The sequence below is a fragment of the Phragmites australis genome, chromosome 10, assembly GCF_958298935.1.
Source record: "Phragmites australis chromosome 10, lpPhrAust1.1, whole genome shotgun sequence".
Classification (NCBI taxonomy): domain Eukaryota; kingdom Viridiplantae; phylum Streptophyta; class Magnoliopsida; order Poales; family Poaceae; genus Phragmites; species Phragmites australis.
The window spans coordinates 7,888,810-8,032,988 of record NC_084930.1 but is presented as its reverse complement, the minus strand read 5'-3'; the positions used below and the strand labels follow the sequence as shown (position 1 = coordinate 8,032,988).

The window sequence follows — 144,179 nt, the reverse complement described above, 5'->3', positions numbered from 1 at the left end:
TAGCTAGGTCGGCAATGGCGCACGACGGCGAACTTCCTCGGTCGATGTCGTAGGTGGTGCTCCGGCGATGAACGACGATTGGAATTGCCTCGGGAAGTTTTCTTGCGCTCTTACGGTGCTAGAGAACTCTTCGGCGGAGGCGATCAAGCTTCGACGCGCGAGATCGACGCGATGACTCTCCTCACTGACAACGGCGAACAAACTTCTCTCGGCGACTCTCGGCTCTAAACCGATGACTTGCTCTAGTATGCTCTAGGGAGGGTCTAGGGTGCTATTTATACCCAGAGGAGATTGAGTTTGCGGGTGACCCAGCTTCGATTTGAACGGCGGTGGCACCAACTCATACTCCAATTTGAACTCCAATCCGTGTAGAGATAAGGCGTACTCAGCCTGAATTCTTGCTTATCTGCAGCTTGGCGAGCTTCTAGAAGTCCTTCTCCATCTTTTGCGCGTAAGATTGTCTCCTTTTCTTGTGGTCGGCTCGGTCTTCCGCGTTGGCACAGCACGACAGCGCGTGAGAGAACGAGGGAGAGAGCAGGGGCTAGAGGTAGGGGACGAGCGACAACCGGGCTGGCGAGGTGGGCTACGGCCCAGAGAAAGAGAGGGGAGGGAAAAGGTGGCGGGCTGGGCTGGATCAGGCCGGAACAGAGAGAGGAGAGGAGAAGAGAATTGGGCTTCGGTCCATTAACCCAAAAAGGCTTTTCCTTATCCTTTTCTATTTTCTCTCATTTTTATATATACATGTATATTTATATATATATACCACACATATATATTATACTAGATCACAAAATCAAGCAATCCATCAAGCAATCAAATATATACACATATATACACCTAGGATTATTTGTCCTTACAAATTCTTTTATTTCCTTTGGAAATTTTTTTAACTTTCTTGGTTTTAAGAATTTGAGCTGTTACATTACTGTTGTTTTCAGAATTGGGCATGGAGAGGTTTATCGATGAGATGGCGGCGTGTGTGTGATACCTATGCTGAAGAACTAGGTGCTGCTATGCCCAATGAAGTATACGGATAACTGCAACCGTTGTGTTGTCCGTTTTGGAGGAGTGGGTGTCAAGACCAGATAGACTAAAGCTGTAGAAGAAGTGGACAAGCCGATCAGCCTGATGCTGAAACCGTGCTATTATGGAGCTTTCTTTTTTTTTTTTTCCGATTACAAACGGCACACACGCACATATATCACTATGTGTATACTATATTTATATGCACGTAAGTTCATTTTTATCATAAGCATACAAATAATAACACTAAAACTACCTACGCATGCATAAATCCCAAGTGTACTTAGATTTAAATCTTAATATATAAAATCGTAACCTTCCACCTTTAACATCGTACCATAAAGTAGTTCCCATAAATTTATTTTTATCATAAGCCTACAAATAATAACACTGAAACTACCCGCACATACATAAATACTAAGTGTACTCGAATTTAAATCTTAATAAATAAAATCGTAACCTTCCACCTTTAACATCGTATCAAGATGTGGTTCCCCTCGTACGGAGCTTTCGATGACGCACTTTTTCGGCTGCGCTCTTATTTTTCTTTGGTTTTGTTAGGTTTAAACGTCAGGATGCTTAAACTGGCGCGCAAACGCTTTTGTCCTGTTTGCAATGCCCGATTTGACCGGTGCTCTGTTCCTAAGATATTTTTTATAAAAAAATCGATCGATCGGGCCCGTACGTACGTACGTACCATGTGCTGTATTTTTCAATTCTGGCTATGTGGAGCCCTCGTTCCCTGCCATGAATCGTAAAGAAACAAAACAGTTGGGTAGCACACACATTTGCAGCACTCTATTTTATGGCGGGAACGTAGAGATGTTTTTTTTTTCTTCCAGAGAGCGGTCCTGATTAAGCGATTGTATGACGATGCGAGCATACTGTATCTTTATCTCACTTCTACTAGGTGCATTGGTTTCCATGCTACCCGTAATGTCTTTAGGGTTATGTTTGGTTCCTCATATTTGAGTTTTTTTAGCCTCATCATATAGTCTGGTTGAGTGGAAACAGTCTGAGTGTAGTTATATTTGTTGAAAAGCAAAGTGTTTGAATGATTGTATCTATAAGGATATGTTGAGTTCGGTTTCTGTTTAGTTGACCGAATCTGAGACTGTATGAGTGACAGTAAGAGTTAAGATTGTGATTGGTTGCTCGTAAAAAAATGATTTTGTGATTGATAGTGGGTCCACTTACGTAAGTGAATGCAGAAACATGTATCCATCGAAACAAGCTAGAATAATAAATACGGATAACCAAATATATTTCTCCTTAATATTATACACATTCATCAGATGACTGGTACAAATTAGGACAACCAAACACACACTAAATGTATTACAATGTAGATGTATAAGTACTCATGTATATATGTGTAACTTTTCGCGTACCATAACTTATCGCCTAGTCATGAGAGGGTGGTTCCCATGCTGTATATTGGTACTATATTTTAGGTTAGAGCTCCTTGCATATCCTTTCTTTAATTCGTGTTAATATTGGACACGCTTTAAAGATGTCTTTGGTTTATAGGTTCCCGTGTCTGTGATTGTGCCCTGCCACATAGAACATCCTTTTATTTTAATATAGTATGCTGACTACTAAGAGATGCAGATTCATAGTTCCAAGCCTCCAATTTGCCGGATGAATCTAGAGCAATACTACACTAGCTAGTGCTAGCTGCTGTCACTGTCAGCCTAAGTGTGTTGTCCTTCTCTGACTACTAGCAGCTTGTTGCATATGTGGCTTCAACCTCATCATCCGGCACAAGTAGATTAGTTCTGGGACCTAACAAAATGCACATTGCTTCACTGATTTTTGTACTCCAACAAGGACTTATATATGGAGGTATTTAAAAAATTCGTTAGACAAGCGCGTACGTGGAAATATCATGCATCTTGCTGTATACTTATTTAAAAAAAGAGAGGTGGACATACCCCCCTTAATACAATACTTCTGTTCTGAGATGGATGTCGCTTTAAATTAAAGTAAATTCGTGCAATTGGACTTTTATGAATTCGACGTGAACATAGATATAGGCAAAGGCTTTTGGATTTGTTAAGTGAAATTGATCTTTTAATTCTATCAAAACTAGCAAAGTGGCCCAGCGTGGCTAGCTTGCAATATTTTTTCACCATAATGTATATATTGATTAAAAATTAGTCTATTTTTATTAATAAGTTTATTTTATTTAGATTCTTTATTTAGATATTTTGCTACCTAAAGCGTATGGAAATCGAACTGCAAATTTTTCATAATTTTTAATTCTGAATTTAACTAGTTATTAATTGTATTTGATATGAACTATTTGATTAAATCTAGACCGTTAGATGTTCATAACAATGAGCGATAAAGATTCTTTTTTTTTAGATTAACATGCTAATTTCTTAGCATTGAGAGTGAACACGGTGGCTCCTTTTCCCTCTGAAATAATAATATAATAGATAGATAATTGCACATCTTTACATGTTTTGTAATTCTTAATGCCAAATAATTAGCAGAAGTCGACGTCTCAACCGATAAATAAACTAAAAACATGGTGATATTAGTGGGCTTGTGAAAGAGACGATGTAGCTTTGGGACCGATTGTGCACACAATTCATATTTAATCAAACCACATATTTCAACCACCAAATACTAGTGTACATTATACAAAAAAACTATTTAAATCTGGAGCAACAGGTTTCGCAAGGTGGTCCTAAGATCCACACCATCGAAGAGCCAAACGCATGTGTTGCCTTCATCTTCACGCATGGATCGATCGATTAGTTGGCCTGCCACCTCGGCCTGCAGCTATAGTTGCTGCCCGTCCAGTGATCGAATTGATTCGGTCCCAACAAAGACGACCAAGAAATTTATGGGCACTAGACCCACAGAAGCATCACTTGCCATACATGGCAGCTGGCCATGCATGCTGGCTAACCAAAGGGGCCATGTAAACTTTTGTTTGTTCCAAGCGAAGCCAAAGGGAGAGTCAAGAATTTGGAGGGAAACGTACTTGATTTGAAACGCACGAGAGCTCCTACATGCATTGAATTTATTGTAGAATTCCTCAGTTCCTCTCGTCTCTCGCTGTCTTTCCTGCTTTTTTTTTTCCTGTCCTGGTTTATCATCGTACGTGTTCTTGGCTAGAGGCGGCGTGCGAGTTGTTATTAAAGCATTAAAGGTCTAGCTAGCCTCGATCTTTTTGTTTATGTTAGCATCAAACCTGGTAGCAAAGTTTGTTTAGGCCATCTGCAGCACATACTTTAAAAATTTATCTCTAAAATACTATTACAACATCCCTTAACACTATTATAATACTCTTTATTTTTATTTCCAGCAGCTACCATATTTTCTATCTTACATTATTTTATTCCTTCTTTTGAACCCACATTCATTCTCTATAAACAGTGTTGCAACTCCCTCCCGCCGTCCGCAAATTTGCAGCTCACTCCTGCTGGCCGCATGACTGTCACTGCACTGTAGCACAAGATAGCGACTCCGCTGTAGTGCTTTGCGGCGGCGAACACTGTATCAACTCCTGTAATGCTTGGATAGAGACTCAGCTTTAGCTACCACACTCTAGTCCGCAGTAAAGAGCAATGGCCATGCATGCATGTGAGTTTCAGGGTTCACAAATTCACAAAATTCGAGTTAAAATTTGTGAAATTTGATCGATTCGAGCAGTATCGCATTCAGAAACCAATCGGTTTTTGAAATTTAAATTCAAAAATTCAAAAAGAATCACAAAATTTTCTAAAAATACCAGAGATAATTCTAAGACCTTCTGTGAAAAAAGTTTCAAAAATAATGTCGTTTGCATCATATTTTATATGAATGAAGGTTGAAAAAAATGTCATATGAATAGGATGACTTAGCCCATCACGTTAAGGAAAAATTTAACATGTAAATACATATTTTTCTTATGTAGGGCGTATCTTAGGAGGATCTTTAAAATTTGGTTCACTTTATTTAGAGTTTTATTAATTTCTCCATGATTTTTACAACATTCACAAGCATAAAGTGAACATGTTAAGAAACATCACTGTAATTAACTATTACATGTCTACCATTATTTTTCATACATAAATCATAGTATAAGTAAACTAATAAAAGTGGTTTCACTAATTTTGGAGGTGTGAATCGGTTAGTTATGAATTAATCTAGTTGTAACACATTTACACAATCATGTATGTTACAATAACTATTTCATGAGTTCATGTATTTTTAAAATGCATAGTATGATGTAAGAAGACTAAAAAAATTGGTTTCATGATCTTTGGACTAGCAAATAATTAACTATGCATTTAACTAGGTTTATAAAGTACATTTTCTCACAGAAAATATTCAACTTTTTCATGAGTATAAATACTTTTATCACGTATATCATGTTACAAGGAAACCAATAAAAATTTTTCACTTGATTTAAAGCACATATTAATTAGTTATTAATTTTACAAGGTTGAGCTATTTTTTGGTTTTTTTAAGTTCACTGAAATTTGAGAAATGCGTTCGGTTTTCGAAGAAATTCAAGCTATTTTTAAAGAATTCGATCGGTTTTTGACATGGTTCGAAATGCGAAGAATGTGATCGAATATCAGTGAAATTCGATCGAATATCGACGAAATCGGTCGAATATCGAGACCCCGATTCGAGTGGATTTTACCTCTATCAACAGGGTTTTTGAAATTTTCGTTTTTTTTATATTGGCGAATATCAGTAACACGAGGGGGTCGTATTTCGACCCCATAGCATTTGTGAACCCTGGTGAGTTTGTGACCCAAACAGGTAGGTCTGATCGATCTCTGATCCAGTCATCCAGACTTCCAGAGAGGTGGCAGCTTAGCTTTGCCTGGTAAATTCTGGCAACAGACTAACAGTGTTGCCAAGAACTTGCAACGGGGGCAGATGGAAGAATCATGGCAGGTAATGTATATGGCACTGAAACCTAGAAAGGTTTCTGCACAGTGATTCTTCTGGCCGGCCTCGTTCTCTCATGCATGCCTGTACGTCTGGCGAAAATGATTCACATATTAAAAAGGCTGCAGCTCGTCGAGAAATACTAGCACTCTGCCATGAGAGCTAGTACTAGCGTACGTAGAGAGCCAGTAGTCTCCTGTCTGCATGATGATCGATCGGCGTGCAGATTCCTGTGCCAGCATCCATTTCGCCGTCACTTCTCATGTCTCACCAAACATGTCAGCATGGCGTCCATAGACGCCATTGAATTTTGTTGGTAAGCTTGAATGGATAATTAGAGGACAAGCTACGTGCCTGCATGCATGCAGGAATGGTAAAAAAACATTCGAGCGAGTTCTAAGTTACCATGAAGAATCTCTGCAAGTTTTGCGCTATATTCGTTTCGTTTAAATGGAAATGTTTAATTCCAGGTCTCAAAAAAAAATGTTTGGTTCCGTTGACTCATATGAGTAGACACGAGAATTGAAACTATGGTCAGGAATATAAAAAATTACCAAGGACTCCTGAAAATTATAACAAATAGAATGACAGCTCTTTAATCCATACCATCGGATGCCATTGGACGGCCAGGATGGACCCATAACTGGCACAGGCCGGAAATTATCAGGCCACTACCTCCACAGTACCGATGTGCAGCCCACTACGGCCACACGCGTGGGACCCACCTGGCAGTGGTCCCCGGATGAAAGGCCTAAAGGGGGAGAGATTAAGCACCGCCTGTTACGAGCCATGACACGGCCACATGAGCCATCTAAGGAGCCAGTTAAAGCTACCTTGAACTCCTATTTTCCTCAACCTTTTAACTTCTTGCAACATCTCACCAGGGATTTCAATTTCATTTTACAACTTTAATACTCTGCTTTGTGGATCCTACATGTCACGGAAAGAAAATCCTGGAATTAGACATTTCGTTCCACTATAAAATTTTGGCAAAATTTTAATCCCTACTTCTCACAGTCCCATAATTTCCTCGTCTTCTTTCACTTCTGTGTCACCGTTTCCAGTTTTCTTGCAATGCATGATGAACAATGAATTAGTAAAGCAGTCAATAAGTTGCTAGAAGCTGTGGATAGAAATGAAGGAGATTTACCAGTGAATAGTAGTGCCAAAAGGGGAGTAGTTAGATGGATGCACATAATGCATATCCAGCCAGGCGAAATTGATGAGATCCATCTAACCTCCTGGAAGGTAGTACTAATCACCAGTCCGAGTTGAATACCACTGTACAGTGGACTATGGATTAGCATTGGCTACGTCCGGGTGAGCATGCATTGAAAACTTCACTGTGCCGTAGTAGCATGGCAGCATGCATAGTTAGGAACATTCTTGTGGCTGTTGGTAAGTCCACTGTTTAGTTACTGAAGTGACCTTAAACAGTAAAGTTACTCCATGGTTTAACAACTGACCAGCACTCCAGCAGCGCACAGGCGGTGGTGCAGCTTCCACCTGTTGCTGCCTGCTCGATCTGCGCTGATCCATGGCATCTGATGAGTCTGTATTAAACCATTTTTCTGGTGCAGAGAGAGAAAGAGAGAGAGAGATCTACTCGTCTCGATCCAAAAGTTTCACCGCTCTCTCATCCCCCAATCATTTGTGCCACCTCTCTCTCTCTCTCTCTCTCTCAAATGACTATTTAGCATGCAGCCTTCTGTTTCGCAGCGACCTGCCTGCATATAATTCTGTTGCTCTTTCTCACTTCCCTTTAGTTTGGCTCCCCTCTGCCATCATCATCACCTCCATCTTCTCACCGTCACGCCTGCCTCCTCTTCCTCCTCCCTCCTTTATACCATTACAAAAGAGCACAAGCTCACTGCTTGCTTGCTAGCTAGCTTCTGTTCGTCGCAATTCACACAACCCTGATCTTGATCTAGTTAGCTAGTTCGTTCTTGGCGAGCTAGCTCCGGGGTGTCTGGATCTTAGTGCTAGATTCCATGGGCCTCGAGCTCGAGCTCTCTGAATTGGCCGTGCTCGGGCCGATCCGAACCGCAGTGAGCAGCGCGAGCGACGAGGCGACGCGGCCGGGTAACGACGGCCAAGACGCTGCCGACGCAGGCTGCGTCACGCCGACAGCAATGAGCCCCATGCCGTGGCGAGGTGGCGTCGTCGACGGCGTCGACACCGGCTGCGTCACGCCGACGTCGGCCGCGAGCGTCCTGCGGCCGGCCACGGTGTGCCCTCCGGCGCCGCGGAAGCCGGCGAGGGCGTCCGCCAAGAGGAAGGGCTGCTGCGGCCGCACGCCGCAGAGGCGGTGCTTCTTCCCCGTGCCGCACGACCTCGCCACGGTGTTCGTGCCGCGCGGCGCCGCGGCTAGCTCGCCGTCCCGGCCGGCCGCCAAGAAGATCCGCGTGCACGTCGTGGGGTGATCCGTCGTCGTTGCTCGTCGGACAGAACAGCATACCCTGCTTTCTTCATCCATATTCCCGCCCCACGGTTCGCCTCACCTCACCGGCGGCGCGCGCGCCATTGGCCATCGCTGCAAATGGGAGGACAAATTCTTGGCTTCTTGAAAGGACGGGAACCACGGAGGCCAGTATGTCACGCCGTCGCCATGCGCCCATGTTTCATCAGAGCTTACCGCGTGGGCAGCGCGTTTTTCTCAGATCGACCAAGTTTGAATAATCGAATTGTTCATACTACATTGTTGGCTGCGCAAATTTGTCTTCGCGCAAAGCGGGTGCGCTGTGGAGTTACATAAATATCATAATATCTGGGAATTTGCTGCAAATTCGTTGTTTGCAAATGGATGTGAATTCCCCCGTACGTCTTTTTGCAAATAAATGTTCTGCGCCAAGTGGTGTAAAGTTTCTGATGCATGATCGTAATTGTTGTGGTGTCCTCTGCATACATTTCCTGTGTTTTCCCTTGCAGACGCGAAATTTTGAAAATGGATTTAACCAATCTTGGATCTAGCCTTAAGTGTGTTTAATTTCTCTGTTTTCTCCTTTTTTGTGTAAGGGAGAACCGAAGAGGAAATGGCCCTGACATGAGCTTCCAGAGCGCGTCCTCTTGCTGTAGTCCTGTTGGTACCTAACCAAACATGCATGCATGCATGAGCTGAGCAAATTCAGAAGGCACGACAGATCTGGAGCAAAGGCAGTTAAGGGCACTCAGATCTGAGTAGTTTTGCAGGGCCAGGCCAGGCCTCTCGAGAGTTTAATGATTTGCCCATTTATCAAACTGTTCATCTGTAATTTTCTCCATATTTTGTTTCTCTGGACAAGCTATTAGGCAGCACAATCAATCAAGCAACTGTACAAGTGTATAGTATAGCCTGAAAAAGCCTGACCCTAGATCGCATGGCTTTATAGCCCAGCTCAACCTGAATACTGAAAAAGTAAAATTATAATTTTATTTGAATTGAAAATATTACTGATTTACTCATATTTCTGACAAAAATGTTAAATTTTATTTTTAATACAATATACACATATAATAAAACAATGTTTATAACCCTTCGTCAAGCCGGGGCTTAGGTCGGAAACACAAGCCCGAAGAAAATCAGGCCGGCCCGGGCTGCGTACTCATGAGTAGTCGTATAGCATCTTGTCCATTCTAACTCCTAATAAGTTTAACATAGTTTTTAGATTATTTTTCCATTTGAGTGGCATTTCAATTAAAGGATATGGAAACAAAGTACTTGATTCCGCACAAAAAAGAACTGGTTTTTTAAAAAAAACTATAAATAAGGAAATCTTTTATTTTTTTTCTTAAAAAACATTCATCAGTAAATGCACATTAGATATGTGGGATGCATTGAGTATTTTCTCCTGGACCATAGGATTTATATCCATGATGTTCTAGTAGAATTTGAGGAACAAGTACTAGTGTAGTACCCAACTTTTGCATGCGGGGGAAGAAGACGAACATGCAAGACATGCATAGTTGCACTAGATTCCAATGTTCGTACATGACAAAAGATGTTTCTTCTTGTTCTTTTCCTCCGCATCAACATTCTGAGGTAAAGTCGAAATTTCTTGACATATATAAGAATGATATGTTAATTTGACGCTTAGCAATACATAGTGGCCTAGTGGGTGTTCAGCTACATGTACGTGCACGCATGCATGTTCCCCACTACGTTCTAAAAGCACACCTATTTGTGCCTTGGATAATAAGCAAAGGTATTCCCCTTTTTACACCCCAAGCCCTTTATATATTTTTTTTACCTCTTTATGCCTCCTTTTACTTGGCCATTCAGAGTTCAAGCTCATTCAGTCTTGTTTGAGAGAAATATTTGCAACAACCGGAGATACTCCCTCAAAAATATAACTTTAACCGATTTTCTGTTAAAATACTTTTTGTAAAATGCACTAAACTTATGATATTACGGGAGCACTTTTTAATATAAATATGTGAGTTTTAAGTTCGTAATCAAAATATTTCAAACGGTATTGATAGTTAAAGTTTAAAATTTTTGACAGGGTCTTATCCAAAATGTTAAGTATATATGACCGGAGGGGTACTGTTTTTGTCCGTAAATTTTGCTAGCTTCTCTCAGCTGATGCAAAATCCTTTAATTTAGTACTAGAATGCAAAAAATTCAATGGCATGGGGTGGTTGCTGAATTGGGAATGTTGATCCGAGGGTGCATGGAGAAGCATCAATGATGGCATGTCGAGTTTGTTGCTGGTGTGTACGGCTGGTGATGAAGCGCTCATGCACCGGCTGGCCGCATGCAGAAGCACACGGAATCACTTCGGCCGGCACATGGTGTGTGCGTCGATCTGACCATGCGCTGTTGTACCCCTTGTACTTTGGTCTTGCGTGCATATGGAATTCAATGTGCATGTACGGTCTCATTTTTTCGAAGCTGAACTACCAGAGGGCGGCCTGTTATATTAATAAAAAGAGTAATTTTTTTTTATAAAATTACAGATATTTTGATAAATTATTGTAAAACTATAAATTTAAGTAATAGTTTCACAAAACTCCAGACTTAGCACCAATTTTATCGCAAAATTAAATATTTAAGAAACAATTTCATAAAACTACAAATTTAACGTCGATTTTATCGTAAAATTACATATTTTGGAGGGGTACGGGCATGAGTAGACAACTATTTAGATGTCGCGCTTTTGGGGTGAATCATAAGGGCATATGACTTCAAACATCTTTTATTGTCTTTAGCTTTTGTTTTCACTGCATAGTTTCTTTTATCGGCTAGGAGTTGAGTCAGTTTTTATCTACTCCTACCTCTCTTTTGCTATAAAATATAATAACTTGATAAATACTTAAGAACTTGTAATTTAATGTTAATTACTCGCTCTTTATTAAACTGTGTTATGATGTTAAATGTTAGAAATGCATGTGTTCCAATCTTGAGAAAAAACACGTGCCGAGACTACCGAAATAGTATTCTGGTTAATGTTTAAAGTCGTGATTAAGTAAATGATAGACTTAATGATTAATTAGAATACTGTTTGGACGGTTCCTTACATTTTCTTTTATCGTGTAGGTTGCTCTTTATTTTTGTTTATGAAACTGGAGGGGATAAGTCCCCAACTTATTAATATATATTAATAAGAAACCACGAGTTCAAAAAAAAAGAGAAAGAGAAACTAAATTACAAGCCCTGGAAAGAGAAAACCGTTCAACTATGAGACTCTAGCCATTCTGAGATTTGTAGAGAGTAGCTTGGCTTTGCCCCATAGATAACCATGGCAAATTCATGTAAGAGCTTTGACTTTACAAGCTTGGGTCGATGGCTCTGCATGTTTGAATATCCATTCATTTTGTACCCACCAAATGCTACATCTCATCAGCACAATGATCTCCATGAAGAAAGGCACTCCCCATGAAGTTTTAAGTACTGTAGGGTGCTGAACAGGTATAATCTGGAACAGTTTAACCAATGTGGCTCCAGCATCTCTTTGGAAAACCACACTGCAAAAGTAAGTGCTAAAGAGATTCTTCAAATGCAGAGATCACAAGTGTACGATTCCAAGAACATTGTCTTTCTGCGAAGCATCTCCCTAGTGTTGAGTCTGTTCTTGAAGAGTAGCCAGGAGGAGACCTTGTGTCGCAATTGGCATGATGATTTCCAAAGCCATCGATACTAGTTACTTGGCTGCTCTTCGTTACTTTGGCGTGTTTGTTCTTGCTCAGTTGTTCCCTTTTGATCATTTGAAGGGAGAAAAAGGTTAAAGCGAAGGGATGAAAGGGTTCAACTTTTTTCCTAGCTGAAAATTAGTCACTGGCAGCAAGCATCTTGTGAGGGTCAGTGGGCATGCATGATGAGGCTAGGTGTGCCATAGGCCGGTTTTAGGCCCGAAAAGCTCTAGCTGGACAGTCCTTTCGGCTTTTGTCACAATCAAATATGTGGGCCGGATGTAAGCTCAATATGTTCGGGACCCATGGGGGGTAAGATTTTTTATATATTTCGAAAATAAAAAATTATTAAAACAAGGGGCCGTTTGAAAAAATTACAGAACTAGTCTACTATTCCTCGCTAGTAGGTTAATATGCATATGTCGCCCTTCCAACAAGTGATAAATTTTAAAAAATAAATATGTCATCCTTTCAACGGGTGAATTATAAAAAAAATAAAAATACAATATTCCAATGCTCTCAAAATTCAAAATGTTATCAAAATTGTTATGAAAAATTATGAAAAAATGATGTAAATGATGCTATAATCTAGCTCTCTAATATTTTACTCAAACAATTACTTGTACAATGAGAAACAAAAAAAAGACAATTCTATGATGTGTGATGTAGAGGATGATATAATGAAATTTGTCTTTTCGTTTCTTATTGTAAATATCATATTTTTGTTTGAAATTTGTTAAGAGAGCTAGATTATAGTATCCTCTATACTATAAAAAATTTAAAAAAATCATAACTATTTCGATAATATTTTGAATTTTTACAGCAATAGAATGAAGTTTTTTATTTTTAAATCTATCGCTGGTTGGAAGGTGACAATCTTTTATTTTCAAACGGACACCTATTTTTATAATTTCTTAATTTTGAAATATAAAAACAAAAAACCTTGGGGAGGTAAAATGTGACGACGGGAGTAATTTGGGCCCATCAAATATGTCTGAACTACAGCTCTTCAGGAGCAACGTGGTCGGATCGAATCGCTTTCATGTTTCAACCACTATCATGACTACAGCTCTGGTTTTATATCTCCAACCTTGACCCAGACGCCTCTCCATTAGTTTATAGGGGTCTCTAGCCCCACCCAAATCCGTCCTGGTAGAAGAAGCACTGCGAGCTAGACCATACTGCCCACTACGTCAAGAAGATTAGTGAGCTTAGACAGAGTGGCTTAACCGGGTGGCATGTGGCCAGAAACATCATTAGTCGAATGTCAAGCCCCTTGAAAGCACGGGATCACTTCACTTGGGCTTATGCTGGAGATAATAATAGCTCCTTAGACTGGATGTAAGATTTGGCTAGCATTTTACTGCTTCTATAGCTGCAGTCGAACTCTTTCAAGTGACTCCCTTTTCCTTCAGTCTTGTCCCTACAGGACACCAATGCTCCGTTCATCCTTACCCCCTCAAGAATCCTTGACTACTATTGAGAATTTGCTCGGATTGAGGAAACAATACTGATGATTATTTATTCGACCTGATTTGTCTTTTTTGTCTCAGATTATAGCCCTCCATCAAGAGGATACTCCCTCCTCTGGGGTCAGCAACAAGGGGAAAATGCTGACTAGTTAAGATGTCAAAGGGTCTCTTCAATCCAAGAGATCATCATTGCCATCTGACCCACAGCCCCTCAAACGCACTTAGGGAAAGAATCAACTAGTTTTAAAATCAAGTCCTTCAATGATCACTTGTTCATCTAAAACTCTGAATATCGATCATATACCAACTGATTCATGGTCTGTATGGGTGGCCTTTTTCCAGGGAACAACTGGTGCACCCCTTCAATCACCACCTCGAGAGACCACCACGCCTGATGACTTGGCAAAAGAGGTAACTCTTATAAAGTTATCGCCCTTTTGTTGGTGTTTCTTCTTAAGGACTCACTCAATAATTTCATAATGATGATGTTTTATTGTTGGTTGGTTTATTACAGACAATCTCTTCTTTAGCTTCGTTGGACTCCCTTGTTATCCTTTCGACCCAACTAGTCCCAGCTGCTAGTGTGATGAGGAAGAAAGTCATCATCAAGAGGCAGAAGTCAAACATTATTTTGTGCATACCAATCGCTAAAAGGTTTTGCTTGAACAATTATCTTGTCTTGCAACCTTCTTTTTCCTTCCTTTTGCTGCTAACTGTAGACCTTCCTCCCCAGAGAAGACAGACGACAAGCTGTTCAGCTAGTCAGCTAGTTCCAACCTCTCCAATCTCATCACCCTCGCTTCCTCGAGTAGAAAAAACTTCCATGGATGTGCCTGAACCAAGCCTGCATCCCGACAAAGCTAAGACCTTTGCATCGACCCCAACTGATGATCTTTGCGTGGAGGTAGAGGATCTCGTCAAGGGTGCAGGTGTCAAGATTGCCACTGTCAAGGCTCGATACTCGGAGATCGACCATAGCAATTGCCAGAAGGAACTGATTGCTAGCCAAGAAAGAATTGATCATAAGTCTAAACCTAGATCACTAGCATGTGATTCGATTACCAGACAACTAATAATTATTTATTGTTGTTTGCTTTTTCAGTTCTCGGGTCTATTATTAGGAATAAAGAAACTACTATTAATGAGGCAGTGAAGACTATCGATAATAATTCCAAATATGACAAAAAGCTCAGAGGCTACTTAAAGATAGCAAAAGCCAACTGAAAGACCATGGCTGCCAAACTAGACACCATGGTTGCCGAGCAGGACGCTACTGCTGCCGAACGAGATGATGCTGCTCCCGGACAAGACACTATTGTTTTGAAATGAGAAGATGTGATTTTAGAGTTTTCGAAGCTGAAGGAACAGATCCTCGATCACATGAACCAGTCAGCCTCCGTAAGCGTCGAGATAATGCTTGGTCTTCTCAAAAGCTACTACCCCAACCTCGACACATCAATAGTGACGGAGGGGTTCGAGTGTTCAATAGAGGAGGCAGTAGACATCATTCTCAGCATCAAACCTCCGAATCCTGCCTTTGTCAAGTCCCTGGGGCTCAGCCTGCCTGATGATGAAAGTGTGGGAAGTCTTTCTGGCTAATTGTCCCCGGGGCTTGACTCGTAACACTTGAAACTTGCTCCGTGGGTTGGGGATATCTATGAACATTACTATAATTTGCTTGTCTAATATGCTCTTACCACTATTCCCTTGTTGATAAAATAGAGTTGGAATAAGTAGATGCAAAAACCGAATATTACATGCTAAAACCATCCTCAAAACCTACTTATGAAATATCCGTTGATACCTAAAAGTTCAATTGAACATTTTATTAAATGCATCGGACCTCGAGTGATCACTCAAAGTATCCTCAATAACAAGAAAAAGACTAATAAAAAACTAGAAAAAGAAGAAATAACACGATGATTTTTGCAAACTTTTAGATGACTCGCATATTTGACTAGCGGGAAAACATGAACCCGATGGAGAAGACACATGATATCGACTAGAACTTCATAACCTTGTTGGTCGTTAAGCATGAGATGTCTGGCAATCTCTTGTGCTGCTATGCCTTATGAGTTACAGTTGTTCATCATTGACCCAACACATGCCTCTATCAGTTCTATCCAATGCAGTCGACGCAAAGCCAGATATTTTCTTTGCAAAAAATGTGTATTTATAGAACATGATATTATTATGTAGCCCCCGACTCTTTGATCAAGAAGAAGATTTTTCAATCAGAGAATAAGAAAGAACATACATGTACCATCAAAAGTATGTGATGTAGCTCCTGACTATCTGCTTAATGACTAAGTTGAGTGGAGAGTAAAGCCGAAACATTGAAAGTATACGATGTAGCCCTCGACTCTCTGTCTGATGTGATAATCAAGATAGAGAGTAGAGTTGTAGCATTGAAAGATACCTAATGTGGCTCCTAACTCTTCACTCAATAATTGAGTTTGAGTAGAAAGTAGAGCATTAGCACTGACATTAAACAATGTAGCTCATGGCTCTCTTGTTACCGTGATAACTAAACAGAGAGGGAAGCATAAGCATCAAAATTATCCGATGTAGCCCCAGACTCTCTGCTCGATAACTGGATCTAGTGGAGAGTAGAGCATAAGCATCGAATCATTATACTCGAAGGTGTAAACCTATGAGGGTATGGCTGTGGTTATTGAGTAAATTCAAACAGTCGGGTAGGTGAGAATTAAAAACCCAATCCTGTTCGTGCTCATTTTCACCCTGTGCAGAATGACACGAGATCCCTCTGCACAAAGATTGGACGTGCCATAATGCCTTGGCGACATCTCGCTTGCATCCAACGCGTCAGCCTTGAATTACCGAATACCCGAGGCGGCCTCAGAAATTCATCCGTCGTTATGGGATCTTGATTGCTCCAAACCTTTCCGTTTGGCCCATTTCATCTACTATAAATAGGGGGAACCCGAAGCCGTTTGTTTCCTAATCTACTTTCGCCCTTTCCTGCACATTGCTCAGTATCATTCATAGAACTTGAAACCATGGCCTCCACTCCACTGTCGTCTCCTGAGCAATACCTAGAAATCAAAGAAGTGGGATATCTCACTCTAAAGCCTCTCGCCATTGCTCCACAAGAAGTCATCATCATTTCATCCGATGAGGAGGAATCGAGTGAGAGGCATGAGAGGAGAGGGAACACAATATTCGTCGGAGGTCATCGACCCTTCACCCGGCACCTCCGGTGCTTCCTTGACGCCGACACCGACGCCGGCGCTGCGGAGCGAACAGCGTAGGAGTCAGCGATGCGGGCTGCACAAGGAGGAGATGAGGATGGTGGTGATCTTGATGAGATCATCGATTGGGTCGCCAATGAGGTCTTCGATGATGGAGCCCCCGATCCTCTAGTGGTCAAGAAAGCGCAATCGTCTTCCCCACTGACAACCGCCAGATCACCTCCACGTCCTGCGGAGGGTCACTCAGCAACGTCGGCACCGGTCAGCAGCTCTAGCAGGGACTTCGCCTCAACCTCTCTCCATAGCCTTTATGTTGGTCGCTGGTCAGTTCCCAGGGTAATCAGCTGCCGCCCCAAGGAGGAGTAAAAGAGATTCCTTGACTTGTTCGAGGGCAAATAGGGATCCACATACTTCATTCCTTGACTTGTTCGAGGGCAAATAGGGATCCACATACTTCTGAACTCTCAGAGGTGATGGATCTTTACTATTTGCAAGAGCTAGTCGAATCCTTTCTATCAACTTTGTGCTAGCCATGCAATGTCCCAATACCTCCTCCACCACTCCCCATAAATTTCATCCATGCTCTTTTGCTTGTGTGTTCATCGGCTATCCCTATTCCCATAAAGGATATGGCTGCCTTGATCTCACAACTCATCTGGTTATTATCTCTTGACACGTCATCTTCGATGAAACGATTTTTCCTTTTTGTTTCAGGAAATCTGGCGATACGTCCCTAGACTTTCTACTATCCCTGACGGCTCCCTCTTCTCCAATATTGGGCTCCTGCACTAGCTCTGCCTGCATGTCCCATGTTCGTGCGCTCAGAGCACCTGGTGCACCCCCATCTACATTAGACTCCACCACCAACTCCACATGTGTGTCCTACGCGCGTCCGCTCGGAGCACCTGGAGCGTACGAAGCTATGCCTCCAACTTGGCTACCCATGGCAACTGTACCACATGTCGCCTCACCCGTGTCCTCAGGTGGAGGCCATGACTCGCCATCCACTCCAGCATGCCCTCGTCACTCACGTAGTCTTCACCATCGTGCACGAGTGTCCTAGCTTCTCCAACGCTATCGAGTGCCTCACACTCCCCGATGCAGGCAGCTCCCTCCATGATGGCTCCCATTGTTCCCACACCACCTCCAACAGTAGCCAGTCCATTGGCATCACCTCCTCGACATCGCATGGTCACCCGTGGCTCCACCAACATCTTCAAACCAGTGGACCTGCTCAACCTATCCGTTGCACACAAGTCCATTTCACAGATCCCTGCCAACTATCGCAGCGACATCACTGATTCCAATTGGTGCATTGCGATGACTGTTGAGTTTCATGCTCTGATGGACAATCACACTTGGACTCTCGTTCCCTGACCTCATGGTGCTAATGTCATCATTGGCAAGTGGATCTTCAAGCACAAGTTCCACTCTGACGGCTCGCTCCCTCGACACAAAGTGCGGTGGGTTGTACGTGGATATTCTCGGTGACCTGGCGTGGACTATGATGATACCTTCAGTCCGGTGGTCAAGCCTGCTATGATCCGAGTTGTCCTGAGCATTGCGGCAACTCGTTCATGGCTGATTCATCAACTTGATGTCACTAACGCCTTCCTCCATGGCACACTTGATGAAACAATGTACTGTCAGCAACCGCCCGGCTTCGTCGACCCATCAGCACATGATCATGTATGTCTGTTGCAGAAGTCTTTGTATGGCCTCAAATAAGCCCTTGTGTCTGGTACCAACTGTCGGAGGGTGAACTCCTCAAGCAGGGATCCGGAGGGACCCCCTTTGAGATTCGGCCGGGGGATGATTCTGAATCCGTTTTGCGGGTGAAATAAATGGGGATAAATGCGATGCAGGTGGAGTGGAATGATCGAATGCGGGAAGTAGTAAATGCTCAGGGGATTTTTAGATAGGTTTGGGCCGTACTGAGCGTAACACTCTACTCCTGTGTGTATACTATAAATGCTCTGAGAATTGTCTCTCTGAGTGTTTGCTGGGTTACAAGAATATTTGTCTGGTCTAGAGCTTCATGCTGTTTATTCTTTGGCGCTCGATCTCAGCTCATACTAAACTTGACTCCGTCTTTCCCGTTCTTCTCCAGGGAGCCCGCCCCACCTTTATACTCGCTGGGACGGTAGCGTGCCCAGAAAGGGATGGCACGAGTTCAAGGGCGCCATAAATGGAAAGCAACCATCATAGGCTGCCGCGCGAGGTGACGGGGAGGGTTGAAGACGCGCCCCGTCCGGTCTTGTAAGTCATCATGCCGTTTTTCAACAGGCGCCGCGGGGAGGGCCCACCGGGCAGCCACCGAGCAGCCTGACGTGCCCGCTCGGTCAGAGCAAGTCTAACACAGCAGGGCGGCAGGCGGGGCACCTTGGGCCTCGCGACGCTATCCCGAGGCGCACCGGATGACGCGGGATGGGACCCGTGCATTAAATGTCCTCACGCCTCCCTGCCAGGTCGTGGCAGGGACAGTCAGCAAGCGTGGGGGGGAGCAGTTGGAAGTGACAGGCCACGCGCCCTCTTAAATGCAGCATCGGGCCTCTCACCAGCCGACACCTCACCGCTGGGCCTCTGTGGGGGCCACTGGCGAAGGACTTTTTAGGCCCTCGGGGAATCGAGTGCTCGGAGACCACTGTTCACAGCCCCGAGCACTCTCTCCCGGATATGCCCTTTCTTGGTCCTCGGGGAACCGAGTGCTCGGGGGCCACTGTTCACAGCCCCGAGCACTCTCTCCCGGAACTAGCTGTTTGGGTCCTCGAGGAACCGAGTGCTCGGGGGCCACTGTTCACGGCCCCGAGCACTCTCTCCTGGAACTGACTTCCCCTAGGGTCCTCGGGGGACTCGGGTGCTCAGGGGCCACTGTTCACAACCCCGAGCACCCTCTTCCCGGTACTTAGCTTTTCATGTCGTCGGGGGACTTGAGTGCTCGGGGGCCACTGTTTGCGGCCCTGAGCACTCTCTTCCCGGTACTTGATCTTCTCGGGTCATCAGGGAACTCAGGTGCTCGGGGACCACTGTTCATGGCCCCGAGCACCCTCTCCCGGGACTTGGTCTTCTCGTACCTCGGGGAGATAACCCCCGCGGGAGGGCGCCATGTGGCACTCTGCTGATCTAGCCTCGGGACTCGGGGACCCCTGGTCCCTGTGTCACCGACAGCAGCCCCCGGGCCCATTGGCAGGCGATGGCCCAGAGACTGCGAACGGGGCCCTCGTCTTCATCGAGGCCGATCCCAGCACCGATGCCAAGTGGCCTATTTTTAGGCACTGGTCTCTCTGGCCCAGGCTTCTGGTACGGCCCAGCGGGGAACCGAACGGACGCGTGTCCATCCGACTCCCGAGGCGCGTGATAATGAGGCGGGCGGCGCGCGTGGCAACCGCGTAGATCGAGGATAGTGCGTCTGTCAACCGCACGGATCGAGGGAGATTCGCCTAGCACCCGCGCCGAATGAGGAAATTCGTCTCGCCGAATGCGCCGCGGCAGGTGTCGTTTGAAATCACAAGGATATAAAAAGGAGAGGGGAGTGAACCGTTGCCCCTTTACGCCATTCTTGCAATCAATACTCTTGCTTTCTTCTTCCCTGCGCTCGAGAGCTCTCGCCCTCCCTTCGGCCCGCAGCGCTCTCTTTCCCTCACCCCTTCCAGCGCACTCCCCACTCTCGACAAAATGCCGAGGGCAGGAAGCAGTCGCCGCGACAAGGGGCCCGACAGCGTGCTGCCGGAGTCAAGGATCATCAACGAGGAGGGGGCGGAGAAGGTCCGCAAACTTATGGTGCCCGAAGGCCAGCGGGAGGTGTCGGTGGTGACGCCGGCGAGCTTCCCGCCCATCACGGACCGGCCGGAGCGCATTTTCGTCTTCGTCTCCTTTGTCGCCGTCGGGCTGGTGCCATCGTTCTCCACGTTCTTCATCTAAATACTGGACACGTTCGGCATCCAGCTGATCCACTTGAGTCCAAACTCAGTGGTCATCTTGGCCATCTTCGCGCACTTCTGCGAAATGTTCGTGGGAGTGCCACCATCGGTGGCCTTGTTCCACCACTTCTTTGTCCTGCGGCCGGCCGGGAAGATGAGAGGATCCTCCACCATGGACGTCGCCGGCTGCTGCAACTTCCGACTATGGGACGGGCTGGCCGAGCTGTACATCCCACAGATACTACGGAGCAAGTGGGAGGACTAGCGGCACGAGTCGTGCGACTGGGCCTACGTTGACGTCAGCCCCCACGACCGCCTCGTGCTGCCGAAGATGGTGGCGAAGCCCCACAGGCCGACCTGGGAGGCGGCCCCGGCGGAGGACAAGAGGATGCGGCTGGTACTGAACCGCATCGACGACCTACGCTGGGCGGGGCTAACGTCAGTGATGTTGGAGGCGGATTATCTACGCAGACGCCTGGCGCCCCTACGGGAGCGGGCCCGCCCTTACTGGATGTACACGGGCCCCAACGACATCAGCAGGACCTAGATCGGTGAGGACGGGAACCTGGATGAGGGAGCGCTGGCAGCCCTGCTACGGTGGTGACCGCCGTAAAAGACTTCACCCGGGCGGTCCTGCCCCGGGAGCAGCTGGCGCTTTGCGCGGACCCGGGCCGGGTGGCGCTACAAGCGACGCTGCCGGAGTTTGACGCCCAGGGTCTGGTCGACCGTCCGGGGCGCCGGAACCCCGGGACTATCCAGATTCCCGGGGTAGATGAAGAGACGGGCGGCGTGCCGTGGACCGACGGCGGGGGCACCGCGGGTGGCAGGACGCAGGCCAGCGGCAGGGACGCCGTGGGCAGCAGGCCGCGGGCCGACCGTGGAGCTGCTGCAAGCAGCAGCCACCAGGTCGGCGGTAGAGGCGCCGCCGGTAGCGGTGCGGCGGCCACCGGGGACAAAGGAAAACGCCCCCGGGTGTTCGTGCCCCAGTCGTCATCCTCCTCGTCGCCGTCACCTCCACGGCAGCAACCGGTAACGGGCGGCGCGAAGGAGGGAGGCCGGGGCGGCCAGTCGTCGGGCGCGGAGTCCGCGACGGAGGCCAGGTCCGGGGCGCGGGAGCCTGAAGACCAAGGCCGGGCCGGCAGCGCTACAGCGGGCGCCCGAGCCGACCCGCCGCCGGAGGCAGGCTCCACGGCGGCCCCTCAACGGCCTGGGGGCCAGAGCCCCCCACCAAAGAGGAGGAAAGCGGACCCCGGGCCGAAGCCACAGGGCCCGAACTTCAAGATTCCAGAGTCCCGGTGGCAATACCGCGGACCGAAATCTACGTGAGTTCTCTTCTTTTCCCGAGAGTGTTTGCCCGGCTATCAGTTTAAAAACCTAACCTTTTTCGTTTTCAGGCCGCCCAAGGACCCCGCTGGAGACTAGAGGCGACCAGAGGTGCCAAGGCCGGCTCCCTCCCCTGAGCTGAGCGTGCCCACGCCTGAGCCGAGCGCGCCGGCAGAACTGGAGCCGCAGGCACCGCCCTGCCCTGAGCCGTCCGAGCCCGCCCCGAGCAATTCAAGGGCGGGGCAAGCGGCCGCGGCGGAAGTGGTCGCGGCGAGGGCGGCGCCGACGTGGCAGCCATCGAGGACCCCGAGCGCCTCTGCTGAGAGGGCTCGCTGGGGACCCAGCACCCGGCCGTCGTCCAACCAGGCCCAAGAACCCCTCCCGGACGTGCTCGGAAGCACCCAGGAGGTTATCGAGTGGCTGGAGGCGGCCATGGTGGTGGAGCGGGCAGAGCTTGATAGGGACCGCGCCGCCCTCGTCGAGGAGAGGGGGTGGCTAGAGGAGGTCGGCCGGCTTCTGAAGGCCCATATTGCCTCAGCCCGCGCAACCCACGAGAGGGCAATGCGCGCGGTGGCCGAGGAGCGGGAGACACTGGAGGAGGTGCGCAACGAAGCTGTTGCCGCGCAGGAGGAGGCCAGCCACTTGGAGCAGGCATCGCGGTGGCGGGCCGCGGAGCTGCTTGCTCGGGAGCGGCTAGTTTGGGCTCGGGAAGAGGTAATAGGCCAGCACGAGAAGTCTGTGGAATTCGCCCGGGCAGACTTAGCCCGCAGGAGCTACGAGCTCGAGCATGGTCGCGCCGAAGTCCACTGCCGGGAGGAGGAGGTCGCGATCCGCGAGACCGATGTCGAGATCACGGCGACGGCTCAAGACGCCCGGGAGGAGCAGATTACCCGGCGCGAAGCGGAGGCCGCCTCGGTGTCGGCGGCCCTTACTGCTCGGGAGGAGCAGGCCGCCAAATGGGAGGCTGAGCTGGCCGCCCGGGAGCAGGCCCTTGCTGCCTTAGCCGAGCAGGTGAAGCGGGGACAAGCCGAAGCCCCGGCGACCAGCGGCGTCCCGACCAGCGTGGCCGAGGGGATCAGCCTTGAGGAGCGGCTGCAGATCGCGAGGGATGAGCTCGAGACCATCACGGCCGAGCGGGCTAACGTGAAGCTGATGATGCGAGACATCCTTCGTCAGGCACGGAGGTCCGTGAGAGTGGCCGGGCTCGGGGGAGTCAACGTGGGCGAGAAGGGGATGGACCAAGAGACCATCGGCCACCTCACCCTCGGCTTCGAGGAGATTAGCCAGCGCCTCAATGCTCTTCCGCGGGCTGTGCAGGAGTTGGCCTCCCGGGAGGGGCACGCTCTGGCCCAAGCAGTGGCCGAGCACGTCCTTGCCTGCTACCGGAGCTGAGACCCCACCTTCTCGCTGGAACCGGTCTGGCAGGGAGTGGTCAAGGCCGAGGAAGCGGCCGCCCGGAACCGAGAAGCGGCAGCAGCAGCGAAGCGTCCTCGCCGCCTTCAGAACCCACCGACTTAGATTAGGTTTTTGTTTTTTGACTTGTTGTAAATATAGGAGTGATCCCCTCCGAATGATTCTTTTTTAATATAATAGAAGCCTTTCTTCGGGATCGCAACTCCAATGCTTGTCTTGATGTCGTCTTTTTCGCTTTTCACTTGATGTCCTGAGAAGTACTTAGCCGGACCAAGCCTGACCTTCCTTCCCCAAGAGCGAAGTCACCCCGACCACTCATCATCCAAGTAGTGAGACCAATCAGCGTGTTCAACCCCCGAGCCCTCGCGAGTCCGCAACTGCTAAGTCAAGAGACAAAGGCACGAGCTTCATTGCTCGAGAGATAGGTCGATCCAGCAAGGAGCACACCACGACCAGTGAACACTTTTCCACTCTGCGACCTCTCAAACAAGCAGGCCGGAGACACGTGCGGGCGGAGATGTGACCAAGAGTCCCCACGGTTTGATGGTGTTCGGGCTAGGACTGACCAAACCGAGCACCGACAGCTCGCCCCCAGGGTCTAAGTGGTCCCGACCACTCTTTGCTCAAGCGGTAGGATTACCCAAGAACCCCAGGGACTCGGTAGTGCCCGGGGTACTGCCAAGCTGGTTGAGCACCACGACCACCATGAAGAACTTCGGTCAAACATCGTCGTTCGTATGGTACACCTGACTACTGTCTGTTCTATCGTTCCGGAAAAAGCGAGCACGTGGGCAGGGTTTTGTGGGTGAGGAGACCATCTCGCCGAACAGATTAGAATGCGAGGGTCCCGAGGATAACTCAGGAGCAATAGTTTGTTGAGTAAGTAAGATTGTAAATTCGTATGACTTTAGTCACTCACCGGACAGCTATCAGCCTTCCGGCCGACCGATCTAGGAGTGGTGTGCTCTCCGAGCTCGGGGTACCCGGGAACTTGGTTCCCTCGTATGGAGTGCCCGAGCACTGGAGAGCATGAGAGGGAGCCAGGGGCTAGGCGGTCCCGACCACTCATGCCTGAGTGGTAGGATTACCCGAGGACCCCATAGGCTCGAGCAGCGCCCTGGGCACTGAGGCCCTTGCAGTCGGGCTGCTTTATTCTCGCTTATTGATCTGTAAGCATTAGAAAATTGGAAAAGACTCTATGTTTGGAGCGCTCTGTTAGTGTGGTACTCATTATAGACTGCTCTCGTTTTTGACTTGAGATCTCTTGAATACCCGAACCGGCGAAGTATGCAGACAGATGCATAACCAAGAGGTTCTATGGTTCGGTGGCGCCCGGGAAGGACTGACCAGACTGAGCACCGACAGCCCGCCCCTGGGGTCTAAGCGGTCCCGACCACTCTTTGCTCAAGCGGTAGGATTACCCGAGAACTCCAGAAGCTCGGTGATGCTCGGGGTACTGCCATGGCACCGAACACCACAGCCTACCACAACAGACTTAGGTCAGCGGCAACTGCCTGCGCACATACCGATCGGGATTCGTTTTTATCAACGGGAAAAATGAGAGAGCGTGTTTTTCTCACACAATCGAGCATCTCACCAAACAGATTAAACATATGGATTCCAGGGAGAAAAATTTGAAATAAGAGTGTATATTGATAATTTTGTACAGAAGTGACAACTTACATGGTTGGTGGTAGCCCCCGGCCAATTTGGGCGGGGGGACCCCCGGCATAGTTGGCCCGAGCACAATCATGCCTGCCTAGGGATAAAACTTGCGCAGATGCTTGATGTTCCACGCATTTGGGAGCGGCTGCCCATTCTCCGTAGCCAGCCGAAACAAGCATTGTCGCGGGACACCGATCATGGCAAAGGGGCCTTCCCACATAGGGAACAGTTTATTCCTTCCTTCGCGCGATTGAACGCGTCGGAGAACTAGATCCTCAACCTCGAGTGACCGGGCCCAGATGTGCCACTGATGATAGCGCCGTAGGCTTTGCTGGTATATGGCTGCTCGAACGTCGACACGTCGCCGGTGCTCCTCTAAGTAGTCGACGTCATCGCGCCTTCGCTATTCCTGTTTGCCCTCGGAGTAGGCATTCACCCGAGGGGAGCCAAGAGTGAGCTTGGAGGGGAGGACCGCCTCGACTCCATACACGAGGAAGAATGGAGTCTCCCCGGTGGCGCGGTGTGGCGTGGTCCGGTTGGCCCATAGCACAGCAGGCAGCTCGTCGATCCACCCTTTTCCGTGCTTTGCGAGCACGTCGTAGGTCCGGGTTTTGAGCCCGTTCAGTGTCTTAGTATTTGCACGCTCGACCTGCCCATTGCTCCGAGGAAGAGCAACAGAGGTGAAGCAGAGCTTGATGCCGAGGTCCACGCAGTAGTCCCCGAACAGGGCACTTGTGAACTGAGTACCATTATCGGTGATGATTCTGTTCGGGACGCCGAAGCGACTTGTGATACCGTGGTTGAACTGAAGCACTGTGTTCTTGGTAACCTTGATGACTTGAACCGCCTCCGGCCACTTGGTGAACTTGTCGATGGCGACGTAGAGGTACTCATAGCCCCCGATTGCTCGGGGGAATGGACCCAGGATGTCCAGCCCCCAGACCGCGAAGGGCCATGACAGGGGGATGGTATGAAGAGCCTGAGCTGGCTGGTGAATCTGCTTTGCGTGGAACTGGCACACCCTGCAGCGCCGAACCAACTCGGAAGCGTCCTGGAGAGCTGTAGGCCAGTAGAAGCCTTGCCAAAAGGCCTTCCCGACCAGCGTGCGGAACGATGCATGGCCACTGCACTCGCCCTCGTGGATCTCAGTGAGAAGCTCACCGCCTTCTGCCCAGGTGATGCATTTCAGGAGGACACCGTCCGTGCCGTGCCGGTAGAGACCCCCGTCTACTATGGTATAGCGTTTGGACTGCCGTGCAATCCTCTCGGCAAAGGCATCATCCCCGGGGAGGATATTTTCTTTCAAGTACCCTCGGATCTCATCGATCCACGAGGCATCTTGAGAACCACCGGCGAGCGCAGCGCACTCACCGGGCGGTGACACCCTGACAGGACTTCCCACTGAGGGCACCGCCTGGGTCCCCTCAACTAGGCTCGAGGGTTCCCCTTCGCCCTGATCAGCAGGCAGGACGGAAGGCTGTGTGAGCCTTTCTTCAAAGGCTCCGGCAGGGACGCGCACACGGGAAGAGGCCAGGCGAGAGAGGTCATCGGCTAGAGCGTTGTCGCGGTGAGATATGTACCGCAGCTCCAGGCCGTCGAAGTGCCTCTCTAGCCTCCTGACTTTCACCATGTACGCCGCCATCTGAGGATCCATGCACTGGTATTCCTTGGACACTTGATTGACCACCAGCTGGGAGTCTCCCTTGACCAGCAGGCGACGAATCCCAAGGCCCACCGTGGCTCGGAGGCCAGCGATGAGGCCCTCATACTCCGCCATGTTGTTGGTTGCTTGGAAATGCAGTTGCACGACGTACCGGAGTACTTCACCCGTTGGGGAGGTGAGAACCACTCCAGCCCCGCGCCTTTCAGCGTGAGGGATCCGTCGAAGTGCATAACCCAGTACCCGAGCGCATCGTGCCCGGGATATGCAGAAATTTCTTCATGGTCGACCTCGGGGACGGCCGTCCACTCTGCCACGAAGTCAGACAGCGCCTGGCTTTTGATTGCCTAGCGACTGACGAAGTGCAGATCAAACTCCGCTAGCTCCACCGCCCACTTGACGATGCGCCCAGTGCCCTCTCGGTTCCGGAGGATCGGCCCCAGTGGATACGTGGTAACCACCGAGACCTTGTGCGCCTGGAAGTAATGGTGCAGCTTCCGGGAAGCGACGAGCACGATATAGGGAAGCTTCTGGGCTTAGGGGTACATTATCTTGGCGTCTCGAAGGACTTCACTGACGAAGTACACCGATCGCTGTACACGGCAGGCCCGGACTGTGGCTTCACCCGAGGGCTTGTCACAGCCCCCGAGCTCAGCGCAGTGGCCGAGGCTGGCCGAGTGCTCGGGCTCGACTCCCTGGTCGGGAGGAACCGAGTGCTCGGGCTCAACTCCCTGATCGGGGGGAGCCGCGAGAACTGGAGACTGCTCGGGGGCGGCCGGGAGCTGGGACCCAACACCTCGCCCCGGGCACTCATCATGCTCAACCACCAGTACCATGCTCACGACCTGAGGAGTGGCCGAGATGTAGAGTAGTAGAGGCTCGCCCTCGGAGGGGGCCACCAGTACGGGCGGTGAGGTGAGGTACTTCTTCAAGTCGTGGAAGGCCTGCTCTGCCTCCGGCATCCAGTCGAAGCGACCGGTCTTCTACAAGAGTTTGAAGAGGGGTATTCCTCGCTCCCCGAGCTTGGAGATAAAGCGCCCCAGGGCTGCCATGCAGCCGGCGAGACGCTGTTCTTCCTTGAGTCAAGTCGGGGGTCGTATCTGCTCGATGGCTCGGATCTTCTCTGGGTTGGCCTCGATTCCTCAGCTAGAGACCAAGAAACCGAGGAGCTTGCTCGCATGCACCCCGAAGACGCACTTCTCGGGGTTGAGCTTCAAGCGGGTAGTACGGAGACTGTTGAAAGTCTCGGCTAGATCTTCCAGCAGGGTAGTGCAGTCTCGGGATTTAACCACAAGATCATCGATGTAAGCTTCGACATTGCGGCCAACCTGCGAGTCAAGGGAAATGCGCACAACACGCTGGAAAGATGACCCAACGTTACGCAAACCAAATGGCATTGACACATAACAATAAGTCCTCACCGGAGTGGTAGAAGAAGTTTTTTCTTCATCCTCTATGGCCATACGGATTTGGTGATAACTAGAATTTGCATCTAAAAAACATAAAAGATCGCATCTAGTGATAGCATCTACAATTTGATCTATGCGGGGTAAAGGAAAAGGATCTTTTGGGTAAGCCTTGTTTAGGTCGGTGTAGTCGACGTACATGCGGAGCTTACCGTTGGCCTTCGGGACGATGACTGGGTTTGCCAGCCACTCTGGGTGGAGGACTTCTCGGATGAAGCCGGCGTCGAGGAGCTTGCTTACTTGCTCCCGGATGAACTCCTGGCGCTCGGGCGCCTGCCGCCGGACTTTCTGTCTCACCGGTCGCGCGTCCGGGTGCACAGCAAGGTGGTGCTCGATCACCTCAGTAGGGATCCCGGGCATATCGGACGGCTGCCATGCAAACACGTCGACGTTAGCCCGGAGGAAGGCGACGAGCGCGTATTCCTATTTGCCGCCCAGGTCACCGCCGATTCGGACGACCTAGGAAGCGTCTTCGCCCACCACGACCTCCTTTGTGGGAACGGAGGCGTCGGCGGCGAGTCGGGGTTTGGATGAAGAGGGTCCCGGCCCCCCTGGGTGTCCTTCGACCTCGGCCTAGCAGAGACCAAGGCCGAGTAGAGCTGCTCGGCACAGAAGACGGCGTTGCCGGTCTCGGCGGGCACGGAGATGGGGCCTGCAGGGCCCGGCATCTTAACCGTGAGGTATGCATAATGTGTGACCACCATGAACCGAGCGAGCGCCGGGCGCCCGAGAATGGCGTTGTAGGGGAGGGGGACTTCCGAGACATCAAAGATGACGTTCTCTGTCCGAAAATTGTCCTGGCTCCCGAATGTCACGGGCAGCTCGACCTGCCCGAGGGGCAGGGTGTGCCCGGGTGTCACCCCATAGAAGGGGAGCGACGGCTTTAGGCTCCTGGAAGGCACCTGCAGCTTTTCGAAGGTCTCCCGGGAGAGGAGGTTTAGGCATGCACCCCCGTCGATCAGCACTCTGCTGACCTTTACATTGCAGATGGTGGGGGACACTACCAGGGGTAGTCGCCCTATGCCTGCAGTACATACGGGGTGGTCCGCCAGGCTGAACGTGATCGGGGAGTCCGACCACTTCAAGGGCCTCACGGCCTCAGTGCTCGGGGTCACTGAGCAGACCTCACGCCTCAGGGTCTTGACACAGCGGCAGGAGGTGGGCGTGTATGCACCTTTGTCGATGAAGGCGACGGTGTGCTCATGCTCCTGGAACCCGAGCTCTTGGTTTTCGGGGGCGGCTCTGTCGCCGTCGTCCCTTCGGTGTTCTTCGCAGTCCTTCTGGCGCCGCTCGATGAGGCCCTTGACCGAGCGACACTCCGTGAGGTCATGCCACTCAGTCTGGTGGATCTAGCACCACTTTCTCGGCTCGGGCCTCGCAGGAGCGGGGGCCCTTGCGGGAGTAGGAGCCCTCGCGGGAGCCGGAGCCCTTGCAGGAGTCAAAGCCCTTGCGGGAGCGGGACTTCTGTCGGTGGCCGCCCGGCGCGCTGGCTGGCAGTCAGGCTCCTCCGCTAGACTACGGGCAGGGCCCTGAGCCGGCACGACAGGGACAGCCTCGCGCCTTCTTCTCTTTTTCTTTTCCCACCTGTCAGAGTGGGAAAAACCTGGTTGATCGACAGCGGGTTGCTCAGGGCGTGGAACATGCCACGCCTGAGCCTCTGCCGCCTTGGCGCACTTGTCGGCCAACGCGAAGAGTTCCGAAGTGGTCTCGACCTCGTGAGTGCCCAGCTTTTTGAGCATCCGCTCATCGCAGACGCCCTGCCGGAATGCGACGATAATGGCGTGGGGGGTTATCCGCGGGATGGTGTTGTGGACCTGGCTGAAGCGCTGTATGAAGCGCCGCAGCATCTCCCCCTCCTGCTGTTTTACGGCATGGAGGTCGCACTCCTGGCCGGGGCGCGTGAACGTGCCCTGAAAGTTAGCCACAAACTGGTGGCAGAGGTCATCCCAGGAGCCGATGGATCCTAGGGGTAAGTTCATAAGCCAAGAACGGGCGGAGCCCCTCAAGGCTACATGAAAATAATTGGCCATCACCTTTTCACTACCGCTCGCCGCTTGGACGACGATGGTGTAGATCTGGAGGAACTCGACGGGGTCGATGGATCCGTCATACTTCTCCGGCAGTTCTGGCCTAAACTTCGTGGGCTAGTTGACCCGACGGAGCTCGCTGGTGAAGGCGCGGCAGCCTGTGCCGTACCCTGCTGCGCGGGCAGCGCCCTTGGGCGGTGAACGCCAGCGAGCCGAGGAACCCCGACGGTCATGAGCCTGGTCCTCTGCCTCGGCCTCATGCCGGGATTCCCATTGGCGCTCAAGGGTGACACGCGCATCTTCGATGGCCCTCCGCTCGTTGAGATGCAAGTGGAGGTCCTGAGCTCTGGTTGTGGCCAGGGGGGGCGGCACTCTGCATGGAGGCCCCCCGGCCGATTCGGCCGCCACATGAGAATGGTCCGGCCTTGGTTGCGCTGCGGTGGGTGGTAGCGTGGGAGCTCTCGGCCAGCACCTGCCGGTGAGCCGTGCCCACCAGAGCGGCCACCTCCTGGAGCCAGCGGCCTTCTGGGGTTTCCCCCACCGCCTGGACAGGCGGGTGCCTGAGGAGCGCTTGCACCGCAAGCAGCGCGCTCCCAGGACTGGCGTCGCAGAAGGCGAGCCTGCACCGTAACGGCGCCCGACGCTGTCCAGACGTGGACCTCGTGGCAGGAGTTTCTGCCACTTGCTGAGGGTTAGGCGGCACACCTGCAACGGTGGAGGTGGCCCTGCTGGGCCCAGCGCCATTGTCCCCATGAGAGGGGAGCGCCGTGCGGGCGGACCGTGGCTGCTGCTGAGGAGCAGCAGAGACTGGGGCCTCCTGAGCAAGGGGCTCCATTTCTTCACTGGAGCTGGAGCCGGTGCGTCGGAGGCGATGTCCACCTGCCATCTCTTCCCGGTACTTGATCTTCTCAGGTCATCGGGGAACTCGGGTGCTCGGGAACCACTGTTCATGGCCCCAAGCACCCTCTCCCGGGACTTGGTCTTCTTATACCTCGGGGAGATAACCCCCGTGGGAGGGCACCACATGGCACTCTACTGATCTGGCCTCGGGACTCGGGGACCCCTGGTTCCTGTGTCACCGACACCAACGCTTTGCATCCTACCTTAACGCCTTGGGGTTTGTTTCTTCATCTCCTGACACGTTGCTCTTCATCTTCAAGGAAGGTTCCCACCTGGCATACCTTCTTTTGTATGTCAACGACATCATCATCACTGCCTCCTTGACTGAGCTTATGTGCCACCTGATGAGCCGTCTTTACACTAAGTTTGCAATGACAAATCTTGGGGAGTTGTCCTTCTTCCTTGGCATCTCCGTTAAGCGTTCCACGACAGGCTTGTTCCTCTCCCAGCGTCAGTACATCGTTGACCTTCTCCAGCGTGTCAGCATGGTTGAATGCCATGCCACATCAACTCTAGTGGACACTCGAGCGGAACTTTCCGCTTCGATGGTAAACCTATCTTCGATCCTTCTGACTACTGCATCATTGTGGGTGCCCTCCAGTACCTAACGCTCACTCAGCCCGACCTGGCATATGTTGTTCAGCAAGTGTGCATCTACGTGCACGACCCGAGCGAGACCTATCTCGCGCTCGTCAAGTGCATTCTGCAGTATGTCAAAGGCACCCTCGACTTTGGTCTCCATCTTGGCTACTCTTCGACGTCCTCGCTCACCGCCTACTCCGACGCCAAGTGGGCTAGTTGCCCAAACTCTTGTCACTCTACCTTGGGCTACTGCGTCTACCTTGGCAACAACCTGATTTCCTGATCCTCCAAGCGCCATACGACTGTGTCTCACTCCAGCGCTGAGCCTGAATACCGGGCTGTCGCACATGCCGTTGATGAGTGTTGCTGGATCCGCCAACTCATGCAGGAACTCCACCAACCACTCGCCTCCGCCACTGTCATGTACTGCGACAACGTCAGTACCATCTACATGTCGATGTCGATGAACCCAATTCCACATCGTCGCATGAAGGACATCAAGATCGATATTCACTTCATTCATGAGAAGGTGTCCCTTGGTCAAGTGCACATGCTCCATGTTCCTTCTTCTCATCAGTCTATCGATGTGATGACCAAAGGCCTTCCATTGCCATTGTTCACAAAATTTCGCTTTAGTCTTTGCGTTCGACAGGCTAACGCTACGACTAGAGTAGGTATTAGAGATATTAGAGATAATATCCCTAGTTTGTTTAGATTGTACAGTTGTAGGTTTCCTAACCTGGATAGCTATCTTTGGTAGTTTTGTATATGGCTGTATTCTGTACATAATTGGCCTATATAAGCGGCGCCCCTGGCCCCTGTGCCGTCTGTGACCTCTGCCCCATCTCTCTCTCTCTTGATCACTCTACAGGCCGTGCCACTCCGTCCGGCGCGTACAAGGTCCTCCACCTCCATGAAACGTTCCCGAGGGACGACGACCGTGGCCAGCTCTGCGAGGTCGCCACTCTACGCGATGACAGCCGACATGGAGGTAAAGGCCGGTACCCCCTTTCCTCACCATCTTCTCCTGTAGTCATAAGGCCACGGCCAATGGCGTCCTGTACTTCATGCCTCGCAACGCTAGTGGTACCGGTACACCTGCAGGCTGGAACCGCATAGCTTCTTTCGACCTTGAGAGTGAAGAGTGGAAGGAGATAATCGATGGCCCGGCAATGGGGTTACAGAAGGAGGAGAGGTGGGCCATTGCTCTAACGGAGCTCAAGGGCACTTTGAGCATGGTTCAGAACGTAATGTCCCGTGCCTGCCCGGATGGCCACCACACCAACATATGGCTCTTGATTGATTCTCAGAAGATCATTTGGGTCAAGGAGCATACGATATAAATGCCCAAAAATTGGTTCCTTATAAAACCATTGAATGTCCTGGGTGACGGAAGAATATTGTTGCTGAACGCCTTTAAGAAAGAAGAGCAAAATTCACGTTCCTTCCGGTACATCCTGCAACAATACGACCCCAGCACAGGGGCTTTTACAGACTTGATGAAGATGGCTGAGGACTTCAGGGGTGCAATGACCCTTTACACTGGGAGCCTCTTGTCTTGATCAGTAACTGCGGACAGACTAGCTAAAGGAAGATGCAACGGCAATTCCTCTCCTGCATGCATGCTCTCACCAGCCTCCGAGTGCACATCTACCAAAAGTAAATTTGTTGCTTTACTGAATCAAATGTTTATACCATCAAAACCAAGTGTCTGGTAATCCGCGATCCGTTTGAACCATAGTTGAGATTCTTACTAGACTTATTTCCCACTGTTGTTTTGCTCGAGAATAGAAGAACAAAATGAAATAAATTGTGTTCAGATTTGCAGCAGCGTTTTTTTATTGTTGGTGTGTGCGTGGCGTATGGGGCTGTAGCAGTTGTTTCTCGCTCGTCAACCAATTAGAAAAAAGGGGGATTGCTTTGAGCGCGTCGAGCTACAATCGGACAATTCTATCGTGCTATGAGCGGACACTGTAAGATATGGGTAAGAGTTCTCACAGATCTTCCTAATACGGGGAAACCTGCAGAAGTTCAATGGGGTGTCCAAGAAAAAGAAATCAAGCTCAAAATCGAAGCATTCTATTAAACAGCATAATTCCCTTGTTCCATTGGAGTCCTGTTTTATGCGCATAAGTCAAGTCTCTCCACCTCAAGCACTTTCGTCCCGTGCCCATTATCTCTGCCTAAGGCACCTTCGCCCCCGTGACCATTATCTCCTCCATAGGCATCATCACATTGTACTTCACCGTCTGCGACTCTAGCACCTCCGTCTCCAGCGTCTGCGACTTCAGCATCTCCGCCTCCGACACCTTCACCTGAGCATCGGAGAGTCTCTATCATGGTTACCTATACAAAAAGACTCTAACATCTCCGGTGAAGAGGTGGCTTCTATTCTCCAAAGCAAAGGCATCATTCGCTCCGGAATCTCCAGCGAAGGGCGATCTTGCGAAAGAGACCGGCAGAACATTAAGAACCCGTCAGTTGAATTTCTTGCCTATACTGGATATTTCTAAGAAATATGAGAATGACATGCTATTTCTGCCATTGTTTCAACTCAAAAAGATCCATAGGAGACGAGGAGATTCCACAAATGGTATATGAGAGCATGTCGCGCGAGATTCTCCATAATCACTGCTTCTATCCCTGCTAACTTTTTTCTAAGCGGAGACTCCTATCTCATGGTGGATTTTGAGGATATGCACATTTTGTTCCGCCATGACAAATTAGACATCAATCTCATAAGCATGTGGTACCTGTAAATATATACAATCTACCCCTATGTTCATATATCTACCAATATATGCTATACAAGCTAATGACTAGTGACTTGTTCTATATAATGCAATTTAACGATGCGAAAAAGTTGAAGGTACCGATCGGATTCATTAATTAGCAATGAATTTTCCAGCCTAACTTGGTTGTGAAGTTGAGAACAGATGACCCTTAGATTAAGAAGAAGAGTAACAAGGAGAAAATAAGGATAATAAGAGAAATAATCAAATCACGCAGGCTTGACATGTCAACCTACATAGGAAGGGCTATACTAGAAATGCAAGACAAGGACTACATCATGGCTCCCGATAACTTTAAGTAAGTGTGATACATCCAGAACCTAACATAAGTATTCAATTTAATTGGTCGATCAAAAAACTAACATAAAGATTCATATAGTGATCACTTTATTTGTATAATGCTGATGCCGAAGTCGTGCAGACTTGTAGTCCTTGACTCATCCGATCTCCCCCAAAAATCTTACCAAGATCTCATCGATGTTATATAGAGGTAAAGAAAATCCACATACAGAAAATTCTTATAAATAATTTATGAATTGATAATTATTTATTGGCATTCGAATATGGCCTACAAGTGGTACGTAACGAAAGGTGGGATACACGATACGGCTAAACCGGATGCGATGACGCTCCGTACACACTTTCCGGTAATAACACACTTCTAATGCTTGTATCTTACTATTTATGAGAGTCTTATTGAACTAATGAATATGTTGTGTTTTTATTTGAAGTGCTACAAACAAGGTTTCTATACCGTTCTTTGTGGATATTATATTTGCCAGTTTCTTAGGGTAAACGGGAGGTACACAAAGAACTTCGGGGATGTAAGTCATCATTGCGCTTGCATATTCTTATTTGGTTCTGTTTCCGTTGTCAGTAGTATTTTAGCTCTTTTAGTGGTGTTTTTATTTCAGGAATGGATGATCGAATGTACCCACACCTCACTCAAAGATGAAGATATCCAAAACGTCCAACATAACATATATCGGTTCATCATATATGAAGTCATTCATAAGATGGCAGGTTCTTTGACCTAGGAGTGAATTGGCTAGCCATCCGAGGCTTTATGAGTGGGATATGAAAGAATACTTATGTTGAATATTTGGCTTGTGATGTAAAAATATTATACTTGTGAATATTATTATATTTGTATTAAATATTGAACTTGTGTTGATTCAAATGTTGTTAAAATCTGTTATGTTGAAATCTGTCTTGAAAATATGTTGAAATCTGGAGGGAATAAAATATATATTCATTATTCATTTTAAATGAAATACATACCACAGACGGGTCCTTATGTCACCCGTATGTGAAAATCTATCTATCTATAGGCGGACGTTAAAGTGTGCCACCTGTGAAAATATATTTCCACAGGTAGTTCACTCAAGTAACCGCCTGTGGTATTGATTTTTTACATGTGGTTCCCTAAGTAACCCACCTGTGGAAATAAAGGCGGTCTATTTTGCGTCTGTGGAAATCGTTCATTTTCACATGCCTTCGATCATAGACGGTTGCGCTGAATGCATGTAAGGACCGGTTACAAACCACCTTTAAAAATAGTTTCTGTAGTAGTGTGCATACAGCTGAAACAAATCAAAGGATGTGCATGGTACCACAGACAAATGCAAAACATCATCAAGTCGGTGTTGCCACGAGGGGCAAGCCTAAGATGCTATTTATATGTAGATGATGTGGCTATCTTTGCGTGACCGAACAACACTGACCTCACGGCTCTCAGCGCAATCCTTTCGGTGTTTGAGAAGTGCTCCGGTTTGGCAACAAATATGCAAAAAACTGAAATTTATCCAATACGATGTGAGGACGTGCAAATGGAGACCTTACTGCAAAATTTTCTGGGTAAGATATGTGATTTCCCTTGTTGTTACCTGGGACTGCAGCTACACATGAGAAGATTGAGGAAATAAAAAATTCAACCGATTGTGGATAAGCTAGGGAGCATGCTACCAGGATGGAAAGGCAAGCTCCTGTCCTTGGCAGGCAGAGAGGCACTAGTCAAGACAGTTTTGTCATCACGGTCAATCTATTTCCTCACTATGTCCCTCTTCAAAATAGCTTGCCAAAAAGATTGACCGTATTAGAAGAGCGTTCTTTTGGAGAGGCGACGAACCAGAAAAGATCATGGGGGGCACTGCCTAGTAAACTAGGACACAATGTGTATGCCGAAGATCCTAGGAGGACTAGGCATATTAGATTTGCAAATATTCACTCGGGCATTGTGCCTTAGATGGCTTTGGTACAGCTAGAAAGAAGAGGAAAGGCCATGTGTTCACATATGCATATTCCTTGCGATCAGGCGGATCAGGATCTCTTCAATGCATCAACGTTTGTAACCCTTGGAGATTGCAAGAAAGCGCAATTTTGGCAATCTAGCTGGATCCACGGTCAAGCTCCAAAGAACCTTGCACCGAGTATATACGCAAAGTCCCAAAGAAAGAAACAACTCGCTTGCAAGGCGCTCTCACATCACAAATGAATAAATTGGATTGGCTGACCAACTGGTGCTTCTTTGGGAGAAATTACAAGACCTAAGCATCATCGAAGCTCTCAGGACAACATCACTTGGAGATGGACCGAAAACGGAGAATATACTATGAAAAGTGCATATGAAATACAATTCAAAGGGAAGTTCAGAAGGCACAATATGGCTAATATTTGGAAAGCAAAAGCAAAACCCAAATGCAAGTCCTTCTCTTGGATCCTCCTTCAGAACAAGATCCTAACGGGAGATAATTTGGCAAAGTGTGGATGGAGCGATGCTCGGACTTGTCGTTTGTGTGACCAGGAGGACGAAACGGCCACTCACCTGTGTAAAGACTGCCCATTCACTAAAGAAATCTGACAGATGATCACTGCCTAGTTTGGTTTACAGCAACTTTCACAGATGGACTTTCCAGACAATACAACCATGGGGGCACCAATCCAACAAACAGAGCGACCATGAGCACATAGCAGAATTCAACGTCATTGTCATTTATTTCTGGTGTCACGCATGGAAGGAACGCAATAGAAGAGTTTTTTAAAATCAAACGATGCTTGCACGAAGAGTGGCCTTTCTGATCAAAGAATTCGTAGAAGTCATGAGAGCTGCGTGGAGAAATCAAGTAGGTGAGTCAAACCGAGTAATCAGGAAGCAGATCGACCGTGGAGTAGTTTTGCCTATGTAATAGGATCCATTTATTCAGTTTTTTCCTTGCAGTGCGGTGAGTTGTTATTTTTGCGGCCCAGGTGTCAGTTACGTTGTTCCCAACACGGGTGGTTTCGTCACAGCTTGCTGCATTTCTAGCTTTGTTTTGAATTTATTTTTTTCCTGATCTATGAAAAATTCAGCAGAGCTGTTGCTGTCTCTTTGGAAAAAAAAATGCAATGCAACCGATCAGCATGACCAAAATATCGAATAACATGAGATAGTGGAGGATGTAAACAGAATTGAACTAACAGATTAGAGCCTTTTAATATCCTTTTTAATCACTTCTTGACTGCACACATACATATGCATTTAATGGCAGTGCGGTCCAATACATGATCATATTATTGATACATACATGAGAGTTTAGTGAATGGTGTGTATAAACACATACATTTTAGACTACCTGTTCTCCTATCATCGAGGGAACATGATGAAGTAAGGGAGGAGAGAAAACACTCTACAATAGGTACCCTACAGGCTACAGTGAAGATTTTTGTGGATCAAGACATGATCAAAGTATTAAAAGGTAAAAGGTTGAATCAAGTTTGAGCTTAAATGATCTTGTCTAAAGGTTTCCGCATAAAGATTTTTCTTACAGGTAATTCCTATTTGAGGGTGCAAACAGTAATATCCGTGTTGAACGGTAAGTAAATACAGAGTTCCAACTATGAATACGATAAGTATATGGTGGCTGCTATCCGAGTTTACCGAGCCAAGGCCGGAGTTCGACCTATAGGATTGGTATACAAGATTACATCATCCTTCGCGAGCCGACGAGTGCAGCAGGAATTCCTAGGCTAAACAAACAACAATGGAAGCAAAACTGAGCGAACGCGACGGCGGCCTCTCGCTGCCCAACGACATCATCTTCGACGTGCTTGCCAGGCTGCCGGCGTGTCCAAGGAGTTGCGCGCACTCATCTCCGACCCGGCATTTGTCTCCACGCAGAAATCCAGCGTGTTGACTTCTGCCTCAGGATAACACGCACGTCTGACCATGATCAGTACGTGTGCGATATGTTCATGTCCGACCATGACCTGCTACGCCTGACCACTCGACCACGTGAGCGACCAACAGTGCATGCTTAACCACGTAATCTCTTGACCATACAAGCGTTCAACCACGCGAGCGCTCGAGCACGCGACCACCGAGTATGTGCTCGTATAGCTACACACAAGTTGCGACCTACTTGTCGAGATGCAAAGGCAGATTGAACGCGTGTAACTCGAACTTGACAAGAATGTATTCCTGCAATCTTGTCACGAACAAGCAAGACTCAGGAGCAGATCGAAACTTCTCTGAAGGAAAATTTAGACTCTATTAACTCACTACAATCCAGGGGTTACAACTCAATATTTAAAGTGGCTACTAACTGAACTCTAAACTGAATCAATTTTGATTCGAACTCTACACACATACGACATTTGACATGTATACGAACCATATACGAACTGAAGTTTCTGACTCAAACACGGCTCCTTGCTTCCGCTCCGCGTGAAACGAGTCCCCGAGAACCACACTGGGATTAGTCCCACACAGCGCTGGTCCGCTCGTCGTCGGCGTGTTCAGAGGACGATGCAAACTCGACAAGCCTGACTGGTCTGGTCTGTAGCATCATGCTATCTCCAGACGCTTAAACTGCGGGTGATGGACTCGACTCTCGAGGGGCAACATCCTGAGGGTGATCAAGGATTTCAAGAGCACTAAGCACGACTCTATTGTACTCGCGCCTTACCTCGTCTGTGTCGACCAACGATTGTACAAAATTGCCAATTTGGGATGCATAAGGATGATCAAGGATGTCAATGTGTTTTTTTGGACGTGAAACACTGGGTTCTTCATCAAAGCAATTGCCGAATTGTTGTCAACCAACAATTTCACTGCTTTGGACTCGTCTCATGTTAGCTCCTTGAACAGACTTTTAAGCCACAAAGCTTGGCATACTGCCTCATTGTTGCCATGAATTCAGCCTCGCATGAAGACAGAGCCACCATTTTCTGCTTCTGCGAGTTCCATGACATCAAGCTATCATTGATATAGAAAGCCATACATTCGGTACTTTTCCTGTCATCCATGCCATCGGCCAAATCACTATCAGTGTATCTAGTGATTACTTCTTCTCTACCTCCTCTCGAATACACAAGCCCATAATGAACAGTGCCCTTCAAATACCGAAGAATCTGCTTCAATGCCTTGCAATGCATCACAGTGGGATTCTCCATGAATCTGCTTGCCACCCCAACAGCAAATGAAAGGTCAGGTCTTGTATGGAGTAAAATCCTCAGACAACCAATGATTCGATGATATTCAGTTGCACCCACTGGATACCCATCTAGATCCTTATGCGGCTAAGTCCTCTGTTCCATGGGGAATTTTGTGGGACTGCAATCCAGCATACCGAATTGACCAAGGGCCTTCTTCGCATATGCTGTTTGCTTGATTATAATGTTCCCATCTTCTTGCGCTACCTCAATCCCAAGATAGTAATTGAGCAATCAAAGATCGATCATCTCAAACTCACTCATCATCTGCTACTTGAATCACATGATCTCCAGTTGTCCTGTCACAATAAGATCATCAACATATACTCCGACTATCACACCTGCAAGACATGATCCTTTTGTGTATACGTCCTGCTCTTGTGAACATCTATTGAAACTAATCTATTTTAAGCTCCTGTAAGGCCAAATATTTCATGCTCGTAGCGTCTGTCAGAGTCCATATAGCGCCTTGCTAAGTTTGAGCATGAGGTGCACTTTGTTCTTCATTGCAAATCCCTCTGGTTGGGCCACGTATACTTCCTCTTCGAGCTCACTATTTAAGAATGTTGTCTTGACATTCAGGTGATGAACTTGTCAATCTCAATTGGTAGCAAGGATGATGCGCACAGTGTCCAACCTAGCCACCGGAGCAAACACTTCTTCACAATCGATTCCTTGCTGCTGCACATATCCTTTCACGACCAGCCTCGCCTTGTGCTTTATCACACCTCCTTCAGTGTTCTTCTTCAGTTTGTAAACCCATTTGAGTCCAATCGGCTTATGACCAGCCGGCAGCCACGAGAGAGTCCACTATAGGCCCAATCTCCTTAGCCATTGCGTCCTCTCAGACCTTCTACCCAGCAGCCTCGCAATAGAAAGACGGCTTCTCTGTCTCTATGAGCATGGCATCTTATTCCATGTCCTCCTCATCAAGGTCCACCCTTTGAGAATCTCTCATGATGTCTTCGATGTGCCTGTAATGAGCAAGCCTTTCATCTATGCTGTTGCTACAGCTCGACAACGGTGTAGCTTGATCATCAACCGGTGATTCATAGGTCGGTGTCACCGTCTGTGTGGCAGGAGATGTTGGAGAGGTAAGTGTCATGCGTGCTGCAACCCGCGCCCTAGTAACTGGTCCTCCCAGTGTCACATCACCAGCCAACAGAGTCGACGAAGGAGCTAGATCGATTTGTGTCACGGGCGTTGGCACGCCTGCCGGGCCACACCCATGAGGCACAGAGCCGCCCACTACCGGCTCGGTGCTGAACTCTACCTCGACGGTGAAATCCGATGGATCCCCATCACCTGCGCTTGTACTCCAACTCCACTCCATGTTTTCTTCAAATTTGACATCATGACTTACATGAATTTTCCCGCATCATGGATCAAAGAGACGGTGCGCCTTGTAGCCATCCTCGACACCAAGATACACCATCAGCTAGCTTCGATCATCGAGCTTCTTCAAGTGTGGCGTCATCACTTTCGCGTGCGTCGTGCAGCTGAACACACAAAGGTATGCTAGATGCGGCTTCCTTCTGTTCCAGACCTCGAATGGAGTGCTATTGTTCAGTGCCTTTGTCAGCAAACGGTTCAGCAGGTACACCGTGTGCCACACTGCGTCCCCCCAAAATCTTCCAGGCACGTTCATGCTCTTGAGAAGGGACCTTGCCATCGTCATCATGGTACTGTTTCTCTGCTCCACCATGCCATTTTGTTGTGGTATGTATGGCACGGTGATGTGCCACTCGATCTCGGCCTCCTCCCATAGCCGGGTGAACTCGGTAGAGACAAACACCCCACCACGATCAGTCCTCAACGTCTTAACACATTGCCCGCTCGTGTTCTCGGCTTACAGCTTGAACCTTCTAAACACGAAGCAGGCTCGGTCCTTCGACTTGATCATGTACACCCACATCCACCGTGAGTAATCATCAACAATTAACATAAAGTAATTGTTACCGATGAGAGTCGAAGGTGTGATCGGCCCACAAAGGTCAGCATGTAGCAGCTCGAGTGACTTCTCTGCCCTGAAATTTGCCACTGTCGAGAATGGTCGCCTCGCCTTCTTTGCCACCAAACACCCTTGACATAGCTGGTTTGGGTGTGTTATCAGCGACACTCCTACCGCCATCTCCTTGTCAACGAGCAGCTTCATAGCAGTGAAGTTGACGTGACCGAGCCTCGCATGCCATAGCCATGTTGAGTCTTCAAGGCTAGCTAAGAGACACACTGGTGTCGCTTGATGCAGCTCGATCTTGTAGAGGTGATTTGGAGTTTGCCTCACTTTCATCAGCAATCGTGCAGGACTGCTATCATATACGTGTAGATGTTCAGCATCCATGATCACCTGGTGTCCAACCTCGGTAAGTAGTTCTAGGCTGATGATGTTGTTGCACAGTCTTGGAATGTAATAGACCTCCTACAACAACCACTGGTTACCATTCTTGCAGCTGAACAAGATAAATCCTAAGCCTGTAATCTGCAGCATGGAGCCATCACCGAACTTCACCCTGTCAATGACACCTTCGTCTACTACTCTGAACTTCTCTTTGCCACCAATCATGTGATTACTATCTCCATTATACAGGTACCATACCTCAGAGCTAGAACCAACCTCTATTGTATCGCGTAGCTCCGGCTTCAATTTCTCCTCATTCAGCAACACAGCATCCCACCTTTGTTGCAGTCCTGGTGCTGTCTCCTCTGACACTGCGAGCAGTAAGGCTAGCTCGATGTCATCGATACGTGTGAGATGTATCTCACCTTTCTCTTCCTCGTTCTTCTTTAGTTCCTTGCATTCATTCGTGTAGTGCTCCATCTTATAGCAATTGTAGCACTTGATGCAACTCTTGTTACGGCGAACACCACCTGAGCTGCTCTCCTCATCATTACACGATGTACCGCCATGACCACCTCTCCCACGACCTTTGTCGTGTCCACAACCACCCCAGCAGCGGTTGCTATCTGCAGGAGGGTGGTATTTGCCTTATTGCTTGATGAGGAGTCACCGCTGTCCTTCTTCTGCCGCGTCTGCCACTCGGCCTAAGCAGAAGCTAGCCATCACCAATGCTATTGTTGTTGGATGTTTGTGGGTGAGCACGTTCTTCAAAAGCCTTTAGCCGCCCCATAGCTTCCTCAAATGGCATCTTGTCGAGGTCACAGAACTGCTCGATCCCGGTGATCACACTCAGGAATCAATCCGGCATGGTGTCAAACAGCTTCTTGACTAACGCAGCATCATCGAGCATCTCCCCCATATTGGCGTACCTCACAGACATGGCGTTGAGCTTTCCAGCGTACTGGTCCAGCGTCTCTCTGTCCTGCATGTGCATGGAATTAAAGTCGCCCTTTAACGTCTGCAGCCACACATTCTTAATGTGCTCTACGCCAATAAACCTTGTCTTGAGACAGTCCTAGACTTTCTTTGTAGTTTTCTTCCTTGCCACTTGCATCAGGAGATCCTCCGGGAGCGCTTGGAAAAGATGCAACCTTGCCTTCTTATCCTTCTTCTCGTCAACAGCCGCTCCGGCTGCCGACTCGACTACATCCGAGACGCCTTGATCTTCCATCATTGCCTACACCCGAATTACCCAACTAGTGTAATTCATTGCCATCAACTGCGGGTACAAGAACGGCCCACCACTTTTCTCCCGTGTCGTCTCACCCTGAGGAACGATTAACATCTTCATGAGTTAGTGCCGGATTCATTTTCAGGCTTTGATACCAGATGTTGACTTCTGCCTTAGGATCACATGCACACCTGACCATGATCAGTATGTGTGCGATCAGTTCGTGCCCAACCACGACCAGCTTATGCCCGACCACTCGACCACGTGAGCGACCAGCAGTGCGTGCTCGACCATGTAATCTCTCGACCACACAGACGTTCAACCACGCGGGCGCTCGAGCACGTGACCACCGAGTACGTACTCGTATAGCTACACACGAGTTGCGATCTACTTGACTTGTCGAGATGCAAAGACAGATCGAACACGTATAACTCGAACTTGACGAGAATATATTCCTACAATCTTGTCGAGAACAAGTAAGACTCAGGAGCAGATCGAAACTTCTCTAGAGAAAAATTTAGACTCTATTAACTCGCTACAATCCAAGGGTTACAACTCAATATTTAAAGTGGCTGCTAACCGCTCTAAACTGAATCAATTTCGATATACGTACTCTGCACACATACGATATCTGACCCGTATACGAACCATATATGAACTAAATTTTCTAACTCGAACACAGCTCCTTGCTTCCGCTCCACGTGAAACGAGTCCCTGAGAACCACACTAAGATTAGTCCAACACTGCGCTGGTCCGCTCATTGTCTATGAGTTCAGAGGATGACACAAGCTCAACAAGCCTGACCGGTCCAGTCCGGAGTACCATGCTATCTCTTGACGCTTGAACTGCAGGTGTTGGACTCGACTCTCGAGCGGCAACGTCCTAAGGGTGATCAAGGATGTCAAGAGCACTGAGCACGACTCTGTTGCACTCATGTCTTACCTTGTCTGCATCGACCAATGATTGTGTGGTGCTAGCGTCATCGATCCGGCGACCAGGCAGGTGGTCACAGTCCACAGATAGTTCGCGATCGGGAAATGCTACTCTGCATGCATCCATCTCATATGATAAGTATCTATCTACTAATTCTCCCATATCTTATAATTTTTTCTACCTTTTTTCAGTATAAATCTCAACACAAATAAACAATCCTGATAAGCCATACATTCACGTAGACTAGCGGAATTTTCGTGTTCATCCGCGATCCCAGGGCTGACTACAACAGAATCCACTACTTCTACATGCCCCTGCACTTGAGCCACTCCTGTATTCCTATTACCTGCACGGAGTGTAGCAACTGACTGTGCATATTATAGTATAGAAAGAAACGATGAGCTCAATATATACAAGTGTCATTCTATGAAATAAGAAAGTTGGTTAAAGATATGAATGAACGTCTAGATTACCTAGATTCTAATTATGTTGGACACGAATTTAGTTGTATATTTCTTTTTATTTACGATATCATTCCTCCTAAGTTGGTAAAAAAATCTGCGAAATAACTCGAATTTCAAATAATTCGCTTGCTTCAAGCCTTCAACTACTCATCTGGCGTCCTCCTCTTCGTGACTTGCATCAGGTCGAAACCAGGATTCAATTTATCGATAGTAATCGGTCAATTCACGGTTACCGATCTTACCGCTCCGGTCCAGTTTCAGAAACCGAACGGTAACTGAATTTGAATTCAAACAATTCAAAAAAAATCAAAAAATCAAAAAACCCTAAAAAAATTAGACACAATTCTAAGACCTTCTGTGAAAAAAAAAATCAAAAAAAATGTCATTTGCATCATATTATGTAAGGAGGAAGTTTGAAAAAAATAAAAAAAGTTGAAGCGTGCGGCTCAGTTATTAACTCATATTAAGAAAAACTTAACATGCAAATACATATTTTTGTGTAGGACGTATCTTAAGAGGATCTTTAAAATTAATTTCACTTCATTTAGAGTTTTATTAATTTCTCTATGATTTTTACAAAGTTCACAAGCATAAAGTAAATATGTTAAAAAATAGCACTATAATTAACTTTTTTATATCTACTATTATTTTTTCTGCATAAAGAATAGTATAAATAAACTAATAAAAGTGGTTTTACTAATTTTAGAGGTGTGATGGGTCAGTTATAAATTAATCTAGTCCCAACATATTTACACAACCTGTATGATGCAATAACTAATTCATGAGTTCATGTATTTTTAAAAGACATAGGATCATGTAAGAATACTAACAAAATTAGTTTCATGATTTTTAAATTAGCAAAGAGTAAACTATGCATTTAACTTGGTTTAACAAATACATTCTCTCGCAGAAAATTTTCAACTTTTTTATGAGTATAAATACTTTTGTCATGTAGCATGTTACAAGGAAACCAACAAATTTATTTTCCTTGATTTGAAGCTCAGATGAATTAGTTATGATTTTACAAGATTGAGCCAATTTTTGGATTTTTTTTTTAACTTCACTTAAAATCAAGAAAATCGCTCGATAAATCGAGAAAACCGAATGGTTACCGATAAAACCGAGTGGTTACCGACAATACGAAAAATTCGAGAAAACCGCTCGATAAATTGAGAAAATCGCTTAATAACAGTTACCGAGAGGCGATTCTGACAAAAATTTTACCAAATTTCAAATTTTAGCAAATAAATTTTATCCAAATTTTAACCAAATTTCGAGCGGTTATCGCGATAATCGTGAATTTTTTATAATCGGCCAAGCTCGGTAACCGACGGCGTCGGTAAGTTGAACGTAGGCCGGAACTGCATAGCCTCTGTTGACCTCGTGGAAGACGATGATCGACAGTCCAGCCAACGGGTGCGCCAAGGAGGACATATGGGAGATGACACTAGCAGAGCTCAATGGCGTCTTGGGTGTGGTTCAAACCGACGATCCGATGGAAGTTTCCATAACATATAGCTGCTGGTTGATTCCAAAAAGAGTATCTGGGTTCAAGAGTACAACAACCATCTAAAATTGGTGCCTTCTCACAGCATTGGATGTCTTGAGTGATGGAAGAACATTGCTGTTGAACCTCTTCAAGAAAAGAGAGCAACAATCGCATACTTCCCAGTGCATCCTGCAACTTTACGACCCCAGCACAGGGACTTGCACATGCTTGATGGAGATGGATGATGACTTCAGAGACACAATGGATCTTCACACTTAGAGCCTCTTATCTTGATCAACAGTGGCAAATGCCGACTGAAGGAAGATAGAATGGCAATAATTTCTTCTATTTCAACGGTTCGTATCATTTGATCAGGCACAAGATAATTCGCATTCAGTTTAAACTATTGTTTTGCTCCGAATTAGATAAACAATGGGATATAGTACGTTCAGATTGTTGCAGTAGCTGTTTCCCGTTGTTCAAGAACAGAATTTGTCTTGTCCAATTGGAGTATGTCGTTTTCATGCATACAGGGCAATTCAAAAGTATATATATGCATGGTATCGCAGACAAGGTAGGATGTTTGTGCTTGCAATGCAATCAATCAGCATGGCCCAAATCTAATTATAGAATGACATGAGATGATAACGTAACTATCACAAACAATAGTTAAAAAAATCTATACTGCAACAAAACTATCAGTAACAGATTCTTTGGTAATGTAAATTCAGAATTGCTTAACAGTGCTCTTATAACGCCAAAGAAGAGACAAGCCCTTGATGATAAGATGCCACTCAAAGATTGTCTTTGACTCCAATGTTTAAAAGTTTTGCTAGCTTGCCACTTCCATAGGCTTCAACAGTATCTGCCATTTTTTTCAAGCAAAAGTGAAAAAAAATGTGTCAGAATTGAGAGCAGGTTAATAGAAGTCCTCACTTAAATTGATTAGTGTACAGAAAAATTACCATCAGAGCCCCCCAAGTGCTTTCCATTGACAAAAACTTGAGGAACAGTACGCCTGCCAACTATGTCTAATAAGGCATCCTGAATCTCCCCACCATCCTCTGCATCACAACCAGAACAATTGCTTCATCATGGCATTATCACATAAAAGGTCCTGGAACATCTGCTCAAAAAGGGCTATAACTAACAAGGAATGACAGTAGAAATGATTGATTATCTTGTACATTTACACTTGTGTTTTCTGTTATTTTGCTTTATTATGTAAAAATGAAAAAACAAATAGGCAGAAAAAGGATGCACCCTTCAGGATATTATACCCTAATTTCTCATCAGTCTGCTGATGTCCTATGCCCAGTTTACTCACTGTTTTTACACTTTTATCTGGTAGGTAGCCTTTTTGCTTCACTCTGTCATGTCTTCAACACATAATATTATTGACTAGAATGCTATTGATCATAAGATAGAAACCTATCACAAAGAAAATTACGCTAGATATTTAAAAAAAACTAGCTGGCTCTCAGTTCGCCGGATAATAAAACAAAGCCAGTGGATGTCATTAGAGCAAATCCAGCCCTTAAATTTCCTGGACTCCAGGTATTGTTGAAGCTAAACCCACAGGCCACAGCCATTGGATAGTACTGAAGAAACTGAGAAGGGATAAAAATCAAAGAAACAAGAATGCAATCTTAACAATTAAACCTTCCTCTGCCCCTGTTCTGTACGTACCATCCTCTTTCTTCATGAACAAAAAGAGGAAGGATATTTTAGTTTGACATTAACCAACCACATCAGGGATATTGCGGCAGCAAGAAACGTGTAGACCAATCCCGAAATGGATGAGAGATGCTATGAGGTTTTGTGCGTTTGCTTATGGTTTTCTATTATTCACATTGTGACATGGGATACATCTAGAGGTACTTGTGTTTGCTTATGGTTTTATGTTATTCACACAATGACATGAGAGACACTGGGAGAGGTATATGTGTTTGGTTATGGCTTTCTATTATTCAAAATACTTGGCTGTAGAAGGCGACATGAGATCTCATGGATACTCTTTGCCTTTTTTCCGGAGCAGTATGTTCGTTAATGTCACTGACTGTGCAACTGGAAAAAAACACTAAATAATTAAATCTAGTTGCACAATTGCGCAATCATATTTACTGTTTTCTATATCTGACAAGCATGCTAAAAACTGTATTCCATAACTGTACTCTGGTTACTTCAATGAAACTTCCACTACAGGGAAAACATGGCTGAAGTTGGGGGCATGTACTCATAGCAAACAGACTAAAAACAGTAAATTAATGATATGAAAATGATTGTAAAACAAACCTCGCCGATCAAGCTCCACAATATAGGGCTCCATATTTAACTGAAGTTCCTTAAACACGGCTTTTGCTCTTCTGCAATACCTGTAACATTGAGTGCTTTCATATAAAAAATTTATACAAGACATCTAAAATTCTAATAAGTGTAGGTAGGTGGGAATGGGAGCTAGGAGACACCATCTTCTTAGATTGATTTATCAGTGCATTTGCACATAGCCTTGAACTGTCCACAAGTGTAAGTGTTCGACTTAATAAAGAATTTTCAGTTTAGCTTATTTTTAACTGTACTAGGGTACTAGCATGAAATCTGGTGAGGTAATCAGACACAAGATTTACCTCTAAGTTGACTAATCTAGCATTCTGACCTAATAAGACACTCTGAAAGCCCAAAAGAATTGTAACATTTTCTGACAAAACAACACTTTCTCTTACACTTAGTGTAAATTAAATTGACTAACCAGAACAAGCAGAGTAAATCCTTTTACATCGAAAAAGCAGAGTAAAAGTAACCGCACATTCTCTCACACATAGTGTACCAAGAAATGCAAAGCAGATAACAGTTGGTCACCACATAAGGCCAGATGGCCCCAAAGACCCATAATTGTGGTAGAATAAAACTGTGCCGGGTTTCCTCTAACTTGGTACAATCTAAATTGTGGTTTCAGTACTACAAAACCCGGAATTCCACAGTTGGATATGCAAAAAACAGAAGCAACCTCTCAGTCCTCTAGAGTAATTCTGGTACAGCCTTACAGGACAGTAGACCGCATATGCGCTAAAACTCACAAGCATAGGCAATCTTGACCAAGCGAAAGGATGGAATCACTTAAAAATATCCTAGATTTTCTACACTTTCAAGTAAAATTGGCAACTTCACAGCAAGTCAGCAACCATACCCAGAATCCCAATTCTTAAATTAGATCTCCGTGAGAAAGCAGACAAGATACGCATCTAAGGGTAAGGGGTGAGAGGGGTCATACGGGCAGTATGACTTGGAGAACATGACGACGTCGTGGGCTTTGACGGTGGATTTCACGAAGAACTTGGGCGACGACTCCGAGGACGAGACGGATCCGAACGCCGCGAGAGCGATGAGCGTCGCCGCGGCAGCTGCCACCCCGATCCGCCGGCCCAGCAATGCCGCCATCGTGTCCCGCCGACCGTGGGGGGGGGGGGGGGGATCGAGGGCGCACTGTGTTCACAAAATTTTTGGCACCCGAAAATCGGACCCAGTGATTTTCCGAAATTCGGTGAGACATCAAACAAATTCACTTAATCAAATTTATAAATTAGAGATGAAAAACGATCAAATGAATTCACTTAATCAAATTTATAAATTAGAGATAAAAAGCGATCAAATCGAGTCAACGAAAACATATCGAATTCAACCAAAAACCGAGCGAATTCTCATATTTACCGAGTGAATTTTTCGAATTTTCCACATTATGAATGAATTCGTCTAAAATTGATCGAATTTTCCAATTTACCGAGTGCATTTCTGAAATTTCAGTAAAATTCAACTAAAAAATACCTCAATCTTATAAAAGTAATAATTAATTTATCTGAGTATCAAATAAAGTAAAATAAATTTTATTGATTTCTTTGTGACATGATCTACATAATAAAATTATTTATACTCATAAAAAGTAGAATTTTTTTGGAGAAAATATATTTGCTAAACCTAGTTAAATGTATAGTTAATTATTTGCTAATTCAAAAATCATGAAACTAATTTTTTTTAATCTTCTTAAATGATCCTATATCTTTTAAACATACATGAACTTGTGAAATAGTAATTTTAACGTGAAAAATTAGTAAAAATGTTTTGCAACTAGATTAATTCATAACTAACTCATCACACCTCCAAAATTAATGAAACCACTTTTATTAGTTTGCGTATACTATGCATTATGTAGAAAAAATAATGGTAGATATGAAAAAGTTAATTACAATGTTGTTTCTTAACATGTTCACTTTATGCTTGTGAACTTTGTAAAAATTATGAAAAAATTAATAAAACTCTAAATGAAGTAAAATTAATTTTAAAGATACTCTTAAGACCCGCCCTACATAAAAAATATGTGTTTACATGTTAAGATTTTTGTTAACGTGATGGACCAAATCATCATATTCATACGGCCAATTTTCGTAATTTTTTTTTTCAAACTTCCTCTTCATGAAATATGATGCAAATGACATTATTTTTGGAAAAAAATCACATAAGATCTTAGAATTGTCTATAGTATTTTTATAATTTTTTTGAAATCAAATTAAAAACTGATCGATTTTTAAATACGGTGCGGATCGAATTAACCAATATTTAGAAATATGAGCGATTTTCAATGATTTTTCAAACCCTGGAGTGGGCTTTTACTTGGCTTGGCTTGGGAATAAATATGCAAATTCAATGTGCATTACGTAAAGCTAGGGAGTACGTCTTCAGTGGCTTTTCTGAATTCGGTTGCGCACCCTGCAACGCACCACTAGCTGTTATGGGTGAAGCTAGCTCCAAAATGATGATGGTACACCGTTTTATTGTGCTTCCAGTGAAAATTTTCTTCACTCTGGTGCATGTGCACTGGTCTAAAACACTCTAGTGTCGCCTCTGTTCGCTGTCACGCTATAATATATTCAGACATATGGGGAAACAGAGGTTAGAGACGTGAATAACTAGATTGGAAGATGCAAAATCTTTTCAGTCCCTTTTCTCATTGTAAATAAGACACAAATATTAAAATCAGTTAATCAAAGAAAAAAAGCTCTTAATTTTGGCCTCGGAAACTGATGCATTTGATCCAATATAACAAAAACAACACTTCCTATTTAATTACATCACATCTCTAGATAGGCAAACAGTAAACCAAAATTCAGCTCGCTCATTAGCTCAACACTAGTAAGCGTGCGCTTGTAACACATGTGCAACCAATATTATTATGATGAAAACCGAAGATTTTCACGAAATAAAATAGTTTGTTAAGTGAAACACATGTAAAATAACATCATGCATCATTGTAACTTGCTCGTGCATACTTATAAAAACAAAATAGCAAAAATCAATTAAACATGTCCTATGACTATAAATTTCCTCATCGGAAAATCTTTAACACATGTTGTATTACCGTGAAAATATATAATTAGTTTTTTGGGGGGTGGGGGTACGCAATTTCTATGTGGATCGTGTAAAGATAGGGAGTACGTCTTCAGTGGTTTTTCTGAATTCGGTTGCGCACACTGCAATATACTCGCTATCACGCTACAATATATTCAGACATCTAGGAGAAACGAAGATTAGAGACGTGAATAACTGGATTGGAAGATGCAAAATCTCTTATGTCCCTTTTCTCATTGTAAAAATAAGATACACAAATTAAAATCAGTTGATCAAAGAAAAAATGCTCTTAATTTTTGCCTCGGAAACTGATGCATTTGATTCAACTGGCAATCATGCACATGTTACACATATGTGAAATAAATAATATTATGACGGGGGCAAGAAAATCATAGAAAATGTTGACGACAGGTTCTAGATACCGATTTCTACAGAGTGATGACTCCTTCAATAGAGGGGATGCGAGTGCCTAGATGTATCGAAGAGGAGCGACAGGCAGGGAGGGACTGATGGTTTTTGAGTTGTGGAAGGAAACTGGTGATGTCTATGGGGTTATGGTTGGAAAGTGATTGTGTGGTTTTTTTTTTAAGAAAATGTGCACACGGGATTATAGTGAGCAACTTAATAATTTGATATGTGCAAATTATGTGGCGAGCAAATTATAGATGGACAATTAATTGGATATAGATAGAAGAAAATAATGATAATGGACCGTTTAATCGTGTAAGATGTCTGATAGAAATCGTAAGTGTAGATATAGATATAACAAAAACAACACTTCCTATTTAATTACATCCCATCTCTGGGTAGGCAAACAGTAAACAAAAATTCAGCTTGACCATTAGCTCAACATAAAATTTTACTTTTCCCGTAAACGATAAAAAATAGGGGGGAAATAACAAAATGGGCTAGCTCTCATCTATGTTTCCATGAGCTCTGGTTGGGGTCCAGCACCAGAGAAGCGTAGATGAGCTCGTTCCACGCGTCCGGCACGCCGGGGAGGCACCAATGGCTGCAATCCTGCTTCCTCTTGGAGACCTTGGCCTGCGCCTTGCCGTACACCGACGGGTGGCCGTCCCTACGGAAGTTGGTCAGCCTCGTCACGTTCAGCAACCGCACCGGGAAGCGCATCCGGCCGATGGCCTCCTCCGCGATCCTCATCTTCAGAGGGTAGCTGTCGACGATAGCGCCTTTGAACGTTGGCTCCGTCTCCCCGTTGCACGAGCCGCCGGAGTCCCAGTCGCCTCCCCTGCACGGCGAAACCAATTTTTTTAAAAGAAGAAGAAGAAACACTCCTCTTTGCCACACTAGATTGAACTTTAAAAGGGGTCTAATTTTTGCCACTGTCTCGATCTTTATTGGAGTCCATAGCTTGAACTGAATTTGTGTTGAGACTAATGCTAGAGCAATTGTCAACTGGTCATTAGACATCACCTGAAATGTGCAGTGGAGTATCCTCGGTAGAAGACGACGCTTCTCGCCGGCTCCATGTTCTTGTCGATCCATCGAGCCCATGTCTTCAGGGCTCTTCTGTAAGCTTCAGTTGAATCGAATTGGGGGTACAACGTATCCCCTTCTTTGTAGTAGTTCTTTCTGTGCACATTGCTCTCAAAAAGTCGAGATTCAAGTATGAGCAGATGCAGAACTTAAGCTGCGAAATGGCAACATCGACCTGTCAAGCCGTACATGCGTGCGTACCCTCTCGCCGTCTTGCCGTGCGTCCACCAGTGGCCGGTGTTGAAGACGAGGACGTCGGCCTTCTTCCACCGGCTCGCCGTCTTGTCGACGCGGTCGATCTGCAGGATAGGGTTGGAGTTCCTGTGCCTGTTGAAGCGCACCCCTTCGCGAACTAGGAAATGCGACCGCACGAACTCCACGGTGCAGTCGTAGTCCTACGTTTGTTCATCACGAGTTTACCACCTTCGATTTGACGTTAATCTACAATTTATTGCAGGGTTTGAACTTAGAACTGCCACTTGAATTGATTACCACGAACTTGAAGACGAAGTAGCCTCTGCCCTTGGTGATCCTGTACCCGTGCGTCTCGAACATCTTGGTCTTGTCCGGCAGGGCCTCGCGCAGGATGCAGAGCATGGACTCGAACTGGTTCCGGTTCATCGAGTCGCCGACTAGCATCAGCCGCTTGCCGCGCAGCCTCGCCAGGAAATCCGTCGCGTTGAACCTACGGACCTAGTGAGCGAATCACCGGAGCGCAGTGATGACAGCAACGTTGTTTGGGGTACCTGGGGAGGCTGCAGTGGCGCGGCGCCCAGCGCCACCTCGTGTACCCGTCATCCGGCCGCCCGTTCGCCGCGCAGGCGTACGCCTCGTCCACGTAGGGGCACGTCCCCGGCGCGTACAGTGGCCGCGCCTCCGCGTCCCGCACCCACTCCCCGTCGTACACGTCGCACCTTTCGGTTTCACTTTCACCCATCTCATCGTCCACCGCCGTCTCGGGCGGGGGCGGAGACGGCGGCGGTGGAGAAGGTGACGTCTGCATCGGTGTCGGCGGGGGAGCGGATGGAGGCGGTGATGATGAAACGTGAGGCGGCGGAGACAGCAGAGCCGTCTGTATCGGTGGGGATAGGAGCCAGCTGATGCGTTGGAAGGGGAGCGCCTGCGGGAAGGTGGAGTGGCGGAGGAGGGGGAGCGTGAGCGGGAGGATGAACGGGACGGAGACGAAGGCGGCGAGGAGCGGGAGGGCGAGGCGCCACGGGAACCGCGGCGCGGACGGCATCAGCGAAGGCTAGCGCCCAGACCGGATGTGAGGTCCCCCCCGGCCGGCGGGGAGTGATGCGAACGGGGTGGATCCGGCGAGCGAGAGCCGAGAGGGGTGGCGAGAGACGCGCGTGGCAGTTAGCTCTGGGCTTCGGATTTGAGTGATGCATGTGTCTGTACACGTACGTACGCCGGTCGGAGCCGGGGCGGGAGAAAATCTGGGCCTAGAGTCACAAGTTTCATCAGGCTCGCCGGCTGTACAGGCTAAACATGGGCCTAGCCTGTGGCGTGGCTGACGAGTGAAGTTCTTTGGGCCGTCCGGGTTCGAGTCGGACTGAAACAAGTGAAAATGCCCCAGCGTTTTCTTCAAACAACTATGGAACAGTACAGTATCAGCACGAAGACAGTGTTGTTGTAACTCCCTATGGATATGGACACATCAATATCTCATCTATTTATTTGTTCCATTTAATATTCATCTTTTTTTAATTCTCTCGTATACTTTATAATTTTTCAATCTAACTTTCTAACCGAATTTTAATATAAATGAATGGTTATGATAGCTCATACATCACAAAGGGTAGTGAAAATTTGCCATCCGCTCTTTCTCTAGCTTTGTGTCAAGGACTCAAAGTCCCCCAACGACAGGCTGACAGGTGGGCCTAGCCTTCTGAAGAAGAGGCTACAAAAGGCAGATGGCAGAAGACATCGAACAATTACCGAAGACTTGCCTTCCTCCTCCTCTGCTCCGATATCACCCCTGCTGCTCTCCATTTCTCGTCTCTCTCTTCTCCCTGACTAGTTGCTAATTCTTCTTCCAAGCTTCAACTTGTATCATAATACTGTTGTTTACTCAGTTGGTCATATGTCTCTACGAGATTGAACGCGAGTCCAATGTTGTTTTTTCAGACAGAGCGCGAGTCCTATTTAGTATTAATACTTTACGTTACATACATGATGCACCAGCACATGGCATTTCCTTCATGATCTCGAGGAAATCAAGAAACTAATCTTCCGGCAAAAAAGAAAAAAAAACATGAAACTAATCACACTGGAAATCCTGTGTCTCTATTCCGGACGTTGGCAGCTAACCTCGCGTCATGCGCGTTTGTATTTGTACCAAAGCGAGACGCGGCATTTCTCGTCGCCCGTCACTTCCCCAGGCCCGCTCCCCAGTACCCCCGCACGGCCGCACGTAGCCACGACGCGTTGACGCTTCTCCGCCGTCTGCCGCCATCTCCCAGCACGCCGTGCGACGGCCAAACCACCCCGGCGCACTCGGGAAAGGCGTGCTGTCCCCGCAACGCGAACACCGGCCGCCACAAGCGCGCAAGTTCCCCTCGCGAAGCTAGAAGGCAAGATGCAGCAATCCATCGGCTCAGGCGTGACCCCGGCGCGCGGCGGCACCGTACCGCGCCGGCACTCCGGCAGGCACAGGCGCTCAGCCGCGTGACGCGCGCAGGTTCGGCTGGACGGCTGGACCTGTCCGGACTCCACCCTGTCGCAGCCCGGTACGCATCGATCAACTCCCAGCCGTGTGCCCGTGCCGCCAGGGTGGCTCGCTGACGTACCACTGGAATGGGAGTTTGTTTACGAAGTAAATTCTATACGATTTTATTCAGAAAAATATTCTTATCAAATTCTATCTATATTATTTATTTCGTAATTTAACTATTAACTAAAGATAAGAAAAAATAGACACATATTATCATAGAAAAAAAGATCTTTTATAGAATCAGATCTATAAAATTTATTACCATTTATCTATATTTGTAAATTCCATTCACGGCTGGTTCCACCTACAAAACGGCACAGGAGAAGCTCTATCCCGTACCGGCCGCGATTCCAGCCAATTCCAGCCATCCGCTCATTCCGGACGGAATCGAGAGTTTCGTAGATGCTGGTACTGAAGAATTCGCGAACCACCGTCCTCATGTTGGACGACCGGTCGCCGTTGGCCTTCAAGGCGGAAATCTTGTGCCTCCACTGCCGACCCTTGCGTATGGACAACGTCTCCTGCAGTGCGGCGCCGGAGACTGCCGCGCCAGCCAGCGACGGTAGCAGCTGGCTCGTCCTATCTCTTCATTCCTTTCCTCGTTTCTGTGCAACTCAGGGCGAGACTTGCGCCGCTGTACGAGCTTGGAGAGACGGAGGTTTCGAGGTAGCGGCGGCATGCATGCCTGCCTCCACAAGTCCCTCTAGCCTTCTGAGATGTATGATCAGTTGTGTTGATACGGGCTAACGCAAATGCCCAATGTATGGCAGCAGTGGCGGAGCCAGCGGAGGCTTGAGGGGGGTGTTGATCTCCTTCATCCAAAAAAGTTTCAAACAAGGGGTGCTAATCCTCTCCTTCTTCTTCCATCTCCTCTTATATTATCTTCTCTCTAAAGAAGCTATATGAGAATTTGTAAGCTGGCAGGGGGTGCTGCAGCACTCCCAGCACCCTTCCTGGATCCGCCCCTGTATGGCAGGCCGGCTCAATGTACCGTGGCATTAGTTATTTCATATGTATTTCTTACAAGTGATGTTATATCTTAGACTAAAAAACTAATTTATGTATATGTGAGATTAAATATTTATATAATAATAGAGCAAATTTTACTTTAAACAACAAATTTTACTTTAAACCATATGTTAGTGTATTTGATGTACTTTGAACCATATTTAATAATATATGTCACTTTGAACCATATGTTTTATTTTAATATTTCAGTTTACATCATATTAAGGATTAGGTTTTTGATAGTGCTCATGTGATGAGCAGTTCTATCTATCGCAGCTCCACAAATTTAATTGAGAGAGTGGACTATTATTTTCAATCTAAGCTTTCTTTGTTTCAATTTTATTTTTCATTGTTTGTTTTCTATTTACCTTAAGTTGTTAAAATCGTCTCTCTGTATTAGAGATGCCAACGGGGCCAACCCCTGTTGGGGAATGTTTTCACATCCTCATCCCTATTTAGTTATTGGAGGAAAGTTTCTCTCATTCTCATCCTCACGGGAAATTTTATAGGGATCAGGTCCTCAATAAAAATGTAATTTTGAATCATAGTTGATTATTTCTATATATTAATAATATATCCGTAATATAAATAAGTAATTTATTGATGCATATAAGCGTAATTAATATAAGATGGGTTAAATATCATAGATTAGATAAAAAATATATATGAGTAATTTATTATTTTCCCTACGTAATGTAATATTTGTATATTTATATACTAAGAAAAATATGTATATATGTGATATCATGGATATAGCAGAGAGCGCAGACAGGGAGCGTCTTCATGTCTCCGTCCCTATATCAAATCACGGGAATCAAATTTTCCTATACTCATCCCTAATAAGGGAATTCCCCACGAGTTATCGAGAAACGAAGCCCTATTGCCATCCCTACTCCATATCGAGCCTCTAAAGTCCAAGTGACACCGCTCGCAGACTTCGTTGTCTGCCTATATTCCTCACTGATGCCGCCACCTCAAGTTGTCGCCTGCATGACCACTCCACATCAGCCATATCTACCTTGTCGCCGCTTCTCACATGCACTGTCGCACCATCCTAATCATGTCTACCTCATCGTTTGCCCAACGCCTATCACCACAATGCTAACGAGTAAGCAATCATATGTTCATATTACATGTATAATGTTGATTTTTTGGATAGTCAGTGATATGGAGAGATGACTTTAGCAACTTGAGACTAGAGAGGAAACATGCAAAGGAGAATAATCTGGTAGAAATAAAACTTGGTTAAAAAATAATAATTCACCCTTCTAGATGAATATGTAGAACTGAGCTGAATGAAACTACTCTTGAGAGCATTATCAAGATTGAATCATTAAACACCATACAAATTGAAAAATTAACATCTAATATATGGTTCAAAGTGAAAACTGTTGTTAAAAGTAGTTTAAAATGCAGTAAATATCCTAATACATAGTCTAAAATGAAATAATAAGACCCGAGACGGTATACCGGAATACACCGGAACCGGAACATCACATCCCAAATGCTAAACTGGAATGAAATTTACAAGCATGAGTTTGTCCGCTCTCCGAGCCGGCACGTACCTCTCATCGTCTGGTCGCCCTGTCGCTGTCCCGGGCTTTTTTTTCTTCCTGAGTAGCCGGTGGGCGACTGGGCGTTGGCCGAATGCCGTGGACTATCCTAATCCTCGTCACCTTTCGGCGCCAGCATTTTTTTTCCTTTGCTAGGAGAGTGGATGGATGGATGACTCCAAGCCGCCAAACAGCTCAGCAGAACGGTGGCAAAAAAGGGCAGCCTATTCTGCATTTTCTGCCAGCTCGTGTAATCAAAGGTCCTTCACATTGGCATGCTTGATGGTTTTGGCAAGGCATCTACGAGCCTAGCCTAGGCCAACTTGGCGAGTAAAAACTTTCTCTGTTTGTATTTCTTCCTGATATCATGTCACTAGAACAAAACGTTTTTATTTAACTTTTATAGTTGTAACGGTGTAAATATCATACTAACTTTTTCGAGAGAAAGAAAAAAACCATATTATCTAGAGAACTACGTAGGATCATCGGTGTTCAAATCATGATATCAATTTATTCATAACAAATGATTTTAGTGAGGGTTTCGTGGAAGTGTTTGTATGCTAAATGAAAGGAATCAAGATAATCTGCTGGTTTCTACTTAGTTTGTAATCGAAAGATCAAGATGTTCTCATTTTGTACTATGTCAAATTATAGCCACATCATTAACCTAATGATTGAGAATGTACTTGCTACCCGATCGTCTAGGTTGCCATAGTCGCCTAACGTGAGGCCTATATATATGCTATTCTATTGTCGAGGGAGAAGAAACCTTAACCTTCTGATCGTCATCTCGGCAATTAAAGTTGAGAGGACACAAATGCTATGTGCACTTAGTTGCTATAGAATACGTGCATGAATGTTATTAAATCTACGATTACCTCTATTTTTAATTCTTTCATAAATGGAACCGATAACAGAAGCTCCCACGTATTTGTTATTTTCCAACAATTATGATGCTAACCTCAAACCGCTGTAAACCATTTTTGCACTATATTTGTATCTACCCGCGGAACATATGCTACTGTAATACGGCATGAATATGCTAAGGTTGAATCCATTCTTATACTAAAATTCAACAACACTACGAAACCAAAATTTCTACATTCATCGTCATTTCGCCGAAAATGACATTTCTTCATTTATCCATCACATCAAAGTAAACAACGGGAACCTTCAAACTTTTGAAAAACTCAAGAGGCTTCCTGATTTGGCTTTGGCAAACTCCTTTTCTCTCTCTCAAATCATGCTGAGCTAGCTGTACCATGTTGTCTATCTCTCTCTACGTCGTTAGCATCATCTTGGTATATTACAAACGCCTTCAACCCAGCTCAGCTCGCTCGTCTTCCTCCCCCCCCCCCCCCACTCCACCTCCTCCTCCTCCTCGTCCTCCTCCCCCGTAGTGGCGAGCACGCCTCGCCTCCAATCATTCGCCTCCCCGACCCAACCTTTCTCCCAGCCCCGTGTAGCCGAGTGATTAACCGATTACTTAATCCACAGGCTCACGTCGCTCTCGCGGTTTCGCCGCCCGCAAAAGGCCCGTTCCTGCGCTAACGCGCGCTAACGGCAGCAGCGACAGCAACCCGCTGGCTAGCTAGTCCTCCCCACGATTCGACGCCGCCACCGCCCCGACCCAGGTGCGTGCTACCAAATCCTCCATTTCAGCATTTTTTTAAGGAAATGATGGGGGAGGGGCGGGGGCTTGTTTAATGGTACCCGTGGCGGGGGCGGTTATGTTCGACGTCTGATCGGCGCGGCTTCGGCTTCGGGTGGGCGATCTGAGGGAGGGACCATGGCCTCGCAGGGGTCAGCGATCAAGGTACCGGGTTTCGGGGTTCGCCGGCTTGGGTGGCTCGGATCTGGGGTGTGGGAATTCGCTGAGTTTTTGGGATTTGGTGTGGTACTGGTACGGACTGTGTTTTGGGTGAATGGGCGTGCTGTTGTAGTGGGGGAATTTTACTGGTTTGATTAATTGGTGGTGGATTACCCGGGATCTGACGGCTTTGGCATTTGGCATGGGAGGTGTTTTTTTTTTTTAATTTGGATTAGACGTTAGATTGGAAGTAAATGGGGGAAGCTGTTTAGAGACTCGACTTGTGAGAGCAGTGATTTTTATTTTTGGCGTGAGGTGTATCTGTGTGACGGGAATTTGGTTCGATTTATGCTTGTTCATTTGCAACTTGATGGCTTCGGTGCTCATCTCGATGCTGACATGTGCTACGGAAGTTGTAAGATTTGGCTGTCGAGTTAGTTAGATTGTTTTGGACGCCATGGTTCGATTAGTTTTGTGTGTGTTGGAGCATTGGAGTCATGCAAGCTTCCTTATGTCCTTTTTGTTTTGGATTTAGTGAGCTGGATATGGATTGTTGTTGGATCCTAGGATGTCAGGTTTACTCACTTGGATTTTGGCCCGGAGTTGCACAAAAACTGACACAGTTTTTGGGTTTAGCTTTTAGACTTTTATTAAACGGCTGATCAAATTCGGCAGCTGGTACTGCAGGGCTATGAAAGGTGCGAACTGGTTCGAGCAGCTCCATAACATCCTGGAAATGTGTCAAGCTCTTGTCCATTCCGTGGGCACAGGAGTGATGTGATGCTTAGTCTGGAATTTACTGAATTAAGTGATCACTGCAACCTTTATGCTTGTGCACGCCGCATCATAGTTAGATATGAGCAATTTTTGGTATACGGTCGAAGCTGGATGATACTGGAGTTGATTGGACCCAGATGAGGTCAGGATGCTAGCTCTATGTCATGCCAATCCTTAGTTTTGTGGATGTTGAGTGTCTGTTGTTGAAGCTGCAATCATTATACCAGAGCAGGCCTGCGGTCTTGGAATTGCCAGACATTCTAATCATATAAAAAGAAGTCTTCAGCCACTATGATGGACATACTCACTAGCTTTTGGTATTGTGTTTCTATCAGTGAGCTGTTTGAATAGGAAACATTTTGTGTGCAGTGATGTTCATAAACACAGCATGTGATTCATCTCAGTTTGGATTTTCACGAGCTGCATGCCTACATCTATTTGAGGAAATAAAAAAGGATCCGTATTTATGTTCTTGTTTAAGAATGCTTTTGTATGGGCTTGCTTTGAGTTTCAAAGATTGCATACTGCAAATGGAATCTCTATTGAACCGATCATTTTTTTTCTTCTGTTTCAGCACACCTTTTCTTCTCTCTTGAAGCAAAAACCACCGAAGACTAGTCCAACAAAATCTAGGGGTACTATGTCTGTTTCAATGAGGGAAGTGGATCCTGTTTTTCAAGGCACAGGTCAAAAAGAGTATCCTTCACTTGTTAGTTTGCTACGGAGTCACATTGTCTCTTTACTTATCCCTGTGTATCGTTTCATTCCAAGAGTTTCATACGGCATCATTTATCTCATTACTGGTTATGTTATTGTTTCAAATTAATCGTGCCCTATTGCCCATCATATCCGCAAACTTGTAGGTCAACCAGAGATTTTATTTTATGAACTGCGAGTCTGTGACAAACCATTCCTCTGAGAGTAAGGATTCCTGTTAACATGTCTCTGCATGGCGCTGCAGTTCTTAAGTTAAGTTCTATTTGTTTGTATGAGTCGTGTTAACATGTCTCTGCATTGTTATCCTTAACAATGCTCAGTGGATTGGAAATATGGCGAATTGAAAAGTTACAGGCTGTTCCTGTTCCCAAGGAATCATATGGGAAATTTTTCACTGGCGATTCTTACATTATACTGAAGGTACTCAACTTTGCTCACGTTGTTAATGTACCTATTCCTGTATTCAGTTCTATGGGAAAAACTGTTGTGAGCTGCTTGATTTCAGCAGTGCAATTGTTTCCGGTGCTTGCATCTTAACTCTAAAGATCATTAAACCTTGAGTCGCCCTGTTCGTATGCTTATTGTATCATGAATCCTTCATACTAGAAGGGTTTAATTCTTCTCTAATGTATGATCATTTCAATATATTGTTTATGCTACATAAGAACAGTATAATTATGCTTGGATTAATATTTGTATTATCGTAAAATCCTGATTGTTATTAATAATTATTTTTTCGTATGAACAGACAACGGCCCTAAAGAATGGTTCTTTTCGGCATGATATCCATTATTGGCTTGGTAAAGATACCAGTCAGGTTTGCTTTCACATTTTAAGCTCATTTCGTTTGCTGGTAGCCTAGCTAATGAATGAGAAGATTTACTCGTTGCATTTTAATTAATGAATAGGATGAAGCTGGTACAGCTGCAATCAAGACTGTGGAACTGGATGCTGCTCTTGGTGGACGGGCTGTCCAATACCGTGAAGTACAGGGAAATGAGACCGAAAAACTTCTTTCATACTTTAAACCTTGTATTATACCAGAGGAAGGTGGAGTTGCATCTGGTTTCAGGCATGCTGAAGTCAATGAGCGGGAGCATGTAACACGATTATTTGTCTGCAGAGGAAAGCATACAGTCCATGTTAAAGAGGTGAAAGTTTTAGTCTGCATTAGTTTTGCTAATCTGTCCTTGTATGATCATAGCTAAGCTACCTAGTACAGATGTCATATTCCATTTTTTTTCTCCAACAGGTTCCTTTTGCACGATCATCACTCAACCATGATGACATATTTATTTTAGATACAAAATCCAAAATATTCCAATTCAATGGATCAAATTCAAGCATTCAGGAGAGGGCTAAAGCCCTCGAGGTTGTGCAATATCTTAAGGACACAAACCATGATGGTAAATGTGAAGTAGCTGCAGTTGGTAAGTTTACTTTTGGGCAAAAAGGGTTTAAATGGCCATGGTCCTATATTCTTTCAGAATTATAATCCAGTCTTTCAAACAGAGGATGGAAAGTTGATGGCAGACGCTGATGCTGGTGAATTCTGGGGTCTCTTTGGTGGATTTGCTCCCCTGCCAAGAAAGACATTTTCTGAGCTTAATGGGAAAGATTCTGCTTTCACTTCGAAGTTCCTCTGGTAATACTCCCTCCGTTCAGAAATAGTTGGCGTATTTCTTTTTAGAAAAGTCAAATTTTGTGTACTTTAACTAATATTTAATCAAATTATAAGAATGTCTAGTGTATAAAAATTATACAACTATGTTCACAATTCAAAATGATTTCATACTATATAGGTTTTGCAGCTATAAATGATATATTTTGTGAGAAAACCTTAATCAAAATCCAACTTCGAAGACCGAGCCTAAAAGAACTACGCTTACTATTTCTGAACGGAAGGAGTATCAAATAGGAGACAAGACCTAGGGATTTTTAATTCTTTTTAGAGTAATGCTCTCTCTTTTGTGCTTATGCTATAGCATGTCTATTTTTTTCTGATGAAATGCACTTTTGTTTTTCATTATCAGTGTCAATAAGGGTCAATCATCACTTATTGATTATGAAATTCTAACAAGAGAGCTATTAGATTCAACAAAGTGTTACCTGCTAGACTGTGGATCTGAAATTTATGTCTGGATGGGTAGAGAAACAACTCTTGAAGAGAGGAAACGAGCAGGCTCTGCTGCCGAGGTAACTTTGTCTTGCGTCTGCTTTCTTGATTGAGTGCTTATGATAATTTGGTTGCACTTTTTTTTTTTTGAATCGCCACCACAAAGTTTACAACTTAGGCAAATGTAGGAAACAATAAAGAGGCTATGACAGGTGTACCAAGGATGTAATAAAGTTAGACACACTACCGGTGTGGCAACTAATCAGACATTTAACTAAGACGTGTGACGGCCAATGGTTAAGCATGGAAAGTTTAGGCATCACCCAAATAAATTCTTGCTTACATTAATAATAGAGTTCTGCTGGCTAGTATTCACTTTATTATAGTGGTGCTTATCTGTGAGCTAAGTTAAAATTTATGTGCAAGAAAAAGGCTTTTTAACCAGTTCAAAATTTACTTGTCAGCTAACTGTGACCCACAACTTGTGTCTTTTCACCACATTTGTGATATCCCTGGTGTTGCAGACTACCAAGTATTAATCCACATTTGTGATATCCCTGACATTCTGGTTTTTCCCCTCTCATTTACTTCATATATTTTAAACATTTACCTTTTTCCCTTTAAATATACATAAATCACCTTCTTACTTCTGCAGGAATTACTACGTGAAGGGAATCGGCCAAAATCTCATATTATTCGCCTCATGGAAGGATTTGAGACTGTTATATTCCGATCAAAGTTTGATAAATGGCCCAAGAAAGCTGATGCAGTTGTGTCTGACGAGAGCAGAGGGAAAGTGGCAGGTTAGCATCTAAGTCATGGATCTTTTTTTTGGTATTTTCTTTGCCACCTCTAAATTTCTTATAACTAAATTTCCTTCTGTAGCTCTTCTTAAGCGACAGGGATTTAATTTTAAGAGTCCAGCAAAAGCTGCTCCTGTAAAGCAAGAGCCTCAACCTCAGATTGATTGCACAGGCAACTTACAGGTCAATTAAATTTCCTTTTTTGCTAAAGATTTTGCAGTCGGATTGCATTGGGTTATAGCTGCTGAATTCTTGATTTATTGCGCTGTTAAGACAATAATACCCATACAATGGAACAAGATTTTAGTCAGAGCACAAATCTACATGGAAGTGTTGTTGCAATAACGATACAGAAAATAGTGTAGCATTATTTTGAACACTTCCAAATAACCACATTCTGATGGAAAATGAAAAAAAAAAAAGTTCTTGTGCAAGTGGTTTACTGCTCCAAAGGATCACTTGTGTTTGTACCGCAATATAACACTGATATATTTTTAGAATCTTTGGCATCTATTATGCCAACGAGAGTAACAGTGGATACATGGGCAAGATAGGCAGTGCTACTTGGATACAGACGGGTGTTGGAATCCGACTTAGATTCGAGTGCCCAATTCGGTAAAGAAAATTTAGACACATAAAATACAACTCAGAATCTGACACGGGTGTCGGAATCCGACTCGGATTTGGGGTGTCCGATTTGGCAAAAAAATTGGACATGGGTGTCCAGGTAACACTGAAGATAAGGCATATCACCTTCTAATCTCAGGCTTCTCCCGTAGACTCGAGGCTATGATCAATGCCAATGGCAAATCGCCCTCTAATCGTCAGGCTTCTTCCGCCGAGAAAAGGCCCTGATCTAACCATCTGGGTAAAAGCCTTTTGCTGAATTCTTCTTGCTTGCTTCCTTCCAATGATGCGCAGCTGCCCCTTTATTGGGGATGGGCGTGGATCGATCCGTGGATCCATTTTAGTTCAATTCAATCAACTAACTAATTATTTTGACGAGATCAAAATGACTAGTTAGTTAATTAAGTTGTACTAGCGTGGATCCACGAATATCCATTGGTGCTCCATGCCCGTCCCTACCCTTTATATAGAGAAGGGAAATTACAATCCAAATCCAGCTCCAAATCCTAACTTACCTAATTTATCCCTAGCTGAACTAACCAAACTCTTATCTCCTAATCAAATCCAACTTATCTCTTGTCCATAACAACTAGATAACTTGCCTAAACTAACTTGACTCTTTCCATAACAGCAATAGGAGGGATTTAAGTTGTGGAGGGAAATCAATTTTGTTTATGTCTGTGTATTCCAAAGTTTGTTCTTACCATACATGAACTTATTCACTTCACACTCTTGTCATAACACTAAATTTCATTTACAACAACAACAACAACAACAAAGCCTTTGTCCCAAGCAAGTTGGAGTAGGCTAGAGATGAAACCCACAAGATCCAACTAAAAAGATGATGATAAAACAATAATAAATAAAGGTACTAGTAATAGTAAACAAGTAAAAGTAATAATGGTACAAGAAGACTGATACATAAGTTATGGTTCTTGCACGTGGATTGCTAACTTCCATGCGCTTCTATCCATTGATAGTTCTTTAGGGATATTCCATTCCTTCTTTGGGGATATTTCATTTAGATGCACGAAATCTGCTGTTGCCTACATCTTACAGGTTTGGCGCATTAATGGTAGTGAAAAGACTTTCCTTTCGTTCTCTGAGCAATGCAAGTTCTACAGTGGAGATTGCTATATCTTTCAATATACCTATCCTGGAGATGATGGAGAGGAATGTCTTATTGGTACTTGGTTTGGAAAGAAAAGTGTCCAGGTAACTGTTTGACACATTTTCCATCTGTCATCGTAGCACATATGATTGATACAATGGCCATGACTCTTAGGCAATTTTCTTTATTCGGTGCATATCTGTATTGTATCCACTATGCGTTTTGCGTTATTTGGGAAAGTGGAAATATATTTGCCATTCTTTTTCCCCTACGGCGAATCAAAACTTATATTATTGAGAATATACTTTGCATATTCTCAAAGTTAGTCAGAGCATACAATGTCCTAGTCATACGAGGTGGCCTTGATGACTATGAAAGCATCTAACTTCTTGAAATTTATTCTGTGTTGCTGTATCCAACCGACACTTCTCAATTCAGGATAATTAATCACTCTGTAATGAGGACCATTCATTTACTACCCCCTTAACACTTAAGTTTGAGAATAATTACTTATCCATGTGGTTCTTTTTTTTTCATAAAAAGGAGGAAAGGAGTGCAGCCACTTCACTTGCTGACAAGATGATCGAGTCTCTGAAATTCCAGGCAATTCTGGTAAATATTTTGCCAGTTTTGTTTGAAAGATTTTTGTAAATCTTGGTTAACTATCTCAACCTCATTTTGTTTGGTTATCACAGGTTCGTGTTTATGAAGGAAAGGAACCCATTGAGTTTTTCCCAATATTTCAGAACCTAGTTATATACAAGGTTGCTATTTTACCCATTCATGTGACCAAGCTTCTGCGAAGTCTATCTCCTTACAGTGGCTATTTTTTTGTTGCATATGTGTATTTTAAAAAATTTCAGCTAATTACAGGGTGGTACAAGTACTGGGTATAAGAAATTTATCTCAGAAAATGGCATTGAGGACGATACCTATTCAGAAAATGGTGTTGCACTTTTCCGAGTTCAGGGTTCTGGACCAGAGAATATGCAAGCTATTCAAGTTGATATGGTACTTTCTTTTTCAATATCTTTGCCAGACAAGGCATTGTGTTCATGTTACGACCACGTTATCTTAGTTTGTTATGTTTCTACTACTTGGCATAAACTATAATTATGCTATGATGCTTATTACCAGGCAGCATCGTCGCTGAACTCTTCTTATTGTTACATACTACATGATGGAGATACAGTTTTTACATGGATTGGTAATCTAAGCTTGTCAATGGACCAAGAGCTTGCTGAGAGGCAGCTAGATGTGATCAAGGTATGAGGAATGTTTTTCACTGATTATTTCATGTGGACGTGGTTAATCATTCAAATGAACACTGTGACTTCACTTTGATCAACACATTCTCAACATGATAGTTTATGTTTCAGTTGTGTTTCTTTTTCAGTTGTATCTTAGCTTAAATGTTCATGGCAATCGGTGGTAACTAAACATTTTCTCAAAACAATTATATGGGTTGTTAAGCCTACCCCAACTTGCTTGGGACAAAGGCTGCTGCTGTTGTTGTTGTAATTATATGGGTTGTTAGTTACTACATTTATGATGGCTGGCTACTGGCTACTCGCGACAACCATGTGTGCTTATTTTGGTAATATTACGATGTACATATTTTTTAGGTAAAATTAGGTGGATACCATCGCAAAAGTGCCCATATTTGCACACCATCATATTCTGGTTTCCTTGTTACTTTTCCTACATATGTTTTCTATCAAATGCATCTGACTAGCATCAAATGTACACCATGTGTGAGTGTGACAGATCTACATCGTGTTGTTACTTGAACATAGTCATTGCAGTAACTCTTCACTTGTGTGACATACTGACATGCTGCTTTCTAACGTATCTTCCCAACTTGCATATTAACTTAATGACTGCTTTTGTAGAAACTGTATGTTTATACTTTACCCGAGCATGTCTCAGTCCTGGTTGCTCATCTGTATCAAATAAACTACCACAATGCTGACCCTTTCCATTTTGCTCATCCAATATATTATATGCAGCCAAATCTTCAGTCCAGATTGCTTAAGGAAGGATCAGAATATGATCAGTTTTGGAAGTTACTTGGTGTCAAGTCTGAGTACCCCAGCCAGAAGATTGTGAGAGATCAAGAAAGTGACCCTCGTTTATTCTCTTGTACATTTCCAAAGGGTAAGATGAATTCATAAGTTTAACTGCATCCATTCATTATCTTAGTTTGTCTTTATAATTCAGTTTGTGCCTTACTTATCTGCATTCCCTCGTTTTGAATGTTTTCTATGGCCTACTTGGGGGTAATAAAGGGGTGCTTAAGGTGAGCAATGCTGAAATTCATACATCATCATCATCAATATTATTATTATGAAATAATCTGATGAATAATTAATGCTGGCCTACTGCTATGGCAGGTTAGAGAAATATTCAACTTCACTCAAGATGATTTGATGACGGAGGACCTATTTATTTTGGATTGCCATTCGTGCATCTTCATATGGGTTGGACAACACGTGGACACAAAAATACGAGCACAAGCTTTGAGCATTGGAGAGGTATATGATAAGTTCACAATTTCTTTGTAGAATGCTATGAATGAGAAAGCAAATTAAGCTGTCTAAATTTACATTGGATTGTACAACTCCTTTTCGGCAGAAATTTCTAGAACTTGACATTCTAATGGAGAATGTGTCACGAGAAACACCACTTTATGTCATCACTGAAGGAAGCGAACCCCAATATTTCACCAGATTCTTCAGTTGGGACTCTGGAAAATCAGCAGTAAGCACTTTCCTTCTAGATTACAGTGGCTTTGGTATTGTGCAAACATCACGTGCTAACTTCATGGTTTCTGCCTTGTGAATTGTTTCAGATGCGTGGTAATTCATTTGAAAGGAGGCTGTCTATAGTGAGGGATGGAGTAAAGCCAAAAATAGATGTAAGATTTCTGTATCCGATATTGATAATTGTCTTGGGTGCTCTTCTGTATTAAATTTACGTTGGAACATTTGTTTGCTGAAAGTTCATGAATTGGTGAGCACTGCATGAAGCCACTGGTGCATTTTCTTTGGTTACTTTTTGCTAGTTATTTACATTTTTGTTGAACCACGAAGATGATAGCTAACTATCCCTAGTCAGGCATCAAATTTTAGCATTTTTAGATATTTTGTGTTGTGCACGAACATACAAGGTAGCAAGTTGGCAATAGCTGGTATCACATGCATTCATTGTGTTTAGTTCAATTTCCTAAAGCTGTTTCTCCTGGAATCAGGCTAACTCTTGGTTACAAAATTTGTAGAAACCTAAAAGAAGGCCAACAACATCAACACACACTGGAAGATCCAGTGTACCTGATAAATCTCAACGTTCCAGAAGTATGTCATTCAGTCCTGATCGTGTAAGAGTCAGAGGAAGGTCGCCTGCCTTCAATGCATTGGCTGCTAACTTTGAGAACCCAAATGCCCGAAACCTATCAACTCCTCCACCAGTTGTTAGAAAACAACTTCCAAGGTCTGCCTCCCCTGATTCTTCAAAGCCACCTCCGAGGGTTGCTTCAATTGTTGCGATTTCAGCTTCTTTTGAGCGGCCTAGGCCAACTCTGATACCAAAGTCAATTAAAGGTATGCTAGCATCCTTAGAAAGGAATAGTGGTATTTTATGTTCAAACATGGTTCTCTTACCTTCTTCATTCTTTTGGTGTCTACTGTCTAGCAAGTCCTGATGTAAACAAGCCCCAAACTGAAGCAAGCAAACCTAAACCGGAGACAAATGCCAAGGAAAGTAGCACGGCAAATAATAGTCAAATTGCAACTCCAACTATACAGGAAGATGTGAAGGAGGGTCAGGCAGAAGGTGAGGAAGGGCTTCCTGTATACTCATATGACCGATTGACGACATCTTCCACCAATCCTGCCACAGACATTGATGTAACCAGGCGTGAGGTAAATCCTGCTGTCCTCACGACACCATTATCTAACCGTCTCAAATCCTAACACTACTATACTGGCGCATTGCAGACATACTTGTCTCCTGCAGAGTTCAGAGAAAGGTTTGGGATGGCAAAGGAGGCTTTTGCGAAGCTACCAAAGTGGAAGCAGAATAGGTTCAAGATTGCCCTTCAGCTGTTCTGAAATCCGGTACTGTGAAACAGACTGCATTTTTTTTTTGTCTCATCAAAGACAATGTCGTGACTGGTTTTCAAAGGTAAACCTTTGTTTTTCGGCCACAGGCACTTCGAGATCTCTTGTAGTCAATGCAGCAGCAGTAAGAGTAATTGTAAATGTAGCCTATCAGGGTCAAGGGACCCTTGATAGGTTTCAGAGGTGCAGGTCCAGTGAGTTTTTAGCTGCTCTTGCTCCTGAAATGGGTTGTCCACTGACATTTTTTCTTGTTGTGTGGCAAATTGTGTCGGATTGCTGCATTAGCGATCCAGTCGCTCCAATTCTTTCGTACTCAAGGTCACAAGTTTGGTTGTGAGCTTGCAAACCTTTTTTTTTCCCCGTGAAGCCTTATATTTGTTCTATTTTTTTTAAGGGTAAAGGGTTCCGCGTGATAATAAGGACTATATATATATATATGATGTAATTTAGTCAACAGAACATGTTGTACAAAAGATTTTGTAAAATATTATTTTTGGGGGCTGTCGTTTTGTACTTACAGTTTGTTTCCTTAAATGATCATTTTGTGTCAATTTGTTTGCAGAGCACATTGTTTCACATGCTTTTCGTAATTTGCTTGGACATGGAGTTGTATATGGAGACGAACGGTTCATCGCTGTATCTCAAAATGGATGACATGTTGGAACTTGCAGGCTCAAAACCGAGTGATTTCTCTAGCAATGAGGGCATCTATAAAAACTGAATAAAAGTGTCACCAAACTCTCCAAGCAAATTGTGATGGGGATGCTGGAGATACGCCATTTAGAAACTTTGGAGGCTCCGAAGGGACGATGAAATCTTGTGTAATCTGTTGAGGCGCTATGCAAATGGTGAATTGGTGATATGTCAATTTGCCATCGGAAAATGGAACTCGTATCGGTGGAGGAGTTATTGCACAAGAGCACCAGAAGCTAGCTCTTCTGTTTTCAACCGCGATAGTCCCAACTTTGAAGGGAGGCTAGCGTGGTTGTCGGCTTGCCGGTGAATGCCGCCGGCAAACGGCACGCATTGCGAAGGGACCTAACTTTGAACCACAATGCAACAGTTAGGACGGCCAAGTTGTGCTATCCCTGATGGGCCGGCCATGGACGGCGTCCGGCGAACTCGAGGTCGTCTTCTTGCGCGGGGGCCGAGCCGCCGAGGATAACACATTTCGAGGCTTCTTTGCATGCGTATATTTTTGGAAGCTTGCCAAATGCAAGTTCGACAACGTAGCAGCGACGTAGCACTTCTGCACTTGGCAATGCTGGGCACAGGCTACGCTGAGCGCGACGACTGAGGCGAACCGGGAGCCGCGCCGGCGAGGTGCTAGCACCCGACGAGTTTTTTTTTTTACAATTTTCTAATATTAATATTTAAATAAATAGATTTTGATAGAAATATTTACACAAATAAACGTCTATTACTATCTAAAAAGTTTGCAACACCTTTATATTTTCAGAGAGCGGTTAGCATGCCACAGTGACACGAGTACCTCTTACTGCCATCTCCACACTCCCCTTACCGCTCTCTGAGAGAACGATTAGCGACTGTGCCAAGCCCACTCCACGTGCCCGCCCCTCACCGCTCTCTAGAGGGCGGTTAGCGCCTCTACTGCCCTCTCAGGGGGCAATTGGCCCGGTTTTATTATAAAAATAATAAAAATCCTAAAAGTTATTTAAGATAAAAATAATAAAAATCCTAGAAAATATTAAAGTGAAGATAGAATAAATACATGTGAGTGAAATGAAAAAATCACACTGAATGTTAGATAGAATGTATAAATAAGATGATTATATAAAATTTGAATATTACTAATAGCATGTAGACTACATCTAAGATACATACACAACTTAGGTAATAGATTAAAAATGATATAACCACATTAAATTCAACAAGTACAATATTTATTAGCATAAATATTACCAACGAAATGACCCTTGAAGTTGTCTGTGTCTTATCTCCTGTTTCATCCATGGTAATCGTATTCTGGGGATTTTGGTCTATATGGTGCCGGTATATATGGAAAATAATCAAAGTTAGGATCACAATCATCTGCCTCGTCATCAGAGAATTCGCAATGGTGTAGAGTTCTATGAGGAGTAAGCACGAAGTCATCATCATCGGAACCAACCCCTTCGGTTGTGGCGAAAGTGGTAGAAGCACGCCCACTGATGGTTGTTATTGAACGACCACCTTATTCACGGCTGGTCGAATCACCGCCTCTTTCACAATGGCGTGAAGGTCTCGAATAACCACCTCTACGACTCCAGTTATGTCTGGGTAGGTAGCCATCACCGAAGAGTAGATGCAGCCCTAAAAAGTTATCGATGGGTTTGTTCAGCAACTCTTCATCATAAGAGAATACCTAGTATAAAAAAGAGCATATGAAAATATAAACATGTCTTAGAAGTGCAACATAACAATTAACTGGGATATGTAATAACGATAAATGTATCTTAATGTGCCCCTCGTATTGCTGAGGGTGCATAAATATCGTGTGTGCTCGCTTGCTAAAACACTTTGCTATGTTGGCTAGTTCGCATACCCTGATATATCTCTGACGGCACTCTAACAAGTCTTTAGGTCCATGGAGGTCATAGAGCTCACCGTTCGCTGTTATTCCTCCGTGGTGAAATAGGGATAGCGAATAATGGTCTATCATTTTGATAGCACTTTGTTCAGGTTCTTCTCCTTAACACATCGTAACTTTTTTCCTGGGTCTCCCTTATAGTCTGTAGGGCTATCATTGAGAATTTGGATGTCCACAAGAAATATCTGCTTGAGGAGGTAGCCATAGTTTGATATTAGGTATCAGATGGTCGTGGTGTTTCGGAAAACTGCGATGTCATGACCTTCTCATTGTCTTGACTTCGCCTTTTATAAGCAGGGATCAATGGTGTATGTACCAAGTGTAGGTATGTAATTTAGAGACTGCATACATTAGATACCTTCCCGTAGCGAGCGGTCACTAGACTATGAGTAGTTGGCAGCGTGTGGTCACATCGGTCTAAAAAGGTGGCTGCGAGCGGTTTCGTCAGTCTAAAAAGTTGACAGTGAGGGGTCATATCTCCCTGAAAAGGTGGCAGTGAGAGGTGACTTCACTCTAAGAAGCTGGTAGAGTGATGTCACATGTGATTAAGAAATGCATTAATGGCATGATAAGTAGCAATGTCTGAATATGTAATACATAGAAAACAGATGTGTGACCACATAGCTCATAAAAGGCAGCAGCGTGTGGTCATATCGCTCATAAAAAGCAATTTCATTAATTTGAAAAGGCACGAGCGTGCGGTCATATGTAGTACATAGAAAGTAGACACGTCCATATATAAGACTAGTTTGCAAATCAAACATGCATCATGAAACAACTATCTAAGTTACGGAAGCAAAGATAAAATCTTACTACTGCCTCCCCCGCTGTTGTTGGCAGTTCCCACCATCATGGACTCCTCGAATCCCAGGTTGGCGAAAGGATAAGGCTCCTTGATGACATCCTCAAGGGCATGGGCCCGTACTGAGATGTATGACGCCAAGCGATCTACCCATAGGTTGCCACCTCATTGGCCCTTACGTGTATACTTGCAAGTCAACCACGTTAGATAGACTAAAAATGGGATTAAGCATGCTATGGATTATGTATTTGATTTTAGTTACATATGAACGTGGGGTGGAACCATGCGAACTTTGATGAGGGGGAACATCTGGAAACATCCGAACTGACTCATCACACGGTGGGGTGAGTACTCCTCGACGAAGATGTCAAAGACGAGCGGCTTCATCGTAAGCCAGTAGTCCTCGTCGCGGTTGCACAACGGAGACGGACCGAAAGGCGCACAGTCTAATATCATCAAGTGGTTGTAGGGGGTCCAAACCACATCCTCTGGACACAGATGGTCGAACTGCGACCTAAAAAGCTCTTACTTGATGTGGGCCTGCTCGTGCACCTAGTGCAGCCGTGGAGAAAAATAGTAAGAAATCGGACTTAAAACATGTGACAAGTAAAGTAGAGCTATGTTTCTTATGTACCCAAGATCGACACCACAACGACCCCATAGTGGGTTTGTCCTCCTCGAGTTTCATGTACCATTCCTAAAGGTAAGGGGAGTGGTCCACAACGGGTTAGCCAATCGCGAACCGCTTGTATGACCACAACTGCAGCAGGAGTGGGCACCAAACAAATGCGGGCAGTGGATCCTTGCTCCTTCTTTGTGCACGCATTGCATAAGGCCCAATACGTCGCCTCCAGGACAACGAAGGCCCAGCTGAACTGGGGGTATCATCGGGCTCCGCATCTGCGATCCCCCTCACGTACGGAAGAAGGATCCTCGACACCAGGTGGCCTTGGCCGCTGGTGAACATAATCCAGCCGAACAACCAAAGTAGGTAGGCCTCGAAGTGCCTTGCGGTCGAGTACACATCAGCGTCCAAGTGGATGTATGCAGGCTTGAAGTAATGCATATCATCATGAGTAAAATATCTTTAAAATCGTAAAGTAAATGAGAAGGTAAATTGCAAGGTACCTGAAACTGGAGGATCCACTTCTTCGTGGGTCCTCGTGGATCCGATAGGAACTCAGCACGTAGGCGGGTGTGTCGTTCGTCCACTGAACTGGGGCGAACCGTGCGATCATGACGTTCATCTAGTCTGCATCCACGTTGATGACTCCAACAGTGGCTCTAGCGAAAAGTAAGCCTAACAGTTAGGCTACAGCCTACAACGTCGGAGCCATCTTGCCGTATGGGAGGTGGAAAGTGTGGGTCTCAGTCCTCCATCGATCGACCAGTGCAATTGCTGCATCGCTTCACCCTTGGACCTACCTCGGATTCATCCATATCATTTCGAATCCATCTAGTTTGTCAATGTCCCAATGCATACTTCATCTTCTCTTTGTCTAACACGTACATTCGCACGAGACCTAGATCACTTGTCAACGTATCAACAATGTCATAGCCATAAAGCTCATGATTCCATATCTTCGGTATCTGATCCTTCATAAAGTAGCGTGAAACATATTATCGGGGAAGCATATTGGACTCCCCACATGAAACTATGATATGTGTACACAGCCTGTGTACCAATTGTAGCTTCTGGCACGTACATATGCATGCTCCATTCCTAAGCACACACTCTTGTACATCTCACATCTGCCACCCCTATAACCCTTATCTCGGCACGAGACATTGAACCTGTGCTCCGCAGTTCCCTCCTGATTTGCATGGTGTATATGTGCCTTCTTTACGGTCTTCTCCATGTAGTCACACAGCATCGATCCATACATCATACGGTTATCTGTCATTGCCAGTCACGTCCTAAAATCCGTAATTACATAATTAAGCATAAATATGCTTCTTAAGCATTATGTTTAATTTTATGTGATTTTTTTTGTAACTATAAAACAATTCGTTTAAAATCATTTGGATAAGAGAAAGAAATTTGGGAGAGAAAAGAATAGAATTTGCAGTTAAAAAGGATATTTTTCTCTTATACGTGGGACCCACCGGCCGGTCCCACACCTTACCTCTCTCCCCCTCTCACTTGGCTTCCCCCACCAGCAGCCCCACCGTGCCCACCTGCTCCCACTCCCTCTCTCCTGTGCTCAACCGAGCTAGCAAGGGCAGCAGCTCCCTCCCACTCCCCTCTCAAGTTCTCTTTCCCTTTCTCCCAAAATCCGACCTCAAGAGAAGGATTTGAGGTATGCATGTGGTACTCACGCGATCACTAGGTTGCAAGCTTTCCATCCATCTATTTGTTTTCGTTTTCCCAAAGGATTCAAGCCAATTTTGGTGTCTTTTGTTGTTTAGGGTTGAAACGTGAGGAACACTGGATTTCTTCGTCTCCTGAGCAATTTTCTCTATTTTCTCTATCACCTGATGGTCACCCAACTCCACAATCATCTTGGGTAAGTCCCTTAGGCTTCCCATGGCGTGAATTCAAGTTTTAGTTGGTCAATTTTAAGTTAGAGTGGAGTTCTTGAGTTTTTGGGGGTTTGGAGCAATTTGGGAAATTTTGATGAAATTGAGTTAGGAATTGAGTTGCTAGGTTAATGAGTAAATTCTAGACCCCATGAACTATCCCAAACATATTTCTCTTTGGCTTGGAGATGCTCCCAAATTAAATCGGCCAATTTTTTTTCCCTCAAAACGGTTATTTTGGAGCAACCCGGAGTATCCGGATCTACCCGGAGGATCCGGGCGACCCCAGCCGAAAATGACAGAGAGCCCCCTCCTAAAGGGTCACCCGGAGACTTCGTTACCTGGAGTATCCGGATCAACCCAAAGTATCCGGACGGTCCCAACCGAAGATGATAGAGGGCCCCTGCCCGGAGGGTCACCCGGAGTTTCCGGCCCAACCCGGATAATCCGGATTTACTGTTCGTCAGACTTTTTCCTTTGCTGATAGCTTGTAAAATTCATAGTTAATTCATACTAGCTCCAAAAGTTATGAAACTAATTTTGTTGACTTAATAATAACCTCCTCTACCTGTTAAAAATGTCCCCGGCCATTAAATAGTCAATTAAATTTCTGAGGTTAATAAATTAGGTTAAAGCTTCATTAATTCACCATTAATTGCATGCGCTTTTCTTTAGTGAACAAGGAGCCGGAGAGGGAGACGCTCATGGTTGAAAACGACACCAACCTATCGGATTTCTGTGAGTGTTGTTTGGGTAATTATAGGCAGTCACCGAAACAGCAAGGCAAGAAACTAAGCATATTGCACCTTTGTTCAATTGAATGAAGTCTAAAATTGATAAACTATGCTTATGTATGTTTGCATGTGTCGAGTAGAGATCGGGTACAAGTGGGTAGATCCCATGCTGAATGCATTACTTCGACCATGAATTGTTGTTCATCATTTCCTTGTCGCCTTGAGTATGTTGTTGGTGTCTAGATTACAAGTTAAATCGAAATGCTTAGCAATGCATAGGTCATTCTTTAGAAGTCGAGCGATGTATTATTTCATTATTTGCGAGCATAGGCGTTATTTACTTTCGTAATGATCACAATATTGGATATGTGTTAATGATGGTTGTATGAGTGGTGAGTATGAGACGAGACGTGGGCGGTGCTAGGAGGTGTTTATTCTGTCCGGATGTGGAGTTCCCTTGGGTAGGTCAGAAGAGGAAACCAGACACAGTAGACCGCTTGCGTCGTTTAAGCACCGATCGTCGGTGTAGTCGACTTTAGCACTTATCATACTCACCACATGCTGATCTAATTGTAAGGCGAGCCGAATACCTTTTTAGCTGTGGTCATTTGGGGTCTGAACATCGATGGTGTGAGCAGACGGGTTTATAGTGGTACTAGTTTGCTCCGGGAGTAGTTCTAGTACCGCCGCGCCAAGCGATGCATGTTTCAAATGATCGAAGTTTATTGGGAAAGGTTGACACGAGTACCCCTTGTGTGCACTTTAGCGGGTGGCACAAACCGTATGGTCCTCGTGTCGTGTGGGTACAGGAGTATCCCTTGTAGGGTGTAAAAAATATTTTAAAATATCGCGCTCTTGGTTATGAGCATGCTTCTATCCATCTGCATCGGTCATAGAGTTTTCTCCTGTGGTTGATGGTTGGATATGTGGGAGATGGTTGAGTTGGTCTTTGTTGCATGCATGTTCATAATGGTTCTATTTATTTATGTTCAGTTGGTTATGACAGGGTAGGGTTATGTTGTTATTGGTTAAGTTAGTTGCTCACACATATGTGTCCAGGTTACTAACCGCTTATGTTTAACTTAACCATATGACTTTTTCTTACTAATGGCTCAATGCATAATCCTTGGAGTCGAGCCATTTATATGTGCTTTATATGGTTTAAGTCTTGCGAGTACCTTCGTACTCATGCCTGCGTTTTCAGGTGCTATTGGTGAGTAAGAGCTGGTGTTTGGCTACTTCGTGCTTGCCGTTCAGGGTGGCGGGTAAGAGTAGTTCATCCTACTCTTGGAGGTCGTGCTTTTGAGGTGGAGCCTAAGGGCATATGGCTCCACTCTCTTTTATTGTATAGGTTTATGTTTCCGCTGTATAGATGTTGTTGCATTTTGATGTAAATTGTTGAAAATGGTTGCATGTTAAAGACTTATAATATAAATGTTAATTACTTGCTCTTTCTTAAGCTATGTTGTGATGCTAAATGTTGGAAGCATGTGTTTCGATCTTGGCACAAAACACATGCTGGGACCACCGGGATGATATTCTAGTTAATCATCGAGGTTGTGATTATGAATAATGATCCTCCTGGTGATTAATTAGAATATTATTTGGACGGTTCCTCACATTGCCTTTGAAGTAGCTGCGTAGCGATCAATGAAATATTTGCAAGTTCTATGCAGAATGCCTTCAACAATTCCAAAAAGTGGGAGAGACCTCATACCTCACATAATCCAGTTGTAGATCTCAACAAGATTTATTGTCATTATCCCATACCTTGCCCCTCAAGTGTCGTACATTAATGCATATTTATCTCTTGGCTCATTTTGTATCCATTGCGAAAAGTCCCTAACAGCTGACCCTAACCTCCTTATTATCTAGGAAATATCTATTGGGATGGGTTCAAGAGCATCCAACTCACCTCTGGTGTTTGCTACCTCAGTTGTCTGCTTTGTGGTTAGTTCGTGTAGTCTTGCCCATAGTGCATTGAACTTTCTCTGTTGGTTTTGGCTGCATAATTTTTTGAAAAGATTAATCAAGTCCTTAGTTTTTGAATTATCTATAAAAGTTTGCACCCATATGTCTCATGCATCACCTGCTCTTTTAAGTCGGGCCACTTTACTCTTACACACTATCAAATACTACCATATTGCATATCTAGCAAAACCTGCAACAGTCCTGCATGTCTATCATGAATCAAACATATATCAGACCGGTCTAGAACAATAGCATGCTTGACCCGCTCAAAGAACCAATACTAGCTGTCCCTATTCTCGCTCTCCATGAAGGCAAACCTCAGTGGCATGATTTGGTTGTTCCTGTCTACTCTAATTGCAAACTATATCTGTCTTTTATACTTTCCAGTGAGGAACGTCCTGTCCAAGCAAATGATGGGTCGACAATGCTTAAATGCATTGATGGTTGCCATAAATGCAAAGAAAGCACGCTGCAATACTCACTTTCCTAGCTTCTCACTTGAGGGGTAATGCTTGATATCAAAGTAACTTCCAGAGTTTCTCGCACATATTGTGGATAGTTGGCGTGATAAGTTGTCATATGAATCTCCGTATGCCCTAAACCTCATCTCAATAGCTTTATGTTTCGCCCTCTATGAATTGGCGTAGTTTATTGTGTACTAGAACCTTTTCTTAATAACATAGATTATTGAACGTGCTTCATACTTTAGGTTGTTCACAATCTCTTCATACATAACATTGAAAATAAAAGTAAATGATAGGGTCTAGTGGGAGAACTCTATTTTCTCAATGTGACAGTTATACTCCCTATCTATTGAGCACTCCCAATGGTCAACCCACTTCCCTATAGATGTGTGCACCCACCACAGACAATCAGACACTGAACACTTGACATCATGCTCCCTTTTGCTTGACTTCACAAAATTGAGCTGGCTCCGAAGAGACAGGAACAAGAATTTCACTGCATCAATAACATCCTCCTTAGTTGGATACATAGCACCCTGGGACACCTCGTTCTCATGATATTCTCACAGTGTCTGATGACCCTCACTGACCATTAGCTTTGAAAATTCCTGATTCCTCCACTCTGCAGGAACATGAGTATTTTTCTCCTCGTTGGATGAATCCTCATCGGCAATGGCTTCCTTGAGCTCTTGATCCTCCCTCTTCATCTCTTCAATTATGCTAGAGATGTGCTCCTTCTAATTAGCTACATCCCTCGGTTGCATCTGCTGCACATCCCCAACGTCTAATTCGTCCCTCACAGTTGTCGAGTGTGCTTCATCCACCACTGCCTGACTTGTTCCTGTTATTGCTTCTTCAACAATTTTCTCTGTTGCATCCTTCTGGTATGCCTCAGCTAGTAGCACGAGAGGGAGACCATGTGCACATACTATATCTACATACTACCTCTAAGTACATGTCACATTAATCGTGATGAGCTCCCCGAAGTACCCCCGAGTAGCACGGCTTAGCACAACTCTCAACTTAAGCTCATATTACTAGGGATCCAGTTGAAAGTGGCTTATCAACCACTTACACACCCCACTATGGTCATCTCGTTGGCTCTAAGTCCCTTGATGACATGCTGAAATCCAGAGAGATCTACACTGCTAGAATCATAACCAATCTGATTTTCACTATAATATATATGAAAATATAGCTTATCGGACATCCTGGAAACATCTGAAAATATATCGAGCATTAATACCGAAAAACTATACTTCTGATTATCAAAACTTTGACAAAATTACTAAAACCGATGATCACCTAACAATACGTTTAGTTCGCTACAATTAATATTGCACCTAAGCAAACTAACCAATTTAAACTAATTAAACCCTTGTTTACTTAATAAATTTTTTAATCATATATAATTATTACCCACATCACTATTTTGTAAAATCTAGATAATCAAAACTACGTACTTTTGATTATCTAGATTTTACAACTATACATTAATTATCGAAAGCCGAGATCCAAAATCCGCAGATAAAAAAAATAGTAGGGCTTCGCCGCGCAACCTCCCTCTCCTCTCATCCCTCTCTGTCTTTTTCTAGATTTAAATACCTATTTTAACTGATTTCAGCCTTTTTATAGTGTGTTGGGTGGGGAGAGGGGCGGCGCCCCCTGAGAAGGTGGCAAAGGTACTAACGGCATTTTCAGAGGACAGTAAGGGGTCGCTCGGAGGTCTACCCGCTCTTTGAGTGGACGGGTAGGGGCGGTACGGGCTCTACGCTCGAGGGTGAGGTCTAACCATCTCATGAGAGGATGGTAAGAGGTATCCGTGCTATCGTTACATGTTAACCGTCTTCTGAAAGGGCTGTCCTTTCAGAAGATAATAAACACTTGTTTATACAAATCTTCCTATTAAAGATCTATTTATTTAAATATTAATGTTAGAAAATGTAAAATAAACTCACACCTGACCTACCTGGACACACTGAAAACGGTCTAGGGATTCGTCGAGATGGGCCGAGCATTGTTGGCTGAGCGCATCAATCATCATGCGAAACCATTCATGGGCTAAAAGCAGCACGTCTCAACGACAATAGAACGGAACCAACCCGATATGAATTTTTTTTATTTATATTTAAAATTTTCAAATTTAGTAATTTTATATGTCTGTTTAAAAAATAGCACGAATAATTGCATATAGTTGCTATTTTTCAAAACGGCTGTCTAAAATTGCTAACTTTGAAAAATTAAAATATAAAAATAAAAAATCCCCCGATGCGAGCGGCGCAACCTGCGTCGGCCCGTTGGCTACTTACTCTGCCCAGCACTCGCGCGACGGCCCGTGCGCAGCCCACCATCGCGCGCCACACCCCCGCCCCTCTCCCTGGACACAGCGGCGCGGCGATCGGCGACTGGAAACCGCTCCCTTCCTCCCGCCCGGCCGCCGCAGCCGAGCTGCCCCTCATCCATCTCCACATCTACCTCCACGCCGCACATGCTACCCGGCCTCGTCCGCGCCCACGCGCGCCACCGCGTCGTTTACCCCGCAGCCCGCGCGCTCTGCACCACCTCCACCCCCACCCCGACCCCCACCGCGGCGCCACTCTCGGCCGCCGACCTCGAGCTCCTCCTCCGCCGCGGCCACTACTCCCCTTCCACCCGCCGCTTCCACTCCCTCCTCCCCCTCCTCTCTCACCCCCCACTCCTCCTCTCCTCCGCGCTCCACCTCTCGCGCCGCGCACACCCCTCCCTCCCCTCCCCACCGCAACCCCCTCCAATCACCGCCGCCGCCGTCTCCTCCCCCTCCTCCCACCTCCGCATCCTCCTCCCTTCTCGCCTCAAGGGCCAGCCGCTCGCCGTCCCCACTCTCCCGCTTCGCCTCGCCATGCGCTCCGCCGCCTCCGCCCTCGACGCCGTCTTCTCCCCGCGCGCGGCCACCTTCTCCTACCGTAGCCGCCATACCGCGGTCCGCTACCTCAGGTCCATTCCCAGCGCGTCCTGGTTCTTCCGCGTTGCCATCCCGCGCCAACCCTTCGGTCCTCGCAACGTGCGCAGCCTGCTCGACGCCATCTCCGGTAAGGTCGACGACCCCGGGTTCCTGGACTTCCTGAACGAGCTATTTGTGTCCGATGCCGTCTCGTTTGAGCTTGGAGGCTGCGAGCTTGGCCGCGGGCTCCCACAGGAATCGGAGCTCACGGCCACGTTGGTGAACATATTCTTCGATCCTGTGGATAGAGAGGTGATGGCCATCCGGGAGGAGGTGCACAAAAAGCATCCTAGAATGAAGGATGACAGTGTGCTGCATATGCCGGTGAGAGTGTATGCGGTGCGGTATCTCGATGAGATTCTGGTTGTGACATCTGGATCGAAGATGCTCACAATTGATGCCAGAGACAGGATAATTGCAGTGTTGGAGAAGGATTTGGAGGTGAAGGTGGACAGGTTGGGTAGCTCAATCCATAGTGCTGTATCGGAGAAGATTGAGTTCCTGGGGATGGAATTCCAAGCCGTGCTGCCATCGGTCTTGCACCCACCCATGTCAGAGAAAGCGAAGAGGGCAAGGAAGAAGTATCTGAAGAGGAAAGCAGCAAAGATGCAGGAGCTGAAGAATGCACGGGAGACGCGGAGGAAGAAGCTTGGGTTGAAGATACTAAACCACCTGTTCAAGAAGGTGAGGCGGGGACATGAGTTTGAATTTGATTTCCGGATTGAGAATGAGGTGCAGCAAGTGTTCAAGGATTGGGCAGAGGAGACAGTGGCTGAATACTTCAAGTCACAGGAGCATTGCCGATATTGGCACCGATTGCTCACATCTGGTGACTTCTTGTCGTTGCCAAGGGTGAGAGATCAATTGCCACATGCATTGGTGGACTCCTATGACAAATTTCAAGAGACACTCGACAAGTTGATGCCGATGCTGGGCCATGACATGGCAGACGAAGAGGAGTGGCTAGCAGAGGAGGAGGAAGAGAAACAATATGAGAAGAGGACTCTTGAAGACTTGACAGAGTTGAAGATGAGGGTCAATGCACCAATAGAACTTGTCAGGAAGGCTGTAAAGCTGGCTGGATTCACAAACTCCATGGGACGGCCACAGCCAATAAAGCTACTTCTCTGTTTGGATGATGTAGATATTATCAAATGGTATGCTGGTGTTGGGAGGAGGTGGCTCGATTTCTTCTGCTGTTGTCGGAACTTCAAGATGGTCAAGACTGTTGTCAGTTACCATTTGAGGTTCTCCTGCTTCTTAACATTAGCAGAGAAGCATGAGTGCACTAAGAGGCAAGCAATTAGCCATTTCACAAAGGATTTAAGGGTGGCAAATGATGATGGAGGGGCAGAAGTGCACTTCCCAACGGAGAGAGAGATCAAAATGATGGGTGATAAGAACCTGTCTGATCCAAAGCCTGTGGATGGTACCTTGACAATGATATTAGTGAGATTAGCAGTTGATGATGCCTCTTATCCATGCCTGACACATTTTTGTGCAAAAACAGACACTGTTCTTTACAGAATACGTTTGCTGCAGAATCGTCTAAATGTTGATCCTTTGAATGAGAAGAAGTGGGTCTGTGGACTAAGTGCCATTCATGAGAGCCTGAACAAGAAATGCCTCCCCTTGTGCTCTATGCATGCAAGTGACCTTCTTCTTGGCAAGATTACTCTTCAAGATATTGACTGTACTCAGTTTGTTGATGTGGAATGAAAAAAAAGTACCTGCACAATACCCCTTGCAGATTGTAGCTCATTCAATATTGCAGGCCGTGTCCAGTGTGTTGGATACTTGCATTCGGATGAATGCTTCATGATTAGAGCTGAACTTTAAATGTCTGTTTCAATACATGATAGAAGAAATACTGCTTTGGTCTCCGCTCCCCAGAGGTATAATTGCATCCTGCTAGGAGTTTTGTAAGGCTGCTGGGCATCAAAACATCATTAATTTAAAGATTTGATTTTCTTATGTTTCTTCTTTGCAGGAATGCAGTGTGTGGAGCTGTGAACTAACTTCATATCAATGCACTCAGGTCAGGTATTTCTTTCATGGAACTGCATTGTGTTCCAAATCGGCCCTTAAAGTTCTCTGCCTACTCTTATATCTATATATGTTTCAAAAGAAAACAAATTTAGTGATGTGTTGAGTAACCACAACTTTTCCATGAATTCAGTGGTGTCTTCACTTCTGAATTAAACCTTATTAATCAGCATTCTTATGAAGAGGTAATCAAACCTTGTCTGGAAATCACGAAAACAGGATACCTTAATGGGTACCAGTAACGGTGAAAATGGCCTGTTTGCGGGCCAGATAACCTCATTAACCACCTTTTTTGGCGTAATTTATGTGTTTTACCTTCTTATAAATAATCCAAGCATATTGAAACAACCCAATTTGTTTCTTAAAGGAAAACCGGCTGGTTTTGCTAATCAGTTATCAGTCAAGGCTTTTTTTTCTGGGTTCTAAAATGAGATTTGAATCCTGATTATGAACTATACTATGTGCTTCTTGTGGTTGTCACTATCTTTCAAAAGTCAAGAATATATCCTTCAACTTGTAGTTGTAGAGTCGTTGTTTCCTCAATTGGTTTCCCATGAAGTTTGTAAGATTCTGCTTTTAGTTTTTACCCTGCTTTGATGAAGCGGATAAAAATTTCATTGGTACTCCCTCCATTGTTTTCTTGTTTGACATTTCTGGCTTTAAATGAATGGTCTACTCCAAGGTGTGTAACTTTGGCCATTGATTTTTGTAATTTCATATTATCTTGATCGGTAAAATTGTATTATGAATCATATGATGTAAGTATTTAACAATAGAACTAGTAATATAGTTTTCATTGAGCCAACCTATATAGTTTTGGACATATCTATGGTCAAATTTCAAAAGGTTTGATGGCATGGATTCTAGGACATCGAATTAGAAAGTGATGGCTTCCGCAAAATTTATCAGTTAGTGTCTCAACTTTCTAAGCAGATTATTTCTCTAGGTGGTACAGTCACTGTAGGAACAGGTTGACGGTAGCATAGCTAGATACTTGAATGTATATTTTGAGAAACCAGTTGTAGTGGCATTTGATGATGGTCGGGCATTTGACATTCCTTATGTTTGGTGAGTTACCCCTCCGAGGGTAATTTGAAAGCAGAAATCTGCTTACTCTTCCATGGCTCTTTTGTGGAGCTTACCTAGAATTTGTCATCTGTCATGAGATTGATGTTGTATTTCAAATCTGGGAAAGGCATACCGTTACTTGTATCACTTTAAGTATTAACAATAGGATTGTCAATGCGAGGAGTTATGGTCATGTGATCTCTAAGTTCTTATACAAGTTTACTATTGCAATGATCTTGCTTCCCAGACAACTTCTATCATCTAAATAGTTTATTCACAACCACAGGGTATATCTGTATCTGCCTGACTGACTTACTGTGCTAAGTACCACTAGCAGCGAGTATGATGGGGGCAGGTAAGATTATCAAGTTCTCCTGTTACTTTTTGTTCCTGTTATCAGTATAATGAGTTACCTTTGATTGAAACTGATACCTTACCTACATCAACACCAAACAGTTTGCTCTTAGCAGTATGATGAAGTGCACGCTATTATGCTGTTTGAAAGAAACCTGCTATCTTGACTACTGGATGTTCCTATGGACAACTATTCAATCATGTTCAAATCATTCTTCAGGGCCTGTCTGCTTGTCCCTTGACTAATTATGAGTTGGGAATGATGTATTTGTACTGTGAAAATTCTAGACATTGTTATTTTCTGATTCTGTATACGCATTGAATGGAACTTTTTAATGGACAACAGGGTATGAAATGTGTCCAAATTATAGTTTGTAGTTTATGTCACTGTCTTCTTTTCACCCTAGATGCTGATCATGTTCTAATTAGTGCATGTGATTGTCCTACAGCTTATGCATAGGATAAATTATACTGAGCTTATTGTTATAATCCTGACGCACAACCATGTCCAACTGTTGCTATCCATGGTCAAAGCGTTTCCGCTTCTCCCTCACATGGTTGTGGATTTGCATGCTAAATGGGAAGCCATTTGTGATCATTTGTCTTGTCCATACTATTATGTGGTCCTCTTGACATCACTTTCCAAATGCATTCCATCATAGAATTCCGCTAACAACCATATGCATGTATAGCATTGCTCCAGACAGGTATGCAATGTGCTGCATCGTGCATGTGACTGTTTTTGTGTGTGGTTTTACATCATCGATTAGCTACAGAATACACGGGCCCTAAAGGACTTCTGATACCTCGTGTTTCGGACACGTGAGAAAGAGGATCAGGTGGAAGAAATCGAGAGCAGCATATTCATCTGCACCAGTAGACAGCAGCCAAGGTTGCTCTTATGTGCAGGGACCCTTGGTCCACCAGGGTGGCAATGCTTGTGCTTCCATGCCATTCACGATGGAATGACATGTCCACGCGGACAGCCGGAAATCTCGTGGTTGCCATAGTGCAGTCGTCACTTCAAATCCACAGCACCTAGACCAAAGGTATGCACATTGTGACTGCAAGGTGGATTTCGCATTGCGTCATGTAATAATCCCTCATTGCAAAGATCTACGAGTTGAAAAGTACCAACCAACCAATATGTCAATAACACATGGCCCCTAGTCTGATATGCCATCCCATTGGATGGTATTTTTCAGTTTGATTCAAGTAAAAAAGGTGCTGGTGCTATGCCAAACAACGAATATTTCTATGAAATTTTGTGGCGTTGACTACGTGTGGAACTGAACATAGGTGTCAAGCTTTAGGAGCTGTATGCTTGTACATGCAACCATCGGCATCGGCAGCGGCAGCAGCAGCGCCAAGTTGCTTCTGGAACTGTATGGAAGTCAACTGTTTACATCAATCTAAAGTAAGGTACATTTCATATTCTTTTCAATTTTTTCACAATAATTGAATTCAAAAGTAATATTAACTCACAAGGTTATTACAGAACATATTATAGCCTCAGTTCCCTACTATTGAATATTATCCTACCATGTTCGTCTCAGAGTTGGTTGAACATGTTGATCTACTTGTAACATTGATTTCAGCCTGCCCGGCACGCACCTCACAGTTTTGACACGACTGCTGAAACGCTGAGCTTGAAAATCTTTTGGGGCTCGACGTTTCACGCCGCCATTGGAGGGCGGCACCGGAACGAGTAAAGAATGCCCCTTCTTCGAACGGCATCTGTACAGGATCAGCCGATCCTGTAATGATTTGGGTGGAGGGGAGCACGCGAAGTTCAGCGCATGCCCCACGCGCAGTACAGCCCATCCACCCAAGGCTCCGGACCTCCCAACAACCAGAAACATATCCTATCCTGCATTCCAATTACCAAATCGTAAGTGCAGCCACGGAATAACAGAGTCAAAACGTAAGTAAAATCGGCTTTCTCACCATTGCTGTCTCTGCAGTTTGTTTCCTGAGAGTGTAGCTGAATTACAAGGGAGTTTATGGATAGTATTTGAATTCACGACCTCCCTTTTCCCCCCTTTTTATGCTTTGGTCCACTCAACCTACACGTAGGAGTGCTCTGTTACTGCAATTTTACGCGAAAACTATCACCTCGGATTGTGCAGTATCGTGAGTTGGCAGCTATGAGAGTCACGTGAATACTAGCCGTAGCCGTAACGAATAACAACCATAGTAGAGTATGCTTGTCAAAAATAAAATGTGAACATAAAGTGGAGAAATTTCGTATGTTCCTAGAGAAAGGCTCATATAAAACGCTCTATTACTAGGTGTAAGGGGGTATTTGGGAGAGATCGAACTCGGAGAGGCAAAGCCGCAAAGGCTGGGGTAGGCTCCTCGCGAGCCTGCGGCGGCGAGTCCCAACCACGGCGAGGCTGGGCGGTCGGCCCCGGCGGCCAGCCGAGCCGGGCGGCGGCGGCGCCGACGCACGGCAGCAGGCGAGGAGGCTGCGGCAGGAACAGATCGGGACGCGCGTCATGGCGTGGTGGCGCACGAGGGTGGTCGCGCCCGTGCGCCGCGCCTGGCTCGCCGTGGCCGCCGCCCGCGCGCGCGTCCGCGAGGGTGGTAAGCCACCGTGCACCTCTCTCGACCTGCTTACGCACGCACCTCTGCTTCTTGCTTCTCTTGGAGCTCTGCGCAGTACACCAGCATAATCGTGTTCATGCCATGATTTTCTTGCACACTCGCTAGCTAGTTGCCACATTTAGGATTTGCACAGTGCCATCGAAATTGTAGACCCCTTTTATTTGATTCTTGCATGGTTAAGTGAAGATGTTTTAGGATAACATGTAACTGTTTGCAATGTCGGCAGATCTAGGCATCTTGCTAATGCTGTCAACTGTAGCAGAACACGGAGTTTGAGCTAGTCTATGCTGGTTTCTTGAAACAACACAGAAAAAATCACAAGAAACAAACAGATTATTCGGTGATCGGTAATGGTCCATGCTGGCCAAGAATCAGCATACGTTATCTTTTTTGCTTCCAACCGATCATTTAGAGTGTATGCGGACAATGAAACTCTGGACCACCCAATCTCCTTTCTATTCCTTTTGATTCTTGTGGTAAATCATTTGATCTTCTTTTGTCCCGATTCAGCCAGGGTTCGAGTCCAGGTTCTCACGCCTTCTCATAAGTCTATTGCGTATTCTATTTCCTGCGCTCTAACGCAGCTAAATTTCCTGCTTTGAAGTAGTGAATAGTAAACGCTGGTTAATTCTTTTTTCTCCCTCTTTGCAAATGGGATCAATACAGAGTGTGGGATCCTCAACCTTCACCAGGACGTGCAGACCTGCGGCTACCAAGACGTGCAGGTGATGTGGAACATGCTGAGCTCGGAAAAAGAGGCCGCGGCCGGCGCGCTGCCGAAGCCGCGGAAGCGGCCGTTCTGGAGGCTGCCGCTCTGGCCCATCCGGCCGCCCCACGCCGTCGCACAGTGAGGCTGCTGATATGTATGGATTGCAACTATATTTGTCATATCTAAATTTAGTCAAGTATGACTTGTCTATAAAATATGTGGTTAACAAATTTCTAGTTATATATGTGATAAAATAAGTAAAAAAATAAGGGTACGACATGGAGTCAAAGAGCTAACAAAGGGTAGTTTGATACAGTTGTGACAATAAGCCAAACGCTTATCTAAAAATATATAGTGTGATTAAGCTTAAGCATGACAAGAATAGGTTGAACCCAAACAACCCCTGCGTTACTCTTGATTTTGCCATGGAAAATGTAAAGATCGGCAGCAATCAGCGACTTCTCGGAAGTGATGATAAGCCTTTATTTGGGTGCATTGCTTCGGAACCGTAGTTCAGAGGTTGCTGTTTCTGTGCTACTATTAAGTTGCATTTCGTGACCTGAGACTTGTGCTGCGACCGAGTTTTTTATTTTTATATTTCTTAAATAAAAATTGTAAAAATAGGTATTCGTTTTAACGGCACGTGTAGACTCCTGTCATCCGGTGCAAAAATGTGCGATTTTTCAAAGTGGACATCTATTTTTGCAATTTTTCGATTTAAGAAATATAAAAATAAAAATCTGCTGCGGCCGACCTTTTCTGCGCTCAGGCCCACTAGAATTAGAAGGGCCACGGTTTGCGCAGCCCGTAGCTGTGAATATGCAATGGGGCAAAAGTTAAGCGGCCTAACTGCGCGTGAAGAGAACGGCCCAAACGAGCAATTTTACACAAACCTAACTGCGCGTGAATACACTGGAATACCAAAACAAATGCAATGTCAACAAAACAAAAAAGATGCAAATTTCAACGATTCAACTCAACCTGGTGGAAGTTCAAGAACGTACGGCGCTGTCTGCTTGTACTGCACTGTGATTGGTGTTTTAGCCGAGAAAGAACAGTATTCGATTTCGTATCCCAAACCTATCTGTATTTCTACAGAATCGATCCTAGGATGTTCGAATTTGTATTTACCTTGAAAATGTGGATACAAATGTAGAACAATCGGTACTTAAATTTTATCCGATCTGTTTCTGCCTGGACTCTGTCTAAGCCAGCGGCTACAGATTAATTAATCCTGCCTAGCTTCAATCGGTGTGCGCAGGGCAAAATGCAGTCCCAAATCCTGCCTAGTTTCACACCGGTGCGCTTCGGCTTCGGCTGCGCGCGGCTGGATCGGAGCACGCGGCACGCTTCGTACGCATGGGCGCCCCGGCAGCTGCTGCCACAGTTCAGAGATTAGCCGGTGCCATGAGAAAAATGGACGGAAGACGTAGGGACGTAGGTCATGTGTCCACGAGGGCACGGGCACGGACGTAGGGACGTAGGTCTAAGTCCTTATCTAAGCTATTGAGTCTCCATCCACCTTGCCCTTGAGACGAGTATTATTATTTTAATTATTGTTGGGGTAAGATGGAGGCAGGGTGTGGTGGATCAAGGTCTATCCTGTCCTGAATATATATTGCACCTATTTTTAATAGGTAAGTTAAGAATTTTATTGTCTTTTTATAATAAAAATGTTAGTAAACTAATACATGCATATAACTATTGTCATTTTATATCAGTTCTGGTGAATTTTAGATGTAGCTTTTTATTGATTTATATGTTGCGGTAGTTATTATCTCATAATTAAACTTTATCAATAGTTTTTAACGATTCTAAATGGGGCAAGGCAAGGCGGGTCAAGATCGGGGGCACCATGGGGCAGGATGGGATGGAGCATGGCAAGAAAAAGTTTCACCCGATCTCGGGAAGCCAAGGGCGGGGCGGGGCAAGTTCATGCGGGTGGGGGCGGGTGGCCTCCGCCCCGCTCCATCTAGATCACTACCTAGCTAGAGTTCGTTCCTTCATGACACTGCGTGTCTGCTGCTGCTGCATGCATGTCGTCCGACGCAGCGCATGATACTGTTACGAGCTCACTAATGATCAGAGAGAAAGCAAGGGGATCAAGGATAGAGCCTAGAGACATGGCGATGAGCTATGCTTGATTTCACCACTCAGTTCTTCGTATGTTCATTGTCTGATCATTTCTTTTACATGTCCTCTGGTCTTAACCGGTTTCTCACCAACCCATACATGGATCAACTACCGATACATGGGCCGCTACTTAGTTACACCACTCTGGTCCAGATATCCTTGTGTTCCTTCTCATTTGGTGCTTCTCTTGTTTACGCAAATTCCCACTATGCTCTTCTTCAGCATCCTCTTGTCTGACGTCTTCCAAATTCAGCTCTCCTGGAGTGACACCGGTAACACTCCCTCCTCCTTGAGAAACGGCTTGTCCCTAAGCCGGCGCCCTTGGAAATTGTTAGCGAAGCGCTTCTTCATCTTTCCAGGTAGACAAGGAGGTCGGCCATACAAACCACTTGACGAGGACTTGCTGCACTGTGCGGTTTTGATGCCGTGAAGACATCGCTTCAGAATGGCCTCTGGTACCTGTAGATCAGCAGAAGGTGGAGGCAATTCGATGCTCACCAATTCTGGTGGCAGAACTGCTCTCTTCAATTGTGAAACATGAAACACATGATGTATAGAAGATGATGGTGGCAACTGTAGTTTGTAAGCTACTTCACTAATACGTTGCAAGATCAAACAAGGACCAAAGTACCAAAATGATAATTTGTGATGTGATCGATTAGCCACCGAAGATTGGACATATTGTTGTAGTTTTAAATAGACATGATCCCCACCATCAAACTGACTGTCTAAATGATGTTTGTCAGCCTGAGTTTCATAATTTGCTGAGCTCTGATCAAATGTTGATGTAACAGTGCAGTCATCATTTTTCTGTCTGTCAATCAGTCATGTACGTCAGAAATTTTGCAAGATTCTACTCTATCAATTCCCAAATATCTTAGCTCATGGCCATAGAGGACCTCAAATGGTGTTTTGCCCTAAACTGAGTGAAAACTGATGTTAAACCAAATCTCTGCTAGAGATAACCATTTCTCCCATTTGGTTAGATAAGCATGAACAAAACAGCAAAGGTACGTTTCTAAACATTGGCTAACTCTTTCGGTGAGACCATCTGTTTGAGGATGGTAGGAAGTGCTCATTCTGAGATCAGTGCTTACTAGTTTAAACAGTTCTTGTCATACCGAACTAGTAAATATTCGATCTCTATATGATATGATTGCTCCAGGCAACCCATGTAGTTTAAAGATATTGTTCATAAAAATCATTGCAACTTGAAGTGCAGTAAATGGACGAGCTAAGGGTATAAAGTGTTAATACCTGGAGAATTTATCCACTACCACAAATATATAGTTAAATTTGGAAGAAGGAGGAAGTCCCTCAATGAAATCCATTGTAATGACTTGCCATGCACCATTAGGGATGGGTAGAGGAGATAAGTATCCAGGATAGGCTGCTCTATCAGATTTAGCTTGCTTACATATAGGGCAGTGAGCCACAAAAGACTTGACTGTCTCTTTCAGCTTGTGCCAAGCAAAAAGACTTTTAACCTTTTTATATGTCACTTCAATCCTAGAGTGTCCTCCAGTGGCACTGTTGTGTAATGCTTTCAATATTTTATTATGCATTTTTTAATCATAGGCTACCTATATTATCTGCTTGTATCTAATTAACCCTTCCTTGAGAGTAAAATGACCCACTGCACCTTTAACTGCAAGTTCAGTTAACAATCTGCGAGTGTGTGCATCTTGTTGATATCCAAGTATTACTTCCTCTAGCCAAATTGGGTGAGCTACTGTAACCAAAGCATCTAAAGTGGTATAAGGTGCTCTAGACAATGCATCATTAGCTCTATTTTTAGCTCCTTTCTTGTAGACTATCTTAAATTGTAGTCCTAACAGCCTTGTCAAGGTCTTATGCTGCCAAAGTGTAGACAACTTTTGTTCTCCCAAATGAATTAAACTCTTTTGATCAGTCTTGATTAAGAATTCAGCTTGCTGAAGATAGGATTTTCAATGGTCCACAACCATGATAATATCCAAATACTCCTTTTCATAGGTTGATAGACCTTGAGTTTTTGGTCCTAGTGTTCTGCTCACAAAAGCAATGGGATGGCTGTAGCGAAAATAGTCCTATTAAAATATGATTATGATTTTCATGATTAATGACAACATAGTCATTGGGACTAATATGTTTGTCAAGTATATGCTTTAATAGGTCTTATGGATACAATACATGAATAAACCACTACGGCCGGGACAAAGATGAACTGAATTAGACAAGTCCCAGAGAAGAGAAGCCACTAGATAGTCCAGTGTAGAAGAAATTAAACTCACACGGAGCATCTTTGACAAAGGGGGAGAGAAGGCTGAAGACTTCAGTGGATAGTCCGGTGCTCAGCAAGGTGTAGCACCAGAGCTTTATCTACAGAGAAGAGCAGAACTAAAAAAGCCACCGGATAGTCTGGTGTTGATGAAGAAGGTGCACATTGGAGTATTTTGGCTCAGGATAGAAGAAGTTGAACTCACCGAAAGGTCCGATGATCAGCGAAAGATATACACTAGAGCAATTCTTACAGAGAGGGTTGCATGTGTTGAAGATCAGAGAACAACAGACCGGAAGGTTCGATGATGGGTGTGAGTGCACCAAAGGCTTTACCGGAGCATTTCTTGCAGAAGCGATTTCAAGTGACGAAGAACAACGATGAACTGACCAAATGGTTCGGAGTCAAGAGGAAGTGCACCGGAGGCTTACACCGTAGTGCTTTGCTTAGAGAAGAAGTAGTCCGATTGGGCTCCAGATAACTCACTGAATTGTCCGGTGATGGAGATAAAGTATACACCAGAGTATCCAGTGATCAGGATGACTTTGAGTGGGAGTCCAACAGCTCGTTTCTGATGATGTACTCACCGGATGATCATGTGTTAGTACTATTATTCTCACTGGATAATCCAGTGTTAATAGCTTTTCTGAGCCTTTGAGAAAATAGCTAGTTGGCGAGTTTAAGGCTATAAATACCCCTCCACTCAATCATTTGAATGTCTGGCATGCTGCTAGAGTCTAAAGAAACATATAGACACTTAATAAAACATCCAAGTCACTATAGTGCTTAATGTGATCATCCAAGATGATTAAGCATACAATTAGAGAGTGATTAGTGCTTATAGTCCTAGAGAGAGTGTTGCTATGTGATAGCTACCTAGAGAGTGGATCAATGAGTGATCCTAACCTATACCAAGTGGTACTCTAGCACCTTCGAGCCTTGGTGACTCGTCGGCAACTTAAGCCGGAGTTGCTCAAGCTTGTTGACCCTCCGATTTAGTGTGGAGCAGTGGCAAGACACGTGTACGGGGACATGGAGACCCTTGGCTTGGTGGCTCAAGCTCTGAAGCGATCACGGCGGCAAGTGACCGAAAGAGAGGCTAGTGGTGAGGCCTTGCCTTGGTGGCTTGGCGACTCATCCGGTTTGAGGTATTGTCTTGGTGGCTTGGTGACTCAAGAGTCATGATCAGGTGCCGATCGGGTGCATATCCTTGGTGGAGCTTAAACGTGGACTATGAGTGACATTCATGCCATCGATACCACATGATAAAAATACCTTGTACCAACTTTGTTTTCTCTAATGTCTTTATACTTCCTCATTTACATTCTTGCAATCTACGTTTATGCATTTACTTTCCTAAAGTAATTTGCTAGGATTGACTATAGGTTGCAAACCTTTTGAGCAATAGAATAGACACAATAGATAAACCTAGTTTGTCTTGTGAAGTTTTTGGAGCTGATTAGTTTAGGCTTTTACGTATCCTAATTCATCTCCCTCTTATGATGTCACATATCCTTTTCAATGGCCTTCTTGCTATAACACTGCCCCAATACCCTTCTTAGATGCATCTGCTTCAATTACAAAGGTCTTTTGGAAATTGGGTAAAGCCAAAATTGGGGCAGTCACTAAGGCTTGTTTAGGAGCTTAAAAAGCTGCATTTGTATCATTGGTCCATACAAATATTTGCCCCCTTTTAAGCAAATTAGTTAAAGGCTTACTGATATGGCCAAAATGTCTCACAAATTTTCTATAATACCCAGCTAAGCCCAAAAAACTTCTAACCTCATTGACACATGTGGGAGTTGGTTAGTCTTGTATGATCTGGACCTTAGCAGGGTTAGTAGCTACACCATTCTTACTAATGATGTGTCCCAAATAAGAAAGCTGGGCTCGAGCAAAGTGGCATTTGGGGAGTTTGACCTTCAACTGATGTTGCTGCAATATCCCAAAGACTTGGCAAATATGCTACAGATGGTCCTCCCAACTTTGACCTTGCTGCAATATCCCAAAGACTGATGTTCTACTGCACTGAGTTGTAACATGAACACAAAGCTATCTGCCTTTTGAAGTGCTTGAAGTTGTAACTTCGAGATGGGTGCTCCCATTTGTGCCTTTGACTATAAGGCGTGCAATATAATTTTCTTGTTGTTTTGGCTAAAGATCATCCACTTTTCCAACCAATAAAATTGCATTGGACTATGCTCCTCCAACCAATCCATACCTAGGATCATGCCATAGCAACTAAGAGGTAGAACCTTGAAATCATTGCAAAATGTATGGCCTTGAACACCCCAATTCAGATTCTGCAACTCTTGAGTTCACATCAAAATATTTCCATTAGGCACCCTTATTATCATGGGATTACTTAATTATGTCTAGTTAGATATCAACATTGCTAATTGTTCTCTGATGAAAGAATGAGAACTTCCTGAATCAACCAACATGAGCACTTCATAATGAGATAAATATCCTGATAGCCTCACTGTAGAATTGCTCTCACTACCATTAATAGCTTGTTGAGAGATACCATTAATTCTTCAAGAATCTGATTCGTTCAAATTAGTAGAAGTGTCTTTGATTTCTAATTCTTCAGGTAACATCTACCAAAATTTTTCCACCAAGTTTAGAGGAACTACAACATCACATTTATGGTTCAATCCCCACTTATCCTCACATTTGAAATATAGTCCTTTTGTCCTTCTATATGCCCTCAAATTTGATAGTTTGTCCTCAGTACCCAATTATCTGCAATTGGTATTAGTTGTCAACTTTTTGTCTTCAGAAGCAGCCTGTATATATACAATTTCCCCTTGATGTCATTGAGGTTGGTACATTGATGCATGGAAGGTCTCAATATATTTCTTGTGTAAGAAAGTCCTTCTTGTTTTCTTTGATCCTTCTTAAAAAATTCTTGTAGGACTTCTTTCTACAATAGAGCAAGAGAGCTTGCAATATCAAGGTCTAAAGTCTATGAAGCAACACCACATATTTTATATCCCCTCTCAATTCATCTATAAAAAAGTTGGTAATAGCAGACCTATTCATAGAAAGATCATGAGCTAACAATTGATGCACTAAATCATTAAACCTCTCAATATAGTCTACTATTGTCCCATTTTGACTAATATGAAAGAGTTACCTAATCAGTTGGTTCCCTTAATCGACAGATAGCCAAACCAAGATCTGCCTAACTCCACTGACTAACTCTAGTCTCCATAGACTGTAGCTATAAAGTAGCCGAACCCACAAAGTGTATGGTAGATAACTTAACCCACATAGGAGATGGAATTTCATAAATCTCAAAGAAGGTTTCACAGTGTTTGATCCACATCTTAGGACTACCGCCATCAAATTGTGGAAAATTCAACTGAGGCATAGCTACAATCAAATTGGAACTCAAAGTGCTAGAGACGATAGAATCTCACGATTTCTAAAGAATTGAAGCAGAATCAAAGGGGTGAAACACACCTATGACTGGAGGTGGTATTGGGGTGGTGTTCACCCCAAAACCATGCCTCGGTGTGTTTGAGCAACGTGATGGATATGAGGCCCGAACGTCGCCTCTGTAGAGAATGTGTCAGATGAGCAGTGGCCAGTGCTCCCCATCTAGACGCAAGCATGAGAGATGCTTTCTCCACCAAGTTCGCCGTGGATCCAGGCCTGGACAAGATCTGCTCCATTTGAACTCGCAAATCCGCCACACTCGACTGAAGATTCAACACATTGGTCTCCATCCGAGGCTTCCATTGATCGAACTCGCCTTTGGTCGCCTTCAACTCGAGTAAGGTCTCCCGCACCTTCGCGATCACCTTGTTGTTCTCCTCAATTCCCTTCAGGATCAAGATGAACTGATCTTCCATCTTCATAGCGACTTGCATACGCGTCTGATGATCGTGGCCTGTTAGGACGAACTACTATGATACCAATTGTTACGAGGACACTACTGATAAGAGAGATAGCAAGAGGATTGAGGATAGAGTCCAGAGACACGGCGACAAGCTGTGCTCGATTTCACCACTAAGTTCTTCGTATGTTCATCGTCTGATCGTTTGTTTTACAAGTCCTCCGGTCTTAACCGGTTTCTCACCAAGCAACCCACATATGATTCATGGGCCGCTCTTAGGTACATCACTCCTTGTGTTTATTCTCCTTTGGCGCTTATCTTGTTCACGCCAATTCTGTTGCCCTCCTTTTCAGCATCCTCTTGCCTACCGTCTTTCGGACTCAGTTCTACTGGAGTGACACCGGTAACACATACCATCCGATCAGCCACACCACTCGCTCGAATCTCCCAAGGATAGCTAGCCACTATAGCTCCGACTCCGAGTGCTCGAACCCGGACCGGACCGGCCGTCTGCTTGGGCAAGCGTGGCAGGCCAGTGGCCTGCTGCGTACGTAGATATTTTGGTGCTGCTTCTGTGACTGTCAGAGAGAGATGCCTCGGCCGGCAGTGCGTTTAATTTGATGCTCTTGGAGGACGAAGAAACCGGAAGGCATATCAGGCAGGCAGCTACATATACCATGCTGTACCTGTGCTGCCGCGTTGTGCTGCAGCGAGCACAGACCGGGCGCTAGATCATCCTAACATTAGTACGCAGGACTGCACATAGTCAAAATCTCATAGGAGTATTATACTGCTATACTACAATGGATCAAATGTTCGAAATGACAATTAATTTGTCACTAGATGGATCAAAGCCTCTAGATTAGGGATACAAGTGGGTATCTAATAGGTAGTTTTAGATTACTATTTAGTTCATTTTTTTCTTAATTTAATTAGGTGAGAGTAGATCTCTAGTTTATTTTTTTTTAGTTTTAAGCCGCCAAAAAATATAAAACTTACCTCTCTACTCTAGATCAATTATATATAGTACTATTGAGTGGAATGTCTCTTTTTTTTAAGACCGTGTATATATACCTGTTTTATTTGTGTCTACACTGGCAGGAATGCATCAATCGATCGTACGTAGCATGCATCTGCACGCACACATGCATGCATGTCCTCGCGAAATAAGTACGCTCTTCTTAATTTAAAACCCCGTGGTCCAGCTCTAGCAGCCATGGCCGGGCCGCGCCGGGGGCAACCGAATCGACAAGCCATGCTATGCATGATGCGTGCAGATCCTAGTCAGGATCGATCGAAACAAAAAAAAAACATCATTAATCGCTCGTCGATCGATTGATCTGGGGGAAGGAGTTAATGAACTCCGGGATCGAACGATCGACATGCATGCTGGGCGTACGTACGTAGCCTGAAGCCCAGCTCTTCTTCTTGTGAATTTAAGGTTCTCATATGATCATATCCACACAGGATTTGTGGGCCGGCCGGGCTCCATTTTTCACATGCAGTAAGTGTGAGTAACTTGCGTGGTCTCCATACCCTAGCTAGCATTTTCTATCTCTCAGAAGAAAAATGAAACATGGATTGCTTGCGTAACTGCAGTTTCGAATTGGAGCAAATCGAAGCGAGGCAGACTCAGAAAGATCCTGGAGTTATGAGAATGTGCCGACTTGGGACCTGGAACAGTGAGTGACTTGCGTGGTCTCCATACCCTAGCTAGCATTATCTATCTCTCAAAAGAAAAATGAAACATGGACTACTTGCGTAACTGCAGTCTCGAATAGGAGCAAATTGAAGCGAGGCAGATTCAGAAAGATCCTGGAATTATGAGCATGTGCTGAATTGGGACCTGGAACAGTAAATCTTGGAGCTAGTCGATCACCTCTCTGTTACTAACTGTTGGAGACAGTAAAACGATTGGTACAGTGGTAGTAGAACCTCACCTTGTAACAAGAAATTAAACTAGAAGAAATTTAAGGAAACACACATTATTAATTCCCCACTACAATATGGAAAGGCAGAAAGGCATGGATGGATGCAGATGCAGTACAGGTAAGCTGGAAGAAGATGCATGGCTTTGCTATGGCCAAGCAAGAGCTAAGCTAGACCTGCCTGCGGCTAGCTGCTACTCATGGATGGAATCCTTGCTCCTTTTTTCTCTTTTTGTTTTGTTTTTCCTCTTCACTTCACTTGGTAGTTCATGCGTGCATACTGAAAATTGTACTCCTTTTTTGCTCTCTCTGATCTCTCTCTCTCTCCTTTTTCTTTTAACTACACACCAAGGACACCTTGCCAGCACTACGTACTCCCGTGCTTGCTTGCTTGCTGGCATCTCTACTACATGAAGTCCACCTCGAACAGATGCATGCTGCTGCTGTTGTTGCCGTTGCCATTGTTGTTGGTGGTGTTCAGATCTGAGACCTCGCCGTTGGCCGACGGCAACGCGCTGGAGCACACCGAAGAACACGAAAGGATGTTGTTGTTGTTGCTGCCGCCATTGTTGTTATGGACCTGCAGGGAGGTTATGAATTGCTGCTCCTGGTGGTGGCCAGCGGCTTGGACCTGGAGCATGGTGCTGAGCTGCTGGTGGTCCTTGTCTTGCGACGCGCCCAGAGTCAGGGTCGGCCTCGCCTGCTTGCCCTGGTCCAAGCAGCTGATCATGCTCGTGTTCGATGACATGGTCGACTTGGTCGTGCTCAGGTCTGGCCATCAATCAACACACAAGTTGCAATCTCAAATCAGAACTGAATGACATTAACGTTCGAAAGAAAAGTGTCTAGTAGCATCTAGATGCTTACTCTTGTTGTCAGTAGTGTAAGAGCTTGTGATGGCGCCGGCGTTGGGCTTCTTGGCAGGCGGCGCGGCGGCGTCCTTGGATGCCACGGTGGTGGCCGGCTTCCGGCGGCGGCGGTTGTGCTCGGCGAGCCGCTTCCGGCAGCTCCTCTTGGCCTCGTCAAACTCCGTGAGCACGTGAAACCTAGCGACACATACCAAACAAGAGCAGAACAGATTCAGCATACGCCTTCATTTACAAATTGTGAAAGTGTACATATACACACGTTGTGCATGTTGATACGTTCAAAAGACAAACACATCACACTTGTTGCAGGCTTGCAGCTGCATACTGGACTGGTCCACTGCATTGGTCAATGCGGGGATAAAGAGTAGAGCAATCAAAGAGATTCGCCCAGGCCTGACCCCAGATCCTGCAGCCAATGCCAGTCTGCTAAAGCAAGGAGCTCAGCTGCTGCTGCTGCTGCAAGCAGGCAGCCTTTCCGTTGAGATTCTTTCACGATTTTGTCCCCCATCGATCCCGAGATCAGTTGCTAACTGGGGGAAGCGGTCGGGAAACAACGGTAGGATCGATGATTCGAGCTAGCAAGTGCAAGAACGGGACAAGAACACTGATCAAGCTTTTGCGTTGCAAATGTGCTTCTAATTTTATGTTCTGTTTCATAGAGTACCACGACAGGTCTCTCTGGTTGTCTCTTACAAGTTACAAGAGACCAAGACCCCTGTCGCTGTGGAAGTGAAGTAGCTTTTCCACATGGAACCTGCAGCCTTCCATGCCATCCATGGCCGCTAGAGACGAGGAACACGAACCAAAAGCATATCGACTCCGTAGGACTCCAAACTCTGAAAAGCAGGCATGGAAAGGGAAGACCAAAATGCATGTAAGGAGACTAGGGGTAGTGGCTATCTACCCTTTGAGTCAAAAGGCAAACCAGCTTCCAATGGCCCCGCCCCACCCCGCCCGATGCATCCACCCTACATGCTAGTGGCTGGCTACCTTCCTAGTAGCTGCACCAGGTCCATGTCAATGCATGAACAGGCACTCTGTGTCACTGTGCTAGCTAGAGAGAGACCGAGAGTGACGGTGAGGTGTCTGACCTGCTGCATTGCTGGCAGAAGCGCTGCTGCTTGCCGCCGGCGGCGACGACGGAGGCCTTGGCGTGGTACTCGCAGACCTTGTGGCGGCGGTGGTAGTGCTTGGCGCCGGAGAGATCGGCCTTGCAGCCCTCGGCCTGGCAGCGCGGCGGATGGTGGTGCGCGCCGCCGAAGCCGAGCCCGAACACGCCGCCGAGGCGGGACCGCATCAGCAGCCGGTCCACCGCCAGCATGTCCCCCGGCGAGAAGTACGTACGACGGCCCAGGTTCAGGCCGATCCTCCCGCCGTCCACGCCGCCCTCGCGCTTCACCATCCCGAGCGCCGGGTACACGTCGCCCGGCATCCCGGGCATCGGCATGGGCATCTGCAGCGGCATCGGCAGGGGCGGCGGCGCCATGGGGGCCAGGCTGGACGGCAGCGTGAGCAGCTGGTGGTGGGGCACCTCCTGGAACTGCAGGGCCGCTGCGAAGTCGAGGCCGTCGTAGATGTGGTGCTGCATCCCGCCGCGCTGGCCGCCGCCCGCCACCATGCCGTGCTCGAACCCGACGTAGGGCGGCGGCGGAGGCTGCTGCATGGGCGCGAACGGGAAGTCATCGCCCCCCGCGGACGTGGCCACGTTCATCCTACCGCTCATCATGTCCCGCCGCTCGAGCTCGTGATGAGAGGCCACAGCGGTGGTGGAAGGAGATGCGTGGGAGGGATCGAACACGAGAGCGGGAGGGGACGAGCTGAGCTTGCTCGATCGGGTGGCTAGCTGTGTGGGCTGGCTGCTGCTTCAGTGGTTGTTAAAAAGGCAGTGGGGGTCTGGGGGAGGAGAGAGTGAGAGAATGTGTCCACTGGTATTCACTCCGGGTCGTGTTGCTTGTCCGGTAGTGGCATGTGTCCGACTCACTGGACGAGGCCTCATCAGAGCCCTTGTTCTTTCGGTGCAACAAGTCACACCATGGTTAGGTTTTTATTATCTGAACATACTTCTAAACACATTTTACATATATATATATCTATATATATCTTACATCTGTACAATTGATATATATCTTAGATCTACAATTGATATATATATATATATATATATATTACTGAAAAGATATACAAAGCCTCCCACTCCATAAGCAACAAATGCATACGTCATGCTCTTATTGTGATCCACAATCGCTCAAGTTTGTTCGGAAAAATCCTATCTACAGGAGTAAGCCTGGGTGTGAGACCAGAAGTCCAACTCCTTGTTGTTTTAGAGAGAGAAACCGAGGGCGCGAAGGAGGGGAGAGAAAAGCTGTGTTCTTCTTTTCCTTTCTTTCATTTCTACGGAGTTTCGGACAGCTGTGTTTTGGACATACATGCCTGTAACAAACTTCAGCGAGTCTGTGATGTGTGATCGATGCCATGTACCATCTTCCTGTCGCGGGATCCTCTTTATGTACTCATGCCATCTGAGAGGGTCCTTTCTTTGTTCGGTGTTATACGATTTCAAGAAGAGATCGAATTGATTTTCAAAATTTAATTCATAGGGCAACCTTACCTCACCTAGAGTACATTATAATTTGCAAATAATAATAATAATAATACCGGCTGTTAACATGCATGAAGGATAGGAGGCTTAGGAGTACAAACTTATTTAATTAGGTTGCACAAAATATATACCTTTATTATACTGCCTTTGCTAGACATCAGTCAATGGAATTGGTAAGAATTTACACTCGGTGCAAGCCTAGGGTTCGAGGGAGGGAGGGTTCGTCTTTGGAGTTCACTAAGTGCCCCCTGCTCTTAGAGGGATGGTAAGGGTGGCGGCGGTGTTGCGAGGTGGTGATGGCGTCATAAGAGATGTTGATGGCAAGAGGGCATTGAGCAGTACCAGCAAGAAGGGAGCTATAACCATGGTTTGTCAAAGATAGGTTAGCAAGGCAAGTATCAACGACAACGAATCCAAAGTGTATTCAACTGAAAGTTCATGAGGAGCAAAAAAAAAAAGGGGGGGGGGGGATGAGACAAAATAAAAAAAAAGATGGGAATGATGATCTTTTTTTCTTGCACATTTATCTTTTTATGAGAAAATAATTGTAGGACCGAGAATGGTAACTAAAGGAATATGAATAGACGCTTTAATAAATTACTTTAATAGCCTTCTCCTATATTCACCCAACGCATCTAAAAAACGAATCTCAATAAATCTCAACAAAGAACACAACGGAAACTTAATGCTGAAAACACTGTTTATTCAGAAGTTCCGGGTATTCGAAAGCTCCAGATGAACTCTGGCTTTGGGTTCTCTGTCACGATTTAAAACTTCAATTCGGAAGTTCCGGTTTGAACCGAAAGTTCTGACCAGAACAGAACAACAATTCAAAAATTCAAAATCCAAAATCCAAACTTAAAAATCCAATCAATGGTCGGTCTCATGATTGAAATCGAACACTAGGTTTCACTGCATATCAATCCATGACTCATCCCCACGCAAGACTTGAATCTTGAGAAGAAATACCCAAATATAAAAAAGATGAACACCAGGTGAAGAAAGTCTTCAAGTTGATAGATAACAGACAAGAGAATTAAATACCCAATTATGTATGTTTGTACGTGAATTTTATGCCTCAAACAATAAGAAAAACCACTCCAACAAGGTGAGAAATTTCAGCTTAAGCACGAAAAAGAAAATCGCAACCGAAGGACGAAAAACTTGCAAACTTGCAAGAGAACTAATAGAGGAAAACTGGAAGGAAGTGAATTCAAATATAAAAATAAACATAAATTTTATTGCTTGCAGATGTTAGCCCTATTTTAGATGAATTACAAAGATTTTTTCTTACAAAGCTCTAACCTAATACATAGGATGAACACTCATCTTCCTCTCATCTAAAACCCTAGCACAAAGTTCTTATATGAATTGCTTAAGAGGCTCAAGTGGCCAGTTCACCCTCCCACATAGCCTTACCCCTCTATTTATAGGCCTCGAGAGCTTCATTAGATGCAAAGTTTCCTTATTCCTAAAATACTTCTTTCTTGTAGTACACTCTTACCGACCATTGATGGCATCTTAGTCCATTTTCTCCACCATCTATCGAATGACAATGATGCCACATGCACTTTCATCTTTCCCATGGTTTTAAGATCAAACCGTAAAACCGCTTGTATGCTTCTCAAAATGTGACTCACTGCCACATGCTTGACCTCAAGCAAGCCTCACGATATTGACACGTATTCTCCATCTTGCAATCTTGACCGCCGGCAAGTCCCTCTCGCTTCCGATCCCTCAGACCATCTTGTCACTTGCATCGTCATCCCTTTTGCTTGACTTTGTCAACACGCCGTCTACATTCATCTTTAATGCTTTGCTTGACCCCCGATCATCTTGTCATCAGCCGCCAAATTGTATCCATTACCTACTCATCATAAGACAAAAAAACTTATTTTTTTCAACTCTAACTCTAACTAGTTCAAAATCAAAATTCTCAGTTGAAATCACATTTCCAAGAAGAATCGTGAACACGGGACAAACAGACTTCATTCAATGTACCTCGGAAGTTCCGAGTTCAATTCGGACAGGGGCTCTTGGCTTTGGTTTTTCCCATGAAATTGAAAGTTCCTAGTCCAGGCTGGATGTTTCGGGTTCATGCACCCAAAACTAAACACCGAAAGCTTCGGCAATAAAAAACTCTGAATTCCGTGGCAATAATCCAGCTTGAGGGGTCTTGACTCGAGAGGCTAGGAATGTGTGGACCGATTCCAGACTTGCAGCGTGTATGTATTGTAAGCCTTTTGCATGTAGTTCCTAGTCCAATATCAAAAAATTGACATGCTTACATGTAGGGTATCTCCAATAATTAGAGGTGGCTGCTATAACTTAGTTGAGAAAACACATTTTTAATGTGTGACTAACACAATTTTTCGTATCTTACAGATAAGAGAGAGGGACAAGTATTAGCTCTTAAAGAAGAGAGATGTCATCTCTCTTCTTATAAAATATAAATAAATATGAATAGTAAAATTCATATAAATTTTAAAAAATATATTATCGCAATTAAAAAATAGTAGCTATCTATAACTATAGAAGATGCACAAATACAGAAGCAACAATAAAAACCCAGACTAGTGGTCTTTCTGTTTTCTGTGCAGAGGAGCACAGTCCTTGCAGTGGCTCCAGAGAAGCAGGAGGTGACCCCAATCCTGTAGGCACGCTTCTCTAGGTTGCTTTGTTTCCTCAAAGACATATCCAGGTCAGTCTTTCCTCTGTCCACAGGCTCCAAGTGCTCGGCTATACTCTCTGCAAACTTTATACTCTCTGCTTACAAACTTAAAGTTTGACAAATTTAGCTGAGTATATACTACTCAAGGCGTGTTTTGTTTTTCTTTGATCTTTAAAGTTAATTTTTAATTATTATTTTCTCATAAAATATATAATTTATAGTTATAAAATTAATATAGTGTGAGAGTGTTTTTAGAAAAAGGAAAAAGTTCCAGCCTTTACATCCTAGTGTAAAAGTGTTTTGAAATATGAATCTAGTTATATATTTTTTATACATCAAATATATTTAATATTTAACTAATTGTTAATCGAAATATATAAAATTGATTTTTTAAATAAAATACGTCTTATATTCTTATTCGGATACACTGTTGGGAAACGGACGATTGCTTCCAGTAGAAAACTATATATGAACATGCAGTGATGTGACAACAAAGAAGAGTATGATTATAGTCTTATCCATTGTCATACAGTTGGCAACAATGTTGAATTTCCCATATAGATATAGTACAAATTTAACACAGAGCCTTAACAACAAACATGCACATGCACATGCACATCACCTCATATAACTGCAATTGATGGCTCTAATTGAATTATGGCCAGTAAAGGTTGATTGATGAATCCATTAAGTAAAGTTACCCACTCTAGACTTTGATTGTCACGTCTCAACAAAATAAGGATCTTTTTCATACGAGACTAGTTGGAAACAATAAATTATCCACAACTAGCTAGGCACATTATTGCAATTAATTACTCCTTGTGTTCAAAAATAATAGACGTATTTCTTTTTAAAAAAGTCAATTTTTTGACTAACATCTAATCAAAATATAAAAATATCTAGTGTATAAAAATTATACAACTAGATTCACAATTTAAAATAATTCACACTATATATTTTTGTAGTTATAAATGATATATTTTGTGAGAAAACTTAGTTAAAATGCAGCTTCGAAGATCAAGCTTAAAAGAAAATACGCCTACCATTTATGAATGGAAGGAGTGATACAAAATGACCTTCATTATTCTTTTGAAAAATGATAAAAAACTAGGAAGAAGTACTTTCTAAACCAGAATTTCAAAATTAAACTCTATCATATAATAAGTCAGCTTTCAGCCTCTCACTAAGGGACCAAATGGCAAGCTTGATGAGGGAGCCTTGGTTCCAATAATGGCCAGGTTGTCAGATCAACCGGTGAAAAGCAAAGCTTCAACTTCTTAGCACAAAATTAAGGAGGCTTAAACTTCTCTGAGAAATTGATGATGCCCTGGTCCATGGAAGCAAACTACTCCATGACTACTTTAAGCTGAATCTCTCCTGACTGAACTTGATCTACTATTCTGACGGTAAAACATTCTCTTTTACATTATATTCATCCAAGAGGCATGCATTTGCATTACATGCTAGTACTACTTACCTTAAATTTTGAACAATTTGGACCATACCAATTGGCTTGCAACTTCTACAAAATCCACGGGTCAACCTTTACCCGCAGTTGATTCAGTGGCCGGCAAGGAATTACACGCGTCCGTTCTTTCTCCTTCCATTCAGAAACCAAGATGCTGACTAAGGTTATCTCCAACAGAAATTTTAAAAATTCACCCTTATAATACTATTATAGCATTCTCTATTTTTTCCATCTTCAATAAACACTCTATTTCCTACCTTTCATTACTCTTCTCATCTCCTCAGACCCACACGTATACTTAAAAATAGAAATACGGTTCCGTATCCGATCGGCAAATTTGCTGCAAGAAGCTGGCTCCCTTTTCCCTGTAGCGAGCGGCAAATGAGATTCGCCGTATGGTTTCCCACGCTTCCCCACTGGCGCTGCACACATTTTTCAATTTGAACCGTATCATGCATGTACAGCGCCTCCTGCTCATGAACCATGAATGGGTGTGAGTGTGTAAACGGTAAAAAGACAGTGCTGCTCAAGTGTTAGTGCAAACACGGACGCATTCCCATACGGCCGGAGACGACGTACACGGTAAATCCAGTGGTAGATGTACAGATGTAGTGCATTCACCAACAGCAGTAAGTAAACTCTGTGGCTGACGCAGCTATATGCATGCATGCATTGCCACCGAATCTTTTAAAAACAGACCGTATATTATCGATGGTTTCTTAGGAATTGATACAGATAAAATATTTTTAGACGGTTATTAAGATAAATGTGTCTGTAATAAGGTAGACGTTTAGGTGTGAATGAACTTACAGATAGTTTTTATAAATCTGTATGTTTCTATCATATGGACACATGCGGCTTTTATAAAAGTCTATCTTTGATATTGTCGTAGACGGTTTCTGATAACATCTATCTAAATATCCGTCTGTATTTAAAGACCCACGAATATTTTCAAATTTGTTCGATCGTTTCTCCGGCTCTTTTAGTTTTCAACACACATAAACCACTCATCTCACAAGGCTTTTTTGGCTTCCACAAACAACCTCTTATCTCTCCTCAATATAAAGCGATAAGGAGTGTTCTTCTTCCTCACTCGGCATATCAAGTGTTCCACTGCACTGAGAAACGAGGAGTGTTCTATGTCCTCAGTCGCCACCAGCATCGGAGAAACGAGATCTTAGAGGGGGCTGAATCCCTTTCACTACACCGAGCTGAGTATCTCATATGGTTCTCTTTGCGGTTTAGCTAAAGTTTGTTAGGTTTGCATTGCTTTGATCTATGCAATTAATGACACAACCTTGTTTTCGTAGTATATCTGCAATGATGTAATTTACGACAATTAGGAGGTGTCAGGATGTGGTTGTCCCTATGGCGGCATCGATGGCACCGATACTGGGTGTGGACTTCATCTTCTTCACTGCTGTGAAGGCCCTATCCATCAACCTTATGTACACCGCTAACCATGTTCTCCATGCAGTTCTACCGGATGAAAATTTCTTCATTGCTATTTGTCAGAATGGAGACCTTTTCGTCAACTTGAAGACACGCTTTAATGCTCATTTCTTGTTGAACCATGGCTGGTGTTTGGTAGTAACGCAGTCTAATTCTGGCTAGGGATGACAATGGGGTCGATCCCAGATGGGACTCCAGCCCCGTAACCGTGACCCGCAAGAAAATAGCCCCGAAGCTTGCCCCCGGCCCCGGTCATGGGGATGGACTTTCACCGTTTTTGTTCCCCGCTGAGCCTACGTGGACCCGATGGTTTTTTTTCCACTGATTAATCACCGATAGCAAGCATAAGTGATCCAGTAGCAAGTAGACAAGTAATACTAATACAACAGCAACTAGACAACAAGAAGAACACTATTGATGACAAGTACTACAACAACAAGTAAACCACAACGGACGCGACAACCACAAGTAATACAGACCACAAATATGCTTTTATGCAACACAGAACATCAGTCACACCAGCTGCCAGCAGTCCAACACTAGCAAGCACATTAAAGTTTTACAAGTTCATACATGCAAAATTGTTAATGCCGAATACTTAGTGCGTCAGTTCATAACTCAAATAAAATAGTTCACAAAAGCAAAACAATCAAGAGTGAAGTATCTTCTTGAATTAAGCAGGTAGCAGGCTCAGTCTTGGAGCTCAGACTCGGTCACTCACACCGATGGTTATGTCCTACAACAATAATCAACCAGGAAACAAAAGAGATTTGTAGAGCAGCAACTAGCAAGGTAGCAAATGAGCTTTAAAATGAATACAATAGCAATATACCTACATCCCTTCTTGAATATCTTGAAGGCAAGTCCAAAAACTAGCAGGCATGCCATTTTCCTTTGTTAGATACAAGAACAAGGCAACAAATGAGCAATATTATATATGTACAAGAAGCCAAAATCAATAGGAAGAAATTGTCTTTGTACCTTTGTATTGATTGTAAATCTAATCTTGGAAACACATTAGAGCCTCCAACATTGCAGGAGTAAACCAGCTGCGGTGCTCACTAAGAACTCTATCACTCATGCTAAATGTGAACTCAAAGCAACCTAGCTCACTGGAATAGCGTAAATGTCACATGCTATCATCCTTAAAGTTGGATAGCGTGTCCCAACAACCTTCCACCAACCCAGCACATCAAAATATATCTTTAAAGCAATTACATAGTCATCCTCCAAATACCTATCTAACTCAAATTTTGGGTTTAGTGATCCGGATTTCTTTCTAGCAACATGAGGACTCAAAATTGACATAGCAGCAGGAGGTTTATTTTCTGAAATTGCAGCAGGAGGTTCTATGTTACCTCACATAAATCGTTGGTCACATTTCTCACACGCTGCTCACATTCTTCATCGGTGACAGCAAGAAGCATTTCAAAGCTTTCAGTCTTAAAGCGAGGATCAAGCAGTGTGGCAATGCCTATTAGCCCTTATATGTTTGACCAATACTTATCAAAAATCTTAATCATTTCAGCTGACATTTTTTTAATAAGGACATTGACACATGTTGACCAATTCCTAGTCTTCTTTTTAATTTCACAAATCTCAACAAAATAAATGTTGGCAGTGACATAATCGGTCCCATAAACAATTCAGGGATATCATAGAACATTCTAATCCTCTCTACAACATTAGCAGCAAAAGTCCATTCCTCATTACTTCGAAGACAATCATATTGCTTGTCAACCTTCTTTAAGCGAGTAAAGATAGTCCGGTAAGGCAAAGCAACATTAAGCATAGTAAAAGTTGAGTTCCATCTTGTTTTGCAGTCACAACTATCCTTTTTTCTATTAGGACTTTCATATACTTAGCCATTTCTTGATTCTTTTTGGAATGGAAGTCCAATAAGCAACACTATCCCTAATGGTTTCAATAGCGTCTTTCAAGATCTCTAGCCCATCCTTAACAATTAGATTCAAAATATGAGCACAACAGCACATATGAATCATCTTACCCTTTAACATCAACTTACGTGCACCCAGCTTTGTCCTTAACATAGAGATTGCCTTGTCATTTATAGTGCAGTTGTCAGAGTAATAGTAGATAACTTCTCATCCAAATTCTATTTGACCAGTGAATCACTAAGTTCATCACAAAAAACTTTGGTCGTGTGTGGTGCAGGGACATATATGAACCTATATTTAAAGATAAAAGAACATATTCACCAAGGGAATTCAGAACTAGAAAAGATGCACATTTCAAATATACTTCATTTGCTGCCCAACACATGTACAATTCAAATATTTAGATCTAGACACATACATATTTAGATTTAGAGTCAAAGATATTCAAAAAAATAGGAGATCACCTCATAATTATATTTCTAAGCTTCCATGAGTTGCCGACAAAATAGGATGCAATAGCCATATATCCCTTTTTTATTGTCCAAAGTCCACAAATCAGTTGTGGTAGCAACCCTTGAGTTGATTCCCGTTATGTAGTTGATGGCCTTCTTCCTTTCTTCCACAAACTGGTCCATAATGTCCTTCCTAACAATGCAGTAAAAAATAACTTACAATGAATAAATGGACACATGGACAAATTGAACAAACATATTAAATTTGCATACCTAATAGTGTTTCGGGTCAGCAATTTAAATAAGGGCTGAAGTGCAGCGACAAATCTTCTAAATCCAACGTGATCAACCATACATAAGGGGTACTCATGCAATACCATCATGGCAGAAAAATCTTTTCTATCAATTTCTTGATCAAATGTGTAGTTCTCTACCGATACTTTCCTAGTCCCTGTAGAATAAAACCTCAATGAAGATTGGGCCAAAGGACTATTATCTTTGTTTGCTACATTCAGTTTGCTCCTCCGATATGGATAGACCTTCAAATGGTCATGGAGATGCCTAGTTCCATTACAAGTCTCTCCTCCAAGATTCTTGTGACACAAGTTACACTTTGCCTTGACTTTCTCCATGACTCTAACTCTCTTAAACTCCTTCCACACAGCTGAAGTTAATTTCCTCTTTGAGCCAACAAGGGCATCTTCTCAATCATCATGTTCAGAATCTTCTATTTCAATGGGTTCAACTTCTCCATCTTCTGTACTACTGGGGCCGGGGCTTGGGCTGAAGGCAGGGTTGGAGATGGGACTCAGGCTTAGGCTCCGGCTCCTGGGGTTTGACATGTTACAATTCTGCAAAAACAAAGGACCGTCAATTCAAGCTCCCCTCAACCTATCAACCATGCTTGGGAACATAATTGTTTCCAACTACTTATATTAACACATGCCAACCAGATTTTGTAGAATCACATACAAATAAGAAGTCAATTTACATTCTAGGAAGGCACGTTGATTTTTTGAAATATATTGGGAATTCATGAAATAAACATGGCACATGGGATTCTTCATGGACCTAAAGTACATCACGGTGCAGCATGATAAACAAAATCATCAATTATAAATACATTTTTATCTTCAAGGGTTGCTGCAAACACTCGGAGATAGAAGTTTACCTCAATGAAATGATGGCATCTTGGGCCTTGGCGCGGTTCGGCGGCTTGGCAGAGATGATGACGGCTTAGCGGAGATCGACTGCGATGTGAGGTGAGGATGGCCGATGGTGTGTTCTCCTAGCGGTGACTGACGTTTGGGACTCAGGCTCGAGGATGGCGATCAAATCTCAGGGCTCGAGGACGGTGACCAGATCTCAGGGATTGAGGATGGAGACCGAATCTCAGGGTAGTAGCAGCAAACAACAATGACGGCCAGATCTTAGGGCAGTGGTGACGGGTGTGGAATGGAGTTGTTGCCTGAGGCCAAGGGAGGGTGATCGGGTGACGGAGGGCCGGAGAGGTGACTGGGTGAGGGAGGCAGCGGCTGAGGCCTGAGGGTAATGGAGGCCAGAGGGATAACCGGGTGAGGGAGGGCCGGAGGGGTGACCGGGTGAGGGAGGCGGCTTTGAGTCCTAAGGATGAGGGAGGCGTCGGCTGAGTCCTGAGGGTGAGGGAGGGGTGACCGGATGAGGGAGTGGCGGGGTAGGGTTTACATGTTTATATACATTCTAATGAGGGCCCACTTATCAGTCACTTCTCAGGCTCCTTAACGGTTAACGAGGTTGGGGGCCCTGACAACCCCGATGGGGAATAGATTTTGCTCACGAACATCCCTATGGTGCTCACATTCGCTCTATCCCCGGCCCATAATAGGTGAATTCACCATCGGAGATCGGTTATCAGGGCCCATTGCCATCTCTAGTTCTAGCTGATTCGTGATTCGTGAGATAATTGCTAATTGAAGATAATTCTTAGGTTGATATTATGCTTAAACTCATGAGGCTAAGATGATGTCTCATCTTTTTAAAGATAGCGTAGATCGATTCAAATTTGTCAATCACTTTTCGTCTTTTTTGGAAGAGTGTCGCCATTGTCAATCATTTCATAATTTTGGAATATGGTGTCGATCGACCAATGATGTATAGCTAGCTAGGTTTATGTGTTCTAAACAATATGTGATTTGCATCTATGTAATATTCTTAGCCTTTGTGATATATGTAAATACATGTGTTTTATGTTCTGAATAATGTGTGACTAATGCTCTAGATAATGTGTAATTGATGTTCTGGATAATGTGTCGATGTGTTTAATTTGAGAATTATAAAATGTGAATCTGTATGACCCTTTCCCTGTTAAAAAGAAATTTACTTCCTAGCTCACCCATGAAGCAAATTTGTTTATAGGGAGGAAAAGGAGACACAAACGGTTTTTACCAAAAATCCATCTATGATAATAAACACAGATGGATTTAAACAAAACTGTCAGTGACTCTTAGTAATCACAAATATATTTAAACAAATACCGTCTATGACTCTTACTACTTATAGACAATTATCAAAAAATCTATCTATATATAATCTATAACAAGCACGATATAACAAATATTTTCCTAAAAATAAAATATATAACTATCTATAATAAGATTTAAAATCTATCTGTACATATCCATTTTAGTAGTCCTTGCTACTAGGTTAAAATGCATAGCGCCAAACTTCTCGATTATCTCCCTCGTCTCGCTGGATCGATCGATGGCGGTGGATGGATTGACGCCGTTATTTCCCGGCCCGGCCGGGCACCATTGATGGATTGGCGGATGCACTACACGCGCAGAGGAATGATCGCGCGCCGTGGCTCGTACCCGCTGTTGCATTCAACTGGCTATTCATGTCGCGATTGATGCGATCTTTCGTGCACATATGTGTGATGCCTCCCGGCCGTTTCGCGAGTACTTGCTGAGCTTGCATATGTGCTTGCTGTTTGACTTGCGTGCGTCCCTCCCTCCCTCTCTCTCAATTGTATCAGTACTTTTTTGTTACTCTCACCAAATACTCTCTCTCAAAATTGTATTAGTACTTTTCTGTTACTCTCACCAAATACAATTATACATTGTATATTGGCCCACTGTAATTTAAATTCTTGGCTCGGCCACTGCTATCAACACAGTATGATCGATACTGTCCTGTTCTGAGCGATCTCATCGTGTTGCGTGCTGTCTTTGAGTGAGACGGGTATGATGGTGCATACGTATATACGTACTTTCCCAGATCCGTCAAGATTTTTTTTTAGCAAGAAACGAAGGGTGACAAAATGAGGACAAGGAAACAAGACTGGATACCCCGCGTATTAACTTCATATGCATATGCAAGGGCGTTACCATTGAATTGGACGGGAGGGGGGCACGCAGGATCCTAATTCCAGAGGCGAAAAGATTTGGCATCAGAGATATTTATGGGGGCTGCTGGCTAGTACTACTCTCACTACAGTACTTACCCTAACTATTTCACTATTCATATACGACACTAGACACATGCCTGCATGCATGGAAGACATCACTCACTCTGTCACTCCCTTGGCTTGGCTAGCAGCCGCTCGACCTGCTTTTTTTTTTGGTGGCTTGGCGCCATCGATGCCGAAGGCGAAGGGCCCATGGAACTCCGCACCTCGATGCTCTTCTCCATCAACGAAAACCTCACCACACTCCACTGTTCAACATCCTTCCCACCTGGTGCCACTACAGTAAAATCGCCCCCTGGTGCTGATCCTGTGACCAAACGCTGGTGGGAAACGTGCCATCGCACGACTTGCCAAAGTAGCTACAACTCGTTCTCGTTCAATACTACAGAAATCCTCATCAGTGGCAGTTTAAAATCGTCATCAATGATAGATTTGGAATTACCATTGATTAATCAGCACTGATAGTCAGCCAAAGTAGCTACAACTCGTTCTCGTTCACTACAACAGAAATCCTCATCAGTGGCAGTTTAAAATCGTCATCAGTGACGGGTTTTGAACTACCATTAATTAATCAGCACTGATAGTCACTGACTATCAGTGCAGGGTATAGAACCGGCACTGAAAATCATTATCAGTGCTGGTCCGTGGATCCAAAAGGCACTGATAGGTGTTTCCTGCCCTTTTTAAAATCTAGCGGTTGCCGCCAATATCGTGCTCATTTTTAAATTTTGGCAATTGTTGCCAATAGTATATGACATATTTATAGACACAGACATATAAATTTAATTCACAAGACGTCAAGTTTCATCGTAGTATATATACAGAAGCACATATAAATTTAAGTCATAAAACATCATGTCTCGTCACAATACATATATACCGCATACATGTCAAGTTTTATTACAACAACGATAAAGAGTTTAAGGTTTCTTGTTAATTGAAGGGTCTGAACTCTGCTCTTTCTTGTTGGATGAAGGTAATGTGAGAGAGGAGCTAATTTCATGGAACTCGCTGATTGGACTGATGATTTGGTCATTGATGAACCTCACAAGTTGTTCTTGAAGTGTATTGATTTTAATAGGCATGAGACGATCTCTGGACAGCTTGAGGAGCTGCAATTTCAAGAATTAAATAAATGAATCCTTATGAACGCATATCAGACCTAGAAATTAGTTACCAATATGTATGCCGCCTACCTCAGTTTCGGCCACCTAGAGCGACGCATCTCCATTGAATCCGTGTATGAATTCTGTTGCATAAAAACTACATAAATAATTGTCCGGGCTCTGCTTCCTATAAGGAAAATCATGTCGAACTATCAATTCTTTTGTGAATAGCTGGTGTCCAACACCCTTCTTGATGTATCGCAGGTACAATCTGTATATGTGTGATTATTACTGTAAGTAGACTTAGATTCAATCCAATCATATATTACAAGAGTAATAATGAAATGGTCGGGTTTTACCTTTGTAGCAAGTCAATGATGTGTTGGTACGTTTCTTTTGGATTATTTTGTGAGTCGTAGATAGCGATCTTGCTAATATCTAGCTAGATGACAAGGAGGATCCAGTGATAACTACACATATGTCACCATAGGTTAGTTGGTCCTAATTTCTAACGATGTATTGCTCAAAAAGAGTAAAACATTCATGAAAGGAAACACATACCCAAAGTGGTAGGGTAAAAGTATGTATTTCTTCAATTGTAGCTCCAAAATACATTACAATGCATAGTCCTCAATTTTTTTTTGATCGGACTCGATCATTTGCGGGTTTACATGATGTGGGTCGATGAATCCCACATGCTAGATGCCATCCATCCTACATCTTTGTACCTCTACTCTACACAAGGAATGAGTTAAAAGAATCAATCCAATGGTACATAAATGTATATTGTGAATTGGTTTTCCACAATTATGCCAAATTCGACAGCTCCAACAATTGGGCAGGTCAAGTCCAATGCTTATTTTGTTTTTGTCCAAATTTAATGCAACAATAATGAAGTAACAAAATGGTGTATGGCCATAATTGTACACATGTAGAAGCATCATGTTTTTTTTACTAATGCATATGGTATGTATGCAAAAAAGCAACATATTAAACTAATTATACTAATGCATAAGGTATGTATAAAAAAAGGAACATTCATGCAACATCAGTGCAACGAGTATTTTTATTCAAACCAGAAGGTCGAATCATACAATACATACATCTGAACATTTTATATCCAACTAGACAATTTTATGAAACACTTTTTATTTTCATAGAATGAATTTACCAATTAAAAGTCATTGTTTACCCTGCCTTGACACATGAAACAACATCAATAGCAACTTTGAATAAAACATAGAAAAACACATATGCATGTGTTAAAAAACTATACAGCTTCATAGTCCATACTCTACACAGCCTATACTATTCCATGGCATAACAAATAGTAGTGAACACATTGACAATTGAAATCCCCAGATTACACTAGCTAAAACTGACCCATACAAATCTTGAATAATTCAAATTTCAAGATAATCGCCGAGACAGAATAATAGCATCTTCAGACCAACTCATATAATAAATAAAAGCAACAACAACCCAAGAGATGTCTATTACAACAGACAATACCGTGCAGGGATGGCAAGGGCATTCACCAGCACAACTCATCCCTTGCATTGCACCAGGTCATCTACCAAAAAAAATTTCACACAAAGAGCTGACATCTGTGATTCTAATATACCATTTCTAGGTATATTTTTGGCATTTAGAGACAAATCAACACAAATTCGCCCAAAATTTGCCACTGCATCCATCCATCATCCAATGCATCCAATAAATTTTTCCTAAAACTAGTTTCTAGGGTATACTTTAGGCATTTTGAGAATAATCAACACAAATTTGCCCTAAATTTGCCACTTCATGCATCCATCATCCATTGCCCCCAACATACATCCAATTGACCGGCGGAGGCTCACCTACAGGGATCCAGGTGGTTGACAGAGTGGGGGGTGGGGGCTCAGGTGACCAGCAATGAGGAAGAAGACAGAGGAGGTTGTCGGGGAGGATTTCACGCGAAGGAGGTCACCGTGGAGGAGGACGCCGGTGTTGGGGTCATGTCGGGAGGAGGCGGCGGCCAGCTGGAGGGTTCCGCATCCGGGAGGAGTCAGCGGGGTAGCGCGTTAGGGGGAGGAGCGACGACACGTCAAGAGGAGGGGTGGAGCGTCGGGGGTTAGCGGAGCAGTTGGTCGGGAGGAGGAGCGGTGTGTCGGCAGAGCACAGAGGAGTGGCAACGGGCTAAAATGCTGAATGGTGCGAACGATGAGAGAGGCTAAGTGTTGGATATATATATATATATATATATATATATACACACACACACACACACACACATACATACATACATATATATATATATATATATATATATATATATATATATATATATATATATATATACATACATACATATATATATATAGAAGTATCAGTGCCGGCTATTACTTGGAACCGGCACTGATAATATTTTTTTCCCTAGAAATATTATTCTACTGTTACATTCGGATGAAAACTTGAAAAATTCATAGAAAAATGATTAGATTTGAGAAAAATATGGAACCAAATTTGTTGAGTTTGTATTACTATCGTCTACATGATAAAAATACTTGCATGCATGAAATATGCATTGAATTATCTTTATTTAATTAATAAGTCTATAATTTGTTAATTCCGTAATAAAATTATGAAATATCCATATAAAAACATGTGAAACCAATTAAGTTAAACTTAATTTTTCATATTCTTTGAGATTTTCCCCTTTTAATCCTATTTGAATTCTAACCAATTCAAACATGTGCAAACCTAAAAATATGGATTTCCAACCAGAGAAAAGAGTGGTGTCACATAAGTCCGATCGCTTGGTCCGACACTCAGATCAGAACTTTCAAAAAGCTACTATTCACAATATATGTCTTTGATACAAATTAAAGTTTATCCTAAATTTATACAAATTTTAGCAAATATATGAAAACTGCTTTTATTAAATAACTAATGCTTCGTTATGGTCACGTCATTTGTAGGTAGCTTCCTCAGTGTCATCAATGAGAGGCAGTTCGACAATCTCTCCAAAAGGAGATATGTCATCGAATTTGTCACAGTCTTCTTCGTCAACAACATCCTCAACATTGACAATCTTCATTTTTTCTTGAGGAACCACGTGACGCTCCTCCTTGTTAGCTGGGTCCTGGTCCTTTACATAGAAGACTTATGCAACATCCTTGGCAAGCACGAATGTTTGATCCGACGAGTTTGAGGTCCACAATAGTCATATCGTACTTGTCGACCTTGACTCTTATTGGGAGTCTGACCCATTTGAACCAAAATAGAGGGACCATCAGCTCACCATATTCAAGCTCTCAAATTTCCTATATGAATCCATAGTAGGTCTCCATATTGCCAACATGGTCATAGGAATGAATATGTTCATCGCTATTTTGGTTAGTGCTCCTGTTGTCTTATGCTCTCGTTAATCGTGTATACTTGGAATGTGCGAATCGTAGTTGATGGACAATTAGCCATCAGTTCCAACAGAGCATCATCGGTATCCTTACCCATCATGTGTTGACGTAACCAATTACCAAAATTATCGCTGTGCTCTCTTGCGATCCAATCCTCTGACTTCATTAGATTTATGGATCGTAGCATGCTCATGTGCATATTGACATATGGGCCCACTACAAGTAACTATTGCAGAACTGCAAAGTGTGTTTGAGTGAATGAAACATGATATTTGATATGAAAAGTATGACCTATCATCCCTTTCCCCTTTAGTCTCCCCTCATAGCAAGATATAAGCATACCGATCGTATTCAGTTTGATGTAGTCAATGCAAAACTCAATGATCTCCTCCGTACTCCACCCTTGGCAATGAAACCTTTCGGGAGACCTCAGTTATGAATATATATTTTTAAACCCCCATGAACCTTTTGAAAGGATACATCTGATGTAGAAACACGAGGCCAAGGCTCTTTATCTCACCCACAATGTGAATAATTAGATGGGGTATTATACCAAAAAATGTCGAAGGAAAAATGGTTTCAAACTGACATATAGTATGGACCACGTTTTTATACAGCTTTGCTAGTTTATTCGGATCAATGACCTTCTATGAAATTACGTTGAATAATGACCACAACTTTATGATTATGTCTCAGACCTTATCCACCAGAATACCTCTAATTGCAACTGAAAGCATCTACGTCATCTTCACATGACAATCATGAGACTTCGTGTCAATCTTTCATGTTTACCATGCTCCTGATGTTGGAGGAGTAACCAGTCAGAACTTTGATATCACTCAAGCAACCACGCAAGCTGATCTTCTCTTTCTTGCTCATAGTGTAATAAGTTGCGGGAAGTTTCTTTTTTCCATTGTCTAATTGTATGTAATGTAGGTCTTTCCTGAGGTTCATTTCTTCTAGGTCCAACCATGCATTTAGTGTATTTTTTATTTTGCCAGATATATCTAGTAAGGTACTAATCAAGCTATTAAACACATTCTTCTCCACATGCATGTCGTCAATTGCATGTCAGACCATAAAATACTTCCAATAACGTAGCAACTAAAATATTGATATATTTTTCTACATAGGAGCATGTTGCCCGGTTGGAATTTTGTATGCCTAGCCCCCTTTCCAAGTACAACTCTAAGTATCTTTACCATCTTAAATACATGTTCTCTGGTGCAAATCCTCGGAGCTTGATGATGCTCCACTGTCTCATCAAAAGCTATTTTATTCTTGAGGTATGGGTGATCCAGATGAAGAAACATACGGTGACCTATGAAGATCATTTTCTGACTATTTGTCAGCCACCCCCCCCCCCATTTCCTCCATTGTACCCTTTTACAGTCTACCCTGATAGGTTACCAAGAGTAGGCCAATCTGAGATCGTCACGAACGGCATTGCACACAAGGTGAAATTCTGATGTGTGTACTCATCCCATACCTGTACGCCATTTGTTCACAGTACAAGAAGATCTTCAACCAATAGTTTGAGGTACACATCGATATCATTTCCTGATTGATTCGGGCCACTAATCAACAAAGACACCATAAGGTACTTCCACTTCATGCACATCCAAGGTGGATGTTATAGATATAGAGAGTCACACGACAAGTGCTATGAGTATTTCTCTTGTTGCCGAAAGTATTCATCCCGCTCGTACTCAACCCGAACATTATATTCCTCACTCCATCTCTTAATTCCTTGTATTTTATATTGAATTTCCTCCATTACATGTTATCAGCAGGGTGTCTAAGCATTTCATCTTTCTTGTGCTGTTCGGTGTGCCATCGCATCAACTCGGCATTCGCTCTATTAGCAAACAATAACTTCAAACGGAGGATTATAAGAAAATACCAAACCACCTTAATAGGGGTATGTTATTCTTCCTCTTCACCCCCACGCCATCGCTCTAGATATCATCAACGTTGTGCTTGTACAGTGGTGCATTACAAACGCGACACGCTTTCAAGTTTGCATCCTCGTCGCAAAACAACATGCAGTCGTTTCCACATGCATGTATTTTCTCTACTTCCAATCCCAATGAATAGACAACGTGCTTGGCATGGTACGTATTTTCGGGCAACACGTTCCCCTTTAGAAGCAATTCTGTAGGATCTAGGATACCGACTAGAGGGGGGGTGAATAGGTGGTTTTAAAACTAATTGCTTAGCAATCAAGAAAACTTGCGTAAACAAACTAAAAAACACTAGAGCAATATGAAACAACTAAGAGCTATATCAAGGTTTACAATCATAAGGTGACATGCAACAATTTATATTCTAGGAAGATAAATTGCATGAGAGTAAATAGCTTAACAATAAAGTAAATAGCTCAAGAGATGACACTGGAAGTTTATCCCGTGGTATCAATAATTTACCGATTACCCCTAATCCACGTTGATGTGTGTTCAAGCTTTTAACCGCTTCTCTATCAAGTATTCAATTCTCACACGAGAAAGGGCTCAAACTGAGCAACTTGATATTATACCAGAATAGAGCAATGAACTACTCAATACCTCGATTCCATAAAAGTAACACTTCGCCGCTCCGGCAAGGCATGCTCAAAGCCTCTCACAAATACCCCCGTGGCTCATTCAATATCTTCTTAGAAGGGCTCAACGGCGCAACCACCTCCAAACCATCTAGTAGGCGGCAACCTCTAAGAGTAACAAGTCGATGACGCTTGCTTAAAGGATCACTTGTGCCCCGATGCTCAAACTCTTCAAAGTTATGCACTAGATGCTCTCACAATATCAAATATGCAACCACTAAGCCGAGAGAGGGAGATAAAGAGGGAAGGAGCTCAAATGTATTGTATTGAAGTGCTAGGGTTTCCCTTGAACCATCCAAGTTTCTGTTTATAGTCCATCAATGGAAATATGGTCGTTGTTGTTGATTTAATAGCTCTGCGACTCTAACGGTCAGACCGCTAGTCGTACAATGGCTACAAAAGCGTGATGATTACTCTAACACCTGTCTGGCAGTCAGACCTCCCAATGTCTCAGTCAAACCTCGAGCCGAGAACAGAGTACCAAACCTCTCTGTTCCCGGGTAGTCAGTTCGGCTGGCCATGGTGGTCAGACCGTCTGGCCTTGGTGGTCAAACCAGCTGACCTCACGGTCAGACCGCCACTCGAGTAGAGGGTCCAAATCCCTATGTTCCTTTGCGGTCAGACATGGCCATACACACGGTTAGACCAGGGCTAGAAAACTACTCAACATCGACCAGATTTATACAACGGTCAGACCAGCCATGCCCGGTGGTCTGATCGCCACAACTCAGAACTTCAAAAGACATTGTTTTCTTTGGCTATTCTCAAACTAAATGTTCTCATCCTATATGAAATGCAAGTTTGAGCAATTTAGGCACTTTCGATATCTCAAGTAGACGCACATCAACCCCTCTTTACAGTACAACACATATCCTATTAATGCGGTCAATTTTCTTACCTAATCACCATGGACCGGTAAAAGAAAATTATCCTACATTTTATACCTTTTCCTTGAGCTAGATATTTGCATATCTTTCACACATGCTTCTTCTAGCTTTGCGACATCTTTGGGACTAACCTTTTCATAACTTAACTCAAACATATTAGTCCACAAATTATATATTATCATTGATTACTAAAACATGAATTAGGGGCCTAGATGCTTCAATCTCCCACAATAATTCTAACAATTCATTGAAGCCCTTATTGGCCCAACCATTGCTAGCCTTTATTTGCATCAGTATTGGCACCACATACAACTTGTTGTGCTCATCTTTACAGTTCCAGTAAGTTAGTATTTTAGAATCATCTATCATACACTGATACTTTTGATGCTGTCTTTTACTAGTGAAGTCTCCCTCCCTATTGCGCAACATTTGTTCTATGTCGTTTTCATTGTTGCCAACAAAAGTGTCCCCTCCATCGTTCTCGATAAAAGTATCTTTAAATGCCGACATATCGAAGTCTTCGTTAGCCGTCGTATCGTTGCCTCTGTGTTTTTCGACTGTTAGTTGTCCTTTATGCCTAACATCTTCAAGTTCACTGTGCTCAGTCCAACGGGTATAGATAACCTTGAAACCCTTGTGAATCAAGTGTGCACGGATTTGCCAAATGTTTGAAACTGTTTCTCGTTCTTGCAATCAACACACGAACAACATATATAGTGATCGAGATGCTTCCTTTTTAGCTTCTTTTATGCTACGACAGTCCTCAGAAAAGTCTCAATGCCAACAACGAACTCTGGCCCTCAATCTTTGTATATCTATGACCAGTCTATCTGTAAATCATTATAATTAAACTAATTCAACTTGTAATTATTAAACATTTCAAAATCTAGAACACATTCATTGAATTACCTCACATCTTGATTGGTCCCTATTTGAGGGTCCATCTCCTTCGGTACTTGGGCTGGGTCGGGGGACCTGCCTTCCAAAGGCTGTTGTGTCCTTACAATATTGTATTCTATCAAATGTGTTAAATTCACTAGGTTGATTAATGAATAGAGGAAATCCACGAAAATATTATTTAAATTCAAGACTTGAAAAATATACGCAATCCACATATAAAAGATTGGAGCTATATTTGAGAGAATTGCCACCACCTCCTTGGTTTTTTATTTTTTTGCAAGGATGCCACTCGAATACAGTTCTAGTGACATTTTTATAATTTTTTTAATGGTAATAATGGTTCAAATAGTGACAAATTTGCAATTTTCTCTAGATTTTAATGTACACAACCACATCTATTTACATGTAACTTTAATTTACTCATTAAATCATCTACAATGACAAAATTGACTTCTTTCTCTAAATTATATCGATATTAGAGCTCTTACTCATTCCAAAATTCAACACCAAGGCAAAACTACCTAAATTCAAACCTATAGAAATCTAGCAACTAAATCCAACTAAGAATGAAATGTAGACCATCTCTATACATCAAACAATAACAAAGCTGTAAAGTTTTCCTAAATTAGATCTCAATTGAATCTCAAAATACATAACCATGGAACAAGCATCAATCATCAACCCTCGAGCAATCTACCAAGTAAATCTATCTAAAAATGAAATATAGACCATCTTACTAACCTTAGAGCAGTTAACTCATCCAAATCTTGAATCCTCCAACCGCAAAACAGTAAAAAATCACGGTCAATGCAGTTTGCTTAGGCTCACGGCGGCTCTATTCTGGTCGAGCTGGGGAGAAGGTGGATTTTTATACTGTAGCAAGTATCAGTGCCGGTTGATATGTGGAACTGGCACTGATATCAGTGCCGATTCCAACCACAAACAAAGTAGGATGATATATTACAGACAGTTCTAAACTACAACCGTCTGTATTAATAGTACAGATGGTTTCAAACTAGAATCATCTGTACTGTTCCTTTTGTATGACGATTCTAGTTTAGAATCGTCTGTACTATAGGTAGTAATAGTACAGATGATTCTAGTTTGAAACAATCTATACAAATGGAACAGTATAGATGGTTCCAAACTGGGAACTGTCTGTACTATTAGTGTCCCACTTGTATGGAGAGTATATGTTATATAGATTATTTTTATACAATGATCAGCAATCAATGACAGGTGAGATGATAAGGAAGCATCACGCGAGGTTAGAGGTGGTGGGTTCGACTCCCAGAAAATTTACGCGTGGTATTTCATGTGAAAAATTCACGTGATTTGCGACCACACCTGCATTGTCACGTCCCAAAATACTAATCACATAATTAAGCATGCATAATCATCATTGCAATTGTTTCTACGCATTTATTTATTAAATTCAGTTTCAAACGTGTTTCAAAAGTACTTAGGAGATGGTCTAGAGCTCTTTAGGAAAACACTAAATACTTTAGAGAAGAAGAAGAATAGAAAAAGGAGGGAAATGAAAAAGACTATTTCTGTGGCGTGACCAGGATCCCCAGCAGTCTGACCACTAGGGGCAGCCACAGGGGCTTTCCACGGTCCGACCGGGAGCTTTCGCGGTCTGACCACCAGAGCTCAGATGCTTGACTGAAGTGAGTCAATCACTCTCTCTTGCTCTCTCTTTTCTCTTTTCTCTCTCACTCCCTCTCCCTCACCCAAACCTTAGAGAGAGAAGGAGAGGACGACCCCAACGACTGGAGATCGACAGTGGAGACTTCCTCGAGCTTCCTGAAGGCTTCCTGAGTTCTTCCACCTCTTCTCCATTGTTGGAATAGCTTTTCCACGGGCTTCTTCAACTCAAGCGTAGCGACCACCTCGAGGCTCGATCCACAAATTGGAGCTTCCCCGAGACAAATCAATATGATAGGAAGTTCCCCTACGCTGAGGTAAACCTTCCCATACCATTTTTTTTTTATCATTTGCTAACTCTAGTTGCTCGCCGTTTTGAATTGAACCGAGAAACCCAAGTTAAACCAAGATCTAGATCTCATCCATAGGGTTTCACATGTTTGGCCGTGCTTGTTGTCCGAACAATCATAGATAATATTTCCATAGTCTTGTGGAGTACTTTGGTACCCTTCATAGTCAAAGGTTTCACCAGAGCCTTCGTCAGTGGCCTCGCAAAGTGGCACCGGTGAAGTATCACGGTATGACCACCGCTCTGGCTGATCTGACTGCCGTTAAGTTAGTTGGAAACCACAGCACAACCAAATAGTCAAGAATCAGATTGCCAGTAGGGCCGGTCTAATCGCCATCGTACCGTTGGTCTAACCACCAGGGCCCTAAAATCTTTGCACACCACCGATCTGATCGCCACAATACCGTCGGTCTGACTGCTAGTAGCTCTAAGCTTTATGCACTTAGGCTATCTTATCCGAGGTTCAAACCTTTTCTTACCTGGATTGTTTAGCATTCCTTTGCAAATATTTTCGAAACACAACGCTTTATTTTTGTTCAAGCATGCATCATATGCACACTTTTCCATTGTTCACTTGTTTATACAATGCATCTTAATTTATTTAGAGAGTGTCACATTGACGGTCCAAGTGGTTGAAGGTGACACCGGACCACCAGAGTTATGTGAGTGCTGCACAGGTAGCGTCAGGTATGCGTCAAAGCATCAAGGCAAGCATCTAAGCATACTCAACCCACTACTTTGGATTGATTGTGTCTAATATGATACATTATGCTTTATGTATATTTGCATGATTAGCGTTCCAGGGTCGGGTGATATGGGTAGAACATATGTTGATGTATTACCTTAACCTTGATATTGTTGTTGATCGTTATCCTTATAACTTGGGTATGATAACGTTGATGTCTAACTTGAAAGGTTAACCGAAATGCTTAGCAAAACATAGGTCCTCGATAGAAGTTAAATGGTGGTTCAACCATTGTTTGCAAGCTTAAGACTTACTTATGGTTCACAATGATAATGACATTAGGATGGATGAGTTGTGAGGATGAAGCAAGATGTGGATGGTACTAGGGATAGGTTGGGAGAGAAACATAGATATTATAGACCGCCTGTATCGTTTAAGCATCGACCATTGTTGCTGTTGACTCTAGCACTTTTTGTACTAATCACATGTCGATCTAATGGTAAAATAAGGTGAATATCATACGCCGGGTTGACGCTTGCCTTGCGGCCCTATGACGCGTAAGAGAAAAGAAGGAGAAGCAAGGTGGCGGGGACCCAGAGGTGTCTGGGACACGCTCATGGTAACTCCGGTGATATAGGGGTATGTACAAGTGAGTAGTTCTAGGTATAAGAAAGGTTGACACGAGTATCCCTTGTGTGGTCATATGTGGTCATACAGGCTGAATGGTCCTTGAGTCACGTGGGTAAAGATATACCCCTACAGGGTGTAAGAATAATTTGAACTACACTCTCGGTCATGTGCATGCTTCTGTCTATTTGCAACAGTCGTAGAGCCACAAATGTGGGATAATGTTATATGGTATGTTAGGATGTGATTGAGATGATTCTGTTACGGATATATTTATGATAGTTCCAGTTACATATAGGTTAATGTTGAGGGTTATAAGGTAGAAAGTTGCATGTGGTTAAGAATAGATGCTCACATATTTATGTCAAAACTGCTTTTGCATATGAACTTTCCTTAACCTTATAGCCGATCCTTGCTAATTCATCCAATTGCATAATCCTTAGAGTTGGGTTATTTATATATGGATCAAGTCTTGCGAGTACCTTCGTAGTCACGCTGCTTTGCGCCTGTCAAGGTGAAAGAGGTAGTGTTCGGTTACTTTGCGCCTGTCAAGGTAGGTGGCAAACTACTTGTTTGATGTTAGGGTGGAACCTAAAAGTATATGGCTCTACTTATCTTTGTTGTTAATATATTTTATCTTTCGCTACGCAGTTTCTCTTTTGTTGTAAATTGTCAAAAATTGTTAATATTTAAAGACTTGTCATATAATTTTACTACTCGCACTTTATTAAGTTCTGTTGTGATGATATATATTGGAAAGATATGTGTTCTGATCTTAGACAAAAAAACACATGGTGGGACTACTGGAATGACTTTATATTTAATCATTGTGATCGTGATTATAGAAATAATCGACTTAATGATTAATTAGAATACTATTTGGATGGTTTATCATATACATAATAATATAGGGGGCTAGTGTGGTTAGAAAAAATATTTTTTAGATTTTTTAGCTCTAAAAACTTAGTACAAATTGTGTGTACTAAACATTTATACATAAAATTCAAAAACTATATGTACAAATCTGATTTATACAGACTCTTTAGTATAAACGGTTTAAAAAAGTGTCACACACGGGGTGTTCGAACCATTTGTACAAATTATTTCTTTAGTAGTGGAAGAACACTCATCGCTGCTTTATATTGAGGGAAGATGAGGGGTTATGTTCGTGAGAAGCCAATAGACGGATGGTCAAATTTAAAAACATCTGCTGAATATATGCAGACAGATTTTACAAGAAACCATCTATGATAATATTAGAGAATGATTTTCTAAAAACCGTTTGTGTCTATTTGATATAAACAGACGAATTTATAAAAACTATCTGTGAATTCATTCACACATAAACATCTATCTTGTTACAAACATATTTAAAAATATTTTATCAGTAACAGATCTTAAAAAACTATCTATAATATATCATCTTCTTTTAATGATTTTGTTGTAGTGGATATATACGTCGTTCATCGTCTCTGGATATACTACTACAGCAGCTGTTTCATTCTCTACTTCATGTACAACTGTGTCTCAACTGCTGCGGTGTAAGTCCTTGCTTGATCCATGTTCGCACGCGTTAACAGTACATTTATTTTACAGTGCATGGTAGCAGTAAGAATGTTGTCCTAAAAGTGGTAGTGGTACTAGTTGTATGACCTTTTACACTTGTAATCACCCAGGTCAGGTCGTGTGCGTGCATACATGCATGCAATTCTTCTCCGGAACTCAGTCTGCATATCTTCGTATGGAACGGAAGGCTAACCTTCTGAACGCATTTAGAAGGAACGACGTGTTCCGTGTATAGCAAACGGCATAGCTACCGCGGGGTTCCAATCTACGAGAGCTTGCATGCAGTACTTGCATGGGCCGCCAATTAATCTAATAAATTATTATTGATTAATGGGATATATATATATACATCTTTATATCTATCTTACTATTACTAATGGGAGGCTAGAGCCTTCACATTACTTCTCAGATGAGACTGTAGAAAAAAGAAGAAATTCTAAAAGTTCTTATAAAAAAAGCAAAACACATCCGACCATAATCACCATCGACAACCATAGTTGTTAAATCTAACTATGGTTTTAGTTACTCACCTTTGACATCATGAAAATATTAATCTAAAGTACCCTCGATACACGCTTCTCAATTACCCACATTTATCATTATAAAAAAAATTAACCTAAAATACCTATAATAACTCCTTCTAAATTACTCACATCAGTCATTATGAAAAAAACTAACCAAAACAATCCACATACATCTGGTCATCGATTTGGTTGCTTAACAAACCATAGCCATTGAATCCGGAAGGAAACTGGATAGATTGGATTCTAATCGTTATATCACCAAAGCGTTCAATCCGTAACAGAGATCAAATCGTCGAAGCGGCTGTCTCTTGCCTCTTGGCCGTTGGCTCGACGACAGGAACCCTCGACTCGCCTAATCCTGCCTCGCATTGGGCAAGATGAATAAGACCAAAACCTAGCCTGCAGGCTGCGTGGGGCTGCGGGGACAGGGGAGTTTGCGAGGCACGGCACGATCGGTGAACGGCGGCCCCAGTCAGCTGCATGTGGAGCAGCGGCCACCTCGGAAGCAAATTACGTGACATCCAGTCTCAGGACTAGACCCCTGTTTCCGTGTAACGTATATCTTTTATCACGTCTACACGTACACGCATGAGCTGTTGGATCTAAAATATATGGTATTGAGATCTCACAGAATTTATTTCCCTCCTGCACGGCCAGGGACCGAAACGACAAAATCATGCAGACAACTCTCTTGTGATTTGGACTACGGTGACTTAGGGGTTTGATATGAAACTTGACTGACTGAAAACGGTTTCATCTTTTAATGTAGATCAAGTTGAATATTGATCAAATAGAGAGAGAGAGAGCCTGGGAAGTCATATGTGATTTAGTTACTTGATGTTTTGTGTCCTTTAGTTTGTTTGTGATATCCACGTGGTCAGGCCTTCAGGAATCCGCGATGAGCACAACCACAACATGCTGGCGGTAAGCCGCGTGACACGAAGGCAGGCTCGGCCCGGACTATGAGCTTCCCATCACCGGTACCGCCTCCCGCGCCGCCCGGGCCAAGCATCTTCGTCGCCTCCGGCAAGGTGATCGTCGATCATTTATGTAGCTCGCTTTCCTACTGGCCGATCCTCCCTCGCGCGCCGCTCGGGCCAAGCAGCTTCATCGCCTCCCTAGCGGCATGACTGGTGCACGTGGCAGATGCCACGACGCGCAATGACAACGATTTCTTGATGTGGTGGCTCGAGTCTCGCTGTAATATTATAGTGAATCGCGTTAAGGAGCTCCGGCAAAGATGCTTCGATACTAGGAAGGGGTTCAAATGATCTAGACATGGGAAACCACATGAAGGTGGCCGATTAGATAATGGGGCCATGGACGTGATGAATTCTTGGGGTTGTGCTTTGGTGTGGAGAGGCGGTGTCTTACCAAGGTAGGCAGCAATCATGGAGGTTGTAGGGCAGGAGAGGATCAGCTTGGCCAGGGCGGCACGGGAGGATAGCCAGTAGGAAAGTGAACTTAGAGGTATAAATTGACGAATCTAAGGGTGCATATCGATCTTTTTTTTAGTTTAATTAATTATACTAATTTTTTAAAATTTACTTAATTTGAAAAAAATAGTATATTTGTTGAAAAGAGTTGATAGGTACTCTTAGGTTCACTTAATTTGCACCTCTAAGCGAACTACATAAACTCAATCAACCTAATTTGGATTCGTGACGTATTGTCCCAATCGATCAAACGCGGACTCATCCTTTTATTAATCAAAGTGTTTTTGTTTAGAGGACACACATATGCGACTTGTTGCCAATTTGGCACATTAATTAATCGATCATGTAGATACCTATGTATCCGTGTGCTATGCTATGTTATGTAAACTAGTACTCATGTGCAACATTTAGATTAAATCTATATTGTTAAAATTTGGGCCCACGAAAATCAGCAGTGCAAATCTTTTTTTTTATCGATTAACTTGCTAATTTCGTAACCTTTAGAGCGAATAGGAGACTTAACATTTAAATATTTAGATAATAACTTAACATTTAAATATTTAGATAATAGATTACACACATCGTGTACATGCTTGCAATTAATAAGCTGCACTGTGTTAATGCCCCCTTCATAAAACTATACAGGTACGAAATGCAGTGTCAACTCTTGAACCAATCCGGCCTCCAAACAAAACACTACTTAGCCTAAGAAAATTATTACCACACCAGTAACAGGAGACCAGGTTGTTACTATACCTGACATACTCACTACTATATAAAAGATCATTAGTACATTTTCACTGTCGGTTCGGAAATAACCGATAATGATAAAATATCACTAGTGGTTCTTATAAAAAATTGATAATAATAGTCTATCCAGTTAAAACTGGTAGTGATAATTAAGTATCATTGCCGGTTCAATTAAGAAACTAGTAATGATACTTGATTATCACTGGAAATTTTCTAGCCATGAACCGGCATTATTAATAAAGGCATTATCACCGTCGGTTCGTTATACTAACTGATAATGATAATAAAATATAGTATATCTTCAGAAATTCATAACTTTTTCATACCAAGTCGGATGAAGACAAACTTATATGAAAATTATAGCTCTTGACGAGATCTACAACTTTGTAGTTGCTAAATTTTTTTATTTGAAGTTATAAAGATGCCCAAATAATCGTCTAAAGACTGTCGAAGAAAAAACCACATACTAGATCATAAAATAAACTATCGGATCTGGTGTAACACTAGGAGGCATGATTGTAAAAGCCATAAGACCGCAAAGTTGGAAAGTGTAACTTGAAAGATTTTATCTTGAGTTTTGTAACTTGGATTGATGAAATATCTACGCAACACTAACTTTCAGATGCAATACTATATCTCCAAAAAAATTCAGATAAATTGGAAAGATAATTTTCGACTAAAAACTTCAGAGGTCCGGTTGACGATTTTCTGAGTCTATTTTCGGGGTCAAGTAAGGTAGTGATGTAAACACATGTATTTTTCTTAGATGTGCCTGCTTGTTAGCTTTGAAAATATAGGTCGAACGAAATCATAGAAAGTCATTTTGATACACAAATAATCCTCACAAGTTATGAGCAATAAAAGTCAGTTACAAAACATATCATCATAATATCACTACCGGTTCATAATACGAACGAACAACTTGTGATGATCAATTTTAGAAATTTATAATGTTTCAAACAGAGTCAGATATAGATAAACTTTATATGAAAGTTGTAGCTCTCGACGAAAACTACAATTTTATAGTAGATAACTTTTTCATTTGAAATTATTTTAATATCCAAATAATCATCACAACTTTTAGTTAATAAAGGTTCAGAGGAAAATATATCACAATGCTCTGAGCAATCAGTGATACGTGAGATGGTAAGAAGACTACTCATATGATGAGATACCCTGGATTTGACTCCCACAAACCGCATGTACGCATAATTCGTGTGAAAAAACTTGTGACTTATGTGACATGTGAGTTGCGACTATGTGTAATCTAGAGAGACTAGTTGGAAGCCAAATATATATATTTTTAATGTTTTCAATCTAAAAATATTGAATTTAGAAGCTAGTCAAAGGCCAAAAATATATTTTTAATTTTTTCGATCTTAAAAATATCAAATTTCGAATCAAATATCCCTACAAGTTCATAACACAAATTAAGTTATCGCTGTCGGTTTATTACCGAGTATCGCTGCTATTTAGTCACTTCCGAACAGAGACACTGTTTTTAATGGCAGTGATGCTATTTTGTGTAGTAGTAACTTGTAGTCGACCAGGGAGTCACGCGTATCTGCAGCTACGTACGTGCGCACGCGCTGCAAGCAGTATACGTACTACTAGCGGGCGCTATCACCACATGCACATGCTTACTCCATAGTGATTTGCACGTGATAATGCATGATTAAGACATCTGCAAAAACGGAGTACGACGTACGTATACGCGGAGCAGCAACCTGCATCTGAATATTAGATTCTCCGGCTACCGATGGTGCATATATTCTCCCTGTGATTATTGGCTGCAGCACAGCACGATCAGCCATGTGGTACTCGAGCTCTCGCAGATCTTGTCGCACGATCTCGCCCAATAATTAGGGTATCTAAGTGTTATATTACTTAAAAAGTAGGGGACTACCCATGGATCGGAAACCTAGCGGCTAGCTCTGGCCTGTGTGTTGCCGACTAATTTCACTGTGAGAAATTTTTTATACGAAAGAAATACAATTTCCGATCTTTACATTATTAAAACATCAAGATGTTAAGAATATGTGAGTATCCGTGTTAAATCCGTAACTCGAATACAAATAAACAAGTTTCCACTAAAAAAATTCTAGCTTGACCCACTCCACTTTAAGAAACTATTGCTGCAGTTAGTTCATGGTCCTTTTGCTGCAGGGTGATGTGATCGATGCAATAGTAGGCTGAAGTAACAGCTAGCACCTCAACGGAACCGGTTCCCTTCACTTGAGAAAGTAAAGTCACCAGGTGAATAGTATCCATAATTTTACTTCACTTTTTCATGGTCGATCGGAAATGGGATGTTAGATTTAACATTATAGTGTTGCTACAGTACTAACATACGGTAAATATTTCATTAACAATATTTATGCTACGATATTTTTACTCAGTATTACTGTTCACCCCAAACAGAATACTGATCACCCTGACACATAATACTGTTCCTTTGAATGTCCAGGAGCCGGTTCCCCTCAATGGTAGCTGAAAGGAGAGTAATCATTTCGTTGTCTATAATCCTATTTTTATTTTGAAATAGATGTCGTTTTAAAATATGTATAATTAAATTTTAGAAATTTTAACTACTAATATACACAAAATTATTAGGATTTATCACGTAAAAATGATAGTAATAAATTTATCATAAAAATACTTTAATATTATCTAACTTTTATCAACTTTTATCAAGAGATAGTTATCAAAAATAATAATTAAACGTGTTTACTGGAGACCGTATCGATATCTTAAACGACAAATAAAAGATAACAAAGATAGTAAAAAGGTTCGAGACTGTTCAATGCCTCCACTGTTTTATATTTTGAATACTCTCGTACCAATACTTACACTATGTGCCGGAAAAGTGTACACCTAAAATTTTCTTGAAAAGAGAATACACCTAAAATACAGTATATAGCAGCACACAGTATGCACAGAATCGTAGCACCTCCATTCATACAGCTAACTTTTTTACCTTAACACGGGAGAGTAAGATGTAGTATCTGAATGTACATCTAAACATATATGCATACACACCTTAAGATACATATTAAATTTATAAACTATATATACATATCTATAAAGAGAATTATAAATCTCTAACTCTATAAGCGACGAGCATATCATATTTTTATTGTGATCCGTGGACGCGCAAAACCGGAAGTCAAACTTCCAACCGGTCGTTTGCCCAGCGACGAAACAACCAACCCGCTACGATCACATTCGCTCATGCAGCTAACTGATCGTGCATCTATATACAAAAATCGATCACTCTCAGCTCCCTCTCCTGACAGAACTAATCATGCATACGCAAGAGTGCGTTATACTCCACTGTGTCATGGTCTACGACAACGAAAAGGAACGGTAGGCTGTTCAATCGTACATATACGCCATGCATGCATGTACTCCTATTATCTCACATGCATGCACACTGCGATCACTGGCGAGCTGCGCTGATCATACTCTTTCCCAAACCGATCTGGAGATACGTAGCCTCGACCCTCGAGGTACACGTGCGTATGTCCATACAACAGTTTCAGCTGTTGCGTTCATGCATGCATACTCCCCCAGTTTCATATTTCATGTCGTTTTCACTATTACAGAATATATCATAAACATCACTCTATTAGTATCGGTCGTACAAAAACTGATACTGAAAATATATCAATACCAGTTGTTAAACTCTCGCGCGCGAACAATGACTGAAGCGCTAAGAACCGACACTGAAGAGTCACTACGAAACGGCACTGATACATCAGTGCCGGTTGCAGCCACGAACCGAAATTGATATCAACTTTTCAATGCCGGTTTGTATCACAACCGGCACTGATAATGAAGGGACTATCAGTACCAGTTCGTGTGACGAACCGGCACTGATAGTTGATGACAACAGATTTTTCGAAATTCATAATTTTTTCATACCGTGTCGGCTGGAGCTAAACTTTATATGAAAATTATAGCTTTCAATTAGATCTATAACTTTGTAACTGACAACTTTCATTTGAAGTAATTTAGATCATGAAATAATCATGACAAACTTTCAGTAAGAGGGGTCAAAAGGAAAATATCTCGTAGTGCTATCATCAATGAGAGATATGTGAGATGGTAGGAAATGTACACGCGAGGGAAGAGGTTGCTGCTTCGAATCCAACAGAACACACATACGCGAAAAAACACGATGACGATGTGTGCGTGTGGGGTAGATTGGGCCTCGGTCACTGATTGACTGTAAAAAAAATACATTTTTTTGACTTCAGAACATTGATTTTTGGAACCGACTATCATTGTCAGTTTTAATTAAGAATCGACACTGATAGCATTTTCAGTGCCGGTTCAAAAACCACCACTCACTACGTGAAAAATGGACAAGGGTGACGGGTCATAACCGTTATGGGTGACGGGTCCCGCACCCGTCACCCCGAACGCGTCACTGATGACATGTAATAAGTGATGGGTAAGGATCCGTCACCAATAAGGTTATTGATGATGGGTCAAAACTTAACCTGTCACTTATTACGGTCATTGCTTATGACTTTGTGACCCGTCACTTATGATTGATATACAATTTTCGCGCTTTTTAGACGCGAAAAAATGTCAAAAAAATATTTTTCACTCAAGTCAATCTAACTCAGGCCTATCACCACTCGTCATGTGTCTCTACCTATTTTTCAGACTGTTTTTAAAATATACGTTCCGTGGGAATCGAACTCGTGACAGCCCCTCGTATGCGTAGTTGACTAACCACCTCATCCTCGCATGCGTCATAAAGGGACTCGAATAAAATATCTTTTTAACTATTTTACTGATGGTCATAAGTGAGCGATCACAACTATAACCCGTCACTTATTACAAGTCATAAGTGACGGGTCACAGTTATGACATGTCACCAATGTTAATTTTACAATAGACATAAAAACCAGTTGATTCGGAGTGCTTTCGGTTAAATAGCTATAACTTTTGCATACGGACTCCGATTTTGACGTTTTTTTGACTCTCGGACATCTAAAAAAAAGTTACATCCGTTTCTCCCCCACTTTCTTGGGTTCGGTGAATTTTCCTGGCCTAAAACGGCTTGAAAGATTGAGTTCTCGCCTCTGAAAGATTCTGCACCATTTTCGGAACGAGTGTTTGTGTCCACAGCCGTTACTCCTTATAGCAAACTTGAGCAGAAATGTATAATGGTTCATATTCTAGTGCTTCTGAAGTGAGAAAAGAATAAGAGAAAAATAAAATAAAAAAAATATTTGCAATGTTTGGATCATTTTCTGTATTTCTGAATAACGTAATTAGTGACGTGTCATAACTTGACCCGTCACTTATGACAGGCCTATGAGACCCGTCACCGATGAGTTAGTCATTGGTGACGGGTCAAAACTTGACCCGTCACCATTGACTAGCCTACGATGACCTATGAGTGATGAGTTATTATTGGTGATGGGTCAAGTTTTCACCCATCAGCAATGACTAGCATTAGTGACGGGTCATAACTACGACCCCGTCACTTTTATCATAAGTGACGGGTCATATTACGACCCGTCACATATGTAGTGTCTCTTTTGTCTGTTTTTCACGTAGTGACTGATGACGATTTTGAATCGATAATGATGGCCTGTTACATGGTAGTGTTTAAACATAATCTCATCTACTAAGAAGTGATTAGTTAGGTGCTAATTTTTTATTGTGCTCATATTAAATAGCTCAAAGTTCTACATCTAATAAATGAATGATTGCAGTCCAAGTGGTTTGCTCCTAATTCTCAAAGCTAGGATTCCTTGGTTTGAGTCCTGGTACTCATAGGGTTTTTTTTACTAGCTTTTTTTGTCGTGTTATACCTCGCTCGCTCGCACATGTGATTTCTTCGCTCGCACTGCACGTGTGTTAGAATACGTCACTGATCAATGTCTCACAGGCACGGTGCATGGAGAGCTCAAGTTCGGCAACCTCTCACGGCAATCAATCAAGCCTGCGTGTCACGGTCGCTGTGTAGCTTCAGCGTCACCCGTAGCGATGGCTTTGGAATCAATACCCATTCAACGCTGGCTTGGTAATATGGCACCATTAAGAGTATAGGGGTAAAGTCGTCCAAAATTGCTTGCAAAACAGTACAACGACATAAATTTTCAAACCGGATGCAAAACGCTGCAGCGACAAGAACGATGAAACTAGAGGGAGTAATGGTTCTGCATGTAGCACATAAATAAGTGCCGAGAAGAATTAAGTGGCTGCGAGGTAATAAGGAAGAAGATAAGTGATAACATAATAGTTTAAGTGACACCAATAAATAAAAATCTTACAACCTGACAACATAACGTCCAAGTGACACCAAGATTCAAAGAAAAGTTCAAATGACAATAGTTTACCCCGACAACACACGATATTCTTGTCATCACTTATTATACTTATCTTTGTACTTCCTCTTATGCTAATTGAATCCACTACTAGAGAAAATATTTATACAGATGGTTCAGAACCCCCTATGCAGGATGTATTTTTGAACCGTCCGTGGAAAAGAGTTTGTACAAATCAGATTTATATAGATGGATTTTGAACTGTCTGTATAAAAGATTTGTACAGATGGATCCAATCATGAGCTATCTGTATTGTTACAATATCACAGGCAGCTTGAAACTTTGAACCGTCAATGATATAGTAATAGTACAGACGGCTCGAAGTTCATCTGTGATATTGTAACAGTACAGACAGCTCAAGTAATGAGCTATCTATGCTATGGTACAGTACAGACAGCTCAAGTTTCGAGCCATCTGTGATATGGGAATAGGAGCCGTCTGTTGTAATTTGTACAGACGGTTGTAGGCCTAGAATCGTCTGTACTATCATATTTATAGTAATGAATTCATATATTTCTGAATATAAACTAATATATCAACAACAGATCATACACACAACAGTAAAATATACACACATTAGGTCATTTACATTTAAACTCCATACATACAGTAGATCGAACATATTCGTTCAACGTAACAAAGTCATATACATATCATGTCACATAAAATGCCAATATTATAAAGCCTCACAACATTTGCAAAGCATTCTTCATTCTTCACTCTTGAGTCAACCCCGTGCTTACCATATATAAACTAACAAATTAGCTTTAGAACATTGAATTAAAAGGAAGTAATGAGTTCATTTGCTTCATTTTAACTTATAATACATCAATAAACTGCAAGATGCATGCATTTTTAATATATTGAACTGACTAACTTCTGTTGAGATTACAAACCTTGGCTCATAAAGTTCTCACGATCATGAAATTTGCCACACTCCTTTAATGTCTCTGCATTTATTAAATGGATGAGCCGTTTTTTAATATACATGAGATCCACCTTCTTGAGACTATTTGTAGGAAATTTATATTTCTGTAGAAGAAAAATTAAAATAGTTAGGCACAACGATGAAAAATATATTTTAATATACTATAATTACACTAACTGGCGGATATAGTAGTAGACTAGAGCCAACAATTTGCATCATATACTGGGCAACATAGTATACACAGAGGTTGGTGCCCTGCGGCTACCTGTGACACTGTAGAAATTTGTGCATGGTAATTAGTTCTATGGATTGCATATTATAACGGTAAATTGATTTGCGATGGAGGAATTAATACCAGAAACTTATGTTGGTGGGTCGCCGAGGGTTTATCTCCGTACAAGCCCGCCCATCGAAGCATACTTCTCCAACGCCCTTGTCAACAAGTTTGTCAGGTCTGAATACCTCTCTGGGTCGTAGTACATCGAGTTGAGGTATATGCAGTGTTGTTTGTGTGTATAGATACAAACTAGCATCCAATGGTCTCGGTAGTTGTACGGTAAAAGAACAAGGTCCTTCGATCTACAGAGAGTGATCATGGCATTTGCGATGTATTTCTCGACCTCCCCGAAGACCAAGTGATTGTTGACCCATATACGACCTGTGGGTTGAGGAATCAAATTCCTAGATTCTCTCTCCTAGCTTCTTGAATCATATATCTACACATAAGAGTAATGTAAATGAATGAGTATATCAATGAGTTAGACGGTTCATTAATCATAGACCGTGATTAATAACACTTACAGTGTCTAGCGTCTCATTAGGTCGACGTCCAGTGAATCACGACGGTTAAGGAGGAATAAATCCTTGAAGGTCACAAGGAATGTTCCTCCTAGTTTCAGGCAATGTTGCTGCTGGTACTTGGGTGCTGAAACAAGGAGAAAGATGTTTCTCCTCATAGAACCTCTTCATGTATATGTTGTGCAGAATCATACTTGCCCAGCCTAATTACTCTAATGCTTTCTTGCTTAGTAACGGCTCGCCTACCATGTAGGTGTTTGACAGAGGTTCTTCTTCTACCTCCTTTCTCTTGCCCTTCTATTTGCTAGCTCTGCGCTTTCTGAGAGGACCCATTTTTTTGGACTATTGTCCAGATTTGCTGGACAATTATTGTTGCTCATATTGTATAGAAGGAGATTTGACCTTTGGTGGAGCACGTCAAAAAGATAAGTCACTGGCATCACATACTGGAAACAGAGGCCGCAGAGGCAGTGGAGGGGCAACCAGTGTTATGAACTTCTTCGACCACTGGATTAAGGGGTGGACGGCCTCCCCAAGTGTCCTTACGTCGTCCTCTGCGGGACTAAGAAGTGGGAGAGACGTGCAATTCCTGTATACCATGTCCACTGACACCCTAGCATAACCAGGCTTTAGCGAGACTCCGTGAATTGTCTGTTCCCCGCCACATAGGAACGCCAAGTTTGTGCCAACCTAAATGATGTTATCAGAGCTAACAGTGGTGAGCAGTAAAAGCTTGCACTTAGTGGTCGCCTCTATGTTTGGAGGGGTATCTCTCGCAAAGGACCTCTTTTGGAATGCCATCGATGGGGGGGGGGGTGTCACCTTCAAATCCACATATACGAAAGTCATGTTGATCGAGCATGTTATCTGGTGCAGAAGTGCAGCTGTGCCGGTGCCGAGCTGGTGGAGATTCAAGTGTCGTAGCTGCATCCTGCTGCCTCATTGTCCGTACTCGCTCCTTGACCTATTGTTTCATCCTTTCTGCAAGCATATCCATTTGTTCTTTAATCCTTGCTTCGACCTCAGCAACAATCTCCATTCTCATCTGTTCATGTTCTGCTGCTTCCCCCTCAGTTTTGTTTCTCCTTTGGCTCCTATATCAATCTGCATCATGAGGGAATCCTAACTTCTATGGAACGGAAACACTTATGCCACACGTGTGACCTGGGTGCTCTTTGTTCCTCAGAGCCGAGATTAGTACATCTTTTTCCTGAGATAGCTGGAATAATCATTGAGTGGATTCTTCTGAAAGTTGCAAGATCCTTTGAGCCACTTGCTCAGTCTTTGGCTTCCTAAAGGTGATAGAACCATCGACCGAGCGTACGGCCCTTCCTCAGAACCAGTTTCGGGCCCACCTCTTTGGGATCTATGAAAATGGTGTGGAGTGGTTCTTTCAAGTTGTATGCTCATCCTCCATGTCCCAATCTAACTCCTTGCGCGCGTACCCACCGATGCAAGCCTATGAGGGTGTGTCTTGTGTGGCTGACGCGTCTGTTAGCTTGACTCTGCTGCTGAAATTACTCAGATAGGCACATTGCCACAAACTCTGCCCATTGATCCACCAAGTACCCATAAGCAATATTATTGAGGACGAAATCCTGCTTCACACATGTATTATATAGCTCGCTCTTGAAGGTCTTCCACTCCTTGTCCATCTTGGCTATTGCCTGTCTTTCCACATCCTCCAAGGAGCATCCTTCAGGGAAGTGAAATTACGCTTTAATTGTTTCCACAAGAAGTTTTTTGTCGCTCTACGGAATGGCCTTCTAGTTTGGGTAGGTTATTCTGACCATTGTCCTGCAAAGTGAGACACATCCTCTACGGAATTCCATCTGAGCTTACTGAGGCTGTGTTGGCATGCCTACCTCATTGATGTGAGTTATGGTGTAGTGACCCGTAGGCAATTGGTTTTTGCCTCGGCCACCTCGCTTTCGCTTCTACGCATGAGTTTCTTCTGTTTTCTCCTAAGAAGTGGCCTCCGCATCTTGTTGAGCAGTCACCTCCTCTTATTGTTGAGGAGAAGAGGCCAGAGACAATCCAAGCTCATCTCTAGACACCATCTTCAAAATAGGGAAATAGCCTCTTTTTACTCTAATATTGTAAATGTCTCCTCAATACATCCCCCCAAGCACAACAGCTGGCTGCATGAACGCAGATGCGCAACCATTCAAAGGTGACGCAAAATGTGGACATAAAATCACTAACATGACATAGAAATTGTGTGGAATTATAAGCAGATGCACATACATGCTATAAAAGGGAAGGTGCATTTTTGAACTGTGAAGTTTGATATAATATCATATTTTAGTAATGGATCTATGATTAAAAAAACTATATCAAACCATTATCATTGTTCCTTATAATTCCATACAATTTCTATGTCACTTTATTGTTTAGCACTCATGCACATGTTCTCCAATATGAAGTGAAAAAAGAAGCAGACAATAGAAATAACATTTTATTGCTACAAGGAACAAACTCACACTCTTGGATTTTCTCTAACAATTCCCTTGTCTCATTCTGTTGGAAACCTTCCTCACCATTCATCAAGGTTTGAGCACTTTCAAGTTCTCTAAATAGATAGCAAGCAATTTTATCTTTGCACAGAGCGTGTATGCACTGAAATAACTAAAGATAAAATATAATCCAGGACTCACAAGCAAAATGAATTCCCCACTGAAGCTTCCAATACATGATGGCATACATCATTGTGCAATTTGCATACATCATGGCATTCCGAAACCAATAAATATCACAAATGTATCAAATTGATCGGATCAACAGACAATAGTTCTGAATAGCAAGATGAGGTATTAAAATTTGATCTCAGAGGATTGTAAACAGTTGGCCCCAGAATTATAGAGTTCTACTCCCTAGCTGAGCTTTAGTCATATCACAAATTAGACAAGTAAAACATCACACCTAGATGAAGATCCTGAACTAAAGTTCTCTGAAAATACTATAGCTTCCTGATCAGGGCTGCAGAGCAAGTGCTCAAACACTGCAAAGATGTTAGTACATACGGTTTTTAGTAAAACTCGTCTGTAAAAATATAACATATGACTTTGAGTAAAGAACCGTTTGTACAATTGATTTTTCAGACAAAACATTCAAATTTGCAAAATTCAAATATAATCCATACAAACTCCAAATGAGAAGAAATTTCGATGTAAATTTATGATTAAATCTATACTATCAAAATTGAACTAAACTAGCAAAATTCATAACTAATTCATACGAACTCCAAATTAATGAGATGAATTTTTTAAGTGAAATCATAAGTAATTCATTTTTACATATTACATTGTAAAATATAGGTACATAACAATCAAGTAACATCATACAACTTTAACAATCAGGTCTTCTTGATGATCGACGAGGAGATAGCAAGCGACCTCGGTCAGAAGTTGCTCTTCGTTAAGGGTGATGCCATCTCCAAGAGGGTACTTATCAGATTGATTGTAGTCTTCTTCGTCCACGACACTCTCAATTCTGATAATCCTTCTTTTTCCCTAAAGGACTACGTGAAGCTTTGAATTTGCCGAGTCTTACACATGAAAGACCTAGGCAACTTGCTTGGCGAGTACAAATGGTTCGTCTTCGTATGCACCACGCTCGAGGTCGATAGTAGTTATTCTGTACTTGTCTACCTTAACATTTGAGAGTGCGACCCAAGGGCACTGAAAGAGGGGGATCTTGAAACGTACATAGTCGAATTCCCAAATCTCTTCTATATACCCATAGTATGCACAAACCCCACATTTATCCTGGAAGTCATCTATATGCACACTGTTGTTCTGTATCATGCTCTGGTATAAAATATGTACCCATTTATATCGTATGCTTCAAATATTACGACTATGTGACTTGGCTATCTTGCCAACCAGCCAATATTGTCCTTTATTGAACTATTATTACTGACTCACGTTGCCAACCAGTTGTTGAAGCTGCGGTTATGCTATTTTGTTGTACAAGCCTCAATACAGCCTGAATTATCTCTATGTAGCATGTCATTATGGATGTCGATATACGGGGACACTTTATTCATATGTTGCAGACCTTGAAATGGGCTTTAGATAGCGTGACAAAGTCAGGAATGATTGATTTCCTACCTATGGTCCCCTTCCCATCTAATCTCGTCTCATAGCGAGACATGGGCACACCTATTGGTTTGAGCTACTCCATGTAATCGATGAAAAACTCGAGTACCTCTTCGGTTGTGTAACCTTAGACGATGCTGCCCTTCGAACGAGATTGATTCCGTACATACTTCTTGAGAATTCTCATTTACCTCTCAAATGGGTACATCTGATGCAGGAATACTGGGCCATATATCTTTATCTCTAACACGAGGTGAACGATAACATGTAACATGATATCGAAAAACAACGGAGGAAACAACATCTCAAGATGACATAGTGTCTTCACAACATTGGCCTGTAAAAAATCCAGAACTTCGGGATCAATGACCTTCTGAGAAATTGCGTTGAAGAAGTAGCATAGCTTGAAGATTGTGTCTTAGAGATAGGTCGGTTGGATAGTTCGGATTGCAATAGGAAGTATCTGTGTCATTAATACATGGCAATCATGGGACTTCATGCCAACTAATTTCAAATCTTGCATCGAAATAAGTTTCAAGATATTGGTGGAGTAAACAAATGAAACTTTCACACCATGGAAGCACCGGCGCAGTTCATTTCTCTCGGCCTTTTTCAGATTATAGCAGGCAGGAGAAAGCCTCGTTCTACCTTTTTCGGAGGGCTCAAGTGCCATCTTGGGCCTGATCTTCAAATCAACCAAGTCAAGCCTTGCATTGATGCCTTCCTTCGTCTTGCCTGGAATATTAAGTAAAAGACAAACCAAGCTTCCGCACACGTTCTTCTCTACTTGCATGACGTCGATGCAATGGAAAACTTCAAGGTGCTTCCAACACTGTAGCTCCCGTAATATTGACCTCTTCTTCCACATGCCATCGGTATCCTTAGATTTTTTACTCCCCTTTCTGTTGGTGATATGCCCTAGAGGCGATCGAGTTTGCGGATTGGATCTGCTAATGGGCTTTAATGTTGATTAAAGGTCCATTAGGGTTTAGAGTCATAATGGGCTTTAATGTTGATTAAAGGCCC

At 43.6% G+C, this 144,179-nt stretch overlaps 7 protein-coding genes across 9 annotated transcripts; 4 read left to right on the top strand and 3 right to left on the bottom strand.

Annotated features, from left to right (window-relative positions):
* The first annotated feature begins 7,510 nt into the window (after window positions 1–7,510).
* LOC133883263 (uncharacterized) lies at window positions 7,511–8,707 on the top strand. Its single transcript, XM_062322537.1, has one exon. The coding sequence runs from the start codon at window positions 7,914–7,916 to the stop codon at window positions 8,343–8,345; it is 432 nt and encodes a 143-aa protein (XP_062178521.1). The 5' UTR covers window positions 7,511–7,913; the 3' UTR covers window positions 8,346–8,707.
* Window positions 8,708–46,981: 38,274 nt separating this feature from the next.
* Window positions 46,982–49,869, bottom strand: LOC133931225 (glutaredoxin-C8-like). The gene is made up of 4 exons (XM_062378063.1): window positions 49,658–49,869; window positions 48,682–48,761; window positions 47,352–47,450; window positions 46,982–47,251 (listed from the first exon to the last, which is right to left on the bottom strand). The coding sequence occupies exons 1-4, from the start codon at window positions 49,822–49,824 to the stop codon at window positions 47,181–47,183; spliced, it is 417 nt and encodes a 138-aa protein (XP_062234047.1). The 5' UTR covers window positions 49,825–49,869; the 3' UTR covers window positions 46,982–47,180.
* Window positions 49,870–52,683: 2,814 nt separating this feature from the next.
* LOC133930064 (protein trichome birefringence-like 5) lies at window positions 52,684–54,611 on the bottom strand. Its single transcript, XM_062376778.1, has 5 exons — window positions 54,030–54,611; window positions 53,776–53,968; window positions 53,485–53,678; window positions 53,221–53,379; window positions 52,684–53,035 (listed from the first exon to the last, which is right to left on the bottom strand). The coding sequence occupies exons 1-5, from the start codon at window positions 54,521–54,523 to the stop codon at window positions 52,702–52,704; spliced, it is 1,374 nt and encodes a 457-aa protein (XP_062232762.1). The 5' UTR covers window positions 54,524–54,611; the 3' UTR covers window positions 52,684–52,701.
* Window positions 54,612–59,915: 5,304 nt separating this feature from the next.
* LOC133883423 (villin-3) lies at window positions 59,916–71,200 on the top strand. 3 transcript variants are annotated; one of them, XM_062322749.1, is made up of 24 exons: window positions 60,227–60,376; window positions 61,722–61,843; window positions 62,185–62,284; window positions 62,613–62,681; window positions 62,773–63,015; window positions 63,117–63,294; window positions 63,377–63,509; window positions 63,898–64,060; window positions 64,636–64,783; window positions 64,866–64,966; window positions 66,470–66,625; window positions 67,065–67,133; window positions 67,217–67,285; window positions 67,395–67,532; window positions 67,659–67,787; window positions 68,531–68,678; window positions 68,810–68,820; window positions 68,915–69,055; window positions 69,156–69,281; window positions 69,373–69,438; window positions 69,799–70,120; window positions 70,212–70,441; window positions 70,517–70,636; window positions 70,729–71,200. In XM_062322749.1, exons 1-23 carry the CDS (start codon window positions 60,350–60,352, stop codon window positions 70,628–70,630), a joined length of 3,003 nt encoding a protein of 1,000 aa, XP_062178733.1. In that variant the 5' UTR covers window positions 60,227–60,349; the 3' UTR covers window positions 70,631–70,636; window positions 70,729–71,200. The 3 variants fall into 3 exon arrangements, with proteins under 3 accessions (XP_062178734.1, XP_062178733.1, XP_062178732.1); XM_062322750.1 differs by lacking the exon at window positions 60,227–60,376 and adding an exon at window positions 59,916–60,194 and having other exon boundaries at window positions 70,517–71,200; XM_062322748.1 differs by having other exon boundaries at window positions 70,517–71,200.
* Window positions 71,201–82,061: 10,861 nt separating this feature from the next.
* On the top strand, window positions 82,062–86,541 carry LOC133883420 (nuclear intron maturase 3, mitochondrial-like). The gene is made up of 4 exons (XM_062322746.1): window positions 82,062–84,595; window positions 84,691–84,743; window positions 86,101–86,169; window positions 86,271–86,541. The coding sequence occupies exon 1, from the start codon at window positions 82,209–82,211 to the stop codon at window positions 84,417–84,419; it is 2,211 nt and encodes a 736-aa protein (XP_062178730.1). The 5' UTR covers window positions 82,062–82,208; the 3' UTR covers window positions 84,420–84,595; window positions 84,691–84,743; window positions 86,101–86,169; window positions 86,271–86,541.
* Window positions 86,542–88,484: 1,943 nt separating this feature from the next.
* On the top strand, window positions 88,485–89,870 carry LOC133883422 (uncharacterized). Its single transcript, XM_062322747.1, has 2 exons — window positions 88,485–88,754; window positions 89,442–89,870. The coding sequence occupies exons 1-2, from the start codon at window positions 88,667–88,669 to the stop codon at window positions 89,624–89,626; spliced, it is 273 nt and encodes a 90-aa protein (XP_062178731.1). The 5' UTR covers window positions 88,485–88,666; the 3' UTR covers window positions 89,627–89,870.
* A 9,727-nt stretch (window positions 89,871–99,597) lies between these two features.
* On the bottom strand, window positions 99,598–102,350 carry LOC133883184 (squamosa promoter-binding-like protein 10). Its single transcript, XM_062322416.1, has 3 exons — window positions 101,610–102,350; window positions 100,517–100,695; window positions 99,598–100,420 (listed from the first exon to the last, which is right to left on the bottom strand). Exons 1-3 carry the CDS (start codon window positions 102,242–102,244, stop codon window positions 100,056–100,058), a joined length of 1,179 nt encoding a protein of 392 aa, XP_062178400.1. The 5' UTR covers window positions 102,245–102,350; the 3' UTR covers window positions 99,598–100,055.
* Between the last annotated feature and the right edge of the window lie 41,829 nt (window positions 102,351–144,179).

Excerpts from the sequence above, each read along its gene's own strand:
- LOC133883423 (XM_062322749.1), top strand. The coding sequence starts at position 60,350 with ATGGCCTCGCAGGGGTCAGCGATCAAG. Across the intron at positions 63,295-63,376 it reads ATGTGAAGTAGCTGCAGTTG|AGGATGGAAAGTTGATGGCA; the intron begins GTAAGTTTACTT and ends TCTTTCAAACAG. Across the intron at positions 70,121-70,211 it reads GATACCAAAGTCAATTAAAG|CAAGTCCTGATGTAAACAAG; the intron begins GTATGCTAGCAT and ends TCTACTGTCTAG.
- LOC133931225 (XM_062378063.1), bottom strand. The coding sequence starts at position 49,824 with ATGGCGGCATTGCTGGGCCGGCGGATCGGGGTGGCAGCTGCCGCGGCG. Across the intron at positions 48,762-49,657 it reads TTCTCCAAGTCATACTGCCC|GTATTGCAGAAGAGCAAAAG; the intron begins GTATGACCCCTC and ends TCAATGTTACAG. Across the intron at positions 47,252-47,351 it reads GCACTTGGGGGGCTCTGATG|ATACTGTTGAAGCCTATGGA; the intron begins GTAATTTTTCTG and ends AAAAAATGGCAG.
- LOC133883263 (XM_062322537.1), top strand. The coding sequence starts at position 7,914 with ATGGGCCTCGAGCTCGAGCTCTCTGAATTGGCCGTGCTCGGGCCGATC.
- LOC133883184 (XM_062322416.1), bottom strand. The coding sequence starts at position 102,244 with ATGATGAGCGGTAGGATGAACGTGGCCACGTCCGCGGGGGGCGATGAC. Across the intron at positions 100,696-101,609 it reads TTCTGCCAGCAATGCAGCAG|GTTTCACGTGCTCACGGAGT; the intron begins GTCAGACACCTC and ends ATGTGTCGCTAG. Across the intron at positions 100,421-100,516 it reads TTACACTACTGACAACAAGA|ACCTGAGCACGACCAAGTCG; the intron begins GTAAGCATCTAG and ends ATTGATGGCCAG.
- LOC133930064 (XM_062376778.1), bottom strand. The coding sequence starts at position 54,523 with ATGCCGTCCGCGCCGCGGTTCCCGTGGCGCCTCGCCCTCCCGCTCCTC. Across the intron at positions 53,969-54,029 it reads CGCCACTGCAGCCTCCCCAG|GTTCAACGCGACGGATTTCC; the intron begins GTACCCCAAACA and ends CTAGGTCCGTAG. Across the intron at positions 53,036-53,220 it reads TACTCCACTGCACATTTCAG|GGGAGGCGACTGGGACTCCG; the intron begins GTGATGTCTAAT and ends TTCGCCGTGCAG.
- LOC133883422 (XM_062322747.1), top strand. The coding sequence starts at position 88,667 with ATGGCGTGGTGGCGCACGAGGGTGGTCGCGCCCGTGCGCCGCGCCTGG. Across the intron at positions 88,755-89,441 it reads CGCGCGCGTCCGCGAGGGTG|AGTGTGGGATCCTCAACCTT; the intron begins GTAAGCCACCGT and ends GGATCAATACAG.
- LOC133883420 (XM_062322746.1), top strand. The coding sequence starts at position 82,209 with ATGCTACCCGGCCTCGTCCGCGCCCACGCGCGCCACCGCGTCGTTTAC.